This window comes from Rhinichthys klamathensis, unplaced genomic scaffold (assembly GCF_029890125.1).
Source record: "Rhinichthys klamathensis goyatoka isolate OS25496 unplaced genomic scaffold, OSU_Roscu_1.1 h1tg000407l_1, whole genome shotgun sequence".
NCBI classification, from domain to species: Eukaryota; Metazoa; Chordata; class Actinopteri; order Cypriniformes; family Leuciscidae; genus Rhinichthys; species Rhinichthys klamathensis.
In genome coordinates, this window is record NW_026606908.1 from 336,341 (window position 1) to 468,787 (window position 132,447).

General features: G+C 38.2%; 6 protein-coding genes across 11 annotated transcripts; 4 read left to right on the forward strand and 2 right to left on the reverse strand.

Moving 5' to 3' along the window:
- Positions 1–323: 323 nt before the first annotated feature.
- On the forward strand, positions 324–57,503 carry myh14 (myosin, heavy chain 14, non-muscle). 4 transcript variants are annotated; one of them, XM_056234834.1, is made up of 44 exons: positions 324–504; positions 6,561–6,729; positions 10,757–10,963; positions 29,410–29,566; positions 31,442–31,469; positions 31,880–31,997; positions 33,259–33,306; positions 34,428–34,520; positions 34,621–34,684; positions 35,196–35,294; positions 35,407–35,550; positions 35,679–35,893; positions 36,364–36,516; positions 37,211–37,384; positions 37,557–37,730; positions 37,826–37,940; positions 38,959–39,030; positions 39,528–39,733; positions 41,020–41,141; positions 41,555–41,624; positions 41,841–42,001; positions 42,082–42,190; positions 43,393–43,524; positions 43,636–43,842; positions 43,925–44,062; positions 44,334–44,457; positions 44,980–45,151; positions 45,235–45,447; positions 45,566–45,710; positions 45,821–46,027; positions 47,386–47,490; positions 47,715–47,867; positions 47,960–48,208; positions 48,923–49,135; positions 49,249–49,461; positions 50,061–50,222; positions 50,437–50,565; positions 50,659–50,747; positions 52,174–52,297; positions 52,380–52,588; positions 53,115–53,223; positions 53,410–53,582; positions 54,655–54,681; positions 55,934–57,503. In XM_056234834.1, the coding sequence occupies exons 2-44, from the start codon at positions 6,571–6,573 to the stop codon at positions 56,121–56,123; spliced, it is 6,171 nt and encodes a 2,056-aa protein (XP_056090809.1). In that variant the 5' UTR covers positions 324–504; positions 6,561–6,570; the 3' UTR covers positions 56,124–57,503. The 4 variants fall into 4 exon arrangements, with proteins under 4 accessions (XP_056090809.1, XP_056090805.1, XP_056090808.1 ...); XM_056234830.1 differs by lacking the exon at positions 33,259–33,306 and adding an exon at positions 33,575–33,586; XM_056234833.1 differs by lacking the exons at positions 33,259–33,306; positions 38,959–39,030 and adding an exon at positions 33,575–33,586.
- A 12,119-nt stretch (positions 57,504–69,622) lies between these two features.
- Positions 69,623–71,525, forward strand: si:ch211-120k19.1 (uncharacterized protein LOC563199 homolog). The gene is made up of 5 exons (XM_056234877.1): positions 69,623–69,778; positions 70,369–70,884; positions 71,035–71,105; positions 71,198–71,227; positions 71,311–71,525. The coding sequence occupies exons 2-5, from the start codon at positions 70,377–70,379 to the stop codon at positions 71,428–71,430; spliced, it is 729 nt and encodes a 242-aa protein (XP_056090852.1). The 5' UTR covers positions 69,623–69,778; positions 70,369–70,376; the 3' UTR covers positions 71,431–71,525.
- Positions 71,526–72,332: 807 nt separating this feature from the next.
- On the forward strand, positions 72,333–83,436 carry rpl18 (ribosomal protein L18). Of its 2 annotated transcripts, none has more exons than XM_056234904.1 (7): positions 72,333–72,417; positions 73,050–73,136; positions 73,287–73,394; positions 74,939–75,037; positions 82,823–82,946; positions 83,113–83,182; positions 83,297–83,436. In XM_056234904.1, exons 1-7 carry the CDS (start codon positions 72,415–72,417, stop codon positions 83,370–83,372), a joined length of 567 nt encoding a protein of 188 aa, XP_056090879.1. In that variant the 5' UTR covers positions 72,333–72,414; the 3' UTR covers positions 83,373–83,436. The 2 variants fall into 2 exon arrangements, with proteins under 2 accessions (XP_056090879.1, XP_056090880.1); XM_056234905.1 differs by lacking the exon at positions 72,333–72,417 and adding an exon at positions 72,860–72,881.
- Positions 83,437–90,325: 6,889 nt separating this feature from the next.
- LOC130070466 (T-cell surface glycoprotein CD4-like) lies at positions 90,326–93,660 on the forward strand. Its single transcript, XM_056234868.1, has 8 exons — positions 90,326–90,483; positions 90,595–90,718; positions 91,238–91,452; positions 91,544–91,765; positions 91,850–92,146; positions 92,675–92,932; positions 93,044–93,162; positions 93,302–93,660. Exons 1-8 carry the CDS (start codon positions 90,384–90,386, stop codon positions 93,434–93,436), a joined length of 1,470 nt encoding a protein of 489 aa, XP_056090843.1. The 5' UTR covers positions 90,326–90,383; the 3' UTR covers positions 93,437–93,660.
- Positions 93,661–94,029: 369 nt separating this feature from the next.
- Positions 94,030–112,985, reverse strand: plekhg6 (pleckstrin homology domain containing, family G (with RhoGef domain) member 6). Its single transcript, XM_056234918.1, has 15 exons — positions 112,824–112,985; positions 111,112–111,289; positions 108,602–108,733; positions 108,340–108,465; positions 106,570–106,665; positions 106,294–106,344; positions 105,697–105,846; positions 105,467–105,577; positions 103,702–103,851; positions 101,190–101,315; positions 100,997–101,116; positions 100,770–100,899; positions 99,255–99,370; positions 97,336–98,696; positions 94,030–94,213 (listed from the first exon to the last, which is right to left on the reverse strand). The coding sequence occupies exons 1-15, from the start codon at positions 112,841–112,843 to the stop codon at positions 94,030–94,032; spliced, it is 3,051 nt and encodes a 1,016-aa protein (XP_056090893.1). The 5' UTR covers positions 112,844–112,985.
- A 2,237-nt stretch (positions 112,986–115,222) lies between these two features.
- tnfrsf1a (tumor necrosis factor receptor superfamily, member 1a) lies at positions 115,223–121,471 on the reverse strand. Of its 2 annotated transcripts, none has more exons than XM_056234894.1 (10): positions 121,299–121,471; positions 120,769–120,848; positions 119,821–119,947; positions 119,449–119,577; positions 118,346–118,498; positions 118,174–118,255; positions 117,878–117,954; positions 117,431–117,579; positions 115,826–115,943; positions 115,223–115,703 (listed from the first exon to the last, which is right to left on the reverse strand). In XM_056234894.1, the coding sequence occupies exons 2-10, from the start codon at positions 120,799–120,801 to the stop codon at positions 115,402–115,404; spliced, it is 1,170 nt and encodes a 389-aa protein (XP_056090869.1). In that variant the 5' UTR covers positions 120,802–120,848; positions 121,299–121,471; the 3' UTR covers positions 115,223–115,401. The 2 variants fall into 2 exon arrangements, with proteins under 2 accessions (XP_056090869.1, XP_056090868.1); XM_056234893.1 differs by having other exon boundaries at positions 120,769–120,852; positions 121,298–121,471.
- Between the last annotated feature and the right edge of the window lie 10,976 nt (positions 121,472–132,447).

Genomic DNA, 132,447 nt, shown 5'->3' on the forward strand with positions numbered 1-132,447 from the left:
CTGCAGCGGCACCTGCTGCTCTCGCGCCATTGGCCAATAGCCACGTCAATCAGGACAAGCCTCACCCAATCCTCTCGATTAATTGGTTCTCCAGTGCTGTCATTCTTATCATCGCGCGTATGATTGGCTGTCGAGCGAGAATCCGCCAGTACAAAGGCGTGGCCGCTCTGTCCTATTCACAAGGCGGGTTTAAGGGGATAGTAAGGGCTTTAATTAGCTTCTCATTTCTGGAGGGCGGGACTACGCGTGTGTATCCTAAACGCCATTGGTCAATAGTGAGGATGCGTCGGCGTTTTGGTGAAGTCCTCCGTTTGCCATCACTTCTCTTTACTGTCTATTTTATTCTCAGTGTGAATGAGTTTGCGGCTTCACGCGAGCGCTGTAATGTGAAAAGCCGCATTTGCACTATTAGCCCTCTCACACTGAAAAAGAAAAACACGAGAGCACGTTTCTTTTCTCTTCACAGCTCTAGCCATATCCCGAGAGTGGATTAACACATTTAAGGTAAGACACGCGTTGTCTTGTATTATGTCCGTATCTCCTTATTCTGTGCCGTGCGCGTGATCATGTTTCAGTGGGTTATTGGGCCTCGAAATAAAGCCGAAAATGACACCGGAGAGGCACAGTCCCCCCCAAAGAGTGTGTATAGAAGATCTGGCAAGACCCCGGCATTAAAATGCATTATAGAAAACAGTCACATCGCGGGGGGCACATTAACAGCATTTGCGGTATCAAAACGTTTTATACATTATGTATTAAGTGTTTTCTAATAGCACGCTCGTTGGGATGCAAGTAAATGCATATATTTAATAATTCAGAGACATATTACAGAGACATTAATGTCTCATCTTAATATGCAGATACAATAATCACCGTTAAAGGGTGTTTCCCTGAGCCATCTTAAGAAAGTATGAACGGTCCATGCCTTTCTGTGCTGCATTAACCCATCAGAGCTGCTCTATTTATTTGTCACATATAGCCTTAATAATGCCCGAGGTGTGGTTTCATTTTTTGTAGGTCTTCTATTATGAGAATAGATTAGCTTTGCAAGACATAGACACGATCCGAGCCCAGCTACCGGCGCGGTGTCTCAAAACCTAGGGCACTTACTACCTAGACAGCATTATAAGGCAGCATGACTGAGTCAGACTGGAACGCGCTTATAATACCCCAAAAATGCCGTATCGTAATTATGTTGCCATGAGAACCGGACGTCACTAGCGGTATTGTAATAATAATATAATAAAGAATAGACCGCGTGTTTGATGCTTTTTTTGCCGCGTCAGATGCTGAGGATCCGTCAAGGAGAACCAGACACACACACATGATCATGTTGATCCCTTTTGTTTAGTCTCATCTGATCATGTATATTATTATCTCACTAGTCAGAAATGAAAGATCAGCATGAAACTACCCTAATTACTTTATGTGTTAGAGAGAGAGAGAGAGAGAGAGAGAGGACAGTCATGCATCTGTCACAGCCAAATTTATATATGAACTGCAGGCAACAGTCACAGCTCTGAAATTCATACTGACTTCATTCATTGTCTGTACAATGGAGTAGTCTTTATTTTATTTATTAATTTTAAATGAGTTTTTCCTTATATTTTGCAATTATTTGTATTGCTATTACGGTCACCTTGTTTATTTTTTCTATTATTTAGACAATCTTTTGGGTTTTTTTGTGTGTTGGCAATATTTCACGTAAAATACTTTTAAAAAGGGAAAATTGAGAGCGGATGAGAACGAGACATGCAGAAGAGATACACCCTCATTCCTGTCATATTTGTCATGCACAAGCTCACACACTTGGACAGGTTCACCTCTTGTGAGTAAGACATGATCTCATAGTCACTGTGAGAGGGATGGTGTCACGGGTAAGGTGTGTGTAACCCTGGTCCCTTGACTTTCTAGTGTAGTGAACACACACTCACATCATGCTTGAACCATTGAAAAATCCATTAATCTGACCATCGACCAATAATTTGAATATTGAGAGGCATGTGTTGGTTATGGCCCTGCGTCTTACACATTATGCAGTGTGATCATTTGGAAATATCTTCAAAGTGCAACTGGTGCAACTGTCATGTGGCTGATGGTGCCAACACACTTCAAGGAAAACACACCCAAGTGATTGACATGCGTATAGACTAAACCAACCAGCATTACGATCATTCTGTGTTCTGTGGAAAAACCCTCTGAAGCCCTCTGGGGAATTTTGAGGACTGGGATTAAGAGCAGATGACTAAAAAACAATAGTTTGGCTAGTTCATACACATTCCCTATGTGTTGCACAACCTCAGTCATAAAACTTGGATGACTTTAATTGGTTTAACAAGTTTCGTAATGAAAAGTCTTGAAACTCAGACGGGTGAGGCCACTACTGCGTCTGGTCAAGCAGGACCTGTATTGCCCACAGGCTCACAGACTTCTTCAGTGCTAGGATGTCAGAACAAACTGCTCTAATTGATTTCAATATGGATTTATACTGTGTATGCTCTTTTAATCAGCGAACCTGTTTATCTGAGCGATACTGAATATCAGAATGAGGATTTTTTTTTCACCCCAATTTTTTTTAAAATCATATTCGTTCTCATGTTGTTCCAAACCTGACTAATTTTCAAGACGTCTATGCATATTTTAATGCATATCTGTCTCTGCCATAGTATAAAATAGGCTGATGTGCACACATACAGTATATTACATTATGTATTTTAAGATTACTTTTAATACTTTATTGATTCAATTAATATTGCCACATTGTTATTATTTATATATAGTTTAAGTAATTTTAAAGGCTATTGGGTAACACTTTATTACTTGTTACATAATTACATTAAACGAAACATGGTTACACTTTATTTTAAGGTGTCCTTGTTACAGTGTAATTATACATTTCAGTATTGAGTAATATAATTAACTACATACTTGTGTTAGGAATAGGGGTTGGTTTGGTTTAGGGTAGTTGCATGTAATTATGCCTAATTGACTGTTATTACCACAGTAAGTACATGTAGCATATGTAACAAAGACTGTAAACTAAAGTGTCAACAGAAACATTAACCCTAAACCAAACTCTAATCTTGAATTAATATTACTTAGTATTAATTGTATAATTACACCTTACAATAAAATGTAACTGTTTATTGTTTAATGGGTCTATTTTTTTATTAGGCTTACTACAAAAAATATCTGATTGCTTGATTAATCATCAAAATAATTTACTGAGTAGTTATTACCAAAATAATTGACAGTAACTGACAGCTCTACACACCATATTTAAATGTTAGCAAATATGAATGACATTTGAGAGCTATTATTTTTGGTCTGTTTCTTACACAAAAGTATCATATGGATTACGATTGTAAGTGCACAGATCATATAGACCATTTTAATGGGGATTTTTTTTTTTGTTGTTGTCATTTTTGGAGCTCGATCCCCATTCACATTCAATAAAGAGCAGCAATGGAGTTCTGTGTAACGTCTCCTTTTGTGTTCCATGGAAACATGTCATGCAGGTTTGAAACATGAGGTTGAGTGAATGGATGAACTATATCTTTAAGCTGCAGGTTTAGTGTTCATCTAGCTTTAAGATGTAGTCCCCCACTATAATGCACTAGAATGCAATGAAGTAGTCGGCTTATTTGGCAGTATGTATCATGGATTGGAATATACTGTACGTCCTGAATGGCCTGTTTTTCTCTGGACGTTTATATGTGTAGACCTCATTTCCACTCTTCGCTTTCTGGCTTGGTTGTCACTTCACCGATCCATCAAATTCAGAACATGCACATTGTCCCCCTAACCACCTCAGACACACACACACACACACACACACACACACATGTCTGGTCCACTATCTTTGTGGGGACTCTCCATAGACTTAATGGTTTTTATACTGTACAAACTGTACCCCTTACACGAACCCTACCCCTAAACCTACCCATCACAGAAAACTTTCTGCTCTTTTACATTTTCTAAAAAACATCATTAAGTATGTTCATTAATCAATTTCCCTTGTGGGGACCATTGGCTAGTCCTCACAATGTAGGTGATTTCACATTTTACTATTCTTGTGGGGACATTTGGTCCTCACAATGTAATAAAAACAAGAGCACACATACACACACACACACACACACACACACACACACACACACAGAAGAACACCCCTGCATCAAACACACAGAAAGGAAGACAAAACTTGTATGTAGATGTAGTGTGTCATTTTTATTTCTATGCTAAAATACTTTCTCCTATCCCAGTTTAACATGCAAAGATAATTATAAGTAAGCCATTCATAGGTTGATATGATTTCCCTCATAAGTCTAAACACTGTGGTGGTATGAAAACCCTGCTCTGCTTTAAGGGATTTCTGAGAAACATTGTTGAACACTGTTGATATTTGAAATCAACCCAAACAAACACAGCCCTCCCTTCATTGCTCCGCCCCCAAAATGCATGAACACGCAATGCAAGAGTAGGTGTCTCTTTATCATAACTAAAGCGAAGCAAAATGCTTGCAAAATAAAGATGACGAACGAATGACAAGGAAGAACAAAAAATGAAAAAAACGTATGAGTATATACAAGCAAGAGTTGTTTGTTAGTCACCAGCAGCACAGCAGCTCCAGATAAACAGTGACACTCAAAACTGTCCTGTTACTAGAGCTAACATTAACAACAGCATATCTTGGTTCTGTGAAACATAGCAAAACCAATGTTACTCGCATATGGAGCAGAGGCAACGCGACCTCTGCATCCGTTTTCAGATCTTCCCACTTCGGTCTCGGCCCTGGAAAGTTTTTCTAATATTAACACGGGTCCTAAAGCTCTTGCCTGATCATAACCCTTCTTTTTCCAGTGATATTCCTCAGACATTTTCTCTTTTGCAATGTCTCTCAGCCATCTCTCTTTCTACAGTCTTTAAATCTCCCTCTCACTCACTTACTCTCTCTCTTCCCCCATCATGATTAGACACGCCCCCTACTGCTGATTGGCTACAAGTGTGTTGCACTCGGACCAATCCACTTTCAACAGCGTTTCTCATAAATGGCGTACTGCATGCCACAGAGTCAAGGTTTAGCTGGTTGGGTGATTCTGTTAGCCCATGTTGTAAGATATTGCAACTAGACCATTTGGCTGAAAAGTAAGATTTAAAAAAGGAAAGAAATTAGTCATCATGAAACGGAATTGTGATCGTCTTTTCTTCCCTATAGTGAACGCATGAGTGAATGAAATGGAGAAACAATGTTGATTTTTTTAGCTTTTTTATTCATCTAAGAATCCTGAAAAAGAATGTAATACGGTTTCCACAAAAACATTAAGCAGCAAACCTGTTATGTTTTAAACATAACAATAAAACATTTTCTAAATCATCAAATCAGCATATTATGATGATTTTTTAAGGATCATGTGACTGAAGACTAGAGTAATGATGCTGAAAATTCAGATTTGCTAAAATAAATTGCTTTTTAAAATATTTAAAAGCATAATTAAAGTAAAAAATAGTTTTTGTTATTTTAAATTGTAATGATAATTTCACAATATTACTGTTTCTTACTGTATTTTTGATCATATAAATGTGGCCTTGGTGAGCATAAGATACTTCTTGCAAAAACATAAAAAAAATCTTGCCAACCGCCAACTTTTGAACAGTATTTTCAAATCACTGTCATAAGCAAAATCAAAATATCTGCATAATAGTGCATCTCATCCTCATGGACGGCACCAGATTTGTCAGTTCTTGCTGTGAGATGTCTCTCCAAGTTCTCAAACAGGTCTTGGGTCACACGTGGTTTGGCTCTGCAAGGACGATCAGCTGTAGCACTGCTTAGGTGTCTTTCATTACGGACACTGCAGTCTCAGGTGATCAGAGACCCTGGGCGTCAGAGTCAGTAAAGGTCTCTTTATTGAAACTGTGGCGTTAAATGTCTACTGCTTATAAACTGGTTGTGTCTTAAGGACTGTTCCACAGGTGCATGTGCTATAATTGTTTATGGTTCATGGGACAAGCATCAAACATATCGTTTAAACCCTTTTCAGTAAAGATCTGTTAAGCTTATTTGAATTTTACAAAATTATCTTTAAAATACAGTATCCTGAAAATTAGACATTTTGTTGGTTCATGTTCATTATAGTTGACAATTCATTGGTGGAGCTGTGGTGCAGAAATGCAGTAACAAGATCAAAAATACAAATATGTGCATATGGTTGTATATTTTCTTAATCATATTTGCACAGGCTATGCATAGTCACACACACATTTTCTCATCTGCATACTGGTGCTGAAGCTCTTGATCAGGGTGTCCTTCAGTATAACTGCAGTATTAAATGTCACAATGCTGTAATCATCTATATTTCTCTCTCAACACTCATTGTCTGTTGGTTTGTCTCCCCTCGTCCCTCTCTGTTGCCCTATCCTGTGATTGATGGACTGGCTGATTGCCTCAGTGGCATCATAATGATGATGGTTATAATTCGATTAAGGGTAATGATCGGTCTCTGCTGTGTTTCCTCCATGAAGAGTTACAACTCTCTCTCTTTGTTTCTCCTATGCAGTGCTACAACCATGTCCAGGCCAGCGGGGGGCAGTGTTAATGATGTCACCCGCTTCCTGTCCACGGGGGCGGGGCCTGGGTCACCAACCTCAAAGTTCTCCGCCTCCAGCCAAGCTGATTGGGCGGCTAAGAGACTCGTATGGGTGCCTTCAGAGAAACATGGGTTTGAGGTAAGGCTGATTCAAAGAGTTTTGGTCAACTAATATAGATTTTTTTTGATAGCTAATATTTTAGAAGGTATTGTGGCCGATGTAAAGGCCATATATATATATATATATATATATATATATATATATATATATATATATATATATATAATCTATTTAATTTAAAGATAGTAAATAATACATGCTGCTATAAAATGTATATTTATTTGACAATATATTATATAAAAACTAAATTGGAAAAAAAGTATTTGAAAATGAACCAATATGGAAAAACATATTTAAATAATTTGAACTGGGTGAAAATCAGTTAATTCAAATTTTACATACACAGTGAATATGACAATAATAATAATAAATTAAAGGCGTAAATTTTCAATAAAGTAAATGGTATACAAAAAAGTATTATAGTTTTTGCCTTTCGATCAGGCCTACTAATACTAGAAAGGCAAAATGTAACCTTTTTTCAAATACTGTTTAATTTCTTTAACATTTCAGATCTAATAAATTATTAGACATAATTGTCATACAAAGACAGTAAACTCAGCACTGTCAAAATAAAAGTCCCAGTGCTGTCAGTATACAAGTCCTGCTTCCGACACTTACTGGCCAAACAAAAACAAATGCAACGATTTATGGAGTTTGAAACACTTCTAGCGTCAATCCGTGCAGAGAAATCCACAAATAAATGGACTCCACCAACCGTCTACTTAAGCCAATCAGATAACAGCTATTTGAGCTGACCAATCATAGCATGCTCTCGCTCCAACCAATTTGCTTTACAATCAGTCTTGCCCTAAATTAACTTTGCTCATTCATCTGCATTGGCTCAAATAAGAAGTATAAGACCCATGAAATGGTACTGTAAAAGATGTTTAAATTTTAGATTTCGTTAGACCATTAGACTGTGTATCAAGCCAAGCCACAGTATTATATTTTATGAGCCTTTGAAAATGTGAGAAAGACATAAAGATCTCTGTTATGGGAAACAAAACGTTATGGAAGCATCACGTATTCAAGATAGAACAAGAATCAATAAATAGCTGACTAGTGAATAACTGGATTCAACCTCGTGATAGACGTGAGTTTGTGTAATAGGTGTAATTAGGTGTAAAAAGCGCCAATAGCGTTTCCCAGTTCTTCAGTCAAGCAGTTTTAATGATGGATATGAGCAGCTCCGTGTATTACGCTCTATAGATCATTATAAATAGTTTTTTAAACATTAAATAAACGTGTAACAATTCCATTTGTTTGTAGAGAAGATATAGGTGGGTTCTTTTTAAACAATTGTCAGGTTGTTGCATTCCAAAGAGATCATATTGATTATATTGATGATCATATTGATCATGGATTTAAAAGTGAAATGCTCCGAAGCGATATGCATATTTATTTATCGGTTAAAACACTTGATCACACAAATAACATTTAATAGGAATCAGGCTTAATAGTTTTTAAATTGTAAAAGTTACTTACAGCATCCAAAAAAATTCAGATTTTTATTTGCATTATCCACTCGCAAAACCCCAAATACACGCTGCAGTGATGCTGAGGCTTGTACTGTTGGTCATTTAATGGTCATTTGGGCTCATATTTGGTATTATACATGAAATTATGTCCTATATTTGTCTCCGCGATTGTGCTTTAAAAGGCAAAACCAGTCGTTGTGTCATGTCTTAGATTGTGTCTGCCCCATGCGAGGCTGTCTACACTGGACGCATCAAAGCGAATGTAAAAACCATTTGTCCTTCATGTAAATTAGCGCAAGTGCGTGAAGTACTTCAGAAGTAAAACAGGCATCTGTTTACTCTCAGTGAATCATCGTGTCACTCTGTGTCGTATCCAGTGTAAACAGTATCACTAATTATATAATATAAAGGGTACTATTTGCTTTTGACACAGTGTTTTTGATGATCATGCTTGGGGTCTGTGAGTAATCATAATTTGTGTGTAATCCTGAGTTTATCCTGATCCACTGATCCTGATGGAAATATAAAGAAGCCTTAAACTCCAATAATCTTTTGGAAAAAGGGTGTTTTAACCACACAAGCAGCTCAATTTGAAAACTTCTTGACACTCAGGAACACACTGGTAAAACGCAGGAGAAATCGCAAACCACTACGAGAACTCTAAAGAACGGAGTATAAACACGGTACAAGGCGAACATAATGACAGACAGGTGCAGATAATATGTTACCATAGGAACAAACGAGGACATAATCAGAAACGAAGGAAACCAAAACTAAACAGAGCAGGGATACAGGAACTAAGGGAAACTAAACAGAATGTCAAAATAAGAGTCCATAATCGTGACACCTGCGTGTAAACAGCAAAAACATGTTTTGTATGAACCGGTTCTTTTCAATACAGTGACAGCATACATGTGATATATGGCTCATAAGCTATATTCGTAAGTCATATGATTGATTTCTGTGTGAAACAAACCCAAATTTATGTCGTTATTGACTAAAAAATCTACCCCTCCACTGTAGCTTTCAAATATCATTCCCTCTTATGGATATACAAGCTTGCCACCTTGTGTCTCTTGTGAACATAGAACCAGTTTTAATATTCCCTAAAATTCCAAGGTAAATAATTAGGGTTTAAAACATATCAGGTGACTAAATGATCACAAAATGAACCAGAGCTTTTAGCTGGTTACCCAAGGTTCTTGAGGAGCTGTTGTATTACAAGCCATGACAGGAGGCTCTAATCACTGCTTAACTTTTGACCTTGTTTATGTTGGTCTCCTAGTTAAAGTTTCAGATCTAAAAAGCTACTTCAGAAAGTCCTATGCAGCCCACCTACCGAACACGTGGCTTTAGTGCTTTGATTTGACACTCTATAAATAGCTCAATACACTTGTTGAACCAGGGGTTGCTCAATGCTGAACGTCACCGCAATGCAAAATGAGTCCTCGTCATGAAGTGTCCCATGTTGAGAATGTGACGGACTGCCAGAGAGAACAGAGGGAGATCTCAGCACTTCCTGTTGGAGGTCATGACGGCGGCACTCTATACTTTCACTCTCTATGTCTCAGTATATCTATTTCTGTTTCTGGACCCCTGACACACTCCCCCTCAGACTGTCTGTCTCCATCAAACATGAATGTATTCTCTGTTTCCAACAAAGTCAGTATGCTTGTGTGAGAGACTCAGTGGTCTGCTGTAGGAGAATATTAAGTATCATTATCAATCTCTGAAACACAGAAACTGTGTGTGTTTATCTCACAATGTTGTTTGAATAAACCCACTAAAGTCCCACTGTGCTTTGGTAACATTTTTGGTAGGGTGCATCTCCTGAAACCATCATGACACCATAAACCTTCATGAAATGTCAAATTACTGAAATCATATTCCATACAAAAAGAATAGATAATTAATATAAAATGTATATAAAATAAAACAAGTAAAAAAAAAAAAACGAAATATAAACCCTATATAACCCTATATACAGTATGTATTATTAAATGAATTATTATTATATTAATTTAAAAAGACCTTAAGATAAATACTTATGGACAATATTTAGAGCTGCAAATGATAACTTCACACTCATTTAAAATTGTCCTATGACATCCTATGACATGAATGTGTCATCATGGATGTGGCTGTTGTGGTTTCTGCTCATAGTGGCACCAGCTGACTGCAGTAAATGTGGCACATTCAAATGATTGCCCGCCTTGCACAGTTGTCCTAAAGCCTCCGGGGGCTTGGGCCCATCATCGCTGCTTGCAGCTATATTTTTATTTATTGTTTTACATTACTGAGACATGAATGTGCATAATTGTCATGAAAACAGTGTCACAATTATTTTGGAGTGAAATTTTTAGATTTTTGTCTACATAATATCTGAGCCAACATTGGACATTTGACTTTACAGTGATTATGACTTTAATATTAATATTAGGACATTGACACATTGGCTGCAAATGTGGAGTTGGTAGCGCATGTCTGATGAAAGACATTTTACATAGAGCACAATCATTTAATCTCTCATCATCCTTTCTTTTTCTGCCTGTGTTTCCTTTGGTCAGTCTGCAAGTGTGCGCGAGGAGCGGGGCGACGAGGTGGAGGTGGAGCTTACTGAAACTGGGAAGAAAATGACGCTTTCGAGGGAGGAGCTGCAGCGGATGAACCCTCCCCGATTCAGTAAAGTCGAAGATATGGCAGATCTCACATGCCTCAATGAGGCCTCTGTCTTACACAATCTACGAGAGAGATACTATTCAGGACTCATATATGTGAGTGTTTCTCTTTAGCCAGAGTTGTTTCCCACATGTTTTTTAGCGATCATTCAGTCCTGACACATGCCCACGACTGTGCCCTGCCATCACATGAGTGTGTGGGTTTTCTCTGAGTAAGTGAGAAGGATAGTGTTACACACACAGATATACACGCGTGTGTTTGTTCATCAAAGGCTCACGGTTTGAATTTCTGCTCAGGTTTTATGTAGAACGCAGCCAAGAAAGTACAAACACACATGAACAGACACACTTATACAAACACAAGATCAAGGAGTATTTATATATAAGGAGTATCACTTTTACTAACTTAAAAGTTAGTAAATACTGTGTGTGTGTGTTTGTGTTGTGTGTATATATACAAATGCAGTAAAATTCACTCAAATTAATATGGTACATTTATTATTATTTTTATATTCCACCAAAATAAAAGCTCAGTGGTTTAACGTTTGAAAAGGAGAAAATTAAGACACAATTATTAGTTTTAGTTATAATAATTTAATAATTAGTTATTTATTTTATAGTGAAATAGTCTAGAAATATTTTTTATTTTGTTTAATATTTTTATAATAATAATAGTAATGTCACATTGATTTATAATCACAGAGGTTTTGCCCAAATTGTGCAGCCGTACAAACAAGCACAGCAAACCTAGAGCTCTTTAGAAAAATCGTTCAACTAATCTTGCAAACTTTGGAAAATCCAGTGATTAGTTCGTCCTTAAAATTGCTTATTAGGGCCCAAGCCTTGAAAAGGCGAAGGCCCTATTGTTTTCCTAAGGATTATTATTTATTAGGGCCCAAGCCTTGAAAAGGCGAAGGCCCTATTGTTTTCCTAAGGATTATTATTTATTATTATTATTATTATTATTATTATTTTACTACCTTTTGGGCACTTTTGGGGGCCTTAACGTGCTCGAAAACTCTTGAAACTTTGCACACATCTCAGAACCCGCGGCCATCAGGGCCGGGCTGAAGCTGGTACCCGGGCGTGGCAGGGGGGCTCGACAGCGCCCCCTGGAACGGGGTTTGAACACTTGGTCCATAAATCAAACACGCTTGCATGTAATAATATGAAACTCAGTACACATATAGATCTCATCGGTTCATATATACTTCATGCTCTTACTTTTTACCCCAGCCCAACAGGAAGTCGGCTATTAAGGGTTGTTTGGAAAACACATGCAATGGAATGTGAAATACTCCTCCTAGAGAATTCAAACACACGGCACGAAACTCGGTCAGCATGAAGTCAAGACACTGAGGATGAAAAATTGCCAGGGGATTTTTGATATCTCGAACGGTTTGGCCGTGGCGAGTAAACGAAATTATGGCGAGAAACGTGAAACAGGAAGTGTGTTATAACTACTGCATACATTAACTAATCTTGATGAAACTTCAGCAGTGTGTTCGTTGTAAGAGCCCGATCACATGGATGTGACTATTGTGAGTCAAAGTTATAGCGCCACCAACTGGCAGCAGGAAGTGTGTCACTTTCAAAATGCTTTTAAATCACCCTCTTATTTTTACCCGATTTGCTTCAAACTTCATGTGCATAATGTAGACACACGCCAGATGTAGACCTGTGAAAGGATTATTGATATCTTAGATACTGTTGCCATGGCAATGCATCAAACATTAATATTCCTTTTTTTAAGCTTTTTCATGCTTTTTTATGCTTTCGGGCACTTTTGGGGTTCTTAATGTGCTCGAAAACTCTTAAAACTTTGCACACGGGACAAAACCCGCGGCCATCAGGGCCAGGCTGAAGCTGGTACCCGGGCGTGGCAGGGGGGCTCGACAGCGCCCCCTTGAACGGGTCAGACAATTTGGTCCATATATCCAACACGCTTTACCCTATTTGCTTCAAACTTGATGTGTATAATGTAGACACAAGCCACATGTAGACCTGTGAAAGGATTGTTGATATCTTAGATGCTGTTGCCGTGACAACGCATCAAACTTTAATATTCTTTTTGGATACTTTTGAGATTCTTAGCGCACTTTTGGGGCCCTTAACATGCTCAAAAACTCTTGAAACTTTGCACACGGGTCAGAAACCGCGGCCATCAGGGCCGGGCTGAAGCTGGTACCCGGGCGTGGCAGGGGGGCTCGACAGCGCCCCCTGGAACGGGGTCCGAAAACTTGGTCCATAAATCAAACAGGCTTTACCCGATTTGCTTCAAACTTGATGTGTATAATGTAGACACACGCCAGATGTAGACCTGTGAAAGGATTGTTGATATCTTAGATGCTGTTGCCGTGACAACGCATCAAACTTTAATATTCTTTTTGGATACTTTTGAGACTCTCAGCGCACTTTTGGGGCCCTTAACATGCTCAAAAACTCTTGAAACTTTGCACACGGGTCAGAACCCGCGGCCATCAGGGCCGGGCTGAAGCTGGTACCCGGGCGTGGCAGGGGGGCTCGACAGCGCCCCCTGGAACAGGGTCCGAAAACTTGGTCCATAAATCAAACACGCTTGAATGTAATAATATGAAACTCGGTACACATATAGATCTCATCGATTCATATATCCTTTGTACTTTTACTTTTTACCCCAGCCCAACAGGAAGTCGGCTATTATGGTTTGTTTGGAAGCGTATGCCCCTGGAATTCGATATACTCCTCCTAGAGAATTCAACCAATCGCCACGAAACTCGGTCAGCATGAAGTCAAGACATTGAGGATGAAAAGTTGCCAGGGGATTTTTGATATCTCGAACGGTTTGGCCGTGGCGAGGAAACGAATTTATGGCGAATAAAGGAAACAGGAAGTGTGTTATAACTTCTGCATACATTAACTGATCTTGATGAAACTTCAGCAGTGTGTTCGCTGTAAGAGTCCGATCACATGGATGTGACTATTGTGAGTCAAAGTTATAGCGCCACCAACTGGCAGCAGGAAGTGTGTCACTTCCTAAAGGCTTTGAAATCACCCTCTTATTTTTACCCAATTTGCTTCAAACTTTATGTGTATAATGTAGACACACGGCAGATGTAGACCTGAGAAAGGATTATTGATATCTTAGATACTGTTGCCGTGGCAACGCATCAAACTTTATTATTCTTTGTTGATGCTTTTGAGACTCTTAACATACTTGAAATTGCATGAAACCCGACAGACACATCACATTTATTAGACAGTAGACATGTGCAGAGTTTCAGAAACGGGCATGGTGAGAGCAATTAGAGAATAATGTTTAAGTTTAAAAACAGCCAGAATGGTTGTTTAGTCAAAAAAAATTTTTTTTTTCCAAATCATACATAGTGTTATACTGCCCTCTTGTGTTCAAAATCAGGTAAAAAGCGAAAGTAAAATAAGGACGTCTGCACAATTCATTAATAATGGTGCAGAGTAGAGTGAGCTTTTTCAATTAATTCCTATGGAAGTAGGAATGAACTAAACAACGTTCGCTCTGTTCTGCTCGTCCCTCACCGTGGGCGCGCAGAGTTATGAATGCCCGTGCAGCCGTGAGAATTCTAGTTTCATTTTAAAATTAGCGCCATTTCGGGGGACGTATTACTTTAATTTATTTAACAAAAACACAATGTTGTGTTTTATTGCGAGTGTACACAAATATAAGTAAACACTTTGACGTTTGAATGATGTCCTGTATGAAGAAAATGACGGAGTATGTTTCACTGTTCAATCGCGCTGAGCCACCCAGACCCCCACACACACACTGACACACACACACACACACACACACACACACACACACACACACACACACACACACACACACACACACACACACACACACACACACACACACACACACAAACACACACACACACACACACACAATAATAAAACATTCAACCTAACATATACAAATTACACTGCTATGTTGAAATAGTCAGTAGTACAATTTGTATCATTCACAGTAAGCACCGCTCCACTGTGATTTTTCCAAGCACATTTTTGCACAAGTGAAGAGGATGATTTTTTCCGTCGATATTGGAACGTGAGTGAAGTACAAAGCCTGTAATAAAGAATAGTTTAGCATCCAAATACATCGCAATGTTGCAACATTTAGATTCTAAAGAGAGATTTACGTGAGCCTAACACCACTTACTTTTACTTTTGTTTTAAATTATTTCATTTTGGCTTTATTATAGTTATTTTTTTATTCGTGTTCTGTTCTGAATATCATTAAATTTAAAGGATTTGTTGTGGAATATTTTGAGTGTATAATCAAATAACACTAAACCGTCACTAGGTGTCGCCAGGCGACCGTCTTAATGAGCGGGTCATTGATTCATTCGTTCAAACGATTCGTTTGAACGACTGAGTCATTCATGAATGAGACAGATGTTTATGGATTGGTCATTGAATCTTTGAGTCAACCAATTTGTTCAAAATGCTGAATCATTCAGTAATGAGAAAACACGTTGCTGTGAGATGCAATGGTTCTGCTGTGATCTTTGTTTAACTATTTTCGCTGCTGAAACAGAAGAACAGTCAACATTGCATCTAAAATGTAAGTGACTTGACACGTGTGTGTGTGTGTGTGTGTGTGTGTGCGTGTGAGTGCGTGCGTGCGTGCGTGTGTGTGTGTGTGTGTGTGTGTGTGTGTGTGTGCAATCAATCCCAGGTAAGAGGCATGAATAATGAGAATTGGACTTCTAGGAGTGAGGTTAATATTCCGGAGACGGTTCCCTCGGATTGTGAAAAGGAGGCGGCGCGGGAGTGGCCAGGCATTGCGCTACTTCTATTTCAAAGTTTAAAACAATGCTAATATCATTTTTTTGAATGATTTCATTACAAATGTTTATTTTATATATTTATAAAATATTATAAAATATAATAACTATGTTTTGTCCTATTAACAAAAGACAGGCAATGTACTATTAACAAATGTTAATAGTTTTTTAAAAGTTAAAATGATACTTTATGCATTTGTTTTGTGTCAGATGATTAACAATATAAATTAAACAAAGCTTAAAACAAACAAAATAATAAAACGAAAACAAAGCTTGAACATTTTATTTAATTGAAAAGCCTTTTTGAAATAAAATGTGTTTTTTTCCCTCTGAAATAGCAAAAGCATCGCACACTTAGCTGTACCTGCTCTAAATAAATAATAGTATTTAAATAAAAATACAAAATCGAAATAAATAAATTATATAAAACAAAATCAAATCAAAGAAAATAAATCTTATTAAAGTTATGCAGGCACACATTTAACAATAATTTTCAAGTGACAAATAAAATCAATCAAAATTCCTTACACATGGAGTTAATCCTGACGATTCCTGAGGCGCCTTTCCTCATGACACTCGCTTTTTTTTTCGAAGATATATTTTCTTTGGTTTGATTTTGTTTTTGTAATAATTTATTTTATTTAGTTCGATTTTGTATTTTTATTGAATTACTATTTTTTATTTAGAGCAGGTACAGCTAGTGTGTGATGCTTTTGCTATTTCAGAGGAAAACAATAATTTTATTTAATTAATAATTTTTGTTTCAGTCCACCATATAATTATGTTGTGTTTGATCTATGGAAAAAAGTTAGTTGTGAAATGGTTGAATATTAACAAAAGTTAATAGTTTTTTACAAGTTAGAATAATACGATATATATATATAAACAAGCCGGTGGCACCGCCACCCCGGTGCCTTTAGGGTTACTGTGCATGACGGGCAATATCGTAACTCCGCTTTGACCTTTGAGAAGATGTGTGCTATAGAGCTTGCATTGGTGTGGGCTCTGCAAAAGTGTGTGTGTGTGTGTGAGGCGTGATTGAACAATGTAGACATATATATATATATATAAAGGCACCGGGGTGGCGGTGCCACCGGCTTGTTTATATATATATATATATATATATATATATATATATATATATATATGAATATAGCTGCGAGCAGCGATGAAGGGCCAAAGCCGGCGGCACCGCCACTCCGGTGCCTTTAGGTAACTAAAGGCACCGGGGTTGCGGTGCCACCGGCTTGGGCCCGTAATCGCTGCTCGCAGCTATATTCATATATATATATATATATATATATATTTATTATTATTAGGGCCCAAGCCTTGAAAAGGCGAAGGCCCTATTGTTTTCCTAAGGATTATTATTTATTATTATTATTATTATTATTATTATTTTACTACCTTTTGGGCACTTTTGGGGGCCTTAACGTGCTCGAAAACTCTTGAAACTTTGCACACATCTCAGAACCCGCGGCCATCAGGGCCGGGCTGAAGCTGGTACCCGGGCGTGGCAGGGGGGCTCGACAGCGCCCCCTGGAACGGGGTTTGAACACTTGGTCCATAAATCAAACACGCTTGCATGTAATAATATGAAACTCAGTACACATATAGATCTCATCGGTTCATATATACTTCATGCTCTTACTTTTTACCCCAGCCCAACAGGAAGTCGGCTATTAAGGGTTGTTTGGAAAACACATGCAATGGAATGTGAAATACTCCTTCTAGAGAATTCAAACACACGGCACGAAACTCGGTCAGCATGAAGTCAAGACACTGAGGATGAAAAATTGCCAGGGGATTTTTGATATCTCGAACGGTTTGGCCGTGGCGAGTAAACGAAATTATGGCGAGAAACGTGAAACAGGAAGTGTGTTATAACTACTGCATACATTAACTAATCTTGATGAAACTTCAGCAGTGTGTTCGTTGTAAGAGCCCGATCACATGGATGTGACTATTGTGAGTCAAAGTTATAGCGCCACCAACTGGCAGCAGGAAGTGTGTCACTTTCAAAATGCTTTTAAATCACCCTCTTATTTTTACCCGATTTGCTTCAAACTTCATGTGCATAATGTAGACACACGCCAGATGTAGACCTGTGAAAGGATTATTGATATCTTAGATACTGTTGCCATGGCAATGCATCAAACATTAATATTCCTTTTTTTAAGCTTTTTCATGCTTTTTTATGCTTTCGGGCACTTTTGGGGTTCTTAACGTGCTCGAAAACTCTTGAAACTTTGCACACGGGACAAAACCCGCGGCCATCAGGGCCAGGCTGAAGCTGGTACCCGGGCGTGGCAGGGGGGCTCGACAGCGCCCCCTTGAACGGGTCAGACAATTTGGTCCATATATCCAACACGCTTTACCCTATTTGCTTCAAACTTGATGTGTATAATGTAGACACAAGCCAGATGTAGACCTGTGAAAGGATTGTTGATATCTTAGATGTTGTTGCCGTGACAACGCATCAAACTTTAATATTCTTTTTGGATACTTTTGAGATTCTTAGCGCACTTTTGGGGCCCTTAACATGCTCAAAAACTCTTGAAACTTTGCACACGGGTCAGAAACCGCGGCCATCAGGGCCGGGCTGAAGCTGGTACCCGGGCGTGGCAGGGGGGCTCGACAGCGCCCCCTGGAACGGGGTCCGAAAACTTGGTCCATAAATCAAACAGGCTTTACCTGATTTGCTTCAAACTTGATGTGTATAATGTAGACACACGCCAGATGTAGACCTGTGAAAGGATTGTTGATATCTTAGATGCTGTTGCCGTGACAACGCATCAAACTTTAATATTCTTTTTGGATACTTTTGAGACTCTCAGCGCACTTTTGGGGCCCTTAACATGCTCAAAAACTCTTGAAACTTTGCACACGGGTCAGAACCCGCGGCCATCAGGGCCGGGCTGAAGCTGGTACCCGGGCGTGGTAGGGGGGCTCGACAGCGCCCCCTGGAACAGGGTCCGAAAACTTGGTCCATAAATCAAACACGCTTGAATGTAATAATATGAAACTCGGTACACATATAGATCTCATCGATTCATATATCCTTTGTACTTTTACTTTTTACCCCAGCCCAACAGGAAGTCGGCTATTATGGTTTGTTTGGAAGCGTATGCCCCTGGAATTCGATATACTCCTCCTAGAGAATTCAACCAATCGCCACGAAACTCGGTCAGCATGAAGTCAAGACATTGAGGATGAAAAGTTGCCAGGGGATTTTTGATATCTCGAACGGTTTGGCCGTGGCGAGGAAACGAATTTATGGCGAATAAAGGAAACAGGAAGTGTGTTATAACTTCTGCATACATTAACTGATCTTGATGAAACTTCAGCAGTGTGTTCGCTGTAAGAGTCCGATCACATGGATGTGACTATTGTGAGTCAAAGTTATAGCGCCACCAACTGGCAGCAGGAAGTGTGTCACTTCCTAAAGGCTTTGAAATCACCCTCTTATTTTTACCCAATTTGCTTCAAACTTTATGTGTATAATGTAGACACACGGCAGATGTAGACCTGAGAAAGGATTATTGATATCTTAGATACTGTTGCCGTGGCAACGCATCAAACTTTATTATTCTTTGTTGATGCTTTTGAGACTCTTAACATACTTGAAATTGCATGAAACCCGACAGACACATCACATTTATTAGACAGTAGACATGTGCAGAGTTTCAGAAACGGGCGTGGTGAGGGGCTCAGTAGCGCCACCTTTTGTCAAAAGTGGGGGGATTGATTTTATCTACAGTAATAAAAATCGGTATGTGTATTGTTCTCCTCCAGCCAGACAACTTTCTAATTTACACTCAATAGCTCCAACCAACAGGAAGTCAGATATTTTGGTTTGAAAATTGTCATTTTATGTCTCTCTCTCTCTGAGCCTACGTCTATGTGTGTGTGTGTGTGTGTCTGTGAGTGTGGGGAGGGGGAGGGGGGCTAGATTAACCATTTGACTGCTGTGTGGTTTGGCCTGCATTAAAAAAGAAAAAAAAATGTCTTACGCCTTGTATTTTTTAAATAAGTTGTATTAATAAGTAAAGGCATATAACCAGTTGAATTGTAGTGCATTGAAAATAGTTTTATATAATTAGTTTATTAATTAAATTAACTTGGTCAGAAAATTTGGTCCATAAATCAAACACACTTGCATGTAATATTATGAAACTCTGTACACATATAGATCTCATCGGGCCAAACAACTTTAAGCCAGCCCAACAGGAAGTGGGCTATTTTGGTCTTAATGTGGATGTTTTGCAAAACCAGGCTCTACATTTTTACCCACTCCTCTTAAGTGGTTTATTTTATTCCCACCAAACTTTTTCAACATGATGAAAATACATTAAAGAAGCATAATTGTGAATATCTATTGAATATCTCTAATTGTTTTGCTATGGCGAGGGATTAAAGTCATGTAAAAAAAAATAAACACTAAAAGCCTCATATCTTCTAAAAATTTAATTATACACCATTTATTTCTAGATAAAATTATACAAATATCAGAACTAAACCCATTTTATTCTTGTTTTCAATTTAAGAATAATGTACAAGTTTAAAAACAGCCAGGATGCACTATTCAGTTAAAAAATAAATATATCAAATAATACATAGGGCTATACTGCCCTCTTGTGTTCAAAATCAGGTAGGCCTGTTGTATTTAAATATAGGTAGCTGCTATGTGACTCCGAGAATTTTTTCTCACCGGTTATTTGACGTGTAACACCGGGGGCTTTTATATCGCTAAGTTAAAAGTGAAAGTAAAGTAAGGACATTTATAGTGGTGGCGCTCACAGTGCGCTCGAATGAATTTCTATGGAAGTAGAAATGAAAAAACGTTCGCTCTGTTTTGCTCGCTCGTCGCCATGGACGCGCACCGTAATGAATGCCACTGCAGCCGCATACTTTTTAGTGTCACTTTAAAATTAGTGCAATATCGGGGGCCAATTGCTTGAATTGTGAGTTCAATAGTCTATTATTTTTCACGGAAAACACAACAACAAAAGAGTACAATGATAGATTCGCTTAAATAGGCGCTTTTACATAAAATAGCCTATTCCGTCATCATCTTTTCAGTCAGCTCTTCACTCTCGTGATTAATGAAATTTGACTCCTGTTGCTGATATTTGCTGCAACTTTCGTTCTGCTCACAATTTAGTAAGCAAACACGCTTCAAATGTGTTTTTATTTTATTTTTGTGTGTATATATGTGTGTATATATATATATATAGCTTATGTTTCAAATATGAGTTAATTAACAATCGTTTGAAAGAATGATACTTTTAAACATATCACTAAGCCGTCATTAGGTGTCGCCAGGCGACCGTCTTAATGAGCGAGTCATTGATTCATTTGTTCGAACGATTCGTTCGAACGGCTGAGTCATTCATGAATGAGACAGATTATGGATTGGTCATTGAATCTTTGAGTCAACCGATTCGTTCAAAATGCTGAATCATTCAGTAATGAGAAAACACGTTGCTGTGAGATGCTCGATGGTTCTGCTGTGATCTTTGTTTAACTAGTTTCACTGCTGAAACAGAAAAAAGTCAATATTGCATATAAAATGTAAGTGATTTGACTTGTGTGTGTGTGTGTGTGTGTGTGTGTGTGTGTGTGTGTGTGTGTATGATTGTGTCTGTTACTTTTTGGATATATATCTTTTTATATAAAAAAAAATAGGCATACAACCCATATATTTTAAATGTATTGTTTGCTTTAAATTACATTAAGATTTGTATGTTTGGTAATTGAACCTGAATGAATTTTAAATGAATGTGCTATATTTCAGAGTTTTCCTTAAAATTTGACCTAACACTAACTTTATTCTCATCTGAATGATAGATTATTTATTTCTGTATAAAATAAAAAAGAGATTTTGGTTGGGTGACAGTTGTAGTTTACAGTTTGACAAAAGCACAATGTTGTGTTTTATTGCGATTGTTCACAAATATAAGTAAACACTTATGAGATAGATGTTTATGGATTGATTGGTCATTGAATCTTTGAGTCAACCGATTCGTTCAAAATGCTGAATCATTCAGTAATGAGAACGCGTTGCTGTGAGATGCGCGATGGTTCTGCTGTGATCTTTGTTTAACTATTTTCGCCGCTGAAACAGAAAAAAAGTCAATATTGCATCTAAAATGTAAGTGATTTGACTTGTGTGTGTGTGTGTGATTGTGTGTGTGATTGTGTCTGTTACAGTGATAAGAGTTTAACCCTTGTTAAACTTTAGACCTTGTCTTTTTGGATATATATCTTTTTATATTAAAAAATTGTCATACAACCCATATATTTTAAATGTATTGTTTGCTTTAAATTACATTAAGATTGTATGTTTGGTAATCGAACCTAAATGAATTTTACATGAATGTGCTATATTTCAGATCATATATTTGTTTTCCTTAAAATTTGAACTAACACTAACTTTATTCTCATCTGAATGATAGATTATTTATTTCTGTATAAAATAAAAACACCTTTGATTTTTCTTTTTTAATCAATGTAGAATGTGTAACTGAAAAAATAAACAGATTAGGGCTCTGTTTGATGACAAGAAATGAAAACCAATGCGATATGATGAATGTCCAAAAGATGGCTCCCACAGACTGTTTTTAAATAGGATTGTTTGATATTTTTTGCTTTTAAACTGTGTGTGTGTGTGTGTGTGTGTGTGTAAGAGATTTTGGTTGGGTGACAGTTGTAGTTTAAAGTTTGACAAGAGTTTATAGTTTGGTGTGTGTGTATATATATATATAAATATAGCTGCGAGCAGCGTGAAAGGGCCAAAGCCGGCGGCACCGCCACCCCGGTTATAGCGCCACCAACTGGCAGCAGGAAGTCTGTCACTTTCAAAAAGCTTTGAAATCACCTGATTGCTTCAAACTTCACTACTATGATGTAAACACACGGCAGATGTAGACCTGGATGTAGACCTGACCTTTCAGAAGGTTGCTCTCGCATACTTTGTGGTTGACATGTGCCCTCAATGCACACTTTTGCAGAGCCCACACTGATACAAGCTCTACAGCACACTTCTTTTCGACAGTCAAAGCAGGGTTACGTTTTTGCACGTCGTGCACAATAACCCTAAAGGCACCAGGGTGGCGGTGCCACCGGCTTTATATATATATATATATATATATATATATATATAAATAAATATAGCTGCGAGCAGCGATGAAGGGCCAAAGCCGGTGGTACCGCCACCCCGGTGCCTTTAGGTAACTAAAGGCACCGGGGTTGCGGTGCCACCGGCTTGGGCCCGTAATCGCTGCTCGCAGCTATATTTATTATTATTTTACTACCTTTTGGGCACTTTTGGGGCCCTTAACGTGCTCGAAAACTCTTGAAACTTTGCACACATCTCAGAACCCGCGGCCATCAGGGCCGGGCTGAAGCTGGTACCCGGGCGTGGCAGGGGGGCTCGACAGCGCCCCCTGGAACGTGGTTTGAACACTTGGTCCATAAATCAAACACGCTTGCATGTAATAATATGAAACTCAGTACACATATAGATCTCATCGGTTCATATATACTTCATGCTCTTACTTTTTACCCCAGCCCAACAGGAAGTCGGCTATTAAGGGTTGTTTGGAAAACACATGCAATGGAATGTGAAATACTCCTCCTAGAGAATTCAAACACACGGCACGAAACTCGGTCAGCATGAAGTCAAGACACTGAGGATGAAAAATTGCCAGGGGATTTTTGATATCTCGAACGGTTTGGCCGTGGCGAGTAAACGAAATTATGGCGAGAAACGTGAAACAGGAAGTGTGTTATAACTACTGCATACATTAACTAATCTTGATGAAACTTCAGCAGTGTGTTCGTTGTAAGAGCCCGATCACATGGATGTGACTATTGTGAGTCAAAGTTATAGCGCCACCAACTGGCAGCAGGAAGTGTGTCACTTTCAAAATGCTTTTAAATCACCCTCTTATTTTTACCCGATTTGCTTCAAACTTCATGTGCATAATGTAGACACACGCCAGATGTAGACCTGTGAAAGGATTATTGATATCTTAGATACTGTTGCCATGGCAATGCATCAAACATTAATATTCCTTTTTTTAAGCTTTTTCATGCTTTTTTATGCTTTCGGGCACTTTTGGGGTTCTTAACGTGCTCGAAAACTCTTGAAACTTTGCACACGGGACAAAACCCGCGGCCATCAGGGCCAGGCTGAAGCTGGTACCCGGGCGTGGCAGGGGGGCTCGACAGCGCCCCCTTGAACGGGTCAGACAATTTGGTCCATATATCCAACACGCTTTACCCTATTTGCTTCAAACTTGATGTGTATAATGTAGACATAAGCCAGATGTAGACCTGTGAAAGGATTGTTGATATCTTAGATGCTGTTGCCGTGACAACGCATCAAACTTTAATATTCTTTTTGGATACTTTTGAGATTCTTAGCGCACTTTTGGGGCCCTTAACATGCTCAAAAACTCTTGAAACTTTGCACACGGGTCAGAAACCGCGGCCATCAGGGCCGGGCTGAAGCTGGTACCCGGGCGTGGCAGGGGGGCTCGACAGCGCCCCCTGGAACGGGGTCCGAAAACTTGGTCCATAAATCAAACAGGCTTTACCCGATTTGCTTCAAACTTGATGTGTATAATGTAGACACACGCCAGATGTAGACCTGTGAAAGGATTGTTGATATCTTAGATGCTGTTGCCGTGACAACGCATCAAACTTTAATATTCTTTTTGGATACTTTTGAGACTCTCAGCGCACTTTTGGGGCCCTTAACATGCTCAAAAACTCTTGAAACTTTGCACACGGGTCAGAACCCGCGGCCATCAGGGCCGGGCTGAAGCTGGTACCCGGGCGTGGCAGGGGGGCTCGACAGCGCCCCCTGGAACAGGGTCCGAAAACTTGGTCCATAAATCAAACACGCTTGAATGTAATAATATGAAACTCGGTACACATATAGATCTCATCGATTCATATATCCTTTGTACTTTTACTTTTTACCCCAGCCCAACAGGAAGTCGGCTATTATGGTTTGTTTGGAAGCGTATGCCCCTGGAATTCGATATACTCCTCCTAGAGAATTCAACCAATCGCCACGAAACTCGGTCAGCATGAAGTCAAGACATTGAGGATGAAAAGTTGCCAGGGGATTTTTGATATCTCGAACGGTTTGGCCGTGGCGAGGAAACGAATTTATGGCGAATAAAGGAAACAGGAAGTGTGTTATAACTTCTGCATACATTAACTGATCTTGATGAAACTTCAGCAGTGTGTTCGCTGTAAGAGTCCGATCACATGGATGTGACTATTGTGAGTCAAAGTTATAGCGCCACCAACTGGCAGCAGGAAGTGTGTCACTTCCTAAAGGCTTTGAAATCACCCTCTTATTTTTACCCAATTTGCTTCATACTTTATGTGTATAATGTAGACACACGGCAGATGTAGACCTGAGAAAGGATTATTGATATCTTAGATACTGTTGCCGTGGCAACGCATCAAACTTTATTATTCTTTGTTGATGCTTTTGAGACTCTTAACATACTTGAAATTGCATGAAACCCGACAGACACATCACATTTATTAGACAGTAGACATGTGCAGAGTTTCAGAAACGGGCGTGGTGAGGGGCTCAGTAGCGCCACCTTTTGTCAAAAGTGGGGGGATTGATTTTATCTACAGTAATAAAAATCGGTATGTGTATTGTTCTCCTCCAGCCAGACAACTTTCTAATTTACACTCAATAGCTCCAACCAACAGGAAGTCAGATATTTTGGTTTGAAAATTGTCATTTTATGTCTCTCTCTCTCTGAGCCTACGTCTATGTGTGTGTGTGTGTGTGTCTGTGAGTGTGGGGAGGGGGAGGGGGGCTAGATTAACCATTTGACTGCTGTGTGGTTTGGCCTGCATTAAAAAAGAAAAAAAATGTCTTACGCCTTGTATTTTTTAAATAAGTTGTATTAATAAGTAAAGGCATATAACCAGTTGAATTGTAGTGCATTGAAAATAGTTTTATATAATTAGTTTATTAATTAAATTAACTTGGTCAGAAAATTTGGTCCATAAATCAAACACACTTGCATGTAATATTATGAAACTCTGTACACATATAGATCTCATCGGGCCAAACAACTTTAAGCCAGCCCAACAGGAAGTGGGCTATTTTGGTCTTAATGTGGATGTTTTGCAAAACCAGGCTCTACATTTTTACTCACTCCTCTTAAGTGGTTTATTTTATTCCCACCAAACTTTTTCAACATGATGAAAATACATTAAAGAAGCATAATTGTGAATATCTATTGAATATCTCTAATTGTTTTGCTATGGCGAGGGATTAAAGTCATGTAAAAAAAAATAAACACTAAAAGCCTCATATCTTCTAAAAATTTAATTATACACCATTTATTTCTAGATAAAATTATACAAATATCAGAACTAAACCCATTTTATTCTTGTTTTCAATTTAAGAATAATGTACAAGTTTAAAAACAGCCAGGATGCACTATTCAGTTAAAAAATAAATATATCAAATAATACATAGGGCTATACTGCCCTCTTGTGTTCAAAATCAGGTAGGCCTGTTGTATTTAAATATAGGTAGCTGCTATGTGACTCCGAGAATTTTTTCTCACCGGTTATTTGACGTGTAACACCGGGGGCTTTTATATCGCTAAGTTAAAAGTGAAAGTAAAGTAAGGACATTTATAGTGGTGGCGCTCACAGTGCGCTCGAATGAATTTCTATGGAAGTAGAAATGAAAAAACGTTCGCTCTGTTTTGCTCGCTCGTCGCCATGGAAGCGCACCGTAATGAATGCCACTGCAGCCGCATACTTTTTAGTGTCACTTTAAAATTAGTGCAATATCGGGGGCCAATTGCTTGAATTGTGAGTTCAATAGTCTATTATTTTTCACGGAAAACACAACAACAAAAGAGTACAATGATAGATTCGCTTAAATAGGCGCTTTTACATAAAATAGCCTATTCCGTCATCATCTTTTCAGTCAGCTCTTCACTCTCGTGATTAATGAAATTTGACTCCTGTTGCTGATATTTGCTGCAACTTTCGTTCTGCTCACAATTTAGTAAGCAAACACGCTTCAAATGTGTTTTTATTTTATTTTTGTGTGTATATATGTGTGTATATATATATATATAGCTTATGTTTCAAATATGAGTTAATTAACAATCGTTTGAAAGAATGATACTTTTAAACATATCACTAAGCCGTCATTAGGTGTCGCCAGGCGACCGTCTTAATGAGCGAGTCATTGATTCATTTGTTCGAACGATTCGTTCGAACGGCTGAGTCATTCATGAATGAGACAGATTATGGATTGGTCATTGAATCTTTGAGTCAACCGATTCGTTCAAAATGCTGAATCATTCAGTAATGAGAAAACACGTTGCTGTGAGATGCTCGATGGTTCTGCTGTGATCTTTGTTTAACTCGTTTCACTGCTGAAACAGAAAAAAGTCAATATTGCATATAAAATGTAAGTGATTTGACTTGTGTGTGTGTCTGTGTGTGTGTGTGTGTGTGTGTGTGTGTGTGTGTGTGTGTATGATTGTGTCTGTTACTTTTTGGATATATATCTTTTTATATAAAAAAAATAGGCATACAACCCATATATTTTAAATGTATTGTTTGCTTTAAATTACATTAAGATTTGTATGTTTGGTAATTGAACCTGAATGAATTTTAAATGAATGTGCTATATTTCAGAGTTTTCCTTAAAATTTGACCTAACACTAACTTTATTCTCATCTGAATGATAGATTATTTATTTCTGTATAAAATAAAAAAGAGATTTTGGTTGGGTGACAGTTGTAGTTTACAGTTTGACAAAAGCACAATGTTGTGTTTTATTGCGATTGTTCACAAATATAAGTAAACACTTATGAGATAGATGTTTATGGATTGATTGGTCATTGAATCTTTGAGTCAACCGATTCGTTCAAAATGCTGAATCATTCAGTAATGAGAACGCGTTGCTGTGAGATGCGCGATGGTTCTGCTGTGATCTTTGTTTAACTATTTTCGCTGCTGAAACAGAAAAAAAGTCAATATTGCATCTAAAATGTAAGTGATTTGACTTGTGTGTGTGTGTGTGATTGTGTGTGTGATTGTGTTTGTTACAGTGATAAGAGTTTAACCCTTGTTAAACTTTAGACCTTGTCTTTTTGGATATATATCTTTTTATATTAAAAAATAGTCATACAACCCATATATTTTAAATGTATTGTTTGCTTTAAATTACATTAAGATTGTATGTTTGGTAATCGAACCTAAATGAATTTTACATGAATGTGCTATATTTCAGATCATATATTTGTTTTCCTTAAAATTTGAACTAACACTAACTTTATTCTCATCTGAATGATAGATTATTTATTTCTGTATAAAATAAAAACACCTTTGATTTTTCTTTTTTAATCAATGTAGAATGTGTAACTGAAAAAATAAACAGATTAGGGCTCTGTTTGATGACAAGAAATGAAAACCAATGCGATATGATGAATGTCCAAAAGATGGCTCCCACAGACTGTTTTTAAATAGGATTGTTTGATATTTTTTGCTTTTAAACTGTGTGTGTGTGTGTGTGTGTGTGTGTGTGTGTAAGAGATTTTGGTTGGGTGACAGTTGTAGTTTACAGTTTGACAAGAGTTTATAGTTTGACAAAAGCACAATGTTGTGTTTTATTGCGAGTGTACACAAATATAAGTAAACACTTTGCAGTTTGAATAATGTCCTGTATGAACAAAAGGACGGAGTATGTCTTTATGTCTACATTGTTCAATTACGCCACACACACACACACACACACACACAAACACTATTTTTCTAATCAGATCAGGCAAGTAATATTCTGTCTTGTCTCTTAAAAAAACAATATATATATATTTATGTATATATATATATATATATATATATATATATGTGTGTGTGTGTGTGTATATATATATATAAATATAGCTGCGAGCAGCGTGAAAGGGCCAAAGCCGGCGGCACCGCCACCCCGGTTATAGCGCCACCAACTGGCAGCAGGAAGTCTGTCACTTTCAAAAAGCTTTGAAATCACCTGATTGCTTCAAACTTCACTACTATGATGTAAACACACGGCAGATGTAGACCTGGATGTAGACCTGACCTTTCAGAAGGTTGCTCTCGCATACTTTGTGGTTGACATGTGCCCTCAATGCACACTTTTGCAGAGCCCACACTGATACAAGCTCTACAGCACACTTCTTTTCGACAGTCAAAGCAGGGTTACGTTTTTGCACGTCGTGCACAATAACCCTAAAGGCACCAGGGTGGCGGTGCCACCGGCTTTATATATATATATATATATATATATATATATATAAATAAATATAGCTGCGAGCAGCGATGAAGGGCCAAAGCCGGTGGTACCGCCACCCCGGTGCCTTTAGGTAACTAAAGGCACCGGGGTTGCGGTGCCACCGGCTTGGGCCCGTAATCGCTGCTCGCAGCTATATTTGTGCTTGGTTTTACAATGTTTCAAAATGTACTTTGAACAGATAAAAACCTGAGCACTCTGACTACAGGAAGCTATTCAGATCTAAGCTTCTGATTTTAAGTGGCTGCTAGTTTTGTGTGCAGTGTCCATCAGGCAGTCAGTGAAGAGAATGTGGGCGGTATGAGGTTGCTCAGTCTCTGCCAAGAATAGTTTCTACATACAAAATCATTATTTCTAACTGTTTTAATTATTGTGTTTGTGTACCACAGACATACTCCGGCCTGTTTTGTGTGGCTATCAACCCCTATAAGAACCTGCCCATCTATACAGAATCCATCATAGAGATGTATCGTGGGAAGAAACGGCATGAGATGCCTCCACATATCTACGCCATATCGGAGGCGGCCTACAGGAGCATGCTGCAAGGTACTATGGCAACCAACTATCCTGCTTTAGGCCTGCTTCAGTTTATGTGAATTTATTCATACACCTCTGCGTCAAAGTATTTAGAAAGAAGAAAACCATTTTCATGTTGCTACATGAAGTTTCAGATCTTTCACACACTTAGTAACAGTGTGAAACCCCAGGCATGACTGAGACACTGAGATTTGGCATTTTCACCTTGGATCCTGCTCTTCAGGGTGTGTCCGTGGTTAATAAACTGGCTCAACCGGTGCGTGTGTTTTCTGGGAAAAAGAGCCATGCCGATTATGTCACGGGTATTTCCTCAGTCTGTTACCAGTTGTAGTGGTGGTTGTCGTGGAATAAATGGCGCAATTGAAGAATCAGAATTGAGTATTTCAGCGAAACGTGTAAAAATATAAAGTGAATGGTGCAAGGTTCTGCAGTAAGCAAAAAACTGCCAGGTTAACGTAAAACATGCGATGAATCCACTTTAAACGTCACAACTACCGAAACCACGTGTCTACACCAGACGCGAGCGGTGCGACACGACTAAAGCAAATAAATCCCATTATAATCAGTGATGCTGTCTACACTGGATGCGGCGCGAAACGACAAATTCCAACAGTAAACTGATGCCCCATTCTATTCTATTTCTAGAAACAGAAACAACAGAAGACTATTGTCTCGATCGCAGTGAATAAGGTCCACAGAAGAAGTTCAGATGAAGATGAATTCAAATATAAACAATTTATTAAAACAAACTCAGATAATCCACAGGTAACGTAAAAGCATGTGATACACAAACAATAACCGACAATCAAGGCAGATAAACAAGGAACTTAAATACACCCTGATAACGAACTAAAAGACTAACAGGTGTGATGATCAGACGAATTGCTATAGTAACTAATGATGACGGGAAACATGAACAAAGACAACAGGAAATAATGAGAAGCAAACTAAAAGTCCATGATAATGAAACTAAATGAGCAAATGACTGAATATCTCTGACACCTATATTTTACTTACTTTAAATGTTTGGCATCATTTTATGAAAGAAGGCCGGTAACACCGATACCAATACTGCTACTCTATGAATTTCTTTTTTAGCCATTAATTATAGGCATTCAGCATTACAGTATAATTGGAAGCTATCAATTTGAACATTTATTAGGCTTTAAAAAATGTAACAACTTTAAAAAATCTTTACATAAACCCATTGTAATGAATGTCACATTTACCTGTACGCTTCAATATATCAGGACTCAATTTTTTTCTATCGGCCCAGTCAGACCAGTTCAGATTTTTACTTGCCCTGTAAAAATGATCAAAACATTATTGTTTTTGTTGTTTTTGACCCATGTGACCTTGTAAACCTTCTGTGCGAATGAGTGTGTGTGTGTCACAGACTGGAGATTCACAGACTCGCGCCAGTACTGCACTGCATTCTCTTTTGTGTCTTATCGTGCTTAGATGGTTTAAAAGCATTTGCATGAATAACAGCGGGATCTTATAATGTAACGCTAGTCAACGGATGAGGATTTTTTTTTTTGGTTCGTTTTTTTCTTAAATTTTTAATACACTGTCAAATGTAAAATCTGGGTCCTGGAGCAAAACCACCTATCTAGATGCTCTCAATATTGATATCATTTTATAATTGTGTCATTTAGAGTTACTTTCAGTGTCTTTGGGTGTCACCCCCTACTTTTGAGTCATAATAATTCAATTATTATTCTCTAAGCATTTTTATTACACAAGTTTTCTCTTAAATACCAAATGTTTTATTTTCAGAAATTTGACACAATTCAAATTCATTTTTAAATCAAGAGCAATTACTGTAAATGTTCATTGGTCATTCTAATGTCCCTATTCATGTGTTTTTTTTCTCTCCTACAGACAGAGAAGATCAGGCCATTCTGTGCACGTGAGTTTCCACTGGCTGTGACCACTGCATATTTGAGTTTGACTACATATGTGTGGAATTACAGCAGAAAGTTTAGAAAAATCAGTGAACATTTAATTGAGCATTTAATATGAAGTTAAGATGGTTTGCAGCATGAAGAGAGATGTAAGACTGAGCTGCAGGTATTTGACTTGAAGCCTAAAGGGCACAAAAAGACACGATCTTACCCTGTTTAGTCCCTAAGGCCTATTATAATGTAGAAAAACATGTTTTTCTACAGATCCTTATTTTCTTACCATTTACTGGCACGTGTTTCTGAGTTATTTAAGTCATCTGCCAGTATTTGTTTGAATAACTCTGAAAATAGTCTGCCCCTATTTTACAGAAGAAGGTGGTTTATTTGTTCTGTTTATGTGTGTGTGTGTGTTCAGTGGGGAATCTGGTGCAGGAAAGACGGAGAACACAAAAAAAGTGATTCAGTATTTGGCACATGTGGCGTCCTCACACAAGTCTGGCACTCTGGGACGGCCCAAAGACATCGCCCTACAGGTGAGGACGGGGGACTGGCGGAAGACTTTAGGGAGAGAAAAGGCTATTTCTGCATTCTGCTTTTCTAAAACAAGTCAGCACATGCTTATCTTTCTATTTTATTTATTTATTTATTTTTGCTGTTGTCTGTAGTTCTCTAATAACTGTTCTGTTACATGGCTCAACAATAAGGATAAATAATACAAAATGCAGCAATAATACAATAATTATAATAATAATAATAAAAAATTCTGCGGATCCGGTTGAGATAGTATGTTTGTTGTTGGCTTGCCAATATTTTCACTGGAACCACAAATAAAAATGACTATAATTATTTTAATTGATGTTTGAATTTATTGCTTTATTAAATCTTCAAAAATTATATTTCATTAAATATTAAGTTTAATTTTTTTTAGGGATGCACAAATATGATTACAATTCTGGCCAATTGCGATAAGCTGATGCCGGTAACCAGTAAATGGTAGATTTTAGAATTCTATACTAGTTTGTCAAAAACAATGTAAAAATTAAATCAAAAATAAAATCAATTGTTTTAAATATTAAAGGGATACTCCACCCAAAAATGAAAATTCTGTCATCATTTACTCACCCTCAAGTTGTTGCAAACCTGTATGAGTTTCTTTCTTCTGCTGAACACCAAGATATTTTGAAGAACGATTGGAACCAAACAGTTGTTTGGCACCATTGACTTCCATAGTTTTTTTTTTTTTTTTTTCTACTATGGAAGTCAATGGTGCCAAACAACTGTTTGGTTCCAATCGTTCTTCAAAATATCTTCCTTTGTGTTCAGCAGAAGAAAGAAACTCATACAGGTTTGCAACAACTTGAGGGTGAGTAAATGATGACAGAATTTTCATTTTTGGGTGGAGTATCCCTTTAAAAGTGAATTGTAATAATTATAATAATTATAATATAATTACACACACACACACACACACACACACACACATATATATATATATATATATATATATATATATTACATTACATATCCCCAATATTGAAACCTTTTTCACTCTTTGACACTACCCACGGCCATCCTTATACAGTAGTTACGTCTTGAATTATAAAGCTGTAAATGTTGGTGTATCTGTGTGCTATATACATACAAACCCCCAAAAATCCTTTCATTTGCATTTCCTTTTCTCTAATATTTTAACTTCCGCTCTTCTTGGTTGCTCTCCTCTCCCTGTCTCCTCTCTTTCCTGGGTCCTGCTGTTTCTTTCTGCTGTTGGTTTCTTTCCTCTTTGTCCTGCTGAAGATGGATGGCACACGCTCTCTGGGTCGTGGCAGTAGTGCTGTGAACAGGGTGAGTGGGGGCTTTTCTCTTCATGACTGACACATCCGGCTGACAAGAAGGAGTTCAAACTACAGCAGCTCTAATTCACGTCCTGCCACTTTAACCTCATAATGTGTGATATATCATATGTCTTATTAATGTCTTTGGATTTATTTATGTTTATTTTTTTTACCATGTTTTTATCTTTTTGCTCATCAACATGTTCTATTTTTTTGTCCCCTGTGTGTCCTGTGCACTTGTTCAACCACCCCATCTCTCTTTTTTTGTGGACTAACAGACAATGCAGTATGTGAGTATTGTTGTGTTCTAATGCTTCCACTATGGGCCTGTAGGGGGCACTGTATACATATTAAAGCTTTGCTATGGTTTTTTGTTTTTGACCTATATAGACCATACTAGTCTATATAGGTGAGAGCAAAACCTCATAGCTTAGACAGGGGTTCTCTAGCCTGTACATTTTTTTTTTTTCCGGCTTAAGGCTTTTGCTGAGCTGCAAATTTATGAGTTTGCCATTTCAGCTGTCTGTGTGTGTGATTCTTCTGAGCTAGCTTTAATTTGAGGACAAATTTCAAAGTTGAGGAAAGATGTAATGGAAATTGTTTCCAGACATTTATTTTGACATATTTTCTTATTTATTCATTAATCATATGCTAAACTTAAAAATAAAATATTTAAGTTATATTTAAAAAACTGCTATGAAAAATATTTATCTATACTTCATTTTTATTTTTTTTATTTCTATAATTAAAACAGAACCTTTTAATGGTAATAAATAGCTTTTAAAATATCTAAAACTATTTTAATTGTTCACACAAAAAAAGTATGCACACATTTCTTTGTTTGTGTGTGTGTGTGTGTGTGTGTACAATAAACAGTGATTTTAGAAACTGACATTTGACTAGATTTGAGAACTAGTTTGTCCTTACAATACATCTGCACTCCTTTAGAAGGCGTGTTTCTTGCCTGTGGTAAGTCTCAATTTAGTAAAATGAATGCGTATGTGTTTTTTTGCAAAAGAGTGTGATTGTTTGGCTGCAGTCATATGCTGATGCTGGGCTGATGATGGGCTTTTAGCTGTAATGTAGGTAATCTTCCGGCACTGACTGCTGTTCTTTCTGTCCCGTGACTAGGGGGAGCTGGAGAGACAATTACTGCAAGCGAACCCCATCCTCGAGGCCTTCGGCAATGCCAAAACGGTCAAAAACGACAACTCTTCCAGATTTGTAAGCCCTGAAACGCCACATCTAACCATAATCACATAGAGTTACATCTTCATCACATGCTTTGTTCTGGTCTGACATGTATTTTTTTTATTTGTTTTAGGGCAAATTCATCAGGATCAATTTTGATGTTGCTGGATATATTGTTGGTGCTAATATTGAGACCTGTATCCTTCAAACATCCACTACAAATCACTTTTACACCAGTTGACAATTAATGACGCAGTGAAAAACTAACGCTGAAAAGGCGTGGACAGGGTTATTTTTGCGGCTAAACCTATTGCATATGCATTTGTTGGAGTTTCCCTTTCAGACGCAACATTTATGGGAGGAGAGTGTTTAAATTAATCATGCAAGGTGATTTACTAAGGTTAGCTCTTGTCAATTTACTGGTATTTGCACCATTATTTACAGCCCCAAAAAAGCAAGTCTTAAACCCGACGCGAATTTGCGCTGCTCTTGGTAGATTGCGTTGGTCATTATGGAAATTATCCGGCTGCGTCTGTGTTCTTTCATTTGTGCGTCGTCGGTAGATCACGCGCAGAACTTTCCACTCCCATCTGCGCTTTTTTAAAATTGCGCTCACGCTAATTTGCCCTGTTTAGTAAATCTGGCCCATAATGTACAGCAAACAAAGTGTGTGTCGGTGCATTTTTCATTAACCTGCATGTGTATCAGATCTGCTGGAGAAGTCTCGAGCCATCAGGCAGGCTAAAGAGGAGCGAACCTTCCACATCTTCTACCAGCTCCTCTCTGGAGCTTCTGAGGCCATGAGAAGTCAGTAGACCACACAAACACTGAAAACACACTGCCTCACAATACACAGGTTTTCTATTCTCTCTAATGGAAACATAATCATTGTGTTTATTTATTCACACCCTTTCTGTAGAGGAGCTTCTGCTGGGCAGCGCGGATGAGTACCGCTTCATCTGCGGGGGGTCACTTCCTGTTCCGGGTCAGAGTGATTCAGAAAACTTCACTCAGACAATGGATTCAGTGACCATCATGGGATTCACCCAGGAAGAATCCACATGTAAGGGAGAAAAGGGTCTCAAATAGATTTAAAGGAAACATCCACAAGATTATATAAAACATGTACTTGAATTAAACATGTTAAAAAAAAGATTTTCTATCCTGATCTCTCACTCTCTCTCTTTTCAGCTATGTTAAAGGTGATCTCTGCAGTGCTGCAGTTTGGGAACATCTCGTTCCACAAAGAGAAGAACACAGATCAGGCCTCAATGCCGGATGACACAGCAGCACAGAAGCTCTGCCACCTGCTGGGCATCAGTGTACTGGAGTTCAGCCGAGCCATTCTCACTCCCCGCATCAAAGTGGGCCGCGAGTACGTCCAGAAGGCCCAGACCAAGCAGCAGGTGTGTTCATGTAGTGCTTTAAAAATACTACAAATGTACATTACAGACTGACTCTGAGAAGGAAACTCGCTTGTCTAATAATAGTTCATTTTACCCTAAAAAGATTGACAGTGACCTCATTTAAATATTCACACTGCGGTGTTATTTCAGCGTTTTTAATGCATGGTTAAACAAGGGTGTGTAAGCAATAAATCATAACTTTTGTCTGAATCATTAGTGAACTTTTGTCAACCAATCGGATTCAAGCATTCAACAGCCCTGTAGTATAATACGAAATAATCCGCACAGTTATTGGTGAATGAGACCCAATGATTCATGCTCAGTTAGCCTGTCCTGATTGGCTGTCGTTTTGTCACTTAATGCAGCATTTCATCAAGTGAGGACAAATAAAAATACTTTTTTGCTTCAATGATGCTGTTGGGGAAAAAACCTGAATTGTAATTTTTTTTCGTTTTGGTGGGCATGTTCAGGCTGATTTTGCGATAGAGGCTTTGGCGAAGGCCACATATGAGCGTCTGTTCCGCTGGCTGGTGCACCGGATCAACAGAGCCCTGGACCGCAGGCAGCGTCAGGGAGCCTCGTTCATCGGGATCCTGGACATCGCTGGATTTGAGATCTTCCAGGTGAGCCAGATCCGAGCAACACTAGTGGCACCTAGCAGAATAAAAAAATAAAGCATATTTTCAAACAACCTTGCAAATGCCCTTGGACTCATTATGCCCTTTCATGCGTCGGGCCTCCCCCAACTCAAACATATCACAAAAATGTAGCTTGTGAGCCACATCTCTACAGGTAAAAGTAGGCTACTTTCAATAAAAGTTCCAACAAATTAAGAATCCATTCAGCTGTGTTGCTATGTGTCATGAGTAAACAATTGAGTAGAACTAATGAGTTCATGACCTGTTTAATCTTTGAAGGTATAAATGCATTGAATTTTGGCTTGCACTTCTGTAACGGAAGCTGAATGTCATTGTAACGCGTCAGCCATGGTCTCACACCAGCTAAACACCCTCTGGCTTCGCCTGCTACAGTAGCCACGCCACGCTATTGGTCGAGCTGGAAAGAGATTGACAGATCTGAACGAACCGCTCTCAATGTTTTGATGGTGCCTGAAAGAGACTCAATGTTTACACTTTTTTGGAGATAAACCCATGAATGACATACTAATAGTAGTCAATGGACAATAAACTGGGTTAAAAGAATGAATTTTCCAATAAAAATCCTACAAACCTAAATTTACACCTTAAATGTCTGTTAATTATTGTCTGTATTTATTCAACTGACGAAATATTATTCTCTATGTCTCTTTCTCAATAGCTGAACTCCTTCGAGCAGTTGTGTATCAACTACACTAATGAGAAACTGCAGCAGCTGTTTAATCACACCATGTTTGTACTGGAGCAAGAGGAGTATCAGCGAGAGGGCATCGAGTGGAACTTCATCGACTTCGGTCTGGATCTTCAGCCCTGTATCGACCTCATTGAGAGACCGGTCAGTGTGTGTGTAGATCTAAATTCAAATAATAGAGAATGTATGACAGTTTGCTGTCATACAACCTGATTTGACATCATTGGAAGTGTCTATCTTGTAAGGTGCCCTGGGCAATCCGCCACTGTTTGACATGCAGTGCCTTGATAGTGTTTCTAATTGGTTTGCTCCATAGGCTCATCCTCCTGGCGTGCTGGCATTGTTGGACGAGGAGTGTTGGTTTCCGAGGGCAACTGATCGCTCATTTGTGGACAAACTGTCAGCTGAGCAGGGTACACACTCAAAGTTCATGCGGCCGCGGCAGCTTAAAGAAGAGGCCGACTTCTCCATTGTACACTATGCTGGCAAGGTCAGATTTTTTTTACCACCCTAGGCTCTCCTTTTTTCCTTTTTCTATTCAACATGAAGTCAAAATGGACTCTGTCTACTTTCTTACTCTGTCAGGTGGACTATAAGGCAAATGAGTGGCTGGTGAAGAACATGGATCCTTTGAACGATAATGTGGCATCTCTCCTGCATCAGTCATCTGACCCCTTCATCTCTGAGCTCTGGAGGGAGGGTGAGGGGAAGCGTGTGTGTGTGTGTGTGTGTGTGTGTGTGTGTGTGTGTGTGTGTGTGTGTGTCGTAAATCATTGTTACGCTGGGGAATGTTTTTTGCACTGGTATGTGCTTAAAAAACACTGTGGTGTAATTAGAATAATTTCTTAAAATTTCAGGTTCAGAAACAGAAAAATAAATAAAAATAATAATAATAGCAATAATAATAATAATAATTTTTACATATTTCCCACCAAAATAAACAACAAATAAGCAACAAAAACAAATAAGTTAGTAATGATGATGTTATTAATATTATTATAAGTAATTATAATTAATTAAATAAATGAATGAATGAATATATTATTATATTATTATTAACATAAATTATAAATTAATTAATTGCTTGATACAATTATAAGCTGGCACCAGCAATACAAATGGTAAAACAGCTTAATTATAGCCTTAAAGTTTTCAGTATAATTGAAGGGATGATATTTAATTTATATTGTATTATGTTATCTATCAATAAATGTTTAAAGATGTAATATTTATAAACAAATAAATAAACAAACTAATAATAATAATAATTTCCCAAAGTTTCCGGGTTCAGAAGCAGGAAAACAAACAAATAAATAATAAAAATATCAGTTATAGTAATAATATCTGTTGTGTATTATTAAAATATACAAATATTATTAACAGCAACAATAAATTAATGAATTGCTTAAAACAATTAGAAACTGCTACAAACAATGAAAATGGGAAAATGGCTTAATTGCCGCCTTAATGTTTCCAGTTCAATCAAATAATATATATAATAATTGTGCTATTTATTAATAAATGTTTAATAATGCAATGTTAATAAAACATTTTTTATTTGATTTCTAATATTTAACACTGTAATCTACTATGGACTAACGCCTTTCTCTTCTCTTCTCTTCTCTTCTCTTCTCTTCTCTTCTCTTCTCTTCTCTTCTCTTCTCTTCTCTTCTCTTCTCTACTTTACTTTACTCTTCTCTACTTTACTCTTCTCTCAGATATTCAAACTCTTCCTCGTGTGTACTTTTTTGACTCTTATGCCACACTGCAAACCAATGGCTCTGACAGCAGTAGGTTTTTCTGCCCTTCTTCTTTTAACCTCTCCATCACTTCATCTAATTATGATTTGCCCTTCACTCTGTCTCTCATCTCTCTTTCATTGCATCAGATTGTGATGTGATGTGTGGGTTGCTGTTTTTTTCTTCTAACTGTAGTTTAGTAGAATGCGTAGTTAGTTTTCTATGGGTTGCTATAGAACTCTTTCTAGTTTAGTTTGGTTTATGGTAGAGATCTGCTTGCCTGTAGTTTATTCTTCGTAAAGGATCTTTCTTAAAGTGCTTGTAATGTAGAAATGCACACAGAATTTCTTTCTTTTTGGGAAGTTTTAAAGGTCTCAGAAGAAGAACACATTCATATTATGACTTCCATTTGAACTTTTCTTCTCAAAAACTTTTTGGTTGTTGTATGGTTTTACAGAAATAGCACTAATATAGAGCCATAGTGCTCTCTGAACATGCCATAAACATATTCTTTTTAGATAATAACATGTCTGTTTTGTGCTTGTCAGTGGAGAGGATTGTGGGTCTGGACCAGGGGTCGTCCGGAGAGAACAGTGGACCGGTGACTTTTGGGGCCGCTGGGTTTAAGACGAAGAAGGGCATGTTTCGCACGGTGGGGCAACTCTACAAAGAGTCCCTTACTAAACTGATGGCCACCCTCCGCAACACCAACCCCAACTTCCTGCGCTGCATCATCCCCAACCATGAGAAAAAGGTAAGAATAGAAAGAGAAACTGAAAAACTAACATAGTACTTTTCTTTTCTTAGTGACAACTTCTTCGATGAGATCTCTCTCTCTTCTTAACATATCTGTAAAGTGCCCCTATTATGCTATTTTAAAGTTTCCTAATTAACTTTTGAAGGTCTCTTACAAAAGGTTTACATGCAACAAAAAGCTCAAAAAACGCTTGAATTTTTTCATAATATACTTTTGCAGCCTCAGTTCTTTTCTCACAGTGTCTGAAACAATTCGATAAAGGATTCAGTCTCTCTAAACCCCTCCTTTCTGCAGGCCTACTCTGCTCTGATTGGCCAGATGCCCCAGTCTTTTGTGATTGGTCTACCGCTAACAACGTGTGTCAGAAACTAAACAATCTACGTATATTACCTTATTCTGAACTTCAGCTCCAGGGGCTTCCTCAGCGCTTCTATACACAGTGATACGAACAATAAAGATGGCGTTGGTTTTATTGTATCAATACTTTGGAAGTGCATTCAAAGTGGATTTGCTTTTGCAGCCCATAAAACAAATTTTTTTCGACATGTCGACAACACAAACCAAACTCTTCCAGGCCTCAGCTACAACTACAGTGTTTGAGGGCGGGGCAATTAGATGTTGTTCACAGGCAGCCAATGAAGACCACAGACGGGCATTATGCAAATTCATTACAAACTTACGTGGGTTTGTGCAGGAAGGGAGACTGGAATTACTGAAGACTAGTTTCAGGCAGTTCAGAATCGGTTGTTTTGGGAGATTATAACTCCATTTGTCGTGCACTTTGGGCTTTGAAACTTTGCATTCACAAACAGCTACATAACACACTACTGAAAAAGAATAATGGGGGCACTTCAAGACTCTATGATATATGGTATGAAACTAATGATAAGGTATTAATTGTGAGGTTGCACAAAATGTTGGTTAAAATGTATTGTTATCAGTGGATATTGGATATTTAATTATGCATGCTCATTTAGATTACCTTTACAATCATCTAACACTCATTTAATCTATAATAACACTAATAATTAATTAAGTGTTTAAATAATTAAATAATTATGAAATAATTTGTAATAAAGTGTTCAATGTAATCTTTAGCAAATCTCGAAATATAGAAGCCATTTTCTTACTGTAAATTGTAATGTTTTACATTTTTGGTGTTTTATTTTTAATATATTTAGACAAAATATAGAATTTTAAAATCATTGATGTTTTTTTTATTTTTTATTTTTTTATTTTTTTATTGGGACATCCCTTACTTTTTGTTCTTTAAATAATCACAGGCAGGGAAGTTGAGTCCTCATCTGGTTCTGGATCAGCTGAGGTGTAATGGTGTACTGGAGGGGATCAGGATCTGCAGACAGGGCTTCCCGAACCGCATCCCATTCCAGGAGTTCAGACAGAGGTGTGTGTGTATTTAACCATCATTTGTGGGATAAATTTGTACCCTGTAGTGAGCTAAGTCTGATAAATCCTCCTTTAGATCTTTATTTGTAAAACAGTACAAAAATGAAGTAAATAATGTTAATGAATTGTAAAAACAGAAAGTTTTTTGTTAGGTTTAGTGCTAGATTATAGTATTTATTACTAGCTGAATATAAAAACAATAGAAGTCTATGGAATTTCCCCATTTACAGTAGATAAGTAAATTGTGCGTATGTGTGTGTGTGTGTGTGTGCATGCATGTGTGAATGTCTGTGGAAAAAAGAATTGCTTACAGTAATACTTTTATGCTTTAGGTATATCTTACATAAATGAGATTCTTGCTTCTTGCGTCTTATTTATCTGTCTGCCTCTTTTTCTGTTTGTATCTCTCAGGTATGAGATCTTGACTCCAAACGCTATTCCTCGAACATTTATGGATGGCAAACAGGCGTGTGAGCTCATGGTAAGTGATGTCACTCAAACCTAAATCAAAGAGTTCATAATATTGATTTGATAGAGGATATTACACACTAGAGTTTCGGATCCATAAATGTGAACAGCACAGATGCTTTAGGGTCAAGAACTGAGCGGGGAAGGTCAATGGTGGTTTAGTGTTTTATTCAGATCTCTGATTAGTATTCTACATGTTGTTGATTATGTATTGTTACTGTATCTATAGATCAGTGCGTTGGAGCTGGACAAGAACCTTTTCCGGGTAGGACAGAGTAAGGTGTTCTTCCGGGCTGGAGTCCTGGCTCATCTGGAGGAAGAACGAGACTTGAAGATCACTGACACCATCATCCGCTTCCAGAGCGCGGCCCGTGGATACCTCGCCAGGAGGTAAGTGTCTGCGTCCGTATAACAGGTTGTGTGGTGTGTAATATGTGTGCATGTATGTTTTAACTGACCTGTTCTTTCAGGGCATTCCATAAGAAGCAGCAGCAGCTCAGCGCTCTGCGTGTGATGCAGAGGAACTGTGCTGCATACCTGAAGCTCAGAAACTGGCAGTGGTGGAGACTCTTCACCAAGGTAACACAAAGCATTACAAAACATGTTATATAAAGTTAAAAATGAAGTAGGCCTAATAATGAGTTTTAAAGGGGTTATTTGTAGAATTACAAAACCCTTGTTATTAGCGACACCGGTGGCCATTAAGTAAACTGCACCCAGCAACTTATCCTTCACATAAAAACACTTTACAGGCTTTCATTGACAACCTAAGTCGGGGAAGGTCTCTTTTTTAAGTTTGGTTACAAGCTGTTCGTACATTGGCAATAAAAAAGCGATTAATACATGAAAATTCTTACATGTAGCCCCTTTAATGTAATGATTTTATTTAGAATGTAGCTAAAGCTAACATGTAAGCACAATGAACATGGAATTTTTGTATCAATATATAAAGTAATGAAGTGGTAGCATGTTTCTCTCTCTTACTACATACTCAGAATTACACGTTCAAAAGTTTGGGGTCGATAAGATTTTTAAAAATGTTTTTGAAAGAAGTCTCTCATGCTCAGTAAGGCTGCATTTATTTGCTCAAAACAGTAAAACAGTAATGTAAAATATGATTACAATTTAAAATGTGTTTTCTATTTTAATATATTTTAAAATATTATTTATTTCTGTGATGGCAAAGCAGAGTTTTCATCTGATTACTCCAGTCTTCGGTGTCACATCATCCTTCAGAAATCATTCTTCTTATATGCTGATATTATCTATGTTGAAAACAATTGTGCTGCCTAATATTTTTGTGCAAACCATGATATATTTTTATTCAGGATTCTTTGAAAAAAACGCATTAATTAGATTTTTTTTAAAACAATTTTAAAGTCTTTACTTACACTGTTGATCAAATTAATGCACTCTTGCTGAATAAAAATATTAATAAAAAAACTGACCCCAAACTTTCGAATGGTAGTATATTCTAGCATTAACTTAAATAATATGCCTCATGGTGGTAACATATAAATTAATCAGTTTTATCAACTTACAGTTTATCAAGATAATTTGAATTAAGTCAAAAATGTTCAATTATATTAATGATAAATATTACTTTTATTTTATTATTTACTTTTACTTTTTAAAATATTGTTGTTAGTAAAATAATGCTTTAAAATAGCACATTACAGTAACATTTGCAGGTTGCCACTTTTTACAGTGCAATAGAAGTATGTGAGTTGGGATGCGGCATGTCTTTTAATTTGCTTTTTGACCTTTGACCTCTCCTCCAGGTGAAGCCCTTGCTGCAGGTGACCCGTCAAGATGAAGAGATTCAAGCTCGGGAAGCACAGCTTCAGAAAGCCAAAGACAAGCTGAGTAAACTAGAGCTTGACTTTACTGAACTGGACAAAAAAAACCAACAGGTGACTTTATTTCATTGTTTCACTCATTTTTGTTGGGCATGTTGGTAAACCAAAAGAAGAAAGAAATGTATTTGTTTGGTTTCCACATTCATCTGGATGTCTTCTTGACAGCTGTTGGAGGAGAAGTCAGTGCTGACCGACCAGCTTCAGGCGGAGGCGGAGTTATTCGCAGAGGCAGAAGAAATGAGAGCACGGCTGGCGAGTCGCAAACAGGAGCTTGAAGATGTGTTGGGAGAGCTGGAGAGCCGATTGGAGGAGGAAGAGGAGAGGACCGTTCAGATGACCAATGAGAAGAAGAAAGTACAGCAACATGTGCAGGTGAGGAGGACTGAAGCTTTTGTCAGTGTCTGATGTCTACTGTTGAATATCTTCTGTCAAGATTATTGTTTCTTTCTCTCAGGATCTGGAAGAACAGCTAGAGGAGGAAGAGGGGACACGTCAGCGCCTCCAGCTGGAGAAAGTCACCCTGGAAAGCAAAGTGAAGAGTCTGGAGGCCGAGATCTTGACTTTGGGAGAGCAGAGAGACAAATTTAGCAAGGTAGTTGAAGTCGCATGAAACAGAAGTTGCAACAGTCTTTTCTTCCCTATTGTGACATATATCCAAGTGAAACGGCTTCTCGAACAAGAAAAAATGTAGGGCGGGACTTGATTTTTCCCATTGGGAATTTATTGGATTGTTGGATAATAAATACTGCAGTATTCCATAAAGAAGTAAGAATTGTCAGTTTTGATTTCATAATGACTTTAAAGAGGGTTGTTGCTACAATGTTACAGTGGTTTATGAATCTTTCTGTCTTTCTCTTTCTCAGGAGAAGAAACAGTTGGACGAGAGACTCAATGAAGTGGCAGATCAACTAACAGAGGAAGAGGAGAAGGTGAAGAGTCTTAACAAGCTGAAAAACAAACAGGAAGCTGTCATCGCTGATTTAGAAGGTAACAGTACTTGACTTTATAAAACATTTCAAAATGTCATTGTTAATGATTCATTGGATATGTTGAATTTAGGCTTTGTGTCTTAAATTTCAATAATGCATTCATTAAATATTTCAAAACCACAATGAACCGCCTTTTTTTACATTACCGTTTTAGGTCAGTACAATAAAAAAAAAAAAAAAAATAATCCTTTTATTTAGCAAAGATACATTAAATTGATCAAAAGTGACAGTAAAGTCTGTTACATTGTTACAAAAAAATTACATTTCAAATAAATGCAAATAAAACTTTGTATTCATCAAAGAATCCTGAAAAAAAAGTATCATGGTTTCCACAAAAAAAAATTTGACACCACAGCTGTTTTCAACATTGAAAATAATATGAAATATTTCGTGAGCACCAAATCAGCATATTAGAATGATGACTGGAGTAATGGTGCTGAAAATTCAGCTTTGCCATCACAGGAATAAATTACATTTTAAAATACAATAAAACAGAAAACTGTCTCTTTCTCTCCTTTAGAGCGCCTGAAGAGGGAAGAGCAGGGCCGTCTGGAGCAGGAGAAGTGGAAGAGACGGATGGAAGGAGAATCAGTGGAGGCTCAAGAGCAGCTGTCTGACCTGAGCTTACTCGTCACAGAGCTGAGAGGAAGCCTGAGCCAAAGAGAGAAAGAGATCACCACACTACAGACACGGTACACGCACAAACACAAATATACCTTATAGTGAATCAGTTGCTAATACTTCTCCAGTAATGACATCTTTTGCTCTCTCTTAGGCTGGAAGAAGAGGGGGCACGTCGTACCGAAGCTCAGAGAGCCCTGAGAGAGGCCATGTCTCAGGTCTCAGAGTTTAAAGAGGAGGTGGACAATGAACGAGGGATGAGGGAGAGAGCTGAAAAACAGAGGAGAGATCTGGGGGAGGAGTTAGAGGCTTTGAGAACTGAACTAGAAGATACACTGGACACTACAGCTGCTCAGCAAGAGCTCAGGTGTGTGTGTGTGTGTGTACACTAAAAGTGCACATTCAAAACAATTAAGCATACTTCTTTTACAGAAGGGTAGACTAGAGTTAACCACAGGCATTTTGGTGTGTGTGTGTTTGTTTAGGTCTCGTCGTGAGGCTGAATTAGGAGAGCTTCAGAGATGTTTAGAGGACGAGACCCGTCGTCATGAAGCTCAGCTGTCAGAGCTCCGCATCAAACACACCGCTGCTATAGATTCCCTACAGGAGCAGCTAGACAATGCCAAGAGAGTGAGTCCTAGCATTTACGTCAAATGCAGCTTGTTTGCAAGATTGTTTGTTTCACTGGGAAACCAGCTTTTGTATTGGTACATGTCCAAGTTTTGTGTGTATCTCCACAGTCCCGTCAGTCTCTGGAGAAGGCGAAGGCTGTTCTGGAGGAGGAGCGTATGAACCTGAGTGCTGAGCTGAAGACATTACAAGGAGGGAAGATGGAGAGCGAGAGGGGCAGAAAGAGAGCAGAGGGACAGTTACAGGAAGTCAACGCACGCCTCCTGCAGGCCGATAGAGAACGAGAGGAGCGAGAGGAACGACTCAGTAAACTCCAGGTAAAATGGGAAAAAAGAGAGAGGAAATGTGCTTAATTGTAAAAAAAAAAAAAAAAATCGACTAAAGGCTCGCACACACCGTGACGAATATCGGCGCGCGTTATTCGCCAGCGTTTTTCAACGCGTTTTTTGTGTTCACACCCAAGCGATTTTCGCTGACGATGAGCCGAGTGAATATGCAAATTCATTCCCTGACATTAGATGGCGCCCATTTGCTCTGCAATACCAATCCATAACAGTTCTCTTTTATCAAGATTTTTGTAGTCACTGTCGCGTTTGTCATATAGTTCTTTATGTTCCGACACCAACGAGACCAGCAGCTCTACATTCATCTTGCCTTGCATCTTCCTCGTCTTATTTCTTCCCGGAAGTGTAGACGCTACTTGGCGTATATCTTCTTCGCCGTTACGTATGTGTGCTCGGCAAGACCGTTTTGTGTTTGAGCGCCCCCAAGTTGTGTTTTACTGTAACTTCAGAAGCTCCAGACACGTGAGCAAAAGCGCCAATCTCATTGGTCGGATCGTTTTTGACGCGGCGCGTCAAACTAAAAAAACGAACCAGAGGCGTTTTTTTTTAAAAATGACGCTTTTACGCCTGCCGTTTTTCGCGTCGGTGTGCACACTCACATTGGCGCCGTTTGTTTAGTCACGAGGCGTTAAACGTCGGTGTATATCGCGTGTGAAATTCGTCCCGGTGTGAACAGGCCTTAAGGCCATCACTTTTTTCAGTGTGAACCCGAGCCCTTTTGACATCATTGTTTTTTGTAAAAATGGTTTTCTGAACTCTGGTGGGCACCAGGGAACTGCTCCCAAACATACCTGTTAAGGAGGTCTTAGGTATGATTGGTATGAACTTTGGTACAGTTCACTGTTAAGGTGCGGCCACATTTACTGTGAATCTAGTCATTTGGAATCCAGGCAGTTGGGAATTTTGCATGAGGTTCGAAAGATTTACCCACGCAGACTGCGCAACGTGCAGATTTTTTAAAGTTTAAAAAAAAAACAGATTTTTTTTAAACTTACTTTTTTCAGCTGTGCTTCATTGACCTTTTTCGTTTGCAAAATTTGTGACCACACCTTTAAGCTGACAGCAATCCTTCCCATTCTGGAAAATCTAGCTTAAAATGATAGCTATTTTTGGTACATAAAAATAGCTTGTCCAAGCTGGTAATTGGGTGGTTTACAAACCACCTTGTTACAAACAGTAGCGTGACCAATTTAGGTTGGTATGACCAGCTAGTAAATGTTTGTTGCTGGTCCACTTTTCATTTTGAAATGAAACTCTAGTCTGAATCAAACCTATGGATCAAACCAATTATGAAACGATTCTAATCTCTCTTTGAAATATCTCCCTCTCAGTCAGAGCTTGAGTCTCTGTCCAGTTCCCTCTCCTCATCTGACTCCAAATCTCACCGTCTAAATAAGGAGGTCAGCAGTCTGGAGAGCCAACTACATGATGTGCAGGTAACTTTTGTGTGTGTGCAAGTGTGTGTTTTAATTTGCTCTCTTCCGCTACATATTTATAGGCTCATGGGACTTTACCAAACTGCTTTTCTCTGCTCACTCTGATTGTTGTTCTATTTCAAAGCAGATCTTAGAGACTGTGATTTCTCTCTGAGACTGTGAATGTGAGGGCCTCTTAATCATGCTTACTATTTGAGTGTGTGTGTGTGTGTGTTATTTTTTAGGAGTTACTGCAGGAAGAGACACGGCAGAAGTTGACGCTCGGCTCACGTGTACGTGCTCTAGAGGAAGAGAAAACTGGACTGATGGAGAGACTAGAAGAGGAGGAGGAGAAGACCAGAGAACTTACACGCCAGATTCAAAACCATACACAACAGGTTTACACCCATTTGCAAATCCAGGAAAACATTTTTATTGTTCAAACCATCTTTACTCCATTTTATCATATTCTTTTTATGTGCCCATGCAGCTATCTGATCTGAAGAGACAGACAGAGGAAGTGAATTCAGCAGTGGAGGTCGGGGAGGAGGCCAGGAGGAAGTTGCAGAGAGAGCTGGAGAATGCTACACTGAGAGAGAGAGCCAAAGAAGAAGAGAAAGAACGCATAGAGAGGCAGAAAGAACGGCTGAGAGAAGAGATAGAGGACATGACTATCGCTCTTCAGAGAGAGAGACAAAACTGCACTGCTCTGGAGAAGAGACAGAAGAAATTTGATCAGGTACTGTAGGGGATGGATGGATGGATGGACCGATAGACAGTGGATGGATGAATGGATTGACAGGTGGATGAGGGATGGATGGATTGACTGGTTGATAGATGGACTGATGGATGGAGTGATAGATTGACTGGTGGATGGATGGATGCATGGATAGACTTGTGGATGAATGGAGAGATGGATAGAGGGATGAATTAACTGGTGGATGGATTGATAGATGGACTGGTGGATGGATGGATGGATGGATGAATTGACAAGTGGATCGAAGGAGAGATGGATGAAGGGATACATTTACTGGTGCATTAATTGATAGATTGATGGACTGGTGGATGGAGGAATGGATGGATAGATTGACTGGTGCATGGATGGACGGATTGACTGGTGAATCAATAAAGGGATGGATTGACTGGTGAATCAATAAAGGGATGGATTGACTGGTGAATGAATAAAGGGATGGATTGACTGGTAAATCAATAAAGGGATGGATTGACTGGTGGATGGAGGGAGCGAGGGAGGAATAAATGGATTGACTGCTGGATCAATGAAGGGATAAATTAACTGCTGGATGGATGGATGGGTGGATGGATGGACAGCTAGATGTATAGGAAGATACATGAATAAATTAATATTTGGTCATTTAAAAAAGTAAAAAAAATTGGTTAAAAATTGAGCAGTGCAGCTCCAAATATTCATCCCCCTTTGACCTTTAACCTTCAGTGTTTGGCAGAGGAGAAGGCAGTGAGTGCTCGGCTGCTGGAGGAACGGGACCGCGCAGAAGCAGAGAGTCGAGAGAAAGAAACACGCTTCCTGTCTCTCTCTAGAGCATTGCTGGAAGCAACAGAGCAGAGAGATGAGCTGGAGAGAACCAATAAGGTCCTTCGTGTGGAGATGGAGCAGCTCGTCAACGCCCAAGATGACGTGGGCAAAAATGTACAGCTTGCTTTTTACCTGTGTTCTTACACAGAGTTTATTAACATGTTATAGCATAGTAATAGCAAAAACATATTCTGTTCTTTGACTTTTGACTTCTTTCGCCTCCTCAGGTTCATGAGCTGGAGCGTTCTCGGAGGGCTTTGGAAACAGAGGCACAATCTCTGAAAGAACAGACCCAAGAGCTGGAGGATGAGCTGACAGAGGCGGAAAACGCTCGCCTCAGGCTGGATGTCACTCTTCAGGCCCTTAGAGCTCAGTTTGAGAGAGAGATCAGCACTAAGGAGGAGAAAGGAGAAGAAAAGAGGAGAGCACTTAACAAACAGGTAACTGCCCTCAGCAGAACGAAGAAGTGAAGGGATGAGATAGTCTCTGAAGATGTGCAGAGCTGAAAAGAATTGATCTTGAGCTCCTGTTTTCTCATAGCCTGGGAAAACGCAGACAACTTCCGGCAAATTTAGATTTGCTCTGAAAGTTAGTCTGGCAAAGAGCTCATTCAAGCTCATTTCCAATCCGCCGAAATCGAGGCACCAATCAGAAACGTTGGGGCGGGCTTTACACGATGACGACAGCGCTGGGATTTTGAAGCAGATTTTGTAGCCTACATTACAAAGATGGATGCCGCCGTCGAACATCACTCGTTCGAATCAGCTATCGCGTCTGTTTTAAGCGATTTGAACGTTTCCTTTTTGTTAAAAACCGAGCAAAGAACAACACTCTGAGATGTTTCTCCACCGCTCTGCATACGTCATCTCCTTCATCGCTCTGATTGGTTTTAGGTCTATCCGCGACGTCCGTTGGTGACGCCCCTCTGGAAATGATTTGTCTATGACGCTTTGCCAGACCATAACTCAGTTACAACTGAGAATGGTCTGGTTTTAACCAGGCTAGTTTTCTCACATTTCTTCTTCTATTACTTGTTCAGGTGCGAGAGCTTGAAACTATGCTTGAAGAGGAGAAGACTCAGAGAGCTCAGGCTTTGACGGTCAAGAAACAACTGGAGACCGAGCTGCAGGAGGCTGAGGCTCAGGTGGAAACAGCCAATCGGGGCAGAGAGGAAGCACTTAGACAGATGAAACGTCTCCAGGTTTGTCAGTTCAGTTCATTTTGAAATAAACCACAAGACATTTTTAAAAAGGTGTTGCTGAGAGCTGTGATATATAACCAGTTGCTTATTGTAGATCAGGACTCAATTATTTCATTACCAAGGCCAGACTTCATTCAAATAAACCAGGGGCCATATAAAATTCGATTGATTGACCCCTGATTGTTTATTTAATGTGTTCCTGTGTGTGTTTTAGACTCAGATGAAGGAGCTCATTCGTGAGCTTGACGAGACCAAGTTGGCTCGAGACGAGATCGTCGTCCAGTCAAAGGACAGCGAGAAACGGCTGCAGACTTTGGAGGCAGAACTGTTACAGTTGACAGAGGTGTGTTGCCCTGCCTATGTAACCCAGAAGATATTTGAAATGCATCTCCTTCATTCTTTTTTTCTCTCTCATTCGCTTTTGATACTCTCTCAGGAGCTGGCCGTTTCTGAGAGGCAGCGGAGACAGGCCCAGCAGGAGAGAGACGAAATGTCGGATGAAATTGTCAACACTGCAACTGGAAAGTCAGTATCTATTTGTGCTTGTGTTGAGGTTCAGTGACCCCGAGATATCTTTCTGTTTAGGGAGGATGAGATGAATTAGATGCTTTAGAATCAACACTAAACAGCACTCGCAATGCATTTAAAAATGTTCCTCTATTAAAGGAATAGTTCATCCAAAAATGAAATTTACCCAATGATTTACTCACCCTCAAGTCATCACAGGTGTATATGACATTCTTCTATCAGACGAACACAATCGGAGTTATATTAAAAAATGTCCTGGCTCTTCCAAGCTATATAATGGCAGTGAATGGCTGTTTATGTTTTGAAGTCCATAAAAAAGCATCCATCCATGATAAAAGTAATCCACAAGGCTTTGCTGGGGTTAAAATAAAGGCCTTCTAAAGTGAATCGATGTGTTTGTGTAAGAAAATATCCATATTTAAAACTTTATCGACTAAAATAACTAGCTTCCGGCAGAGAAAACCCTAGTTAACCCTCGCAGAGCCGTGTGGAGCACTTTTATCATGGATGGATGCATGATGGACATAAACTGCCATTCACTGCCATTATAAAGCTTGGAAGAGCCAGGACATTTTTTAATATAACTCTGATTGTATTTGTCTGAAAGAAGAACGTCATATACACCTAGGATGACTTGAGGGTGAGTAAATCATGGGCTAATTTAAATTTTTGGGTGAACTAACCCTTTAACTTTCTCAATACATGTTCCTTGTCTTATGTCATAATGTAATAATTTGTTCTCCATCTAAAACGTCTTTATTTTTTGGCTACACTACCATTTAAAGGTTTTGGGCCTGTATAATATATATATATATATATATATATGTATATATATATAATTTTTTTAAACAAATTAATGTTTTTATTCAGCAAGGAGGACAGTAAACTCATTTATAAAGTTACAAAAGATTTATGTTTCAAATAAATGCTGTTCTTTTTAACTTTCTATTCATCATTGTTTTCAACAATGATAATAATGAGAAATGTTTCTTGAGCAGCAAATCAGCATATTAGAATGATTTCTGAAGGATCATGTGACACTGAAGACTGGAGTAAACGATGCTGAAAATTCAGCTTTGCCATCACAGGAATAAATTACATTTTAAAATAGATTAAAATGGAAAAGTTATTTTAAATTGTAATAATATTTTGTATCAAATAAATACAGCTTCGGTGAACAGAAGAGACTCAAAAACTTTAAAAAATCTTACAAACCCAAATATGTGAAAGTTAGTGTATGTAACACCCACTTTCAAGTCCTTTCCTACAGATTAAAAATAAATAAATTTGGAAGTACTTTGAATACCAATATTATTGGCTATTATTATTCCCTTATGCACTGATGAATAGTGTGCAACACCAGGCCGGTTTATTAAAAACATAAATAGGACTCATGTTGTCTTTAACATTGTTTGCCCTGCAGATCTGCACTGTTTGATGAGAAGCGGCGTCTTGAGGGAAGAATCACTCAGCTGGAGGAAGAGTTAGAGGAAGAACAAAGTAATGCTGAACTAATAGCCGAGAGACACAGGAAGAGCACCTTACAGGTACACAAAGAAGTACACTATACTATCACACAAACACATAAAGACAGAGCACTCTACATCTCTCTCTCTCTCTACTTTTTAGGTTGAGACTCTTACAGTCCAGCTATCTGGAGAAAGGACACTTGCACAGAAGAGCGAGAGCGCACGAGAGGCTCTCGAGAGGCATAATAAAGAGCTGAAGACTCGTCTCAGCGAGATGGAGGGAACTGTGAAGGGGAAACATCGCCTCAGCGTCGCCGCCCTGGAGGCCAAGATAGAATCGATGGAGGAACAAATGGAGCAGGAGAGACAGTAAGAAAACAGTGGGGGGTGCTAAAGGAAAACTTGGAGGTCAAATGAACGGATGTCTTCTGAATGAAAAATGAAATCTGAATGATTTTCTTATTCAAGTTGAGTCACATTTATTAATATACGTAGCACTTCTTACAATACAAATTGTTTCAACGCAGCTTCACATTAATAAACAGGAAAATAAGTGTAATGCTGTAAAATTACAATCAGTTCAATGTTGATTCAGTTCAGCAGAATGTCAGAACTGCTCTTTTACATACAATTAAAGTTTATGGGGAGCAGTGCCTGCTAAGCTCTAAAACAAACAAAAACTATCATAAAAAGCGGCCTGTACAACTTGAGTGTGATATTCACGCGTTCCAAAGCCATTGGTGTGACTTAAAATAAAGCTTAAAAATAAAGCTTGACAGCTATGGCTACCATTTTTTTTAAATTTGCAATTTTTTAAGGTTCTACATTCACTGTGAAGAGCAAACCAGCAATGTGTCTGTTTTGTGCGTCCTCTCTTCATTTTCTCCCTTCCTAGAGAGCGAGCCATAGCCAATAAGCTGGTGCGGAAAACAGAGAAGAAACTGAAGGAAGTTTTGATGCAGGTGGAGGATGAAAGGAGACATGCAGATCAGTATAGAGAGCAGGTACTTTTTTTTTTCTTTTAAATGCCTATATTACATAACATATGTAGCTTCTGTTACCTAACCAGCCTTTGTTAACCTACTACACAAACCCATATCAGGATTTGCAGGATTCGCTTCAGGGCTGTGGGTCGTTCAGTACATCTGCAGTTCTACAATGATAAAATCTCTCTCTCTTTCTCTTTGTAGTTGGATAAGTCTATGGGGCGTCTCCGTCAGCTGAAGAGGCAGTTAGAAGAGGTGGAGGAAGAGAACTCTCGCTCCAACGCTCAGCGCAGGAAACTACAGCGAGAGATGGAGGAAATGAGCGACGGCATGCAGAGCATGAACCGCGAGCTCAACACTCTCCGATCCCAACTCAGGTAAAGATTTTGATGGTGTGTTGTGAAGTTTGCCATTTTGTGTGTACAATTCAAAGAGGGTAAAATTAAAAAGCAGCAAGCAAGTTGGTAACACTTTAGTTTAGGGTCCAATTCTCACTATTAACTAGCTGCTCAGTAGCATACATATTACTAGGATATTGTCTGTTTATTAGTACTTATAAAGCACATATTAATGCCTTATTCTGCATGAGCATATTACACATCCCTTAATCCCAGTACCTAAATTTAACAACCTTACTGACTATTAATAAGCAGTAATTCTGAGTTTGAGGCAAAAGTCAAAGTTAATAGTAAGTTAATATTGAAAATTGGACTATTGTGTGACCATGTTGTTTTGTTTTTTATTTAACCAACAAAAGACAACAACTTTCTAATGGCTCAGATTTGGTAGAAATAACTCCTTAAAGGGTTAGTTCACCAAAAAATGTAAACTCTTGTCATCATTTACTCACCCTCATGTCGTTCCAAATCCATAAGACATTTTCAGAACACAAATGAAGATATTTTTAAGGATCTGTCCCTCCATTGAAAGTCTATTCACCCAAAACTCTGATGCTTCAAAACGTTCATAAAGAGATTGTAAAACGAATCCATATGAATTGAGCGGTTTAATCCAAGTCTTCAGATGAGACACAACAGATTTATAATGTATGCTTTCATTCACATATAAACATTCATCAACGAACATGCATAAAGCACTCAAATTTTTAGTAAACTAGCTTGTGCGTTTGAAACAACACAAGTGTGAGTAATTGGGTGAACTAACCCTTTAAGGTGACAACATACATATATCCACTTTTTACAGTCTATATCAAATATCTTCTCATTGGCTGTGACTACATCGCACAGTTTAGTGTTCTGTGTGAATGGAAACATTGCTTGTTGCTGGAAACTTGTCACAATGCCTCTGGTCAGGACAGTGAAAGCTTCAGTCTTTTAGTTGTTAATACATATCCATTTTTTGTTGTACTGTGTGTGCATGTTTCATTGACTCATCTAATGTGTCTTGTGTCCATCCATATTTGTATGTTTGTCTCCTACACCAACTCAGCGTCACAGAACGGCAGAAGTCCGAACAGTAGGTTTTCATACTAAAGTGTCAGACTGTGTGTTTTGTGTTCCTCTCTGAGCATTTCCTGTCTCCTCTTGACTCTGGTGGTGTGTGCCCTGTTGAGATTAGAGACAGTCCTTTATAACTGATTTATTCTGAAGCATATCAAGATGGTGTAGTATACATTGGATTGTGGGTCACTTCCTGTTTATAATTGGTGATGAATCACAGATTCTCTGTTCCACTAATCATTTCAGTTTCCTCTTTTCCACCCTCTTTCTTTCTTCCAGTTCATAAACAGTGACCCCAAAAAGTATTTGAACACTTAAGTCACAATTCAAAATGTATGAATGTCTTTGTATTAGGCGACAAAATACCAAAATAACGCTTTTTGTTTTGTTTTGAGTTATTGTTTTGTTTTGAGTTTTTGTTTTGTTTTGAGTTTTGATTTGAGTTTTGTTTTGTTTTTTTGTTTTGAGTTTTTGTTTTGTTTTGAGTTTTTGTTTTGTTTTGAGTTTTGATTTGAGTTTTGTTTTGTTTTTTTTGTTTTGAGTTTTTGTTTTGTTTTGAGTTTTTGTTTTGGTTTGAGTTTTGTTTTGAGTTTTTGTTTTGGTTTGAGTTTTGTTTTGTTTTTGTTTTGAGTTTTTGTATTGTGGTTTTGTTTATAGAACAAAACATTTAAAGCAAAACATTTGACAAAAAAGTGATAACACTGTAAAAAAATAATCTGATAACTATTCTAAATTAACTCTTTCCCTGCCAGCGTTTTTAAAATAAAAAGTTGCTAGCCACCACCTGCATTTTTGATAATTTTCACAACAATTTCATAGCCCTCAGAATATCTGAACATACAGAGCCTCTGCTTTTAAACAATCATAAAAAGAATTATGCTAGCGTCATGCATTCTTTTTTATCAACACTTGAATGTGGGTAAGTGTGTCATAAAAAAGCAACATTTTGAACAAAAAGCTGAGAAAATCACGTTTTTTTCAAAGACTACAACGTGCATAAGCAATGCTTTTATCGCTTGTTTCTGCTCCTTTTTTTCTGTGCTTTGAACCGGAGATTCTGTACTCTTTATAGCAGAATTAACTGCTATTCTGCAAAAATTGCTTGAAAAGGTTATCATTTTTTGCAATAATGTTATTGCAATATGTAGTTCGTGTGACATAGTAAGCGTCTAAAGATAGCCAAATATGTTTCGGGGACACTGTCTATGTATTTTGCGTTTTGTGTATGAATTGCATGAGATTATTCTCTGTTTCTGTCTCTGTCTCAGGCGAGCTCCGCTCCCTATCTCCATGCGTGCTGGCCGGAGGGCTCTGGTGGATGACCTTTCTCAGGAGAACTCTGATTCTGAGGATCCAGGTGCTTCACCCACCCCGTCCAGCGGCCCGCCGGGTACCCCCACACCCTCAGACAACGCCCTGGGACCCCCTCCCCCCTACAGCCTTACAGACGCTGAATAAGAAGGGGGAGGAGTGAAAGATAAACAGTTTTACTGGTTTAACTCGCATAGCTTTTGCAATCGTACACATAACAGAACATCCATACAGTCACACATAAACTTGAAAGTAGTTAATGTGATTTATAGATTTTAAACGAACAGATGAATTAGCATGCAAGATGGAGAAAGCCGGATGCAGTATTCTTATAGTACTGTTTAAACCAACCAAGCAGTGAGTAAGGACTGCAGTTTTAAAGTCGGGGAGAAAAAAACAAAAAAAACATTTCCCAACATTTCTTGGGAAATACAAGTACTGTATATCGGTGCAGTATATCAGGCTTGATGTGGCAAAATTATGATGGCCACCTCAAGTTCTCTTTTAATCAATCAAAAGCCATGTGTTTAGGAGAAATTTGCATGTTAATGGCAATCAAAGGCCATTTGGTATTGCACAGATGACCCACCATCAGGCTAATATGCATCGGCTGTAGTCGCACAAGCCATCAAACCCCTCAAAGCCCTGAGAAACGTTCTCTCGCTCACTCCTAAAATAATGTCATGTTTGAAGAAATTGAGAACTGAACAGGTACAAGGATATCACTTTGGTATTTTAGAATATCTGTGTTTTACATTTTAGAAGTGACAGCTCTACTTCAGATAAATAAACAACTTTGCTTGTTGTTAAACATGATTTGGCAAAAGATGATGATTATGGAAGCCCATTTCCCCCCCAGAGTAAAAGGAAAAAAAGGGTTTTGCTACTTTCAATGTCACAGTTGCGACTTTGATTCTCATAATTGCGACTTTATTTCTCAATATTGTGGCTTTACATTTCACAGTTGTAAGTTTGTTCCTTGGATTTGCGACTTTATAAATCACAATGTGACCTTATATCTCAAAATGTGACTTTATATATTGTAACTGCTTCCTCAATATTGTGACTATAAATCTTGCAATTGCGAGTTTTTTTGCTAATTGTGACTTTACATCTCACAGTTGCAAGTTTGTTTCTCACAGTTGTGACTTTACAACTCACACATGTCAAAATGTGACTTTATATCTTGTAATTGTGTCTTTATATCTCAGTGTGACTACATCTTGCAATTTTCTTTCTCAATATCGTGACTTTACGTCTCGCAGTTGTGAGTTTGTTTCTACTAATTGTGACTTTATAACTCACAATGCAGCGCAATATCTCGTAATTGCGACTTTGTATCTCACAGTGTGAAAATTTCTTATTTTAACTCTTTCCCCGCCAGTGTTTTTTTATTTAAGTTGGCAGCCAACGCCAGCATTTTTGATAATTTTCACAAAACTTTCATGTCCCCCAGAGTATTTTGTTGAATGAATATCTGAACATAATGCAATTTATCAAAAGAAAGGACAGAGCCTCTGCTATTTTATTCTAGCTTCATGCATTCTATTTTATCAACACATAATTGTGGGTTTTCATTAAAAAAGAAGAATTGCAGTTGTACTTAAAATTTCTTTAAACAAAAAGCTGTGTTTTGAATCCGGAGTTTCTATCCTCTTTCAGAAGATGCGTAATATCACCTCCTAACGTATAACAGTGTAAACACGGAAAGCCGGAAAATTCTGTCAATGGCGGGGAAAGAGTTCAACTTTATCACACAGTTACTTTTTAATTTTTTTACTCTGAGGTAACAAGGAGCTTCCATAGATGGCAATTTATGTGCACAAAGCTATGATTGTATTAAACAGACAGAAAAGTGAGAAAGATAAAAATGCTGTTCTATTAAATGAATACACTACTAAATTGAGCCATCCATGATAGCTTTTATATCTTAGCCATAACCTGACCATAAGAAAAGAATGGGGATCCAGAAAATTAAAAAAATACATGAAATGACTTCTAACAAACAAAAAAAAGCAGCCAAAGTTGACAGATTTCACTTCCATATAGATTTAGCAGTAAAAGTTATTAGATATTTCTTGAAATATACTCACTCTGATCTCATTCAAACTTTAGTTATCAGTTCTCCCTGTTAAGTTCAGGGTATCTGTGCTGCAGATCGTTCCCTCTTAGAAACTGTGTGTAGATAGTTAGGTCGCTCTAAAGGGATGCTTTTGTGGGTAGTGACATAGATAGGTAGTTAGGATTTCTTAATTTATGTCTTAAAACATCGGCTCCAGTTTCAGACTACTGACTCGTTGTCATTTTTATCAATTAAGAGAATTCCAGTATGCAGTCTATTTATTTTGTTTTGTATTTTTTTTTCCCACTGCACATAGACATGACATGGTTGTTGTATAGTTTGCAATTTAAGTGAAAACAAGGCCAAATGAAAGATCTTGTGAGGTTGACTATTGACTACTGACTATTTTATCAGTCAGTAACACTGGACAGAATAAAAAAAAAATCATTTTCACCATATAAGCTGCAGTGGGCCTAGAAGAATATAACACACCAAACACAAACACATGCGTTTGAGACCATTTTGACAAGAGTGAGAAGTCTGTTATCAGGATTTCTGAGAGTTATGGAATGAACCTGGAAGACATGAACATATGACATCTTGCGTGTTTTTCCCAGGGGTCAAAGGCTGCTAGTTGCTCCTTAATTATATAATTATATCAATGTGATTTTTTTATTTTTTATCAAAAGGACATATTGTATTTTGTTTGATTGTTTGATCATTTTTGAATGTGGTACATATTTATGGATCAAAGTGTTTATGTTGAACACAATCTGAGGCATATGGATGACAAAAGGGACATTATTCTAGCTGTATGCATGTCAACAGTGCCTGTATCTGCAGAATATACTAAATGGATTCCATTGAAAATCAGTGAAATAATAAGAACGAGGTCTGGAATTTGATAAATAAATTGCAATATTAGGTCTCGCTGAACAATAATCTGACATCCTTCTCACGGCTGCTTTTTTTCATACAGGCTGTGATGTGATACATTTTAGAATACAATTGCTTATTGGTTGTTTTCATTTAATTGATGAATCCTTTGGCATGTCAAATGAAAGTTTTCTTAACCTTCACTGTATTTATGTGTCTAATATTTCCATTTTTCGATATTGTATGGTGATGAGCAAATTCAAAAAAGAATTGTTGTTTTAACTTAAAGTGTTTGTTCTGCCTTAATTTAAGTTTAGTTAACTCAAATATCCAAGCGGTCACAAGTTGACTAAACTTAAAATCTTAAGGCAGCACAAAAATGTACTTTTTGAGTTGAAACGAATTTTTTTTTTTACAGTATTGATACACAGGCTTACACTTGCTAGTTTTTCAAGTGATTCAATTTAGCAGTATTAAACTGTGAGTAATAATTGTTTGTCACCAATAAGTATTAGAACATATTTAAGATCTGTTCAGCCTGTGAAATTACAAGGTTCTTTGATTCCCTGATGCACTGATGGGTTTATTACACTGTTATTACCACAGTTGTATCTGTCCTATGAATCGGAAAGCAGGGTTTTCATATCAAATCATCAGATTACACTGTATGTAAAATGTCTGTAATAGATCACATTTTGATACTTTATTTGTTTTATTTGCCCCAATAATGTTTAAATTTTCAATTTTAGTGTATTTTTAATTGCCGATCTCTAGAATCAAGCTGGAATTGTATGCAGTGTTGACTAAAAGGGAGGAAACCATGCTGTTAAAGACAAAATGATAGAATCACACACGCAAGCCAACATATTTAAGCCTTGTACAACAGATTGTTTTTATTCAATACTTATTTGTCCATGTTAAAACACATTCGTAAATTATATCTGCCTATAATGTCTCTGACTGTTTGCCTTTCAAGCAACTCAACATTGCTGCTAAAATGTGTTTTGTCACTGACAAATGTACAAAGTCATTTTGATCGATTTGTGCATTTATCAGATAGATTTGCAGAGCTGCAAACTCAAAAATTCAATTAGGAGAGCATTTGAATAAATAAAAAAAAACAGTCATGTTTCTCAAGTCCTATATTCTAGTTTAATAAATGAGTCTTGGTATACTCAACTCGTGCTTTATAATGCAGCTTTGAACCAGTTTGAGATGAGTGGAAAATAGCAGAGAATATGTATGAAAAGGTATTAATACTCCAGGGGAGATGCGTGTGTGTGTATCTGAGGTGTTTCTGAAAAGGACTGTGTGCTTTTTTTGCATCTGTGGAACTTAAATTTTTAACCATGTAATTTATTTGATCTTTTGCTTTATTTTGCTAAAATGATAAAATGAGACCGGGGTGAATTTTAATATACCATTGGTTTTGAAATCAGTGTGGTTTATTTTCACACGAACACGCTATCAACGATTCACCATCAGTAAATGTGGAGGACCACTTACAAATACAATGAAAAAATCAATTATCAGTTTATTAACCAAAAGTAGATTATAAATGGATAAATCATAGTTGAATTTGACAAAATTATACTGTTTAATTGTTTTGCAGTATGCTAAGTTTAAAATTATTTTTAACAATAAAATTATAAACCAATAAATCACCTTTCAAATTGATAATAAATAGATATTTAAATTTTTTACATGTATAGGCATGGTTAATTATAACAATAAAATAATATAACTTCAAATAAATAAACATTTAGATAGTAGGGGTCCTATTATGCCCTTTTACGAAGTCTTGATTTTCTTTTTGGGGTGTTCTAGAATATGTTTTCATGCTTGATTGTTCAAAAAACGCATTATTTTTTCACATATTTTACATTATTACAGCACCTCTCTCCCCAGTCTGGCTCGAACATGCCGATTTCAATGAAGCCCCTCCTTCCGAAATACGAAATGTGCTGTGATTGGTTAGCTGGCCCAGTGTGTTGTGATTGGCAGCGTGTGTTCAGGGAATGCCCCGCCCCTCCATACCTGCCAGTTCTTCTCTAGTGTAAATATTAAGGATGGCGTCAATTTCAAACCAATTCGAGCCTGATTCAGACCCTGACAATGTTAACGAACAAGAGGATCGTGCAGAACGGATTTCATGCACAGACTTTGCAAGCACAGATTTCACAGGACGTTTCAGAGTGGTGTGTTTTTTTGTAATTATCTTATATATTATAAATACAATGTTATACACCATTTAATCGTGATATTTGATGGAAAACGAAGGTAATACAAACAGTAATCGATCAGAAAACCATGGTTAATTTTCCTAAGGAGCGGTGAACCATCTTACAAAAGCGAGAACTTACAAAGGCAACAGAAAACAAGCTGTTCTCCATAAAATGTGCAGCGTTTAAGTTTTAAACACTCTTAAGGTCAAACAAATGAATTTTGGAAATATAAAAACAGTGTCTCTTTGACATAGCGACAACACTATCTTCTGACATAGGCCAAACACATGTTTTTGCGTATTCCGTGGGCATGGATTATTAAAATGAGTAACATTATGACTTCATAAGATCCGGAAAAATCGCATTGTAGTCCAAACAAGCCGTTTGTTGTAGTTCTTAAAAGGGATTCTGTTAAATAAAATATCTCCCTTTGGAGTGGACTTTGTAACCTTGCAGATCTTTTTTTATGCTCAAACAGCAACATGGAAAAGCATAATAGGACCCCTTTAAAACAGTTTAATTCAGGGTCATAATGTAAATGTATAACAATAAATGTATTTATATATTTTTAAAATACATTTATAATTTAAAGAGTGGCACTCCTAGTCCTCTATAAAATGTTACAATACTTATACAGTCTTTACTACAGAAAAATATTTCACTAATTGAGAAATTCATTTCACAACACGGACAAGAACATTTCACAGAAATGATCATAAAATCATGAACGATATAAAGGTGCGGGCAAAATATCAATAGCGTTTGTATCAGCACATCTCTGAGTCACATTCAAACCAAGCAGCTTTCTGTTGTTCATTGACCAACCAGTCATGTGACCAACTTAAACATAAGTGAAATCTGCTTGGGGAACTTTTTCATCGTCACACAAAACTCCCGATCGCACAGATTCCTATTGAATTTCAAATTTGCTAGCAACGATAAATAACCACAACTTAATAATCAAACAATACAATAAAATTCATGTACACATTTCATAACATTATTGTCCAGTGACGGACCTGTACTTTCCAAACTCGTCCTCTGCAACAATATTACTGAACAACCAATCATCATCTAGAGGCGGAGTTGGAATTGGAGTGGGGTGGATCTTATGTAATGTTGCAGGGAAAGATCTAGCCACGCCCTCAAAGTTGTGACTACTCTGATTGCCAAAACACGACTCTCCTTTATGATAGCAAAAGCCTTCAAGGCAACACATTATGGGGCACTGGAGACCTGATCCAGTCTGGTTGAGATTCTCAACCTGTATAATACTTCTGATATCAGTGTCTTGCATTATAAGATACTGATCCGTTTCTGGACTTGAATAGTTCTTGTGTGAGCTTTTTAGAGGATGTTGTTCCCAGATGTCATGGTCAATCCGTTTGGATTGAGAGTCCAGCTGATTCTCAAGCGCCGGGAACATGTGGTGGCTTGAAACAATATCATCCAAGACAGACAAATCTGTATCTGAGTAACCATCTTCCTTTCCATTCGTCCTCGTGCAAGGCTCAACCCTACCAAAATGGCCCTCTAGGATGTTATTGTGGTTCATAAAATAGTTTGTTTGATTGTGATGGAAACTACGTCTATGTGGCTCTTGGTTGCAGAGAACATCAAATTCAAATTCTTGACCGTTTTGGCTCAAATTGCCGGTTCCAACGCCAAAACCTGTTAGGTTCTCTATGTCTGAATCCAGAGAGCTTGAAAATGTGCTGGCTTCCTGTAAATCTTCTTCACTGTGAACTATACACTCACCCATACATTTAGGATCAATGTTTTGGATCAGCAGATCTTCATGATTATCATAACAATCCAGTAATTCAAGGTCATCCATTATATCCATTTGAAGACTCTCAATGATTGTGCGATCTTGCGTTTGGACGCCGTGCTCAGCATCAATGAGCATCTGAACCTCCAAATCACATGAATCCAAAGACAAAAGTGAAATCACCGGGGAAGTGGGTGACGGGTCTGACACTTCAACACCTGTGGGGAACAACTTCATGTCTGAGTGTTTGGTGAGACATGGTTTTGAATACATTCTAGTTCTTTCAATGCTTCCCAACCAGGAGGACACGCTGTCCTCGAAGCTTTCTAAATCGGTAGATGGCGGTTGCCTTTCGAAGCTGTTGCCTTCAATTATGTGTCCAGGGTTGTTTTTTATTGCAGCATTACAGTTTTTTTCAGTTCTCAGATTTGTGGCTGTACCGTTGAAGGACTTGCACTGTGAGAAACTTTTATCAGCCACATTGGTCTCCAAAGTCCAGAGGTCACAGACATCTTCTTGTTGTTCAGGAAGACCTTCTGTTTTGTCAGCATTTATAAAAGTTTCAATAGCTGTAGAAAACAGAACAAGGAGTCATCAAACTGGTTACAGACCAGAACAAACCAGTTCTGAAAATAAAAGTAAGCTCTTTTACCTGCTTTTGAGGGTTTAGGTGACTGGTCTGTGACTTCTTTTGCAATGCGAGACAGACTGGGTGTTAGATGATCTGGGAGTTTTTCAGTCGAAAATAAAGCAGAAGCCAGCTTATGGTTCGCTGCCTCTATTTCTGCAAATTTCCTGTGTAGAGGCGGATGGAATATTAGTTATAATCATTTAATATATATATATATATATATATATATATATATATATATATATATATATATATATATATATATATATATAATTTTGGGGTCAGAAACATTTTCTGTCTTTTTTTTGTTGAAAGAAATTAATACTTTTATTTAGCAAGGACGTATTAAATTGATCAGAAGTGACAGTAAATACATTTTTAATGTTACCAATAAATTCAATTTAACATAAATGCTGTTGCTTGGTATTTTTTATTCATCATGGAGTCCTGAAAATTGTATCCTGGTTTTCACAAAAATATTAAAGAGTGGTTTTCAATATAATTATAAGAAATGTTTCTTGAAATCAGGTTATTAGAATTAGTTCTGAAGGATCATGTGACACTGAAGACTAAAATGATGACTGCTAAAATTCAGGTTCTCTTACGAGAGGTTCTCTCGTATTGCGTAAGCTAGCTTACGCTACGGGAGATATTCATCTTTTCGAGATATTGAAGCCAAAATTTATGCTTAATTTTGTATTTATTGTTAACGCAGTGCAGCAGCTGCCAGACCTAGAGCGGGCTATATATCTAGCGAGCTCATAGGCTGCTCTGCGGCAACTGCAGCAGCCTATCAGTGAACCTGGCGTGATGTCACGCCCAATGAGAGGCGCTCGCGCCCTCATGGCATCACAGCCCGCCAGAATGGGCGTGGCTATGTGTATATAAGCGAGGTTCAGAGGCTGCTTCCCTGATTCTCATCTCTTCAGCGAAGCTCTCCGCATCGCTGGACTACAGAAGCCACGTCGCCGTCTGAGGGGCATCTAGCGAGCTTAGGACAGCGCTCGAAGAAGCCGGCCGTCTTCGCCACCTTCAGCCATCCGTACGAGCTACGCCATCCGGCGACGTATCCTTTTCTAAAAGCTTTAGAGCACGTTCGCCAGCGCGAACTACTAAAAGAGCAGCGAGTGTCTTTTTAAAGATGCCTCGCACATCCTGCGGCTCTCTGCCTGGGCCAGGAACACGCAGCCCTCGCCCTCGCCGACGGCGGATGCGAGCTCTGCGAAGAACTCCCGTTGTCGACCCTGCGGGCTCGACTTCAGAGTTTCAACGTCGAAGCCGCCACGCCGCCTTTCGTTGCACTGCGCAGGAAGAAGCGCCGTTCACAAAGGCCGCCGGAACCCGCGACTACTGCGAATGCCTCGCCGGAGCCTCTCCCTCGAGCTTCGCCTTCGCCTTCCCCGCCCCCCACGGACGCGCCGTTGCCGCCGAGTGGCCGCATCGCCATCACGACGGATGAAGAGGCGGAAGAGAACGTCACTCGTGCGTGTCGCCAGGCTTGGGCCGCCGGCCGCCAGATAATCAGAGTGACTCAGACCTGCATTTCAGCTCTGAAGCCCTGGAAAGTGGCCGAGTGGTATCAGCGGGGAGTGATGATGGGGGCGATCTCACACCGGAAAGTCGTCTCGACAGATGCGTCCAACACGGGTTGGGGCGTGGTCTGCGAGGGCACGCCGGCTTTTGGCATGTGGTCAGACCAGGAGAAGCTCCTTCACATAAACTGTCTGGAAATGATAGCGGTCAAGAACGCGCTCACGCGCTTTCTCCCAGTTATTCGAGAACACCACGTCCTAGTCCGTTCAGACAACATGTCCGTGGTGTCCTATCTGAACCGTCAGGGCGGAGTCAGATCCAGGAACCTCTGCGATCTGGCAGAACGCATACTAGTTTGGTCTCAGCGTCACCTGCGGTTGCTGAGAGCGACGCACGTGCCAGGCCACCTGAACGACGGCCCGGACAGACTGTCCAGGGACAACGTCCCCCCAGGGGAATGGTCCCTGCACCCCCAAACAGTCCAGAAACTATGGCGCCTATTTGGCAGAGCGGATGTCGACCTTTTCGCGTCAGAAGACAACGCTCACTGCCCAGTGTTTTTCTAGAAGAGCGAGGACGCGCTGGCCCAGGACTGGCCCAGCCGCCCGCTTTACGCCTTCCCGCCTGTCTCATTGTTACCACAGGTAATAAAGAGAATCAGGGAAACGCGCCACTCGGTGCTCCTCATAGCCCCGCGTTGGGAGAATCAGGCTTGGTTACCGGAGCTTACGCAGCTGTCACAGACAGCCCCGTGGCCCATTCCGGTGAGAACAGATCTCCTCTCTCAGGCTCGCGGCTCGATCTGCGCTGGTCGCTGCATGCGTGGGTGATCAACGACTACCCGTTGCTCTGCCAGAAGGAGTAATAAACATGATCGTGCATGCCAGAGCTCTTTCTACCAGACAGCTCTATGTGTCTAAATGGTCTGTGTTTTCTAAATGGTGCACCAACAAAAATCTGGACCCACGGGAACGTGGGGTTTCGTGGCTGCTCGTGTTTTTACAAGAGCTATTGGATAAGGGCAGGTCCCCATCCACGCTCAAAGTATATGTGGCGGCCGTTGCAGCGTTAACAGAACCTCCGCGCGGCCAGTCATTGGGAAAGAACAAGCTGGTCATCCGTTTCCTTAGAGGAGCTAGAAGGATGAACCCTCCGCGCCCCCCGTCGGTTCCTGCATGGGATCTTTCTGTGGTCCTCGAGGCCCTGAAAGCCTTTCCCTTTGAACCACTACAATCCGTGGATTTAAAGTACCTGTCATTTAAAATCGTTTTTCTGACAGCTCTGTCATCAGTTAAACGTGTGGGGGACCTTCACGTGCTGTCTGTCAGCCCGGCGTGTCTTGAGTTCGGGCCAAATGACTCTAAAGTCATTCTCAAACCTAGACACGGTTATGTTCCCAAATTGATTGCTACTCCCTTCAGAGCGCAGATCATTTCCCTATCGGCTCTGCCAGCATCCGATAGCGAATGCGACGCCAATCTCCTCTGCCCAGTCAGAGCGTTGAGATTATACACTGCGCGCTCTGCCTCTTTCAGACGCACGGAGCAGCTATTCGTTTCGTATGGTGGGCGCACTAAAGGTCTTACCACCTCGAAACAGACACTGTCCGGGTGGATAGTGGACGCGGCTGCTTACGCGTCAAAAGGCTTGCAATGCCCTTTGGACGTCAGGGCTCACTCCATTAGAGGCATGGCCTCATCGTGGGCGTGGTCCAGTGGGATTTCCATCCACGACATATGTGTGGCTTCCCCGTCCACCTTTGTCAGATTTTACAATCTGGAAGTTCCCGCCCTGCAGGCAAAGCTTCTGGCGGTATACTGTAAGTGTGATACTATCACTATAATCAGCTCTCCTGGTTGAGCTGCACTACTGGGTTGCTATATGCTTACACAGACCGGCGCCGCCACTCTGCTGTTCCCTTTAAGTGCTTATGTACATGCGCTGGCCCGCACTACTGCTGGCCACCTTATTATCCCCACTTATCAGGGCTCCCCGGGTTCCCCCCTGGGCTCATGTAGTGGATGCTTGGCGCGCACGGCGTTGACAAAGCGTTCCCGTAGCGTAAGCTAGCTTACGCAATACGAGAGAACCTCTCGTAAGAGAACGTATCGGTTACCTAACGTAACCTCGGTTCTCTCTAGAAGAGGGAACGAGTATTGCGTAACCGGCCGTGCTCGCGCCACGAGCGACTTTCGCTTCAGTCGATGAAAACCAGGGAAGCAGCCTCTGAACCTCGCTTATATACACATAGCCACGCCCATTCTGGCGGGCTGTGATGCCAAGAGGGCGCGAGCGCCTCTCATTGGGCGTGACATCATGCCAGGTTCACTGATAGGCTGCTGCAGTTGCCGCAGAGCAGCCTATGAGCTCGCTAGATAGCCCGCTCTAGGTCTGGCAGCTGCTGCAATGCGTTGACAATAAATACAAAATTAAGGATAATTTTTGGCTTCAATATCTCGAAAAGATTCATCTTTCCCGTAGCGTAAGCTAGCTTACGCAATACTCGTTCCCTCTTCTAGAGAGAACCGAGGTTACGTTAGGTAACCGACACGTTTTCCATCCATCTAAAGAATAAAATAAAATATTTAAAACTAGAAAGCAGTCAAAATATTACTGTTTTACTGTTATTTTGATCAAATAAATGCAGCCTTGGTAAATATATGTATAATGATCTTGACCAAAAACAGATGGAAATTTCTTGATGGAAATAACAGAGGTGCCGATTCATGTGTGAAACTGAAAATGATTCTTCATTCTCCTTCCCAACCATTCTTTCACAGTTTGAGCCTGATGAATCTTGACATTGTCGTCCTGGAATACATGATGTGTCTTCCTTCATGCTTGTTTAAGAAATGAAAAGCTTCACTCTCCATCAATTCGGGTTAGAAGAACGGTTGCCAAACATATAACATGCTAGAAACATAATAATCACTGCAATAATGATCCAATCGTTGACTCTTAAGCATATACATATACATATTGGCTATATACTGTATATAACATACCTCTGTATCATGTTGTGTAGAAACCTACGATGATTGACTTGTCGTTTTGATGGCTTGTTTTTACGTGGTTTTTGCAAAGTCCTCATCATGTGACCAGCTGCTGAGGTCACGAAAGTAAAAAGATCCCGACCCCATGGCACTCCGTGCTCCGGCCCTGGCTCAAAGGTCAAAATACTGGATGGGCGCATAGCTTTGGGGATAAAATATGAGGGGCATTAAAGAAAGAGAGAAAGAAAATAAGATAATATCACATCAGATTCAGTAGTTGTTTGCTAAATTGCCAATGAATGTTGATAGCTTAGGCTCAGTATATTAACATTTTGTAAAACTAAAGGAGCAGAACATTCAGTACATCAAATTAAGATTTAGATCTCTAAAAGCCTGATAATCAATCTTTCTATGAAAGCACCACCTACCTTCTGTTACTCAGTAAGAATCCACTTTTGAAGCAGGGAACCAGACGACTTTGCACAGGTGATCCAGTCCTGCACCCTGACTGACCGAGAGACAGAGAGAGTGTGAATGAATGAATGACCGAGGGGAGGGTGACATTGATTCGGTGATGATGCCACAGTGAACGATTCTTTGTCTGCTAGATAAAGGGTGGCAAGGCCATTAAAGAGGACAGAGAAGTGCAGTAGAATGAAAAGAAAAGCAATTAGAAGTCAACTGGTTCGTGCCGTGCGGTCTCCTTGAGCATGGTCAAAAACAGCGCTTGTTAAGTGTTAGCAAACACAGCGCACCAGTTGAGCGCTTAACGGCCCTTTAATTGATCTCTTTAATCTCAGATCCTCATTAACACATTCTCCTGTCTGAGAGCTCTACTGGTTGCCACACACAAATTGCCTTCACATTTCAGCCCTCAGACAAAATGTTATTTTTACATATCTATGGGGACGTTCAACAGAATGGAACGTGGTCCAGAGGCAGGGAATATGACATGATTCAAAGCAGGAACATATTCAATTGAACTATGAATGCTTAATAAATGACTTAAAAGAAAATAAGATAGTCTACCATATACACATTAGAGCATTGTATTTTGAATTAATTCCTAAAGGAATAGTCTTGTAAATGCAGTTTGTGATATTTTTAGTGTCAGTTAACAACACCGAACCATGTTAAATTGCTAATGGCCTCTTGCTTGAATTTTTGTGAGATTCATTGGTTATGTGAATTATTGGTCCACTATCATTCAGCACTATGGTAACATTACAGTGGGGTGTGGACAGGACACTCTTCACTATATTTAGTGCAGCTTCTCACATGTCACTGCTGCATATGTTCTCTGCTTGAAGAACTTCTGCTTTCAGCCTGGTGTTAGAATGTGCTTCTCTCAAGTTTAACGTCGGTGAGCTTCATATACTTCACGTTGTATCTGATTTCTGCATTTCATTATGATTAATTTGTTTTATATTAAGTAGAAGGATGTTTTATATACTGATTATTAAAATAATTTCCCTTTCATAATACATTCCCTCAAATGTTCCCTGGTTCTCTCCATGTGTTCTTTTCTCACATTCTGGCACTGATAAACCTTATCATAAACAGTAATTCTTGCTACTTTGAACTTTGTACCTCAAAACAAACTCTGATTGGTCTATGTTTGACCAATCAGCTTTGTTTACAAGAATCAATCAGAGGGATACAAGTGAACCTTGAGATTTGTCATTCATTCTTAAAACAGGACAGCTACATGGTGAGTTACAACAAAAAAAAACATTATTTAAACTTAAATTGTCATTTGCAACTATTAAAAAACTTAAAAGTCAGCATGAAACAGACTTTTCTTCCCTATTTTGATCTGATTGGAACAGCATTGAACAAGAAAAAATGTAGGCTGGGACTTTAATTTGTCCATCAGGAATGGTTCAAGTGGTGCTCACTGCAGTGCCAAATGACATCCAGCTCTCCTTCTCTGGAAATAATGGGCAGAGTTATGTTTAGCTATAGGGTTAGTGTGTGGGTGGGGGTCGTCTAGCTCCACCCATTAAGTCCAGTGAGGTGGAGCTGGACGTCAAGCTCCACCCATTGGCTCTGCAGTGAGTAGCATCTCTTGTGGTTTGCTATTGCTGTGATGTCATGTGAGTGACAGGTTGTCCCGCCCTCACGCCAGTAAACACATCATCAGAGAAGAGAAGAGATGTTGCTGCAAGTGGGAGGCAAAAAAATAAGAATTTTGATTTCATGGTGACTTTAAAAACTCAAATTAAAAGGATCAAACGACATTTATTGTAGATTGAGCCTATTCAGTTTAATGAAATATTTGCTTTTATTATCCCTGTCCAGCGGTCATCATGAACAGAGCATGGACTTTGTTCAAATCCCATCCATACATCCCTAATGTGCTGGGATACACAACCCTGTTTGCCACAGCGGACCTCATTCAGCAAACCATGATGGGAAAAGCTCAGGACAAAGTGACAGAACAACACAAACCAGATAGAATGGGACAAGATCCATCTAAGATGTCCACTGAAGGAGTAACTGTGGCTGGAGAAGCAAAGACAGATGATCTGACTTGGTATAATACCAAAATAAGTGACCCAGAAGGCAATAAAAAAGCCTCGGAAGAAAATGAAACATCAGCTCCAGTCCAACATGTTCCACAGCTTCACGGCATCGACTGGGCCCAGACCGCTCGGGTGGCACTGGTTGGGTTCTGTTTCCATGCTAACTTCAATTACCATTGGCTACGAGGACTGGAGAGGATGTTTCCGGGGGGAGGGGCCAAAAGAGTGTCACTCAAAGTGTTTCTAGACCAGCTGTTTGCAGCCCCTATGACAATAAGTGCTTTCTACATTGGTGAGAATCAGCAATAAATATACTCACCAAAATTAATAACTGAGGAATTTCCACTTCTACTTGTTCAATCAAACAAAATCAATACAAAAATATATTGGTGCACAAATGAATGAATAATGATGAACTAAAGTGTTAATTACACTTCTAAAGGGCTGAGCGCATTGGAGGGTGCAGAGGATCCCCTTGAAGACTGGAAAAATAAATTCTGGACCTCTTATCAGGTAAACATTGAAGAGCACAAGAGCAATTGCACATGTGTAAATTCTGGATCAAATTTGACACATTGATTTACTCTTTGTTTCTATTTCGGTAGACTGGAGTGGTGTACTGGTCAGCAATGCAGGTATGCATTTGTTCATACATCTGTCAGATCTTTTTCTAAGATGCTTCTTCATTTATTTCCTAATTATATTCTTCATGTCTCAGGCTGTGAACTTCTCCCTGATCCCGCCAGTGGCTCGTACGGTTTTTGTTGGAGGAGTCGCTCTTGGCTGGACTGTCTTCTTGTGTCATTTCAAGCAACAGAAGAGTGACTTCCTGAGCTAGGCTTTATTCCACAGCTGCTTGAATATCTAAATATGCAACACACTGCATATATGCAACTTAAGGGATGCATTAAAGCTGGCTGATTTTTTAAACTACTGAGATTTTAACAAATCATTTTCCTTGTCTCCTATAGGTAAATTACAAATAAAATAATATTTTAAATGATCAATTATGCTTCATAATAAACACATTTTTTGTTACCCCAGTTTTCCCACTCATTCTTTTAGAAGTTGCAATGAAACGGAAGTAGTGACAGATCTTTTCTTCCACAGTGAAATGGATTATCAAGAAAACAATAATGTAGGTGTGGGAAATTGGTTCTATTAAACATTATGAGGTCCAAAAAAAACATCAGGTGTCTTCTTTAGTACATAAAGACACTTAATATAAAGTGGAACCAAAAAAAATTAAAAATGACATTGTTCACTTAAAATCCATGCATTCAGAAAATTGATTAGAGAATTTTAGTTTTTAAGAGATTTTTATGATTTTAAGAGATTTTTTAGAATGTTTCAAATGAAACTATAATAGGCCTGTATAGGCTATAATTATATTTATCACAAAAAAGATATGTCTTCATTATAATAACTTTGTAATCAAGCTCTTTTAAACGTAGCTGAGATAGACCACACTGCTGTACAATAGTAGGCTACTACATTTGTACATAATACTAATTCATTACGTTTATATAGCGCTTTTCTCGGCACTCAAAGCGCTTTACATAGGCCCTACATTTTTATTTAGCTATATTTGTTTGCTTAAACACCGTTTATTATGAATTTGACTGTAGACCTACTCTCTTTCTGTAACCAACCATATCCAATGCACACCAGAGTGTACACTGAAATGTTTTTTTTTTCAGTGACAGGAATCGTGAGCCTATCCGGACGCGCCATTTTACAGTCACGTGACTCATACCGTTCCGTAATCTCGCTATACGTCCTCTCGCGAGCTTTCTTTTTCCCTTTTCACTCTGAGTCCAAGATGGTAGGTAGCTTGATATCTCATGGAGTCTACCAGTATCCAAAATCTACCTCCATCCTCAGCAATATCTGTTCTAGTTCTACCGCAGATGATGTTTAGAAGCATTACATAGCGCTATAAATGATTAGATATAGGTATTATTGTGGATAGTGTGTGAAATTAATAAGTAAATGCCGGTTAACGCACATCGGGCCGCAGAGCTGAGACTCCCGTTCATTTGTCGTGTTTTAAAATACTTGCCGTACATACTCTGACGACAGCGTGTTACTGTCTCATTGATCTTCTGTTTATAAATATATATAATAAATGCATACTGGTGTTTAATTTCGATAACTGGTCAGAAGTAAAAACACTAACGTTACAGCAAACTCGTGTTGGCTAAGCTAAGTTAGCTTTACTAGTGCTAGCAGTATTCGGCTCTCACAGCCACATGAGTTACAGCTTATCTGAGACAAATTTGAATTATGGTAAAGACGTTTTTCACTTTAAGTTATTTTTTTCGTTGTGCTAGCCATTATTGCTCATGTGCAAGTTCTCAAGCTAGTGTAATCTATGAAGAAAGTGCTAATTCTCCAGGTCTGTGAAACGATGCTTTTTATTGGTGTGTAATTGATGTATTTTGCGGAATCCTACAGGGAGTTGACATCAGACACAACAAGGACCGTAAGGTTCACAGGAAGGAGCCCAAAAGTCAGGATATTTACCTGAGGCTCTTGGTCAAGGTAAGAACCAACATGATAACTTACTCAACACAGATAAGCAAGCAAGAAACTCCAGCTGTAAAACGTATTGCTACATTTCTCTGGCCAGTTGGATCAGTTGTCAATTTTTTCCTTTAATTTTATCAGTTTGCTTTTTGTTGTGTGTTGTAGTTGTACAGGTTCCTGTCTCGTCGTTCTGATGCTCCCTTCAACAAGGTCATTCTGAGGAGACTCTTCATGAGCAAGACCAACCGCCCGCCTCTGTCCATTTCCCGACTGGTGAGTTTAAACCCCAGTGTTATGCCCGGTACACATTGTACGATTTTGTCCTGTCCCAGACGAAAGATGACCAATCGTGGCGGTTTCTGTGGTCATGGCTCCTAAACGGTGGTCCTACGTCGTTAAGTGACAGAAGTTGTCTTGTCAAGGCCAAAGATGGCCTGCAATCAGTGTCAAGTTTAGCTTGATCATCTCACCGTGTGTTTGCTGCTACGACCTACATCTACTGACTAGCCAGTAAAAATGCAATTTGAAATGGTGTATTGTGTGACATGGTGCTAAAACTAACTACTTCCCTCAAGCCTCATTTACAAAATTGGCATGCCAAGTTGGTCTCTTTTCCCTAGCCATGACCGCATCCATATTCTCTCGCTGACTCTTCATTGTTTTTTTAGCGCATATAAAAACCACAAACGCCAAAGTGCAATTCATCTTGCTCTATTTGTTTATCACTAGCGCATGCTGATGATGTTTTATTCTATGCTAACTTGCGCCTACTATTCAATAGGTGTCGTCATCGTACAGTCTACATGCATGTCATACCCAAGTTTAATAGATCCATGTTGTACAGTGTTGAAATCACACAGTCTGTAGCAGGCATTACTTCTGCAGATCTCGTTTACACATGACCTTTTGCGTGTTAATTATTGGGCTGGGTATTAACACCGATTTCACAATTTGATTTCTACTCACAAGCTTGCTTGATTCTATTATGATTCGATATCGATTCTTTTAGATGTATATCAGGTACAGTGCATGGCAAATTTTCTCAAGGAAAATAAATCTCAACTAATGCTGTAAACTGTTTAGGGAACCATTACTATAATATTAAAGGTTAAAATGAACTGATGTATATGCACACAATTACATTATGGAAGTTGACATTTTTTTACTTTTAAACTGTAGCTGTCAATTTATTCAAAATACTTAAAATATTGAAAAACAGGTTGAGTACAAATATGAATATATTTAGCTAAATGCTCCTATCTGGAATTTTTTTTCTAGCTGTTTTATTGACGTCTTTCCGCAGTTGAAACACTGAGCAATTACATGAGACAATATGGATTGAAAGTGGTATACATTTTTTGAATTTAGTAATAAAATTGACAGAATTTGAAAGCTGAGGCCATTTCATATCAAACGTAACAAAGTGCAACAGTGCAATTAAATGGATGGGAGTTGCTACAATGTTTTGTTCATCACCTTGTTTCAGCATAAGACTGAAAAATCGGGTACCAAACAATTGCTGGTCCCCATAGACTTCCCCATAGAGTACGAAAAAAAAAATACTGACTAGAAACCGTTTGGTTACCCACATTCTTCTAAATATCATCTTTTAAGTTCCGTAGAAGAGAAACGCAAACATGTTTAGAACAACTTGAGGGTGATTTAAATGTCAGAATTTTTAGTTTTGGGTGAAATATCTAAGAATTGATATTGATTCGTCAAAATGAGAATTGGTTAGAAATTAATATTTTTAACACAGCCCTAATTAAACCTTGGCGTTGGTCTCATGCAAAGTTTTCTTCTTTCTCTGCCTCTAGATTCGTAAGATGAAGCTTCCAGGCCGTGAAAACCTGACTGCTGTTGTTGTGGGAACAATTACTGATGATGTCAGGATTCACAAAATCCCTAAACTGAAGGTAAGACAGACATTGAAAGTGTGGTTAATGTCTTATAAGCTTTGTGTTAAAGGTCCGTCTGTCCATGTCCATTTTAGACGTGATATGTAAACACTTAAACACTGTTATTTTAAAATTAAAGCCTTATTTGCACAGTAATTGTTTTCATGGTGTCGCAAGGCATTTTACATTTTTACTGCGGCTAGTCCGATTTTATTGCCGTCCGAATCCAGAATGTCAGTGTTTTTCTCCCACCATCCACGTAAAAATCCCTGCCCTAATTACCTACTGTTTTTTGACAAACACCAGGGTCGTGTGGTAATTTAATTGCCTTCCGAATCCACATCTGAGTTTACAAAAAGAGATTGTTTCAGAATTCACGGTTTAAATCCCTTTTGACCACTGCAGAGCACTGAGATAACTGTTGTGCTTTGCTGTATTTGCCTGCATTTTGAAGATGTACTCTTTTTATTACTGTAATGCTGAAACAAAAAAACAAGTACAATATTTCATCACTTCTCCACCTCAGCGAGTGGGAGCTGTTAAGAACAAAAAGAAAAGCATGCTAACATTTGAAATGGGCCTTTATTGTGGCCTCAACAGGTATGCAATACAATTTTAACCCTTTAAGTCAGGGGTGGGGAACGTCCGGCCCCCGGGCCGTAACCGGCCCGCAAAACAGTTTGATGCGGCCCGCGAGTCAAATCCTCCCCCCAAAAAAAGAAAGAACTTCAGAACCAAAAATCTCAGCAATTACTTTTCCTGTGACAGAAAACACAAAATAGGCAAAGTGGCAAGCAGGGCGAGGCCAGTAGCACGAGTCACCTGCGCACCGGTTTCAAGTTTCTCACGGATGAGCTTCGGGGGCGCGCGCGCCGCACCGGTTTCAAGTTTCTCACCGCGCCCCGCACCGGTTTCAAGTTTCTCACTGATCAGCTTCGGGGCGCGTAAAAGTATCGGAACGAAGACAGCGGAGGACCAGGCATGGACTTTACTTTATGTGTGTGTGGTCGTCGTCCACGAGGAGCTACTGCTTTTACTTTCATTTTGTCATTTGCGTATTAATGTATTAAAGTGGTTTAAACGTTTGCCGGTTCCCGCCTCCTTCTTCCCTGAACTAACCAACCACGTTACATTTAATATAATAGATAATATACAATATTATAAAATAACATAATATATTATAAAATAACGAGCGTTTCCGGGTGGTCGCTTCACAGTCAGAATGAACGCAACAGACACGTAACGTTAGCGGTTGTCATCGCTGATATGCATCATGGCGACTGTCAAAAAAAGAAAGGTAGATTCGCCGACAGCAAGTGGAATGAGTGGCCGACTAAAAGAGGAATGAGTCTGTGCTGATTTAGTGGAAAGAGTTGAGCCCAAGCTGTGGAAAGAGTATTATATTATGTAGGGCTGGGTACCGAGTTCGATACTTTTTAGGTATCGATCGAATTGCCTCGATACTATCGAGTATCGAAAATTGACATGTTGTTCGATTCCAGATTTTGATACCTACGGAGTTAACTCGTCAATGTCAGTGTTCAAAGAAATACATATGAAATGCACATACACGCAAACTCTACACACACGAGACGCGCAGAACTCTCCGCGCACATAGTCATATGAGACGCGCGCGTGGACTCACAAACTCTCCGCGCGCATACTTATTATTAGACACGACTCATGCGAGCACTGAGACGCGAGCACACACACACACAAACTCTCCGCACACATATTCATGAAACGCGAGCACACAAACATAATACCTTAAAGATGTGGAAAAGTCGATCAAAAGTGTAGGTGCATTTCTCCAGGCTCGATGCCAACAGCGCGTGGTACTGGCCTATGCGGTAAAATAATTGCAAAGACCGGTTCCACGACAAATATGATGAAGACCTTGACAGTGCACAGAGTAAACATAAAAGTTGCTCCTCTTCGATTGGTAAAGGAAGATACCTTGTTGACCACTCTGACAGTGTTTATATTGCAATAAATAATAACCTACTGAATGTACACTGCCGTCCAAAAATGTGTTGGTTAGTCAGAATTTCTTTTCAGCAAGGATGCATTAAAGTTATCAAAGGTGACATTAAAACATGTGTAATGTTACAAGATATTTCGTTTTTAAATAAATTATGTTCTTTTGAATTTTTTATTCATCAAAAAATCATGAAAAATGTATCATTTTCCAAAATATTAAGCAGCAAACTGTTTTCATATTTCTGAAGGGTCATGTGACACTGAAGTAATGATTTTGAAAATTCAGCTTTGAATTTAATTCATTTCAATACATTTCATTTTGAAATATATTCAAATAAGATTTTAAATTGTAATACTATTTCACAATATTACAAGTTTTACTGTATTTTTTATTTTTTAAAAATCAGCTTTGGTGAGCATGAGCTCTTTACAAAACGGTTTTTGTCCCTTTGTGCACTGGCTAAGGAGCATGAGTCAAACTGAAAAAAATAAAACCAAAGTTTTTCTGAGGTAATGTGTTATGTAATCTTGTTAAAAAGGATTTCATAAAATTGGTATCGAAAAAAGTATCGTTAGGAACCGGTATCGAAACTGAGGTATCGAAATTGGCACCGGATCGAAAGATTTTGAACGATACCCAGCCCTAATATTATGTGACTGTTTTGTGCTTTTATCCACCTCTAAATAGCTATAAATTAAGCTTATGTCGTTTTAGTTTCATATTGTTAATTATTAGTTTCATAGGTTGTTAAACCTATGACGAACTCTTTTATATTGCGCTGCATTACTGTCAGTGTTGTTGGTTGCGCTGTTGACGCTCGCGCAGCCTCTCAAGGAGAAATCTACACAAATGAGCGCACACACACACTCAGTTAACAACATACTGCCTATAAAAAAAATCTAAATATGGAGTTTGTATATTTTTAACATATGTTAAGCAACCTCAATTATTTTTCCTGAACACCATCACGATTGAAAATGTGACATTAATTTCCTACAACAGTTCAATAAACAGTTAAAATTAAGTCACTTACATTTTAGATGCAATATTGGCTGTTTTTGTTCTGTTTCAGCAGCGAAAATAGTTCCAAACAAAAATCACAGCAGAACCACGGCGCATCTCACAGGAACACTCAACCTGTTTTCATTACTGAATGATTCAGCATTTTGAACGAATCGATTGAGTCAAAGATTCAATGACCCATTCATAAACATCTGTCTCAATCTTGAATGAATCAACCGTTTGAACAAATCGTTTGAATCATGGATGAATCAATGACTCACTCATTAAGACGGTCGCCTGCCGCCACGTACTGGCGGTTTGTGTTATGTTTAAAAGTAGAAAATTCTTTCCAACGTTTCTTATTTGTAAATTTAAATCAATTTCATAACATTATTTTATGCAATTGTAATTTTTCAGTGTAAATGATTTAATTTGATCAGCCCTATAGTGTCTTATTATTCGAAATAATTTAATTTATTGATCAAATTTAGGAATTTAAAATGAAAGATGAAGCATACATTTAATAATATTGGGGGAGGGGATGCCCTTTAAAGGTGCAAATATTACAATATGCCGATTTAAATATAAAGCTAATTGAACACTGATGAGAATATTGTTTCAGAATAAATTAACAACAACAACAAAAAAAATCCGGACGAGAAACTTTTTTACTCGGACAAGTGAATGACAGATTTACTTGTCCGAAGGACAAGCGTATGAAAGGCTTAATGTCGAGCCCTGCCTATAGCAATGTCATCAGGATACACATACACCGGTAGGCAGTGGCCCACCTTACCGGGTGACCATGTCGTGGTCCACCAGAATTTATAGTTTACCCACCTCTTTTTTTTACCACTACACCTCTGAATAAAACGTACGAGTCCCAGTCACGCCGACCCTCTCTTCTTCTTCAAACACTGAACCTCATTACAATGGCCCTTATAGAATGTTAAAAAAATTGTAAATGGCCCAGGAAAAAGGTTCCCCACCCCTGCTTTAAGTGTCACCCCCCTTTTTTTGAATATACATGAAAATGCACATTTCGAACTTAAATGGTTGTAATTCAAGAATGCTTTGGAATATAGACGTAAGATTGGTCTTGTTTTAAAGACATTTGGCAGATTTTTGTAGAAGTGAAATAAATTAAGAAAGTGAAACAGAAAAAAAGTAATAGAAGTTTGAGTTTATGAACATGTATAATGTAAAAAATGTAATTATTCATATTTTATATAAAATATATATTTTCAAAACCTTGGCGACTCTAAAACTGCAAAAAAAATCTAAGCCAAAAATCTGAACAAGTTGTTTCAAATTTTAGGTTGATATCTCAAAAAATGAGCTTTCAGTAAGATTTTGTTTGGGCGCACTACCAAACTTTTTCACTAGATGACAACCAGACTCCATTACTGCCCATATAAGGGCGCCTCCATTTCCATATGTGTTTTGAGTGATTTGAACCATTATTTCCACAATTTTCATACAATTTATGAAGTAGACATCCTATTCAGAAGTAATATGAGAAGTTTGGCAGATTTTGATATGAATTCAACCTCTAAGAAACACATAAAAAGAACACGCATTTGCGTTATAGCTTCCTGCCACAAATGGTGAATCTATAATTTTTTTCTTTATATTTAAAAATAAATTCAGACCTTCTTTTCTAAAATAATTGAATGGATGCTTTCTTTTGAACTCTTGGCATGAAAACAAACTGAGGTTTCTACCCTTCTTTCATGATTTTTCATGTTCATCACTATTTTAAAATAAAGGTCTAAACACGCTTTAGGAGTATGAAAATATTCTTGTTGCAAATTGATAAATTACGGCTCCTCTGTAATTTATTTTGAAAATCAATCACCAAATATGGGAACTAGAAATTGTAAGCTTTCAAATGATATATAGTTTGTCAAGATTAGTTTAGGTTTAGAATAGGAGATTACTGTTTTAAAAATGTAATGGATTTGGGCCCACCGGTGGGCCGGTGACACTTAAGGGGTTAAGTTATTCTATACAATTGTATATACATTACAAATATAAACCAAGCAGCTATGTTTACCTCATGTAAAAGAGGCTGCATTACCTAATTTCCACATTTTGAGATGGGCAGAAAACTATTTCAGCTATAGCGCATCTATCTTATTAATATAAGAGTAATTAGTAATTATACTTATTCAAAGCATAGGCCTTGTGACATTTATTTACAGCAGACAATCATGTGACTGAGCACATGAGCAGCGCATTCCCGGCTTTGAATTACAAAACTCGCTCCTGCACTGCCTCCAACCGAGTGCATGAGGTGAAATGCACATTTATTTTTATAGACATCCACATGACAAACAGTTAATGTCTGAATAGTAGGGATGGTAAGATTCACCGATTCGCATCGGCATAAAAGCTAACGATGCGATGCATCGATTTAAATAAGTGTGCATCGGATACAAGTTGGCATTTGTATCGCGATGCATCGTTTCTAACATCTGCATCGGTAAAAAACGATTTATTCATATATAATTATTAGTAGATGCGCTATACTTTTACTATTTAGAAAGTGACCAATCATTTGTGACCAATATTTTATTATGTAACTGCTGCGTTCACACCGAACGCGGATAGAGCGTCTGTAGCAAGAGATTTCCATGTTAAGTCATTGTAAAGACGCGTTGACGCGGGTCTGGAGGTCCTGCGGCGCGAGACGCGTTTAGCGCGGTGCGATGGACACAATTTCGCCTCATTCGCGCGTCCAGTTCGACTAGATCGATTTCTCCTTTCTGAACTGTTGCTCAAGCGCGTTCTCTCATCACCACTGCTGCGCTGCTACGGGAATATGACGGATCACAACACTACGGAGTGCGAGGCGTTTCCTGAGAGTCTTTAAACCTTAAAGTAGGACATTAAGTTAATCTGGACAGAAGCCTGTGACTGCAAATAATAGTTTTTCCCATAGATGTATATTTTTACATCTGAATACAGTTATGAAAGACATGTTTGTGAAAGTTTTTTATTTATTTATGTTTATTCTTTGTTAAAACAGCACCTGCTTTTATTTAATCTTTTGGTTTTGTGAAGAAATATGTAAGAATATGCGTTAAAAGTCAGATGGCACTTAAGCTACTTTTGCTGTATGTCTGAATAAAAGAAATAAAAGTTTTCTATCTATACCATATCTATACCATGGAATAAGTATCTATACCATATTGAATTGCATAGCATCATATTTTTCTCCATTGCATCGTATTACATTGAATCACATCGCGTTGAATCGGATCGCACCGCATCGTAAGAGTAGTGAATCGTATTGCATCGCATCGGTAGCTGCTTATATGTATCTTTAATGTATCGTATCGTTGGCTATGCATCGAGATGCGTATCGCATCGGCCTCAGCTATGGAGATGCACATCCCTACTGAATAGGGATCAAGTTGAAATAATGCGGGCTAACAGTTTTAACAGTTGCAAATGCTATCATTTAACAACCTTGTAGCTTTCCCAGTGGAGAAAATGAGTTTTTACTTCCGGAACTGGAAACTTTCACTGCATTTTAATTTAAATTTTTAAGTGGATTGGTTAGAGAAACCAAAAGAATATAAATCAAATTTGTTCAGCAAATATATATTTTACTTGAGTTATTTTTCATTCTTAAGCATGCTAAAATGTATTATGAGTTTCTGTTACTTTCACTGTCCATTCTATTGCTCTATCAAATTTTAGCTTTCATTTAATATCACAGTGCATATTCAGAGGTGTTGAGGATTGGGTCAGTGGTTCAAATTTTTAGACACCAGTGAAATATCGCAATTCTCTATTCCAATTTTGATACTACAGCAAAACTACTAGCCTAAAACTGTAAATTAAAAACATTATTAAAGACAAGTAAGCAGTCTGTAAAATATAAGAGCAAATAATCAAATAGCACAAATAAATACAGTTGAACAAAGGCTACAAATGAAATAAAAACAGTTTTTAGAGTTTTTCAGGCAGGTCTAAGTAGTTTTCAGGTACAGAAATTTGATTAAAGTAATCAAATGTGGAATAACACTGAATATTCATTACTGTATTGTACATATTCTATTACTTAAATATAGATGGATCTTTATAGTCACAAAAGGTATTTGGTCAAGAGCAGTGAGTGATTTCTTTGCGTTCGTGAATCTTCTTGACTTGCAAACGTCCTGTAATGTAGGGAACCACTCGCTATACAAAAAAATCAGGTAACAGTTCATGTTTTACTTGCATATACGATTTAGTTTTAATCCAAATGACACGTGTGTGCTGACTGAACGAACAGCAATCGAGCATTCAACAAAAGGGCTCTCTCTCTACCGTCAAATAAAGTTAATTCATGCCTCGTTTCACTTTCTTTGCCACTGACATCCAAACCGAACTACAAACTTTCCACTGATGTCCGGGGATGTTTTCTCTTATCAGCTCACGCACCACAGCTATATAGGCGTTACTATATTCTGTGTAATATTCCACTAAGTAGATCCATTCACTTCATTCATAGACTGCCTTGTCCTTTATCCAGTTTATACTCTGATGTTTCTTTGTCTGGACACAAACACTGTACAAAATCTGCTTGGTATCGTTTTTTTTTTTAGTACGAGTACACAGTATCTGTGCATCCCTACAATTTATTTAAAAAATGTTTTAGGAACATCACAATATTAACGGCATTGTATGTATTGGAGAGATGTTTTTTATAAGCAGTCTCTATGTTGGATGTTTTTTTTATATATACTTAGTGTGTTTTTCACCCAGCAGAGTGCATGCAGTGTGAAGTTGTGTGAAACATAATTTCTCTTTCCTGTGCCCTCTCACAGGTGTGTGCCCTAAAAGTGACCGACGGTGCTCGCCACAGGATCTTGAAGGCTGGTGGACAGATAATGACCTTAGACCAGCTGGCCCTCACAGCACCTAGAGGACAGGGCACCGTTCTGTTGTCCGGTACGTGTGTGCAAAGCAAGAATACTTTGTGTAGAAAACAAATTGAATCTAAATCTGATTCTTGTTTATAATAACTTTCTCATTTTCCTGAACGAGTTGCTTAATTGTTCGTATTTCGAGCGTTTCAGCTCCAGATTGTTAAAGCATCTGTCTTTTTTGCAAACAGGACCCCGTAAGGGCAGAGAGGTGTACAGGCATTTTGGAAAAGCTCCTGGAACCCCACACAGCCACACCAAGTAAGTGATCAATGTGAACTTTTATTTCAAGCCTTCCTGAGCTTGAGGCTGTTTGATAAATGTTGATCGTTGTGATGAACCGTTTAACTGAGCATGTTCGTGTCTCCTCTCTAGGCCCTATGTGCGCTCCAAAGGCAGGAAGTTTGAGCGTGCCCGTGGTCGCAGAGCCAGCCGAGGCTACAAGAACTAAACATCTGTCTTTTTGTATTCTATATTGTAATGCAAATAAAGATTGGGTAATATTCAAAATACAATCTTTTGGAGTTGCTTTTTTTGATCTCATTTTATGCTCCAAAAATGCAGCTAAGTGACTTTAGTGTGTGAAATTGACACCTTACATGCACCTGAAGCACAGAAATGACTGACTTCACCACATCAAATGGAAAAGCAAACCTAATGATGAAATGCTTTGTTTACAACTGCAGGTACATGTGCGTATACACATGCTTCCAATAGTTTCAGAATTAGTCTAACTCAAAGATGGCTAAGAATATAATTATCGAGTTGAAAGAGGTTAACGTCAGAGGAAAGGCACACAGACCTTGATTGAACTTTTCCATTTTCATTTGCACATTTGCACAAAACAAACCAGCTCTTAGCAGTTTGTGTAAAAAGTTTAATGGAATGTTTTTGATTTTGAGGCTCTGATATAAATTTGTAAAAATCTTTTTTTTTTTCTGCTTAAGTTTATAAATTCATAAAAGTCTGAACAGACACATTTTGCACCAGTTTAATAATTTTAACCTAATTTTGTTTCAGCCTGACATGCAGTAAACTTGCCCAATAATAGAAATGTTTCAAATTTGTTTGACAAAGTAGTACTATATGGCACTACTGTTGAAAATAAATAAATGCAGCAATGGTCATTTTATGTATGTGTAGTTTAAATGAATTTTGAGTACAGAACAAATTCAAGCTAACTTGAGTGTAATGTCAACATTTAAAATGCAAAAAATATACATTATTTTGGATGACCATGCAAATGTAGAAGTAAAATGGCACAACTTAAAGGAAAAATGTGGCAGCAGAAGTATGTGGAAACAAACATTCATGTAGTGTTTGGACGCTATTCAAAGAAGCTTTGCTATTGGTGAGTAAACGCTTTTCAGAAGCTGACTCTTTAATCTGAAAATCTGTGGTTGTAACTTCCAGTACACAGGACAAATGAAACAGTTCAACAGACTGTTAGAAGCAGTTTCAGCCACATGTGATGCTGTTATGATGGCAAACAATGAATATTAATTGCTAAATTTCCACCTTGATCATTTTAAACTTCATATCGAAATTAAGGTTTTAAATATTAAAAGAATCGCAGGTTCTCACGCACTCTAAAGCCCGCCAAGAAATCACATTGAAGTCTATTGAATTTAACACACATCTTGGGTTTTTCTATATAAGGACACAACTTTCTAGATGAAACCGATCTGTGCCATGATGTAAGAAACGGTAATTGTCTGACAAATCTGCTGACAGCATCTGCTCAGAGGCACAAATATGGTTTATGTGATGCATATCTTTCTATTAAACACTGTTTTGACTAATTTCTATAGAGAAATCATCTGTGGAATTAAAAGCTTTGACTGAAACGGTGAGCTCCAGTGTCCCACACTGCTGACTCTCATGGAACTTTGACCACTGCAATGAATGAAACTGAACAACTTCACTTCTTACTAATCACATTTTACACCTCATTCTGAATAAATTGTGTTCGTGTTCGTCTTTTTACGTCTTTAATATACTTCAAATATAATATATTTTTGTAATCATATTTACATTGAATTCCCAAATTAATGTAGAAGCAACACAAATCAATTTAATGACAATGTAATGTTGTTTAATGGCACATTTTTACCAATACCTTTGTTAAACTGATTTTCTAGTTTCAAGGACAAAATTAATAACAGCCATTCAACTATCCAACTCGATTTAATATCTGAAACATTTTTAATATACAGCAAAATGATCAAAGGACAACAATTACAGTACATAAACAATCATATATCAATGGGTTCATTTAAATGAACATAACAATATATATTCACAAACATTTTGAAAACATGTAAGCATCCAAAAAACAATCTTTTTCCATCTTTAGAAAAAAGTTTCAATTATTTATTTTATGTTTGTAAAAACTACTAAAAACAAGTACACAACTTAATAATAATGGCAACCTGCCTCTTACAGTCACTCAATTTTAAAGCTTCACGTGGGAAAGATTTTGAACCATTCCTGAAGTATGTTCAAATGAAATGTATAAATGTTCAAATAATTAAGACATCTCTGGGACAAATATGGTCATTATTGGGTTAAATTATTTGATTTAATTTACTAAAATTAAATTAAGATAGAAAAATGGGTTGCACTTTATTTTACAGTGTACTTACAGTGTATACCTAAGAAAGTACTGGGTAATATAAGGTAACTATGGTTCAGGTTTAGTGCCTAGTTATTACCCAGTTATTGCAATTACTATATTAATAAGTACATATTATGTACATGGAGAACAGGAGTGTAAAATAAAGTGCTACTGAAAAATTAATGAAAAAAATTACTCCGGTTATTCATTTTCAAGAGAGTTCAGGATTTAGACAGATGAATGTCTCTGTCTGTGCTTATGAGAAAGTAATGCCTGAGGGGGTCAGTGGGGAAGGAATATGTAATATCTCAGTCACAATCCTGCCATAATCAGTGTTAATATGTTCCATCCTCTCCGCTATCTGCATGCATATAATATTCCCACTCGTGACAGTGTCTTTTTTCCACATCAGGGGCTCAAGTAGGTCTTCCCCAGCTCTCCTGTTATTCAAATCAGCTGTATCAGCCACATACAGTCAGTAGGAAAGACCCCATCACACTCTCACATCGCCCCCTCTGATCTGAAGACAGTGAAAGCTGATATCCGCATGCTCTATCATCACCACAGCAGCGGTTCACCTTGACCCCGCTTGATATTTGGATGTTTTCTGGTGAAATGGGGGCATATGGACACACAACGGCATGAGAACTCTCGACATGCACAAAGGAAGGAAACGATGAGAATCTAAGCTTGAAAGAGTCTGAAGATCTGTGGTTATCCTCCCATACTTTACCTCATGAAGGCATACCTACTACACACTGCTTTTTCCATGGATTTACATATTTACATATTCAATAGCCAGCTTACTATTTCCACCTGGTTAAAAGCTCGTCACTGATCTGTGTACAGCAGCCTCAAAAAGCCAAATATATAGATAGATGTCAGGATGTTAAGAATAAGGTTTTACAAAGTGGTCACACTTTATATTACGCTTCATACTTCTATGTACTTACATTAAAAAAAAATGTAGGTACAATATTGTGTTCTTGTTGTATTGAAAAATACTTTTGAGGGGGAATACAAGTTAGGGACAGGTTTGGTATGGGTTGTTTCAATGTTTGTGTCAAATATGGATGAACCCAACCACCGGTTTAAACATTTTAATTACATTTTTAAACCCAATGTTTGGGTTTGTCCATATTTGACCCAAACATGTGTTGAAACAACCCAGCTGGTTAAGGTGTTAGGAAAGGGTCAACAGTCTGATTATAGATGTAATTACAGAAATGATTTACAGCTATAATTACATGCAGGCATTTTTTAAAATATAAGTACAATGTAAAAACATGTATGTAATAATGGCATTGTATTCAATTATTCATTTAAATGTTAAATACAAAATAGTTTCAACCCATGTTTGGGTCAAATATGGACAAACCCAATTTAAAAACTTAATGTAAAAATTTAAACCAACAGTTGGGTTGTCCATATTTGTCCCAAAACATTTTTTTTCATAGTAGTTAAAGTCACTTATAAAAACAATGCTGTTAAAAAAAATGAAAAACAAAGGTATTTGATGTTAGTGGAACGTGTGTATAGTTAATGTGATGATCTACGCCTGTTGTTACTGGAACACCCGTGAAAACTTCACACATTGAAAACAGTGAGATCTTTTGTTAAAAGTCATTGCAAAAAAAGAGATTAGTTCTGGGAAAAGCACATTTTCTTTGCAGAAGTCCCTCTGTTTGATACTTTGTATCTCGTTGAAATTCAGTTAATTAATTTGATTACACTTTATTTTAAGTTGTCTTTGTTACGCTGTTATTGTACATTTAAGTACAGAGTTATAATAATTAACTACACGTACTTACTCTAGGGTTAGGATTAGGGTTTGGTTTGGTTTAGGGTTAGTTGCATGTAATTATGCATTACTTAGTTATGTAGTATTACTATACTACAACAGTTATTACTATAATAACATGTTACATATGTAACAATAAATGTGGACCACAGAAGGAAGGAACTGCGACTTGCTTTTGTGACAGATAGGAGGAGTGAAAATGGGAGGGGAGAGATTGAGTCAGCCACAGACTCTTTTCTTCATCAAAACAACTCCAGCCCCCATATTCATGTCACTCGCACACAGTCTCTCTGTCTTTACTGGAAGTGCTGCTGTTAGAGAATATGCTGATCGCACATCCGCATATCAACGGCTCAATCAAATGCATTCCGAAGCTCAGGTCTGAGACTGGGCTGACATAACAGAAAGCAGCACTTGCACAACCACATAAACAAATAATGATGCCATGGTGAGAGCTAAAATTACACATGGCATTTGTGTTTTTTACCCACTGATTAGTGTTGGTTATCAGAAATGCATGCCTGATGCAATGGTGACATACAATATGTTGAGAAATAATAATGTACAGTGCCTTTGTTACATGTTAAATGACTCCAGTAAAACAGTAAATGATGCATAATTACATGCAACTAACCCTAAACCAAACCCTAACCCAAGTGCATAAGTACATGTTGTTAATTGATATAGTTTTCAAATTATGTAATTACACTGAAACTAAGACACCTTAAAATATTAGTTCTGTCAAATCGATTAATCGCAAATGAATCACATCTAACATAAACGTTTGTGTTTTATATAATATAGGCCTACTGTGTATGTACTGTGTATATTCTGTGTGTGTGATGTGTATATGTGTATATACACTCACCTAAAGGATTATTACGAACACCATACTAATACTGTGTTTGACCCCCTTTCGCCTTCAGAACTGCCTTAATTCTATGTGGCATTGATTCAAGAAGGTGCTGAAAGCATTCTTTAGAAATGTTGGCCCATATTGATAGGATAGCATCTTGCAGTTGATGGAGATTTGTGGGATGCACATCCAGGGCACGAAGCTCCCGTTCCACCACATCCCAAAGATGCTCTATTGAGTTGAGATCTGGTGACTGTGGGGGTCATTTTAGTACAGTGAACTCATTGTCATGTTCAAGAAACCAATTAGAAATGATTCGAGCTTTGTGACATGGTGCATTATCCTGCTGGAAGTAGCCATCAGAGGATGGGTACATGGTGGCCATAAAGGGATGGACATGGTCAGAAACAATGCTCAGGTAGGCCATGGCATTTAAACGATGCCCAATTGGCACTAAGGGGCCTAAAGTGTGCCAAGAAAACATCCCCCACACCATTACACCACCACCACCAGCCTGCACAGTGGTAACAAGGCATGATGGATCCATGTTCTCATTCTGTTTACGCCAAATTCTGACTCTACCATCTGAATGTCTCAACAGAAATCGAGACTCATCAGACCAGGCAACATTTTTCCAGTCTTCAACTGTCCAATTTTGGTGAGCTCTTGCAAATTGTAGCCTCTTTTTCCTAGTTGTAGTGGAGATGAGTGGTACCCGGTGGGGTCTTCTGCTGTTGTAGCCCATCCGCCTCAAGGTTGTGCGTGTTGTGGCTTCACAAATGCTTTGCTGCATACCTCGGTTGTAACGAGTGGTTATTTCAGTCAAAGTTGCTCTTCTATCAGCTTGAATCAGTCGGCCCATTCTCCTCTGACCTCTAGCATCAACAAGGCATTTTCGCCCACAGGACTGCCGCATACTGGATGTTTTTCCCTTTTCACACCATTCTTTGTAAACCCTACGTGAAAATCCCAGTAACTGAGCAGATTGTGAAATACTCAGACCGGCCCGTCTGGCACCAACAACCATGCCACGCTCAAAATTGCTTAATTCACCTTTCTTTCCCATTCTGACATTCAGTTTGGAGTTCAGGAGATTGTCTTGACCAGGACCACACCCCTAAATGCATTGAAGCAACTGCCATGTGATTGGTTGATTAGATAATTGCATTAATGAGAAATTTAACAGGTGTTCCTAATAATCCTTTAGGTGAGTGTATATATATGAGGCATTTATTATAATGGGTTTATGGTTTTTGGGATGATTGTTAATTTAAATTAAACCATTGTAGGATTGATGTACTATAATTGTTGTTGTTTTTTTATAAAAAATAATAGTTTGATCATTTTGAGTTGGATATACACACACACACACACACACACACACACACATCCCCAGTATATATTTGAACATAACAGATATTATTTAATATTGCACAATTAACTGAAATTGGTTTCTGCATGCTTTGCATCATCCATGAACTTGCCATGATTCTAGCATGCAAAGACAGCATAAACTGATAAATCATTTGTATGTAATTTATTTATTAATGCTGTTTTTCATGCAAAAAATATCATGGCAAGTATAGAAAACATTTATAATAAAACAGGGAAGATGGCGATTAAAAACTGTGAAAATGTGCAAATAAAGTTATAATATCATATAATAATATATAATAATACATGCATGCATCTTCTGTAAAGCTGCTTTGAAATATATATATACATACACACACCCTAATTATTTATAAATAGATGCATTCTTGCCTGTGTACATTTTCCATATTACTTTTTTGTTTTGTTTTTGTTTTACATAAATTTGTTTCCATGTTTTGAAGTGAGTGACATACTTTCAAATAAACTTTTTCACGTGTTGAGAGAAAATTCAAGATAGACCTGGTGAATCCGTGGGAGAACCAAACCTCAAGTGTTGCCTCTCCCTCATTCTATTACTCTCTCAGTGTCTCTCTTTCTCTCTAACTTTTTCCAAAGTACGTCAGTCAGACCGCACATCAACAGTTTCACTATCTTCAGAAGTCATGTGACATCGAGAGGCAGAGAAAAAGAGGATCTACCTACATCGAGCAACTCCTCCCCAAAAACTGCAACCCACACAACCACCCACAGCACTATATATACAAGAACAAAGAGCGGAGCCGGCAGACGTTAGCTGAGAAAGAGGATTCAGCGCATGGAGGTTTGCCTTTTCTTTTTTGGGAAAGTAACAACAAGAAGATTAGAAGATATGACACCGTTTATGGTTGTTCTGGGGTTAGCGCTGGTTTTTGAAGGTGAGCGGTCATGATAGAGGACGTGAATCCTTAAAATGTTGTTTAATCACCTTGTTTAATATATTCTTTCGTCTTGTAGATTTATATGTGCACTCTTTCTGTGTTCTGCAGGTGGTCAGTGTCTGGAACGTGAAGTGTTGGTGGCTCATGGTTCTGTAGCAGTTCTCCCATGTGTGGACGAGTCCTCTGCGCTCTCATATCCTACTGCAGTCTACTGGAGCCGGATGATCAGAGAGTAAGAGCATTTCATCCATCCATCCATCTATCCATCCAATCATATCCAATCATACAATAATCCATCCAATCATCCATCCATCCATCCATCCATCCATCCATCCATTTAATCATATCCAATCATCCAATTATCCATCCATCCATCCATACAATCATCCAATCATCCATCCATCCAAAAATCCATCCATCCATCCAATCATATCCAATCATCCAATCATCCATCCAATCATACAATCATCCATCCATCCATCCATTCAATCATATCCAATCATCCAATTATCCATCCATCCATCCAATCATCCAATCATCCATCCATCCATCCAATCATCCAATCATCCATCCATACAATCATACAATCATCCATCCATCCATCCATCCAATCATCCAAAAATCCATCCATCCAATCATATACAATCATCCAATCATCCATCCATAAACACATCTACCCAAAACCTGACAATCATATGAGCCCAAGAGGATGACCATTTTAAAGTCTCACTCTTTTTTCTCAATTTCCTAGTACACTGAAGACAGTTTGGCGGCGAGAGAAGAGCGGGTTAGAGTTTCGTCCGGTAAGAGACCAACCACGTGCAAACTGCCCCGTTCCCAACTTTGGAAAGGGCGATTACAGCCTTCACATCACTGGAACGACGTTTGAAGATGGAGGAAAGTACGTCTGTGAGGTTGAGGGAAAGACTCAGATGGTGAAGGTCATCGTGCTCAGGGTTATAAGAGGTAACAGACACAAACAACCAAGAATTTCCCATTCTTCTTTGATAAGCCATTGGAAATAGCCTTATCAGTAAGATTTCCTCTTTCTTCACAGCGTCGTTTTCTCCAGCAGTTGTGGTTGAGGGCTCAAGAACGGAGGCAATGTGCGACGTTAGTCCTAAGACACCATTTGTAAGCGTTACCTGTAAAAGAAACGGCCATTTTATAAGTAGAACCAGCCTCTCTAACGTGTCTCAAAGAGATGCAGGAATCTGGACCTGTCAGGTTTCACACAGAGGTCTGGTAGTAGAGGCAACCGCAGACCTACAGGTCAAAGGTGAGTGTTTGTTTTAAACACCGGCTTCTTTTATTAATAACTTGTGCAGGAGTGGCTCATTCACCTTCTCTGTTCCCTCTCCAGGAATCTCCACCCCTCAGGATGACTCTTCAGTGTTGTACGCCGCTGTGGGTTCCTCCGTCTCCTTGCCCTGCCTGTTTACTGATGGTCTGATCCCAGGCACTGTGACCTGGAACAGAACCGAGTCTCCTCGTCCTCTCCCTGCATCTTTCGACCGGTCTATTGGGTCCGCAACGTCTGCCACTATACAGAGGGTGGAGGATGGAGATGAAGGGATGTATACGTGCTCAGGAAGGATGAAGGGATTGAAAAGAGAGGGAATTAAAGTACAGAGAAGGATGGAGCTAGTTGTTACTCGAGGTGAGTGGAATCATACATCACATAGTCAGAATATATGAGCGAAGTAGTTTGTCAGCTAAACCTTTTAAACTTTTATCAACGTGGCTTTACAAAAAGAGACAAAAGGCCTATTTGCATAATGTGTTACAGTAAATATATTAAAATAACACATTAAAATAATTCTCACTTTTAATATAATAGATTTTTAATAAAAAATAAATTACAATATTTTATAATACAATATTTTATTATTTTATATTATAGTATTTTTAACCTTGTTAAATTGTATTACCTTTGGCTTTACTAAAAAAAAAAAAAAGGAAAAAAATCTATATTCTATAATTATATATATATATATATATATGAACAGCTGTTCCTTTTTTTATCAATTCACACAGTCTAAAAAATTATTATATAGGCTACCTGAATGAGTTATTTTTTAATTAGCCTTTGATCATCAAAGTGGGCTTAATTTCCTCATAACTTCTGATCTGTGGATTTCTGAATTTGCTGAATGCTGATTACTTTGTTTGTTTTTTTTCTGTGTAGTTTTGAGCTCCTCATCATCCAGTGGTAACGGACCCGTGACCCTGACCTGCCATCTCAGCAACTCCGACCAGATCACTTCCTATGAATGGCTCCGTGTAACTTATGGACCAAACGACACTCAAACGGTGACCTCTGTCCAGAAGACAAAGAGCTTCAGGATTAAACAAGTGACTGAGAAACATGCTGGTGAATGGATGTGTCGGTACTACGGGAAACAAGGAGTTCTGGGGAACGTGACTTATCAGTTTAACATTATGGGTAGGTAGAGCAGTTATATAGCAGTAAAGGAAATAAAAAATAAAAACATTTTATAGAATCATGATTGGACCCTACATTTTCCTTAATTCTCTGTTTTGTTCATTTCTACAGGTGCTCTAAAGAATGAAAAGTCAAGTCCTGGCAATAAAACCGCTATGGTGATGGGATTAGGATTTTTGTTCTTGGTGATATTCCTGGTTTTGTTCCAGATGTACAGAAACTATCGCAGGGTACGTTTCAGTCTTGATTTAATAATGCAATTCATGCCCATTCATTTATGCAGTATACTGAGTCTGATATACTTTCAGTTTCAGTTTAAAATAGATTGTAATTATTTATATCTCATATTCCTCCCATTTATTCCTACAGAAGAAGGCGATCCTGCTTTACCCAGCGATGGAAACCATCGTCCACCAGGCCACCACTGAACGAGAGCAGAGACAACGGAGCAAGGCAAAGATGACTGAACCTTGTGTTGGAGATCCCAAATCAGTGTGTGTGTAAATTTGTGTTTTTGTGTGGAAATTTTGTCAATGCCTGTGTGTTACTTTATGTTAATGTGTGCATTTTAAATGCAGACAATTGTAGCAGTCCATTTAAACTGTAAATATATTACCGACATATAAATCTATAGCATTTTGAATAAACTAATTTTGGTGCAAATATATATTTTTTTCAAAAATAAATGTAAACTCTATGTAAATAAAGCAATAAACTTAAATACTTAATTTCGCATGTTTTAATTTAATTCTTTCTTTTTTTTTGTGCACAGTATTACAAACAGGTTTCTTAAATGCAGTTTCTTAAAATTGCTATACAAGAAAAAAAGAAAACAATTCTGTACACAATTACATTTCAGTAAATATAATTATAACTATACAGTAGACACAATGTTAATAATTTTTTCATAAAAAATGCGAAGACTGTGTGTGTAGCCTATATATAGGCTATCACTCAAATATATTTGACTGTAATAGTCATGCTACATAATCATTCAACAACACCGCAGAACCATTATATATTACATTTTTGCAAACACTTTTCACACAATTTAAGTAGCCTACACTAAATCTACATACTAGACCACTACACTAAAGCTACACCTCACTGCACTCAGTGTCATCTTTCCGCTCTGTTCTTTTCGTCTCTGACCTGCGAAGCTCATTTATGGTCAGATTTGGATCAAACCAGTCTTCAGCATCAAAGTCCTCAAAACCGAAAACCTCCTCATCGTCAAAACACCAGCCTGGCCAGTCAACACTGACGCCCTCCATGACATTTCTGTCACAAGGGAGAGAACAGGGGTTAATGTCTTCGAAAGAGTAGCCTAATGGTTATTGTTATTTCCCTGGTAAAATGTCATTTTTGGCAAAATGGTAATAGGGTTGATAGATTATGAGGTATAAATGAATGAATAAATCAATAGATTTCATTAATATTAACTCTTTCCATGCCATTGACGGAATTTTCCGGCTTTCCATGTTTTCATTGTTATACTGTTGGGGGCGCTATTACACCTCTTCTGAAAGAGGACAAAATCTCCTGATCAAAACACAGACAACAAAAAAGGATCAGAAACAAGCGATAATAGCATTGCTTATGCACGTTGTAAACGTGATTTTCTCAGCTTTTTCTTCAAATGTTTTTTTTTATTTTTTTTTTTTATGAAACTTATCTTCATTCAAGTGTTGATAAAAAAAAAGCTTGAAGCTTGAAATAAAACGTTTGTTGTTGTTGTTTAAAAGCATAAGCTCTGTTCTTTCTTTTGATAGGCTTTATTGCATGTTCAGATATTCAAAAACATATTCCGGGGGCCATGACATTTTTTTTTGTTGAAAATTATCAAAAACATTTGCAGTGGCTGGCAACTTTAAAAAAACAAAACAACAACAACAAAAACAAAAAAACACTGGCAATGCTTTTTTTTTTTTTTTAGACCATTTTCACTAAATGTTCATAGCCACCCGTCTTTCTCATCCTCACTTCCATCCACGTTTCCCTCTCTCCATTCGTGTGTGGATATCACACTGGGTCCTGCAGATTTCTCTCCTTCTGCCTCTCTCTCTCCCTCACTGGCCGAAGGTGATGGAGAGGCGGAGATAGTAATTTGTTGTATGAATATCTGAACATGCAATATATAAAAAGAAAGAACAACAGAACCTCTGCTTTTAAACAAACAAACAAAAACAAAAAATCTGTTTTATACTTTTTTTTATCAACACTTGGATGTGGGTAGCCTAAGTTTAATTTAAAAAAAAGCAACATTTTGGGCAAAAAGCTGAGAAAATCACGTTTTTGTTAAAGCTGCAGTCCGTAGCTTTTTTTGGGTCAAAAATGATCCAAAATACATAACCAGCCAGTGTTCAAAACGGGAGATTCGAGCATGTCTTTGTGTCATTACGTCACATCTGTACACATAAAGAAGGAGTCTCGGCTAGTAGGCTATATTGCGTGTGAGGATGTTGGAGGTGGAGATTTATAGCCTTTTCTCACAGCACTTGATATAATTAAACGTATCAATTTGATGGTGGATCCAGAAAGGTTCAAACGACAATCACCAGTGACAACAGATTCACCCGCTGTAAAATGCAAAAGACTTCGTTCGGACTTCGGAGTGGCTACAGAAAAAAAGAGACTGCAACCGGACCCATGCGAAATCAAGGATACATATCGGAAGTACATTACATGTAGTCACGCAATGCTGACGTTGTTAACATTAACAATTTGAGAACAAAGTATAATTTGCACGGTTTTGCGTGATATGATAAGCGATTTTTAGATTTAATCAGCGCGATTTACTGCAATGTCAGAACCAGAACAAAAGTGGATGTTACATACTTACTTGTTCAGACATTTTCCGGTGAAAATTCTTATGTTAGTCATACTTCCAAAAAGAATAATCTGTGATTCTGAATGCCAGTATCCACACCGGCGCAGTGACTGACAGCTGCACACTCTCCTCAAACATTGTGTTCATCCGCGCTGTGTCGTGTCGAACTACAACTCACGCAAAGTTGATAATTCCGCGAATAACTGCAATTGCAGATTTCGAACAGAGATGGCGACAAAAAGAAAAAACTGCGGACTGCAGCTTTAATGACAGTAAAATTGTAAAAAAGCCGGAAAATTCTGTCAATGGCGAGGAAGCGTTCTCACAAATTACGGAAATTTCCGTCAATGGTGGGGAAAGAGTTAAAAGAAATTCATATTTTGACACAATATAATGCTTATCAGACCATAAAGTAGCGTTTATTAAAATTTAGAAATGTCATGAACATTTTTAACGATATTTTTACAGACCCCCTTTAGCCTACCTTCAAAGACCCCTAATTGAAAACCATGAATAGAAAGCACAAAGTACATTTAAATAGTTAGAAATGTCATTAAGCTTAATTCATGTGTGTCTAATATATTTGAATGTACTGTACATTAACTTCTGATCTGTTCTGAGCATTACATAACGTTTTAAATGACCTATTAAAGAAATGCATTATTAAGTGTATTGCATATGCTGTGTAATTCTGTTTTCAGGGGAAGCCTGACTCCTAATGGTCCTTATGAAGAACTAACTGTACTATGAGAGATATATACTTCAGTAAAATTTTAGAACAATGATGTGGTAGAATTATCTTACAATTTCCAGCGAAGGTTTGAATATAATAATTAGAGAGAATTTTATGTAACAGTACACAGATGAATTGTGTGTGGGCAGAGAAAAGAAATAACGCACATGAAACTGTCAAGTTCCGCAGCGCAGTGAAGTCTCTCTACAGTCATATCTAACAAATGGAACAAATACACTTAAAATGAAAATGATTGATTTTCCACTGGGCAGTAAGGGTTATTTCTGGGTTTAATTTAGGAGGAAAAAAATAAAATAAAAATTACACATGCATAAACACATTCAAAATGGTGTTTTAAACTTTAAACAAAGTGATGTGACAGATGCTGTTAGACTTTATGAGTCCTAATATGTATATTTATGCATATATTTATCAAATAGTTTGCATATTATTTCTTCCTTGAGGTTTGTTGGTAAAGTTTCAGTTTAATGTAATGTAATTTAATTTATTTTTTCTCATTATGTTCAACCCTCTCTTTTGCAGCTGTGCTTACTTTCTATGTAGTTTTATACAAGTTTAATAAATGACACAATGTTAAATATATGATACAATATTCTATTATAAATTACAAATGTTAATTTAATAAAAAAAATACCCTCATCATGTCAGCTTGAATGAAATAAGTAGCCAGTGCAACCTGTGCCCCTTCAAAAAATGTTTGCATGACAAGTCACCATCAGATGTTTTCATGATGTGACTAAAAACAGTTAGTTACTGTAAAACTTAGATTGTGTGTCCAGATCACACTACCTGTACCAATAGTGATGCATGTAGACTCACCCGTCTTTCTCATCCTCACTTCCATCCACGTTTCCCTCTATCCATCTGTGTGTGGATATCACACGGGGTCCTGCAGATTTCTCTCCTTCTGCCTCTCTCTCTCCCTCACTGGCCGATGGTGATGGAGAGGCGGAGATAGTAGGAGAATTTTTTAGAAAAGAAGTCCTCTCTTTTGTCTTTCCCACTCTTTTTCCCCGTGCACGTTCCTTTTCCCGTTCCTTAGCCCTCTGCAGCAGGTGCTGGAGCGGAGAAGGGTGAAGCTGGTCGGCGTCTGGTGGCGGTGAGGGACTGCGTCTGCGAGAGGAGCTGATCTCCTGGATGGAGGCGCTCCTCTGTGTCTTTAGTCTGGGTTTTGTTTGACGGTTCCCATCAGGCTTCTGCTCAGGTTCAGAGAGCGTCTCAGGATCTGGCGAGGATCTCTTTTCAGGAACGTTCCATAATGTTTCATGGTTGTTTTTTAGAAATCCCAGCTTTAGCACTCTGGATGCTCTTCTCTGGTTCCCGTTGGAGTTTGTATTGGGAGGAAGCTCCAATCCATTCGCAGCTTCCTTGGAACTATCAGGGTGGATAGATGGTTGCAAATTTTTCGGATGCTTCTTCCGTAAGCGAGGAGACTTCACGTTCCTGATGAACCTCCCTGATTCTGTGAGGAAACCATTGTCATCTTCTGGTTGGCTGCACAAAGAATTCTTCCTGATTCCTTGAGAGTCATCATATGGATCCAGATGTGGTTTCTCTGTTTCTACACTTGCCCTACATGTCGGTGTAGTTACTAGAGGCTTGATGGATGAAGAAGTGCTTGGCATGGATTGGCTAAAAGTGGCATTTTTGTCCACATGTCCACCTGGCAACAACGAGTGTCCATTTCTCACAAGTAAGTCCTGTTGTGTGATTTCATTAGAGTTTGAAGATGTATCATGTTTCCATGTAACTCGCCTTTCATTTATTTTAAATGGGACCTCTTCCTCTTCCCACTGCCTGTTTCTCCCTTCATTCGTTTTAAATCCAGCTGAATCAGTCTTTCCCACAACTTCTTCATGAGATGATTTGCCCTGATCATTCCGATGACCGACACGTGGAGAGTTTTGATCCTCTGCCGGCTGTTGAACTTTACTTTGCTCCACGTCTGTCTCCACATCTGTCTCAGAAGTGCGTCTTTGAGAATTTAAACTGTTTAGACACTCAGCTTGGTCAAAATCACTATCAGATCTGTCACTATCTGACTGGCCACCAGGATCCTCTATGACTTTGTCAGGCAGTTTATTCTGAATGGGAGGTCTCTCTGATCCAACTAGCTCTGCCTGTCTTGTGGTCTTCAGGGTTTTGTTGGTCTCATTTCTCCTCAAAGACTCTAATGCTGCCTAAAAATATCAACAAGAATCAGTTATAATTACAAACTATTCAACTACGTTTGACTTTCTGATTCAGTATTCTTCTCACAATCTTAAATACTGCACAGGTGTATTAGGGTATATAATAGACACTTTCCATGAAACACTTTAGTGTCCACTCCAGTTAAAAACACAACTGGCACAAAGCCCATGTTTTTCCTCTCAGAAATGAACTTATTTGAATTTTCAAACACAACGCAAATGCAGCGTAATACAAGCATTACCTGTTTACCGCATTATACACACCTCTCTTTACCGCATGATTTCCCCCAAGTACATTTTTTTTAATGTCATTTGTATATATTTTTTTTCAAATCAGCATCGATCAACATATTCCGAATTTGTTCAAAAGAAAAATCTTCATATTTAAACATTTTCCAGCCTCATTTTGTGTCCTATTCGTGGAAAGTGCCAAAAGTAGATAGTTCAATGCATTCATTTAGAAATAACAAATGTCAGTTTTTCAGGGTTGGGCTTGTACATGCTGTCACACTGGTGTTTGATATTGAGGGTGTTTGCTACGAGTACCTGCGTCTCACGCAGAGCAGACACCCATGACACGCAGTTGTCTGGACTGGGTGTGGACAGGAAGTTCACACTGACAGAACAACCAAGATCACCAACCTCCACCAGCACAAACGAATCTACCAGACAGAGGAATAGAAATAGTGTGAGCATCAATGTAGTACCCTATAATAAATATTTACAGAAACATATTACAACTTGAAGTTCCAATCAATTTTCCTTGAGGTTATAAGTAGATTCCATGTTCAGGTCATTTGCATGTTTGAATTCACAATTGCGTAAACATAATGAATCTTTTGTGACAAGTACCAAGACTTTGACACACCTTAGGTTGAGTCTTTCTCTGATTCAAAAAGCCCAATTATAAACCAGCTTATCAAGTAATATGCCAATCTGAGCCCTGACATGCTAAGAACAGTTTGCTAAATTATATAAAACAGAATTCCATGTGGAAAATTAATGTGCATGTTGATGCTGACTTGTTATATGTCATGTATTCTGTGTCTTTGTGCATTTTCTACAGATTTTAGGTTGTAATATTTGTAATTTTTGACGTGTGTTATTGTTATTATATATTTTTATTGTGCCTCTTATATTTATGCATGGTATCTAACTAAATATTTATTTAGCAAACTGTGAAATATGAGTGATACCTTACATAAGCTCTTTGTACATAATGCCATAATATTATTAAAAACTAGCACAAATCTAGAATATTAAAATAATAGAAATTGGTTCTCATTTCAGTTGATGTTCCTGAGCTTTTTGTGCCATCATGATTATTACTCTGACCTTTTTTGACCCAATTTACTGTTTAAATATAAAGGAATTTTCTGTATTGATTTTTCACAGGTGTTTCACCTGTATTTTGAATTCCACTTTGCATTTTGCTGTGTTTTAAAGTCACCATGAAATCCAAATTGACAATTGTTATTTTTTATGGAATATTGCAGTATGTATAATAAATGATTTATCTGTGTACATCATTATTTATTTTTTTAATTCATGTGCCCTTTAATCAAAATAACTTCCCCTCCCTATTGCAGCAACATCTCTCTGATGATGTGTTTACTGCTGTGAGGGCAGGGCAACCTGTCACTCACAGGAGATTGAACAATAGAAAACCACAACCATCCAATGATCCAAGCAATTCCTGATGGGCAAAATCAAGTCTCGCCCTACATTTTTTCTTGTCTGAGAAGCAGTTTCACTCAAACATGTCACAATAGGAAGGAAATACTATTGCAACTTCAATTTCAGTTAAAGGAAATGTCTGTAAACTATGTCCTGGCAGACATTTAGCAGTTCCCTTTATGTTTTTTACAGTGTGGTGCATCATTATGATTCTATTAAAAAAAAAATTTGGCATAAAAACAACAAAAAAGTGACCAGGGCATGATGTGCATTACAAATGTCATTGGGTATACCTTCCCTTTTATGCTGATGTGAGCTGAAGCTTCAGTTGAGGTAAGGATTATGTGATTATTATATACAGTAGGAAGTTGTGGACACACTCACAGCCATCTTTGAGCTGAATGCAGTGTATTCTCTCCAGAGGCAGAGGGGGGCGCACTACCTTCAGTTTGTCTGATTTCCTCTGTGTTTTGGTCATCAACAACACATCAGTGAAGAGCAGGACCACAAGCTCCTAACATAACCAGAAAAGAATGTTGAAATTCTGAGGCAAATACATTTAATAGGCAACATCATATAATCACATTCGTCTTGTTTGTCTTGTCACTTGCCTTGTTGTCCTTTCTTACTCTGACCTTCAAAGTTTCTTCCAGTAATAGCCTCCGTATGACATTTGGTCCAACCCCCCTCATCGGGCTCGTCAAATCAAAGCAGCACAACTCACGGACATGCTGTGGGTGAGATCTCTCTGTTAGGCTTTTTTTTTAAAGCAAACATTGTTCTAACATTGTATTTATTGTTTACCTTGTCTATTTCTTCACTCAGACCTTCTATCTTGTGTCCCTCTATCCTTTGAGCAGCAACAGAAAGGTCTTCTTTCAGATGCATATAGTCATTGATAGATTCCAGAAAATGATTGACACTGTTCAACTACAGGAGAAAGAGTGAGAAAAACAGAGTGCAGATCTTTATCTTTAACGTCATTGATAGAATTAAGACCGTGGCGTGCAAGCATATTTATATTCGAGAGAGAGGTATAGAGAGACAGAGATTACAAGGATGATAAAAAGGCGATGCAGCTCAAGAGTTTGAATTTTCTCATATTGTTTTAGTAGTGGGATATTTCACACATAATATATATTAGATTATTAATACCAACTGAAAATGCTTCTATTTTTATTCTATTCCATTCTTCAATTGTATTTTATTTGCCCCCTTTATTGGTTTAATGGCAGCAGCACTTGAACTGCATGAACACTTGTTTGCAATACATAATTATTGCAAACAATTATTAAAGTTCTTTATATATTCTTACATATTTCTTACATATTTTAGTGTTCTAATCACTTTCCAAAATCCTGAAATTTCATCAATTAAATGTGGTCACTTTTGAACTCAGTAGACATGCAGTTTTATATTGTTGCTCTCAGACAGAAACCTTGTAAATCCTACTTTTCAGAAAAAAAGAAAAAAAAACTTCCTCTAACCTCTAAACTTCCTGTCTCTACAGACGTGCCGAAAAGTTCTGAAGGCGAGACCCGCACAACAAGGAGAAAGTTTTTCTCTTTCACCTTGATGTCCGCCACAGGTTCAACCACAGATGTCTCTCCGTGGCCACCAATAGCAGCGTCTGTTTGTTTGGTGGCCCAATTTGTAGTGCGGTGCAGCTCAGCGACCACTTCGGGGGACAGTCCCTGCCACTGATTCAAATCCTTTAGCAGATCTAGCTGCAGCACGGCCATTCTGTGCACGGACGTTCTCATTCAAACATGAGGTGGTCTGCAATGGCTCAGACGGCAGGGACGGAGCCTTTAAAGAGGATGCATCAGCCTGAGAGAGATAGCCTGTAAGCGTCTCTTCAATAGGATGCATCCTCACATATCCCCACTCACTCAATCCCTCCACACTCAAATATTTCGAATGCTGAAATGGATAGATGCGAGCTGAATATGGCCTCTTCCATTTAGTTCGAGAAGAAACGGAAGGCTCATTGGAGTGGGGCGGTTATGGCAGGAACCGTCCGTCAAGTCTTCCACGAGCGGCTGTCTCTCGTGCCCCTAAACTAGATCCAATCTAGTTGTGGTGCAGACCATTACATCCAGCAATTCCTCGTATGCTGGGCTGGTAGGCTGAGAGAGCTCAATGAAAGCTATATCTTTGCCCTCTTCAACTACATCAGTCTCCTCCTGGCTGGATGGCGCCAGCATCATGCTATCTGCTGGATTCGAAGACTCAAGAGAGAGTACGTCCTGATCCGAGCCAGTGGTTGAGGAACGCAAGCGAGACATACCTTTCTTGAACTCTCCAAGCCAGCTCGACTTGCAATCCCCACAACTACAGTCTCTACTGTGCCTCAGCTACCGTAGGGCGCAGACGCTTGTGCCGCATCCCTCGAGAATAGGGTCAAGTGCGAACAGAGCTCACTCATTGTGAATCTCTCATAATGGGTGCATTCTGATCTCTCGAGAACTTAACGCACGTGCTCCTCACTCAAACACAAAACACACAGGTCTTGTGTGTCCTCAGGTGTCAAAAACCTGGGACACGGAGGCACGCACTTCCTGAAACGCTTGCTTGAGTGCTTATCCATGATAGTTGCGTTCACACGCACTAACACAAACAAACGTCTCCTGAAGACAAAAAAAGGTGATGATACTCCCGGGCGCTCTGGTAGTGATTTCATGGACTGTCATCGGCCAATGAAGTTGTTGTGTTGGTACAAATGCTTCAGACACCAGTCAAGCTGATATCGTTCCATCTATCCTCAAACCAGACACACTCTTGAGTACCACTTCGAAAGGGAACAAGCAGAGACAGTCCAAACTGCAGTGGAACTTCATTCACAATAGAGGCGGGGTGGAGTTATGAGGTTTTACAGAGGATCCAATGGAGTTACAAGGTTTAGTCACAAACCATACTCAATACTTTTCATTGGTTAGATATTTGCTAAACCCACAGACAGACATAAAGGGAGACAGATAGTAATGATTTATACAAAAAAAAAGACGAAATATGGAGTTACGAGATTTCTACCCGAAAGCAACAATAATTGATATCAGGTGTTTTCTGGGGACCCGCAGTGGGCTCAAAGTAGTGCTAGGGCTCCGTGAAAATATTGGTTTAGACCAAAGGCCTATTTTTTGTGGAAGCACTATAATAAATTTGATTTGAACTTCATTTTCAGATAATATTATGTCTCCATAAATGGCCATTTTTTTACCATTAAAAACATTATGCATTTTGTATTTGTTTTACACAGTACAAATGAAATTTACAGTATATGATGTGATTCATCCCCATTGTGTCACAGTCTCACCATTCTCTCAAGTGCGATTTGGGTGGGGTGGTTTTGTGTGTTCTTCTGAATAGCTTTTAGCAAAAGATGATATTTGGTTATTCTCTGGTATGCTTTGGCCTGCATTTCGCCGAGTCTCATTCGCCCACACTGTGGATGATTCTCCACCCACTGCAGAACAGATTACATTAAGATAATCAGGACCATCATGCATGCATTTATCTTCATGCAACATATTTGATAGTAATCTATGACTTATGTGCATCTGTGGTGTACAAGTCTTTTATACAGTTTTTTTTCTAAATGATCATATCGCAAATTAGCATGTAAACTTTAATAGTGTGGTGTAGTTCTGTTCTTTGCCATTCTATATTTTAGTACAACTAGTCAATTAAAGATAAGGTTAATTAAACCATTTTTGGACTTAATGTGCATGTGCAGTATTGTTTACTATGTACCCTTCATAGCTCACCCCCTAATCAACCACTACAGTCAAACCATCACAAAGGAAGGCGATCTTACAGTCATTTCTACCCTGCTCACTCTGCATACTGTCCACTGGTGCAAAAAAACATTGACAGGGGAACTTGGTGTGGTAAACAGTTCATTCGAAATGTGGAAAACAAATTCACACCTCTCCACCCAATACTTATGTCTATATTTGATATTTTTTTCCAGCCTTAATTTAGCTTCAGATAAAAAATAAAGTTTTTTTTAGCATAAGCTATTATCAAGTTTCCTTTTAATGTTTTTCCCCCCTTTAAATGGCACCTTTAAGATCTATTAAATCTCATTGAAATGCATCAGTGGAAAAAAGAAACCGAAAAAGACAGCATTGTATACATTAACATTAAACCCAACTCAAAACGATTGGCTAAATCAGGGGTGTCCAAATTTGGCCCTGGAGGGCCTCTGTCCTGCAGATTCTATAGCTCCAACTTGCCTCAACACTCCTGTATGGACGTTTCTAGTATTCCTTCATTAGCTGATTCAGGTGTGTTTAATTGGGCTTGGAGCTGAACTCTGCAGGACAGTGGCTCTCCAGGAGCAGGATTGGACACCCCTGGGCTAAATGGTGTTCAAAAACTTCCAGAAGTGGAACTTTTCTCTCTTTGCATCGCTCCGTCTGTCCGTGTTTGCACGTTTCAGGCATTTTTCAGTGACCCTTTCTGCATTTACATCGTTAAACCAGTAGGTGGCAGTATGCGCACAGTGTCGCTTCAAGTCGAACACACCTAGGGTGCTTCTCATTTCTTATTTGTGCATCCTCGCTTCCTTTCCTCACGTCTTAGCTCCACCCCTTTAGGATGCGAGGGCTGGATACACCTGTGTATCCTCTCTCATGTCTCCTCAGAAAGCTTCCTCACTCCTCGTTCCTTGCCTCCTTGAGGTGCAATTGGGAATTGAGATGTCCTTAAAGATGGCTGAATTCGATCGGTTTCCAGGTCACGGACTGGAAGACGGAGGAGCGAGGAAACGAGGAAGCATCAATTTAAATATTGAGAAGCACCCCTTGAGTTTTTGAATGAATCAGTTGAACAGATCATTCAATGACTCATTCAGGAAGAACTTGTTGCCACCTATTGGCTGGAGCTACCTACTGATTTATTCAGGAACGAACCAAGTGGCTGTTACAGTAAACGAGGGAGGTGTTGAATCATTCACTGAACCAGTTTGTTTAAAAGCAGTGATTTATTTTTTTATTTACTATTGCTTTATTTGCATTATAATTTTTTTTCAATAGAATAATTATTTGCTTTTAACATATGAATATGATTTACTGTACCATAAGATAGGTGTGAAAGTGTGGGTTTGTGTCAAGCTGTCTGCGTGCAAACTCCACATTTCTCTCTCCTTCCCAACAGTATTCAAAGTATGCAGGAAAGCGCTCTGGAAACTGGAAGAGATTTAAAAAAAATGAGGGAGATAGAAAAAAAAGGGAATTACGGGATAGCAAAGGTATATCTGTTTTTAGCTTTATTACTTATAATTTAATGAACAACAGTTTTATCATACCTGCAAACATCCAGCCTCAAGTTTCAGAGGGTCAAAGGGTCGTCCAGTGAGACGGACTTCTTGTAACATTGGATACATCACTTCATGCCAAAAGAGTCGATGTGCGTCAAGGATAGAAGGAAGATTGGAAAAGAGCATTGTGGGTCTGACCTAAGAAAGAAAGAAAGAAAGAAAGAAAGAAAGAAAGAAAGAAAGAAAGAAAGAAAGAAAGAAAGAAAGAAAGAAAGAAAGAAAGAAAGAAAGAAAGAAAGAAAGAAATGGAAAAAGATTAATTGATACAGATGATAGCCACAGACATGCGTGCTATCGCCCACACGCTCTACGACAGAGCAAAAATAATTTTCCATCTTGTCCGCTCAAAATGTTTCCATTTGTGACATCACTGGTAATGCTCCAGATTATATTGAATGAACAGAATGAGTGATCTCAGACAAATTACAGTGAACAGCACATTATTCGACCGCACTTCTGCCGTCATGCTTATGCAGTCAGTCTGCCAACTATTAAGATCTGCTGACTATGTAACTCTAGAAGGTCAATTCAGAAGAAAGGAGTTCATGTAAATACTATGTGAAAGATGAGACGAGATGTACATACTTCCTGAAGGAATCCGTGTCCATGACAGTGTGACAGTGCTGCCAGCACGAGCTGTGCGAAATGAGTATATGCATTAGCCAAAACTTTAGCATCTGTTGTACATGCATCATTTATATAAAAAGGAACTAAGGAACTAATGTGTTAAAGAATATCTGCACAGCATACATGTATTATTTTTCTGATTCAGATTGTTATTGTGAATTGATTGTCTATATCTGATCAAATAAACCATAATAAATCCATAATAAAATGAATAACTGTAATATCATGACATACTTCTTTGACAATAGTGAGTTTGTTGATGAAGTTAAGCTCAGTATTAAGAAATTCCCACAGCGCCTCCTGTTGGTGTCGTTGGGTTTTTGACATAAACTACAAAGACAGAGAAAAAGAGAATGTCATTATTCCTTCCCCATACAATAAACATACTTCTGCTGTCTTCTCTGTTCTGACCACTGAAGTTTTTATCCACTGCGTTTTATTAACTTTGAGCATGATTGTATTTATTATTCTTTTGGCAGACATCACCAATCACCCAACCTGCTTTGCAAACATTATGCCTTTTCATTTTCTAATGGTGCGCTCCGCCTAAGAAGAGAGAAATTCCTAGTTCCTAGTTCCCAGTAGGAACATTTAACATTTCAAGTCAAAGTCACGACTGGGAAACTAGGGGGAAGTGAAACAGCCCCAACTTCAGAATCTAATATGGCTGCTCAGCACATCAACTGTAGTGAAACAGTAAAAATATATTGTTTATTAGCACTTCTGTTTGTCTGTGTTTAATAAACTCAGTGGAGTACACTATGCACGTCAGCACTATCTTTGCAAAATACCATTTTTTATGTGTTTGTACTGTAAAGGTAAAAGTAATAGGGATACTGGGAACAGAAGGAGAGGGAGAGGGGATAAGAATCACCAGGAAGGCACTATTTAAATTTCTTAAAGACACCGGGTCGATGAGTAGAATATAAGAACATCATGTTACACACTCCTGTACAGTAGGTGGCGGTATGCACCTAAAAGTTGTTTGCAATCCGCTATGAATCAAGATAAGAAGAAAAAGAAGAATGTAAAAGTTTGCCTGGATGCAGGCATCCATCTTAGTTTTCTGACCAGGTGTGCGTTTCCCGAAACCATAGTTGCTAACCTGTTAGCAACTTAGTTGGTTGGCAATGGGAAATTGCATTGCAACCAACAAAGTTGCTAACTTAGTTAGCAACTATGGTTTTGGGAAACGCACCCCTGGTTAGTGAAGTCGGGTGTGAAGTCATTCCCATGTATAGCTACGACATCCCTCTTCCGAGGTAAATGGAACGCAGCATAACTAATCTAGTTCTAGAATGTAGGCTATCTGCAGTGGTCAGGTGATACAGCATTCACATAGTACAAGACAAAGCTTCTCAGAAAATCCTGACATTGAAACTCGGAATCTCTGTAATTTTGGTAATTCTGACATGACATAAATGTACCTTGAGTTTTTCCTCCCGCCACATATTATTTCCATCACAAAAGTTGTGCGAGCAAATGCAGTATTTCTCAGGGTAACGCAAAAGGTTTATGAGAGAATGCAAACGTTTTATGAGTCAACGCAAAGTTTCTTGGGGAACGAAAACGTTTTGCTAGATAACCAACTCGATCTCATGAGAAAACTTTGCTATTTTGCGAGGTAGTGATTTTGTATGAATTCATATGATGTTATTGATACAAAAACATGATTATTAGAAGAAGAAAAAACATAATCATGAAGGTATACTCCTAACCCCACCCCTAAATTCATAAATACGTGCGTAGGCCTAACAATCTGTGTGACATAAGCAGATCATACAAAAAGTACAAATGAGATTGTACAAATTCATACAAATTATCAACCAATTCGCTAAAATGAATAATAGCCTTGGAGAGAACGCAAAGCATTGAAATAATTTTTCCCGTCCCATCTGAAATTTTCCCATCACCATGTCCCTTTAAGGGCTGAATAGAAATATGTCGGGTTTTGGAAATTCCCAATTCCCTCTAGTTCCCTCTCTCTCATCCATCCATCCATACCTCATGAGAGTGCACTATGTCTGTCCAGCTCTTTTCCAGTGCTCTTTCAGTACCTCCCTCTCCCCACGTCCACCTCAGATCAGCAGGCATGTTGAAAGAGTCCAGAACTTGTTTCAGTGCATCCACCTGCCCCAGTACACCACCCGAGAGAGAGAAAGAACAGAAATGTAATGGGAAAAAAAGTTGTTTAGTACAAATACAGCATGCAGACCGAAAAAGTACCTCCTGCATACACTCCCAATTTAGGCAAAAAATGAATTACCTCCAATGTGCTGTTTTTGTCAGACACTCCCTGGCTGAAAAGCGCCTGCTTTAATGCACCTCTGGTCTTCACAACGGCAGATGTTCCCTTGCTCATGGTAGAAAAGTCCACAGCTGACCTCTGCTTCTTTTTCTGACAATGCAAAAATTGATATGTGACAAGCTGAATAACCCACGTTTTGTAGTGACGTCCTTTACTAAAAACAACAAGATTTACAAGTAGAAGAGAAGAAGCATTCCTCGTAGCCCTAAATATGCAGAGGACATTGATTGGTTGATACAATTACATGACCAACAAAGGACATTGTTTCATGTTCTAATTGGTTAAAACACTCGAGGACACACGTATGGCTGTTTCTCCGAACTTCTGAATATGTGAGCACCACTATGTGGAAAGCAGTGGGCATTTGTGTTTTATTAAAAAGACTTCAGCCTGAATCTGCGTTTCAGGGCACCTGGAGGGTTCCAGTAACTCCAAGGTCAAGGTCATTTGATTCCCATGGCCATGGACCACAGATGCTGATAAAATGCTCAATGATAAATAATTTAAAATGAATAAAGAGTCTAGTTTAACCCTTAAACGCATACCTCGGGTCTTCAGTGACCCAGGACGTCATGTATATACCCTCCTCCTCATTCAGTTAGACATTAACCTTCTTAGTATTCCTCAATCAATTCATTATAAACAATATAAAAAGAACAAAATTATAAAAGAATGGAAGTTTTTTGTAAAAATGTAACAGGGTCGCTAACGACCCAAGGTGTGTAACTGTATAAGTATATTTTTCTGCACAACAATAATTGAATCTTTGATGACTTAATAAGTGCAGTTCACCTTTATTCCACAAGGAGGGAACATCTCATACACAATAATGAAGTGACGTTTTACCCGCAGGCAGAAAAGATTCAATCCGATGAAAATAATGTTTTTCTAGGTGTTAACATGTTCTTGTGGCATTTTTCTGATGTTAGAGGACATATCTTGAGAAAAATAAGCTCAAAGTTGTATTTCTGAGTATTTCTACATTCAAATGGCTGTGAATCAGTAGCAGACGCTAAAATGCCGGCTAAAATAGACTGGAGTTGTGACTAATGCCGCGTTCCAGGCAACCTGTAACCCGTGTTTTTCCAACCTTATACCTGTGAAAGTGCACTGGAACGGCAGTCAAACCCGTGACTTCCCACCCGTTTTTTTTACAGTCTATGCTTCCCACCCGTGAACTCGTACTAGATCGATGTACTCCCAGTTACGAGTTCTGACGTCACATAGCCCGCAAAGAAGTGTCCACAACGCAGAGGCGAATTGCTAATGAGCTACTGCCGCTCTGCTGAAGCGAAGTCCCAGAAAACGGAACAGGTTTTGTGACTTTGGCTAAAAATGGCATAATCATAATTTAAAGACCACTGGGAATGTTTAAAAATAGCTCAAAATATGATCGGAGTGGGACTTTAAAGAAAACAAAAGAATAGGAAGCATCATCAGTAAAATTTATGGCTCAACGATTTACTGCAGAGCAAGTAACGTTACTGAACGCAATAAAATATTAGTGTCACTGTCACTTGATGGTGGATCTGGTAAAGAAGCTGTCAGCGTTAAACAAATATTGATTTTGAAGATGTTAAAAATGATAGTTTTGAGAATATGTTTGAGATCGCGAATATGAGCCAGATGCTGAATGAAATGAGCTCTGACGAGTACCGTGATGATGGTATAAAACTGCTCAAACTGAACCCTTCCAAGCTCAAAAAGGTAATAAAATATGCTTTATTTTATTCTTCTGTAACTGTTACTCTAATATCAGAAGAGTTTTATATTATGGAGACAGGTCGAGCTCCATCCGTGTTATAGTTCCGGGTCACTTTTTTTTTGTATTCATGTTGGTCTCACATAGGCTACAGTATAAGCCTACTATTAAAATAAATAAATAAAATATTTTCCTTACAACTTGAACATTATTTACACATTTCTTGATACATTTTTAAAGATAAAAAGTTTAGATAATGATGATAATGATTTAATTTGGATTAATTTGGCCCTCCATATTGGGAGGTTGCACCACATGATATTACATACAATCTGAACTAACCTTGTTATGTAAAAAAATAAAGATTAATATTTTAAGAGCCTTATTGATCAAGGTTGGTTTTTAGGTGTCCACTTTATGATATTAATTGTCCTTTTTTGTGTTTTTCTTCGGCATATTGTTTGACAAGAGATTTTCAAATATTTATAAATGTTTTAGGTTTTAGCCTAATGTTTCACTGCTTTTGTTTATATATATAATATTGCCCAAGTAGCCTACTTAGAATTTCCTTACAAAAAAATCCTCTTTTTAATACAGCTTTTTTCTTCATTAGCTATGATATCAGGACTACTACCACAATAAAAAATATTTTCTATTTTTGATCGTCACGTTTTTGATCCAAAATGCAATGCAAGTTATTTTAGATGAAAGCATCTTCATCCTCCAAACATAATTCAGTGCTGCCTGAGAATTATGAATTCAATACCTGGTGGCCTATAGTGTAGTATCTGTGTTTCTCTTGTGCCCTCCGCTGGCTGACTGGTGGTACTGCAATAATTCCACCAGGAACGACGTCTGCCTCTTTCTCTTCCTCCCGCTTGTCACCGAGGGCAGTTTCCTCTGGGGCCATGATATTGCTCAGTTCCGGTCCTTTTGATGGATTACTAATGTGGACAGGTAAGATTACAATAAGAGGATTAATAGTTTAACACTTGAACGAGTATAAGATTTAAGATGGTGAAAGAATAAACAGGGAAAGCAAATCAGAGCATTGAGTGATTACAGAAAAAAAGTCATGCTATGCTTCATTTATCTCTGTGCATAATATAATGCATAACAGTGCATACAAAACTGTAAACCACAACTGGAAAGAACTGATACCAGACTTCTGAAGCCCACTGCCAGCTGCGACCTTTAAATCGCCAAATAACACACACACTTGTTTTTCTATCATGGTGGGTTTATCATTTTTCCATTGACGTCTATTGTTTTTAAATTGAGCTAATAATGACTTCTGTTGTTTTTATATATAGTTAAATGAAATTATTATTATTATTATTATGTTATGCATGACTTGTTTTGACAATTGAGGACATCCTCAGATATTCCCTATAGGTTTAGCTCACTTCTGCGGACAAATTTGTCCCCAAATTCTAAGTAAATATAGTGTTAAACACACACACACACACACGCATGCACGCACGCACACACACACACACACACACACACACACACACACACACACACACACACACACACACACACACACACACACACACACACACACGTTGGGTGTTCATGTTTCATAGGGACATTCCATAGACAATGATGTTTATACACACTTTTAAACAAACTGTATATTCTATCCCCCTACACTACCCCTACCCATCAAAGAAAACTTTCTGCATTTTTACATTTTCAAAGAACATCACTTATGATTAATAAGGCGTTTTCCTCATGGACACCAAAAAATGTCAAGGATTTCGTATCTTGCCATCTTTGTGGGGACATTTTGGCCCCAAAATGTAGGGTTTACCAACACACCATCCCCCCCCCCCCCCCCCCCCCCCCCACACACACACACACACACACTCTCATCAATACTCAATTTACAAGCGACTCTGACATGGACAGACACGCTAAAGTTTATAAACACGCATACCCTTACTATGTCTGATTCACACACTTCTCTGTAACTCAGGTGAGTCATATTTACCCAGGCATGAATCTCACGGGCAAGAAATTCATTAGTGTGTGATTCATAAGACTCGCACACACATGTTCTGAGAAAGATCTAAAAAGTCAGCCCACGTTTGACATCACTTTTTGGCAATACATCAATTCCGCTCACCTTGTCAACATTATCAGCAATCTATTGAAAATACCCGGAACGTACGTACGAACACGCACACACCACCATTCACATCCACATATGTTTACAAATTCACATCTGTCCTTATATATACAAGCATAGCATGTCATATACTGTACATAAGCACACAGTAATAACACATAATTTAGAAAAAATGTTATACAAGCAATTTAAGTGCCATTTACATCAATATTTGAAAATCTGCAGCGTAAGTAGATTTACAGTACAATCTCAACTTAGATGTGATTCTTATTTCAGAGATTATCCTTAGCCAATCACACACACACACACACTCTCTTTCGTGGCAAGTCTTCCTCAGTAGATACCTGGATTTATCTGTGTCCATTTCCCTCAGTCAGACAGACATCTTTAAGGTCTCTTTCTCTCCCACTTGTCTCCCTTCTAGTCCTCTGTGTATTTTTCTTTTTCGTTCTTTAACCCTTCCTTCAGTAACAGGTTGAGCAAGTGAGACAGGATTCTTTAGTCTTAGATCTCAGGCCTGGCTGCGCCCTGAGAGGATAAACCTGATCAAGCCATTAGTGTTTTCTGATGTGATTGACAACCAGCCAGCCGTAGATCACAGGTACATTACAACATGTGAAGTTACAATTGTTTGGGATGATAGATTTGTGGTTTAGTCCCACATAGACAAGCATGTACACACACACACACACACACACACACACACACACACACACACACACACACACACACACACACACAATAAGGAAGAAATATGTTGTTTAGTGTCCAATCAGGAAATGAATATGCCTGGTAGGATTTGATTGTTTGCCCAAGAAAAACCCCATCAGTATGATGTTACAGTGATATTTAGGTAGATTTGGCTCAGGTTTGTTCTTCAAGTGTAAATTTATTAGATTTTTGGCCATTTTATCATATTTTAAGATATGTTTACAGAACAAATTGTGTAGTACCGTAAGTCAACCAGTGAAAACATGCAGCTCAGCTGATTAAAAATAAAGAACAGGGCAGAGGGCCTGAGAAATATCACTAATTCAGTTGGATAAGAATGCAGAAAAGCAACATTGCGCAAGATCATAACAGACACGCATCAAGACATAATTACACACCGTCATCAAAGGAAGACACGGCTGGATGGTGCTTGTCTAGTGTTAAGGGTCTGCTTATATAACACTAGTAGATTTGGTGCTGGTGAGCTCTTTCATCAAAGCTTGTACTACCAGGTTTCTCAAGAGAGGCTCCTAACAAACATTTTTATCTAAAAACGGGAATCACTATGAACGAAATGCAAATTACACATTCAAAATATGAACAGTTTTTTTGTTGGAGATGTGAAACATACAGGTGAAACTGAAAAAATGATCGTGCAAAAGTGATAATTTTGATGATTATTAAAACCCCAAATTCAAAATCTCAGAAAATTAGAATATTACATGAAATAAATAATTTTAAAAAAGGATTTTAAATACAGAAATGTCGGCCCTCTGAAAAGTATAATCATGCAAATGTATAGTTATATATACTAAATATATTCAAATTTTTCGAGTTTCACCTGTATATATAATTTTACATATCATAATAATCTTTCTTACACATAAAGTCACCATATATGGGTAAATCATACAGGAATTAATAAAAAAGTGAAAAAGTGCCTGATATCAATGGGATCTAAAAAAAAAAGTTTTAATTTTTTGCGAATGTCTATAGTTTTTGGGGACATCTATATATATATGTCTGTTTTTAAGCAAAAACAAATACTTCTGAATGGCTAATGAGATATGAATGCACAGAAATTAGCTTGTATATTACATTACACATTTCTAAAGAAAGACAATGGGAAGTAAAAGTATAAAAAACCCAAGTCTGCCGTTGAAACAAGATGAAAAGATTGGCTGTTCTAACCTGCTTTTAAGTTTAATAAAAGTTTCATAGAAGAACAGCTGTCTTGGGGACATGAGCCAAATATATGTGTAATAACTAAAAAAAAAAAAAAAAATCAGCTGGAGAGGATAGAACATTTAAAAAAAGTTTAAGCAACATTTAAACACTGAAAAGCAAAACATGCTAAATTCACGCATTAGCATATTCAGCTAACAAATCTACAATACTTACCTTGATTATCTTGATAATACAAATCATCTGTGGTCAAATCAGCTTTATATTTGCACATGCACTTTAATGCTATTTTTTTTTTTGCTGAAGCACCATATTAAAAGCCAACGTGATATACAGAAAACATGGCAATACAAATGCAATTAAAGAGAGCTTTTGTTTAAAAAAATACTAAAAATAAATCTATACAGTTGAAGGCTTTTTTAGGTAAATCTAACGAAACATATCAAGAACATGATCAGGTCACATTTCAAAGGTCAGGTGATGGTTACAATGGCTATCATAAATATATAATACTTCACAACAATGCTGTTTCGACTGTAATTTGATCAAATAAATGCAGCCTTAGTGAACATAACAATCTTCTTTCAAAAAATAAAAATAACCTTACTGATCTCTAACTTTTGAACAGTAGTGTTATCATGTAATATGGTGAAATGTGACCTGGACATGTTTTTGTGAGTTTTGTGCTATTATTAAGGAGAACTGCGAGAAAATATCCATGATTATGTCATTTCTATTAAATGTGTATAAAAATGACAACCCAAACCCCAGCCACCTCACAACCCCTGTTCAGATACATGATATAAACTTTGACAGCACGTGAAAAAGCTTTGATGAAATATATATACAACATTCACATAACATTTTAGTGTGAAATCTTGAGACATCTGGAAATATGCCATGGTGTTAAACAGTAATACAGCAGTAGATGCACTTTCACTCTCAAGGGAAGGAATCCATTGGAACTTAGTGGAAGGCTAAGGTCTCTATTAATGCCCCGTTCTCCATTTTCCTCCGAAGGCCTCATTATGAAGAGCTCGTGTCCTGCGAAAGGAACCTGTTCTCGATGTTGTCTGCACAGTTAGCCAAATACATGTCCTTTAATGTTTCTATGAACATCTGGATGCGGTGATATGGCAAAACATTGTTCCCTCCTCCACTGCCACTGTCACTCCAAACCTTCAGCATCTGATAGTGGGCATCCTTGCAGTTCCGGTGGTCTTGTTCTGCCCTGTCAATGTTCTGCTCAGAAACGCCAAGCCGACGTGCAAGTTCTTTAAATCGTCCGATAGGGACCTCATCCAGCACAAAATAGAAGAACTCGTGAACTACAAGAGCGATAGCCAGAGAAAGAGATGGGGGAGAGAAAGACAACAGACATGAATAATCTTTAACCGTCATTACTCAAGCTTCCAGGGATTTGTTTGTTGAAACAAATACACAGACATACTTTTGATCTCTCTTGGGATGCAGTCTGGGAGTTTTCTGTGCTGTTCTGGTTCGCATGGCTGATTTGTAAAAGGATCGCTTTCATTTATTTTGTCTGATGGCACCGTGATAATAAATGTCTGTGGAAAACATAAAATAAACCTCATTATTTAATAACATGCATAAAACAATCATTTCAGTTGTATCCAACTCTTGGAGATTCTATGGGCAATCTTCTGACATGTGCGAGAAACTCTATGAATTTTCTTGGCGATGGTTTTTGCGGGGAAAGTCCTCCTTCCTGTGAGGGGACAATTCTACCCACTGAGCCACTGTGCCGCCCGCATAAAACAATACAATAACCAACAACAACAGATGTAACATTGCATGATCTTGAAAAAATACATGTGTTCTATGAAGGTATTGCAGGAGTCCTATGGAATAATAATTATTTAGAAATTTCCTTCGATAAACAAATTGAAAAAATGCATTAAACAATAATCAGTATTTTCAACCAAAGATAGAGTTAACAAGCTAAATGGTTCATTGTCCCCACACATAACAAGTTAAATCATGACAACTCTCGAAATAGTTTTAGCATGTTAATGTATTTGATCTCAACGCGGCTGCTGTAGATTATTGCTACTAATAGATACACAGACACGTTGCTGAGAGCATGTAAGGTAGACTGCTGCATAAATAGACATTAATCCTGTTGCAGATCTATGCAGGCGGAGCTAGGGGAGGTGGAGGGTTTCAGAGCATCGTTACAGGACAGCAAACACTGAACCAGACTATTTAAATATTGAGCAAGCAATCTCATTGGCTGCAGGATCAGCAGAGGCCAATCAGCTTGTGCTCATGCAGTAATGATGCGATTGCTTGCAGATTACATGTAAAGGACAGATCAGCCTGTGCTCTCTAGAGTTTCATGACTGAACTAGATATTTATTGAAGTAAGATTAGAATGTAATCTTGGATAAATATTCTATGACTATGATTCTGAGCCCTGCTCTATCCATTCAGCAAGGGGTCTTGGGCTGAAAAAGTTCGATAACTTTATTTGATCGAGTATAAGAAAACACATTTTAAAGAAATGAATTATTTTATTTTGCAAAGATGCATCGAATTGATCAAAACAGCAAATGTATTAAAAGAGAAAATGTATTACGGTTTCCACAAAAATGTTAAGCAGCACAACTGTTTTCAACATTGATAATAATAAGAAATGTTTCTTGATTTCTGGAGGATCATGTGACACTTGAGTAATTTGTATTTATTTTTAAACTAACAAGCTATTTTAAAGTGTTATAACATTTCTCAATATTACTGTTTTTCTGTATTTTAAATAATACAGTAAAATAAGCCTTGGTGAGCATAAGTACAGCACCAGTTTAGCATTATTATATGTCATTATTTTCATTATGGGAAATTAGTTTGGTTAAGAGTCCAAAAGAAGGGGCCTCGCGAAAAAGTATACGTATTAGTATATATCATCAAAACTGAATCATCTTCTGTGAAAACAGCACTACAGTAACTATGCATTTAGCATCACATGTGAATCATTCACACTGAGATGAATGGTGTGTGTGGTCTCTTCGTGTCATAGGTTGATCAATAAGTTTACCTGATCTTGGGGAGCAGCTGATGATGACTGCGGTGACAATGCACGATTCCTCTTCCTCTGAAGCCTGATGCCTTCATATAACATAAACACTCCCAATGCTACAACCGTGATGCATGCACAAACGGGAACCAGTATTTGAGGTAATGTGCCTGAAAGATCAATATGATGAAAAACACACAATTAAATTCAACTCTTGTCTGAAGGCATGCTGTTTTTGGACAGCTTTGCTTAGTCATGGCAGGGCAAATTCAAAAGAACATGAACACTAAACGGGACTTCCCAAGATTACTCATGTTTTTCAGAAATTTCTGTCCTGGTTCAGTTTATCAATACACTCTAAAGTCATAGTTTGCCAAGAGTTGGCTGTTTGGCATCCACAATATGAGGAAAGCTAACAGACATCAACAAATGATTTTGAATGGATGTTGATCAGTATTCAGTACTCACCTGAAGGACTTTGGGGGGATTTAACAGGGATTGCTGGACTGCTGGTTATGCACAAGTGTTTACACCATTTCCCACATCTATAGGGCATAGAGAAAACTTAACTAAACATATATTATGTTATTCAGATCCCTTAATTGATCTGTTAATTAGCCATGAAAATAATCCTCAGGTGCTAATTCAATTCACTTCAGTGTTTGTGAAGACCAGCAACGACATGCAGAGAATACACTCTAATATAAAATGTAATAACTTAAACAAGTGCCAGCAGGGCTGAGGAGTACTTAAGGGTGACTTACTCAACGCATGGCTTACAGGAGGTTTTACCCTCAGGGTAATGGTTTTCTTTGCACGTACAGTTTGTATTCTGTTCCCCATTACCTGACAAAAATGGAAACATTAACCAATGGTATCCTACAATGTAAATATAACTTTAATGTATGAAGCTTAATTAAGGTTTTAGGAACTTACATTCACTAGTTTTAAACTGTCCAGGTCCACAATCCTTCCTACAGGGAGAACATTCCCATACCGACTCGCTTAATTTCCTCTTGTAATATCCCTGGTCACACCCACACACCCTATTGGTATCTGGTGTACATGGTGATATCTCCTTCATATGGGCTGTGGATAAGTGACAGATGAAAGACATATGAAAACATCCCATACACAAAATAAATATATTGAAATATATTTTATAGTGTCAAAAATATATGTGGCATATATTCCAAATGCATTGAAATATATTTGCATTGTTGTTCACTTATATTTATCATTTTGAAATATATTCTCAAATATAACAAAAATATATGATGTTAAGTGTGCAATATATTTACATTTATAACGTAATGTAAAATATATGGTCATAAAATGTTTAGCTTGCTAAAGAAGGGTCGAAAATGTATTTTGATCATAGTAATTCCTCTACCTTTTCCCCTATACACAACAGTAGGCTACCATATTTCACTACTGTATTATGACACACAGCTATAATAAATACTGTACTTACATTTAATTGACTGCAATGTAAAATGACAGATAGTTGCTTTCCTAGGACTATTAGGCCATATTAGGTGGCATAACCCTACGTGCAATTATTAGATTTATTGTTGTTTTATTGACATCTTTGCAGAAGTCATTTAAATATTGAAAATATGCACAATATTTATGATGCAAGTATAACCGTGACACTTTCTTTTGTGTATGGGATGGCAAAGATCATATGAATTGGTTATGTGAAGTTTTTAACAATCATCCACTTAATAGGATACCTCATGTTCATTCATACATTTATAACTTTCTTTCTTCTGTGGAACACAAAACAATATATTTTTGTCAATACAATTAAAGTCAGTGGAGTCCAATGTTGTGTTGTACCCCATTGACAATCATTGTATGGACAAAACCTGTTAAACATTTTTTCAAAATATCTTGTGTGTTCCACAGAAGAAAGAAAGTCATCCAGATTTGGAACGATGTGAGGCTGAGTAAATGATGACAGAATTTTCATTTTTGGGGGAACTATCCTTACAAAACAAGAAATACAAAAAAATGAAATTTATAATGGCATTCACGTTTTTTGCAAGTCTGGCAGCTGAAGCAGTTTGGATTGTAGTTTGATCTCTCCAGGTAGGTTCCATTGTCACATTTCACGCATTCTGACCTTTTTTTCGGTTCAGGGCATTCCGCTTTCAACTTAAACCCTAAAGTAGGAAATACGAGTAGAGAGGAGGAGGGAAAAAAAACACGTATGGAAGCTGAACAAAAGATTTCTGTGGAAAACACACCCTGTTGCTACATTATCCATATAACCTTTTTAAATGCTAACAGCTTTGCTCCATTATATGATTAATGTTCTTCTAACCAAAAAAAACAAACAAAAAACATCACATACTTTAATGAAAGGACATTTCACATATAAACTAAAGAATTGAATTTTGCTTTACCTGGATGACATTTATCACAGCAGAATCCCTTTTTACCCAAGTATTCATTATCAAGACAACTTGGTTTCTCTGTCCTGGCTCCACTAATTCCAAAATGTGTTATTGTGTATGATTGGCTGATTAGAATCTGTGGGGAACACAAGATCATTTGGGTGAAAATGTCTGGGGAAATGACTGTGGCTATGCTTGGAATGACATGCAATTAATTGTATGTGTAGAGAGTGCACACAATACTGTATGTGCTTTGCTTGACCTTTCATTTCAAACGTGGTGAATAAACCAGAAGTAATATCTCACACAATTTCAAATAGCACCTTTTACACTCATATGGTCAGATTGTGTCTTTATTATGAGCATAAAAATTACATTATGTTTGGACAGTATATTGCCTACAAGTTTTAATACCAACAGCATGGCCGAATAAACAATAAATTATTCAAAAGTGTAAATGCAACATTATCACATGATGTTTGCTGCATTAAAGCATTAGAAAAACCTTTTTTTTTTCTTAACATTTAGATGTCCAGTCAAATAATGAGTTATGAAAGAGCCTTATAATTCTTTTGGAGGAATGAACTATATGTACAATATAAAGCAACTTCTCTGTTGGGTTGATATTTCTTCAAGATTATGGGTATGGTAGTTCTTCACCAGGAAACATTTTTTTTTTTTTAAATTACACTGACTCATGGCTTCTACAAAAGCAAATATCATTACTTGAAAAATCTTATGTCCGTCTTAAAAGGTTTCTACAATATCATAAAAAAAAATAGGAACCTGAACGTTGTGCCCCATTCCATAGCTACCCAAATACCTCTTAATGATAGTCACCTATGATGAAAAACTTAACAATAAAACATTTTACAGCGTTATTTTAGACGATAACCTTGGCACTTTTGAAAATGAAGGCTTGCTGCAGAGTAAATTGCTTTGCAAATCCTGTCTTACCAGCAATATAATGCGCAGCTGACATTTCCTCATGGCCGCTGTAGAGGGCGCTAAAGCAGCTTATTACTTCACCAAACACACTGTCCGGACAGGGCGGAGGGTCGGAGGATGAAAGATGAGGGAACAATTAAGTGCAGGTAACAGACAGTAAATAATTGGCGAATTATTCATTTCACAACATTACATAGTCAAGACAATGCAAGAGTTATATGTACTCTTATTTCCTTGTTGGGCTATATCAAGCAGAGTAGGCTATCATTACAGAGTAGCCTAACCTGTTGCGAAATACCCTAATGCCTAAGTTACATGAGAAACTGACATCAGATATAAACCACACACAGTATCAAGATGTTACAGATGTTATTGTTACTGGCAGATGAGACCCCCACAGACATAGACTAGGCCCACTAAACATTTCCCCCGTTTTAACCCCACGGCACAGTCCCGACGCCCACATTTGCACTTGAAAGTGTCATATTAAAGATCGCCAGAGATAAAGAGATTTTACTGAGAACAGCGCGTGAACTTACCTCTACTCATGGTAGTTTTCCATTATTATCCTCCCAAAAACTTTTTTATCATCCTTACTGTAGCAAATAACTACAGAAAAGCGTGTAAAAATGTGAGATTTGTAAAGTATCACTACCGTCCATTTCCTCGGAGAAGGAAAGGCAGTCGTTGACTGGAAATGTTATGCGTCACAATAGTCCGCTCCTCCTCTCGTGCCTATGGTGTTCAGGAAGGAATTCGAGCGGAGGGATGAAACCGAAAGTAGGCTACTCTAAGTAAGCTTCTATTACAACATTGAGAAGGGTACAGTCTTACACAGTGATGGCGCCACACTGCTGAAAACAAAATATGCTAAATGTTCATAGAGAAAGTATTAAAGCAAGCATTGCTATGTTGGGTAACAGTTTAGTGTCCTTGTTATGTTACATGTAGGCTACTTACCATAGTAATAAAAGTAAATTATGCATGCATAATTATATCATGCAACTAACCAACCTTAATTATAGGCCTATATTTAAGTAGCCTACTGGGTAATATTAATTAACAACATGGCTACTTACAATATACATATAGGGTTAGGATAGGATTAGGGTTTGCCAAACCCTAATCCTACCCTTACCCTATATTGTAACATGTTGTTAATTAATATTACCCAGTACTTAAATATATGCCTATAATTACACTGTAAGGTGCTGTTCACAAAGAATGCGGTTTTTCATTCCAATGTGATTATATTCCATTGTTTTTCTAGCGCTAGACGGACGTGTATAACCGTTACCCTCGCATTTTGCGGGTTTTGCAGCATCTCGCCCAAACGCATTCTAAAAACGCAAAGTAAAAATTAGTTTAACTTTTAAAGGGGTCATATAATGGTACATGCACTTTTTCAAGTTGATTGTACTGAAATGTGTGTTGGCAGTGCCTGTGCACAACCATCATAATGATAAAAATCCATGCAGTGTTTTTTTTTTATCTCCTTATATGTTGCCCCCTGTCTCAAATCGAGCCGTTTGACCGTGTGACGTCACACGGTCGGACGCCCCTCCCACGATTGTTGATTGACAGCAGCGTTTAAACACAGACCCGCCCTGAGCGATGTGAGCGAGCTGTCACCATCATAGTCCGCTATTGTTGATACGCTGGAGCAGAATGGCGTCTAAGCGATTGTGGTGTTCTGTTCTTGGGTGTAATAACGAACACAGCAGTCATTTTGATGTTCCTAAATCCGAACCGCTGAAGACGCAGTGGCTGAGTTTTGTTATTCCCCACGATCAACGTCAATGCTTTCATGTTTGCGCGAATCATTTCTTACCAGACTGCTTTATAAACGAGGATCAGTATAAAGCTGGTTTTGCTAAGAAGCTTCTCCTGAAAAAACAATCGGTACCGACTAGTCATGTCCCTGCTGCACCTCCAGAAGAAGTGAGTGTAAAGTTGTATTAACCTTTATATTAATCTTTGCAAATCGCGAAAAAAAGTTTTTCATGACCATTAGCTGTAACATCAATCTGTCAATGAACTAACGTATACATCAGTAAACACATAGCGTTCGTATATCTCACTACTCTAACCTGCCAGTACATACAAAAATAGATCAAAGTGACATTACGTTAACCAACCATTCAGAAACGTCCTGTTCGAGCCTTAATTGTCGAACTTCTTCGGGGCCGTCATCTTGTTCCGGGTCCGACTCCGGTTCAAACTGATACGGTTGCAGAGATGTGTCCTCAGAGACTCCCGCTGCCATTCTTTCTCCAAAATATACCCCCAACTGTTGTCAAGGCAACACTCCACGAGTGTTGTGTCAAAACGCCCCACAGAACAGAGGGGCGGAGTTCAAAGCTCATTATCATTTAAAGACACATGGCGTGCTGAAAACAGAGCTGTTTTTGACCGGGTAAAATGGGTGTTTTCTTACAATACTAATGAGAATTTTTAATTAAAGTATATTACAAACTTTTTATTTAGACCCTAAAGAATCATATTAACTTGTATAAAAATGGCATTATATGACCCCTTTAAAAAACTGTTCTGTGTGAACAAGCCCTAACGATGACACCTTCAAATAAAATGTAACCCTATGTTGATGTCTTTTGTTGAGTGTTGGAGAATACACAACGTTATCTTATAGCCTAATACATAGTTTTTATATCAAGCTCTCTGTCCTACGAAACCAGAGTTAAAGAAAACTTAAGTTACCCAAAAATGAAACAGCCTAATGTCATCACTTTTCTTTCTCCCTTAAAAAAGACATTTTTAAGAATGTTTTGGTATGTTGCTACTTGCATCCGGATTACTGAGTAAGTGATTTGAACTTGAGAACCAGGTCAGATTGAATCTTTCAAAATGGTTTTGTAAATAGGATCGACCAATTCATTGATAAGATCTGACACAAATGAGTCAGACATCGCTATAATTTGCTGGAATACACTGTGACTTTTACCCTGATTAGTCTGGACGAGTTAACTCCAGTTGCCAAAAGTTGGAGCCAGCCTGCAGATTTTTGCCAGTCAGAGTAGATTTCACAAAAGAATTGCGTAGTGTATGATGGGCATTAAAATGATGAGCTTCAGACTGTTCCATCCAGTTGGAGGATATCAAACATGTCTGATATTTTGAGTCAATTTTGGAACACATATCGTTGATGTGCCTTTCTATTCTCATGAAGAGTCACAATATGGCTTCAGAAAACTAGTCATGGAACGCTTTTATATTTGGTAGTTGTGGGGCCCTCTTTAGGCTGGACATCTTCAGTACCCACTACCCATTTATTGTCAAAGCATGCAAATAGGAGTACAGTTCTTCAAAATGTCTCCTTTTGTGTTCCATTTAGGGAAGAAAATTATGAGTTTGACCTGAGAGTGAGTAAATGATGACAGAATTCTCATTTATGAGCGAACCATCCCTTTAAGTAATGGCACATTCCCATACCACTGCAGAGACTGCACATAAAAATACATACATACATGGCTTATGTACATGATTTTTTGAATTGCATAACAACTGAGGAAATGTTTTCATATCTCTTCCTGTTACAAGTTTTGTCTTTATTTTTCTCTAGGTGGAATATGAGCTAATAAAGCTCTTAAACTGTTCACTACTAGATTGAGGAAAAAGTAAAAGATATAATAACAGACAGAATGTTGCGCTTTGCTGCTGAAGCAAAGAAATAACTTCCTCACCTCTGAAACCACATCCTGTCTCCATTTCCCCTGTGACCTGCAGTGTAACCATGGAGATTGTAAAAACTGCCCACGGATTGTTCTGTAACATAGTGCAGACTAAACATTGTTCTGCTACTTGTGTATTAAATGGGTCATATAATGCCATTTTCATACAAGTTAATTTGATTCTTTAGGGTCTAAATGAAAAGTTTGTAATATACTTTAATAAAAAATTCTCATTAGTATGGTAAGAAATCACAAATTGTACCTGGTCAAAAACAGCTCTGTTTTCAGCACGCCGTTTCAGTGCATGTGCCTTTAAATGATAATGAGCTTTGCTCACTCCGCCCCTCTGTTCATGCTGGCGTTTTGGTTTTGACAAAGCACGTGGAGTGTTGCCTTGACAACAGTTGAGGGTATATTTTGGAGAGAGAATGGCAGCGGGAGTCTCTGAGGACACATCTGTGCAACCGTATCAGTTTGAACCGGAGTCGGACCCGGAACAAGATGACGGCCGCAAAGAAGTTCGACAATTAAGGCTTGAACAGGACGTTTCTGAATGGTTGTTTAACATAATGTCACTTTGATCTATCTTTGTGTGTACTGGCAGGGTAACGTTAGAGTAACTTAGTGAGATGTACGAACGCTATGTGTTTCCTGATACGTACTCAGTTTGTAATGACACAATAACCATAACGCGTTGTTCATTATAAACGTGGGATTATGAATTATATTGAGAACGTCGTACATAGAAAACATGCCGTAATGTACCCTGAGTGTAAACCTTAGCCGCATTCATCGTGAAGCGTGCAAGCGATTTGCAAAGATAAATATAAAGGTTAATAAAATTTTACACTCACTTCTTCTGGAGGTGCAGCAGGAACACGAATAGTTGGTACCGATTCTTTTTTCAGGAGGAGCATCTTAGCAAAACCAGCTTGACTGACCCTCGTTTATAAAGCAGTCTGGTGAGAAAAGATTTGCGAATTGCGCAAACATGAAAGCAGTGACGTTGCTCGTGGGGAATATTCCCTTCGAAAACAAAACTCAGCCACTGTATCTTCAGCGTTTCGGATTTAGGAACATCAAAATGACTGTGTTCGTTATTACACCCAAGAACAGAACACCACAATCGCTTAGACGCCATTCTGCTCCAGCGTATCAACAATGACGGACTTTGATGACAGCTCGCTCAGGGCGGGGATGTGTTGAAACGCTGCTGTCAATCAACAATCGTGGGAGGGGCGTCCGTTTTATTGACGTCACAAAAAGGAACGGCTCGGGGAAATTTGAGGCAGGGGAAAACATATAAGGAGATTAAAACAAAAACACTGGATAGATTTGTATCATTATATGATGGTTGTGTACAGGCACTGCCAACACACATTTCAGTACAATCAACTTGAAAAAGTGCATGTACCATTATATGAAACCTTTAAATTTAGATGCCATTTTATCTTCTTTAAGTTTTGATATTAAATTTGCAATGCATAACCACATGGCTCAAATGGCAAGATCCTGCTGTTTCATTAGCTTGACCAACAAGGCCAATACTGCACCCGCAGGGTTTGCTGGCAGATTAAACAATTATTCTCATATGTTAAAAATGGAGCTCGATCGCTTTATATGATGAACAGATTGAATTTTAGGCACAGGATTCATGTATTAGACAAATAGCCGAACTATATCAATCTTTCATTTAGATGAATGGGAATGCTAACAGTTTTATCATAGACAGTAAAAGAAATGGACACAGCGACCCCATAGACTTCAACGGAGAAAAGTGAAGTCAATCAGAAGCACTCACTTCCTGATTGCCAAGCGCACTGCGCAGGCTCAAACTGAGCTGGACGACGTAGATGTGACGTAAGCAACCTGTCTCACAGTTGTACGTCTTCTAGTAGTTGTGCCAAGAGGAATCTGAATCATTCCCTTCCGGATCTTGCAGAGCCGGAGATGGTGAGTATTGGATGTCCATGAGCTAGCAGCAGGATTAGCTTTATGACTCTCTATGGGCTTCTCCCTTGACTTTATCGGACTTTATGCCTCCACGTCCCCCATATTGCGTGCGAGCTTCTACTTCTGTCTATATGGTCATTTCTCTACTGCGCGACAGAGTCGCTTGTTATGACGCAATCGTTAGCCTATTTTTACAAAAACTGCTTCTAAAGGGCCATAACGTAAGATACAAGGTAATGGAGGCTTTTATACATTGTCGTGTTTCTTTAGAAATAAACAATGGACAAATGGAGTCTTTAAACGCCTCAGATGTAAAGTTATTCACTGTCAAAGTGACGCAAAAATGAATGGGAGTCAATGGGATGCTAACAGCAGGTGAAGGCTTGTTAGCCAATGGCGGCCCCCGGGGAGACTTCAGTTTCCGGCTGATGGATTACCCCCTTGAGTTTTATATAGACATTCTCCTTAAAGCTGCAGTCCGCATTTTTCCTCTTTGTCGCCATCTCTGTTCGAAATCTCCAATTGCAGTTATTCGCAGAATTATCAACTTTACGTGAGTTGTAGTTCGACACATTGAACACATTGAGGAGAGTTTGCAGCTGTCAGTCACTGCGCCGGTGTGGATACTGGCATTCAGAATCACAGATTATTCTTTTTGGAAGTATGACTAACATAATCATTTTCACCGGAAAATGTCTGAACAAGTAAGAAACATCCACTTTTGTTCTGGTTCTGACATTGCAGTAAATCGCGCTGATTAAATCTAAAAATCGCTTATCACGCGAAACCGTGCAAATTATACTTTGTTCTCAACTTGTTAATGTTAACAACGTCAGCATTGTGAAATAAAAGCTTTTTCACATGTAATGTACTTCCGATATGTATCCTTGTTTTCGCATGGGTCCGGTCGCAGTCTCTTTTTTTCTGTAGCCACTCCGAAGTCCGAACGAAGTCTTTTGCATTTTACAACGGGTGAATCTGTTGTCACTGGTGATTGTCGTTTGAACCTTTCTGGATCCGCCATCAAATTGATAAGTTTAATTATATCAAGTGCTGTGAGAAAAGGCTATAATTCTCCACCTCCAGCATCCTCACACGCAATATAGCCTACTAGCCGAGACTCCTTCTTTATGTGTACAGATGTGACGTAATGACATAAAGACATGCTCGAATCTCCCGCGGAAATCCACCAGTACCACTAAAATTAAAAACATTATTACAAGCTTACCGTTTTGAACTGCAGCTTTAAGATATCGGCTAATTAAACTATGTGTCATGAGCAAGAGTGCTGTTATTTCAAATATCAGCAGGGCAGAAAACTAATCATATCTGAATCCGAAATCGCCCCCTAAACCCTCATTCACTATTCCCTACGTTAGTCCACTAATAATGTTCACTAGGAGTGAATGAAAAGGAGTGAGCGAATTCGAAAAGGCGTTGAGCGTACATCGACTGTACACTTGTTAATGCGGTGCAATGTGAGATTGAATGAGTGCACTCCATAACGTCCACTATGGTTTCGGACAGCACTACAAATGGCTGTACCCACAAATAACGCTCTGTTTGAGGGTATAGGGAGTGATTTCGGATTCAGCCATAGTCTCTTGTAGCCGCCTGACCTTTGACTGATGGCATAGAGGACAACAGTTGGGTTCCGGAAATAAAAATCCCATTCATTTTCTCCATAGGGAGATGTACCTGTCAAGAGATTATCTTCATCAGCCTTAATCACCTGCTCCCAATTCCCACACACCTGTACTTAATAAAATGGACTAAGAGTTCTGTGTATATCTACCCTCAGTTTTAGTTCATGTACATTAGACTCACAGAAGGTCCTTTAGTTTGCGCCAGACTTGAATGTGTTGTCTGTGTAGTCCTATGTTTTGTTTGTACATTTTTCTGTCTCTGATTGCTGAGTTTGTACCTTCATCTCATGTTTGGTGTCATTAAACTGCCTGCAACTGCATCTATTTAACTATGGAAGCCTTCTTACAGAACCTTACCTCAAGTAATAATACAGCAGATGAAAAAGATCTCAAAGTGCCCTCTGATTGGAGACCCCCTTCTTGGAGAGCATCTTAATCATAATCTCGGAACACTAAAACTAAAACATCTGATTGGTTTTGATTATCATCTCTATCATTGGTCACGCTCTCACGACATTGCAGTTCTTCATCATCATGAAAGTTTATTATCTGCATGTGTTTAAAAGCCAAATCAGTCTAAACTTCTGATATATGGTTTTCTGAGTGCACACATCCGAAGCACACACACAGAAAGCTGGATGTCAGACGGCGCGTCCCGTGAGTATTAAACTAAGTTCTCTTTCATGACTTATTGCATATAATTTGCTGGAATACACTGTGACTTTTACCCTGATTAGTCTGGACGAGTTAACTCCAGTTGACGAAAGTTGGAGCCAGCCTGCAGATTTTGGCCAGTCAGGGTAGATTTCACAAAAGAATTGCGTAGTGTATGATGGGCATAAAAATGATGAGCTTCAGACTGTTCCATCCAGTTGGAGGATATCAAACATGTCTGATATTTTGAGTCAATTTTGGAACACATATCGTTGATGTGCCTTTCTATTCTCATGAAGAGTCACAATACGATGCGTCCCGTGAGTTTTAAACTAAGTTCTCTTTCATGTCTTATTGCACTTAAAATGTCAAATACACTCAAGGTTATGTCAAAAACACACAAAGTACACATAAACACAGTCGGTTATGTCTGTGAACGTAAACAGCAAGTAAAGAAATCGCATGTGTAGGCTATATTAGATATGTGTATTAAAATGAAAGCAGCGTAATATACAGTATTGCTATATATGCTGTTAATATGAATCAAACAACAAAAGAAAAACAGAAAATCACTCACTGCTCTTGATTGAATAACTTAGTAGCTTTAATAAGAATATGATACACATGGCAGACTGTGTATAGCTCACTTTATGCTAATAGGGCAGAGTCCGTCAGCAGTTGTGGGCGGGGCATAAGCATTTGTGACATCACATTGCATAGAGACTGGAAACAGCTTGTTCTGAGACAATGCTTATGATTTATGGGGATTAAAAATAGAGGAGGGGGTGAATTTTTATCATTATGGGTGGTTGTGTACACACACTACCGACACACATTAATGTTCAAACACCATGCAAAAGTGAATTTTGCATAATAGGCCTCCTTTAAGACATTTCCTGAATCTGGATACTGAACTTTCAGTATAAAGGAGAACACAGATTCTGTGCAAGAGATGACCAGTTTACTAATGACTAATGCAAATCCAAAAAGAAAACATTGGATTGTCTGTCAGGATTTTCATCATAACATCAGTTATTTCACAATTTGCTATCAGATGTCACTTATAAGGGAAAGTGTGAAAACATTAAGAGGAAAGTACTGAAATACAAAGCACACTGCCACACCTCCACAGTAACATTTTTGACAGAATTAATCCATTTGATCTAATCTGACAGCATTGAAGAGGGGTCTCACTCATAAGGGGGAAAACTCTTTTACTTAAAGACTGGAGTTCTTTAAGGTCGCATGCCTGGTGATGTTGTCAGCATGAGCCGATTTCACTATATCTTAGTGGTTGTAGTGATGTGGTGGTAAACCCTCCTTTTACTGTAAACACTTAACTGCACTTGTGTGTGTGCACGTGTGCTATAGTGGCATGTGTACAAGAAAGACATGACTCTTCACTCTTAGTGGTATCCGTTCTGAATAAAACCAACGAGTTGACAGCTCATGTGTGAACAACAGTTGGGGAGACCGATTAAGATAAAACTGAAAAGTGAATATATGCTTTGTAAAATAATCCACAAAAAACCCATTGAGGCAGATTTCAGACATAATGTACTTTACACTATAACCAGTCTTTGTCTTCATCTTTATTAATCTGAGCTCAGGATAAAATGATGAGCTTCATGGATTCTGTGTGATCGGACGTTATTTCACCATTGACCTCACTACTAATCTCAGTTCTCAGAATGAGTAGCTGAGTAGCTGTTGTAGTGCTAGCTTCTTCTTTTTTTACTCATGGTTTTAGTCAGAATGAGACACAGGACCCTTTTCATCTAGAGTGTTTTTTTGTGTGTAGGCCTATGTATTTGTTTCAAAGAGAGTGAGAAAGGAGAGAAAGAGAGAGTTTGTTTTGGAACTATTTGAAAGTTAAAACAAGACATGAAACATTTGATGGAAACTTTGGGGTAGGAAAAAGAGGCAGGAGAAATATTGACAGAGAGCCATCCTGCTTCAGTTGGGGGTCCTACGGCAAAGTCATCAATAACGTTTGCTGAAAGTTAGTTCATAGATGACTCATCTCGTGACATTCTGATAAAGATTTAATGCTGAAATGATGTCCCCTCATCATCAAAGTTTCAGAGGGGCCTGACTAACTCACATCTCTCGTCGTTTTCTCACCGACTCCTGGCTTGTACACAGTTTCAAGGTAAGACTTTACTCTTTCTCATTGCGAATATAAAAGGATTTAACAGGTATGGTAAAAAAAATTCAGCAAGCTAGGTAAAATGTACTAAATGAGGCACAAGCTATAATCTTATTGTAAGGGTACAAATGTTTATATCAATGTTAATTAAAAGTTCAAGTGAATATAAAATTAAAGCGTCAAACATAGGCTACACGCAACTGGGTCAAGCTGAATTTAGTAGGCCAAGTCAGTGAGGGCAGTCATCTATTCTGGTTTTTATTTTAAGAATGCTCAAAACTAAAAGATTTTTTGTATAATCATTGAGATTGTTGTATAATCTTATTCCATTCACTTATTCATACAAGGACGTTAGGCTACTAATATTGTTGGTTATAACAACATTTTATTTGTTATATTTAAAAAAATATATATACTTTACTTATCATCGCTGTCAGACGATGTATCTCCATATTTTTATTCATTAATTATCAGGTGTGTATGTTTGACTTGAAGCGGTGATGCACAGACCAATTGGTGAATTGACGTCAAGTACCGCGAGAGTGATTCGAAAGCATACGGAGCCGTCTGTTCTCTAATCACTCTCGCGGTACTTTGATGTCACGCTGCCAATCATCAGTCTGCGTGCGCAGCGCTGCTTCAAGTCAAACAAGTCACTCTTTATGTTGTCTGTGGGTTTTGCCTATATTTAACCAACGAAAAGTATTAAGTAGAGCTTGTGACTAAGGCTAATCTTGACTCAATTGGATCATCAAACTATAGGTAAATAGTCTATGGTAAAACCTCATAAACCCACAATGGTGAATGAAGTGCAGTATGCAGTTTGGACCGTCTCTTGTCTGCAATGGAAGGGTAAATAAACAACTGTTTGTTTGAATAAGTAGGCTACAGCGTTTTCTTTATTCAAGAAATGCCATATATATACAGACCAATGTTTTATGTTGGCGTATCTGAGGAGCGAAGAAGAGTGTCTAGCAGTCGTAGTGTCTTTAATACTCTGTCATAGCACTTCATCGTTTATAATATAACATACGCTTTTGACCAACTGATAGAAAAAACTGAGCGCCTACATAGCTACAGTAAATTTTATAACCTGTTGGTTGATGAAAACTTAATCCGATGCACTTGCTGCCTCAGATGTGGCCATTGTAATGATGGTCAGATTCTCAGAAATTTCCAGAAAAGCGCTGGTCAAAAACCTTGTAACTCAATTCGAGCTTGATTTTTGGTAAAAATGTTAATAATATAATGACACATGCATCATAAAGCCACAATATCAACGTAGTTTGTCGACGCTGTGTAATTATTTAAAAAAGACTGTTTCAATATGTGCAATGCAAAAAGTGTGTGTTGCATTTAGCATAAATTGCATTTAGCAAATTATATATACTGTAGTGTAGCCTATGTGTATTTATATGTATTTGGTCATAACTTAGTGCTAAAAGATCTAAAATAAATGATGAACTTAATATAAATGGGAAAAAAGTTATTTATCAATAATTAGTAGGCTACATTAAGCATTTAACAAGAAAGGCCATCTTTATCAGTCATTTACAGTCAAGTAATGCATTTATGATTTGTATGACTCTTTACATAC

Excerpts from the sequence above, each read along its gene's own strand:
- myh14 (XM_056234834.1), top strand. The coding sequence starts at position 6,571 with ATGTCCAGGCCAGCGGGGGGCAGTGTTAATGATGTCACCCGCTTCCTG. Across the intron at positions 48,209-48,922 it reads GACAGAAGAAATTTGATCAG|TGTTTGGCAGAGGAGAAGGC; the intron begins GTACTGTAGGGG and ends TTTAACCTTCAG. Across the intron at positions 52,589-53,114 it reads CAAATGGAGCAGGAGAGACA|AGAGCGAGCCATAGCCAATA; the intron begins GTAAGAAAACAG and ends CTCCCTTCCTAG.
- si:ch211-120k19.1 (XM_056234877.1), top strand. The coding sequence starts at position 70,377 with ATGAACAGAGCATGGACTTTGTTCAAATCCCATCCATACATCCCTAAT. Across the intron at positions 70,885-71,034 it reads AATAAGTGCTTTCTACATTG|GGCTGAGCGCATTGGAGGGT; the intron begins GTGAGAATCAGC and ends ACACTTCTAAAG. Across the intron at positions 71,106-71,197 it reads AATTCTGGACCTCTTATCAG|ACTGGAGTGGTGTACTGGTC; the intron begins GTAAACATTGAA and ends CTATTTCGGTAG.
- rpl18 (XM_056234904.1), top strand. Across the intron at positions 73,395-74,938 it reads CTCTGTCCATTTCCCGACTG|ATTCGTAAGATGAAGCTTCC; the intron begins GTGAGTTTAAAC and ends CTCTGCCTCTAG. Across the intron at positions 82,947-83,112 it reads GGGCACCGTTCTGTTGTCCG|GACCCCGTAAGGGCAGAGAG; the intron begins GTACGTGTGTGC and ends TTTTGCAAACAG.
- LOC130070466 (XM_056234868.1), top strand. The coding sequence starts at position 90,384 with ATGGAGGTTTGCCTTTTCTTTTTTGGGAAAGTAACAACAAGAAGATTA. Across the intron at positions 91,453-91,543 it reads CGTGCTCAGGGTTATAAGAG|CGTCGTTTTCTCCAGCAGTT; the intron begins GTAACAGACACA and ends CTTTCTTCACAG. Across the intron at positions 92,147-92,674 it reads GGAGCTAGTTGTTACTCGAG|TTTTGAGCTCCTCATCATCC; the intron begins GTGAGTGGAATC and ends TTTTCTGTGTAG.
- plekhg6 (XM_056234918.1), bottom strand. The coding sequence starts at position 112,843 with ATGGACACAGATAAATCCAG. Across the intron at positions 99,371-100,769 it reads CATTCAGCTCAAAGATGGCT|ATTCGTTTGTGCTGGTGGAG; the intron begins GTGAGTGTGTCC and ends TCTGTCTGGTAG. Across the intron at positions 98,697-99,254 it reads CTGCTCTGCGTGAGACGCAG|GCAGCATTAGAGTCTTTGAG; the intron begins GTACTCGTAGCA and ends TGATATTTTTAG.
- tnfrsf1a (XM_056234894.1), bottom strand. The coding sequence starts at position 120,801 with ATGAGGAAATGTCAGCTGCGCATTATATTGCTG. Across the intron at positions 119,948-120,768 it reads AGCTGCGCATTATATTGCTG|ATTCTAATCAGCCAATCATA; the intron begins GTAAGACAGGAT and ends TGTTCCCCACAG. Across the intron at positions 117,580-117,877 it reads ATCCCCCCAAAGTCCTTCAG|GCACATTACCTCAAATACTG; the intron begins GTGAGTACTGAA and ends TTGATCTTTCAG.